This window comes from Rhinolophus sinicus, chromosome 1 (genome assembly GCF_057876585.1).
Source record: "Rhinolophus sinicus isolate RSI-liver-muscle chromosome 1, RSI-T2T, whole genome shotgun sequence".
NCBI lineage: Eukaryota > Metazoa > Chordata > Mammalia > Chiroptera > Rhinolophidae > Rhinolophus > Rhinolophus sinicus.
Window position 1 is genome coordinate 188,549,785 of NC_142501.1, and position 141,247 is coordinate 188,691,031.

Consider the following 141,247-nt stretch of genomic DNA (forward strand, 5'->3'; position numbering starts at 1 on the left):
ATTTTTTGGGCTTAATAATGAACAGAGCCAAGTTCAGGGACAAGAAGGCATTGTTTCATACATCTTTAAAACATTTATCACTAACTCACAGCATCTAGTACTGAAGATCCAGCTGAAAGGCTGCCTAGACAAGTCGGTAAACTTCAAGGCAAGGGAAGTATAAAAAGCTTCCTGCTCCAGGTGGGTAGTAGAAGGTTAAGGATTTTTAGGGAGGGTAGTAATTTACAAAGGGTCTTCCCTGGTACCAGTGGGAGGAAGAAATGAAGCCATTTTAGGAACAGCAAAGGCACCTGTGAGACAGGATGCTGTGTTGACGATGACTAGGAAGCTGCTTAATGTAAATGTCTATGAACAGTGAAAACGCCTGCAGTGAGAACCCAGGGGCCCAATAACCTCGTATGGCTCCATTCTGTATCTCTTTAGTCCCATCTTGTTCTCAGTTGCATGGAAACAATAAGAGCTGATAACCAAGTCTTTCAACTATAAACCTACCTCACAGCATAAAGAGAGCTAAACATATAAGTGTTCAGATGCCTCTAAAAATAACATGTTACATTTCTCTTTGGTTAGGAGGCTCTATGTAATAGTTTAAAATGCTAGCTAGTCAAGTCACATGACCTGTGTTTGAATCCTGGCTCTATTTTACTAGTTGTATAACATTAGGTGAGTTATATAATTTCTCTGGGTCTCGATGTTCTCATTTGTGCAGTGGCAATTATAATAATATCTACCCAATAGGGTAATTATGGAAATTAAATGGGATAACGCATATAAAACACTCAGTACAATTCCCAGCACATAGTAAATACATATCAATTATTATTATTGAAATCTTTTAGATGGATTGTTTTCTGGTGAGATAGGGAGAAAGGATAATATAAATGTAGAGAAAGAGAACGGGAGGAAGAGATATGGAAACGAGAGGCAGGACTTTAAAAGCTGATCCTGGAACAGAGGCACTTAATGACTGTCAAAAAAAAAAAAACAACCATGAGAGAGAAAAAGGATAAAGATGGCAAAGACTCAAAGGCAGAGGCTTAGCTTTGTTTCCTGCCAAGGTTTCATCCATCTGGCCTTGGCTTCTACGCTGGTTTTTTTCTTCCAAATGGCAGCTCTAGAAGCCTGGTGGTGAAAAACTCAGGGCAGGGAGACAGACCATCTCTCAGTCACCATAAACTTCTGTACTCAGTGAAGGCATATAAGAAATGTACATATTATTCTTTTGCAATATAGAATCCCTTTGAGTCTAATAGAAGAGACAGGCCTGTCAAGTGAGTCAGCAGTGACCACAGGCAGATATAATCCTATTACTTTTTGGCTGACAGCTGATGCAGAGAAAAATACTCTTTGATCCAGACAAAGGTAAAGGTAGCTTCAATCCCAACACAAAATGCTGACACTCCAAATCAGCCTCTATTCCTAGTCTATAATGACTCTACACACCAGAGAGATCAGAAACATCATCAATACCTTTCTTATTGTTGGGTTGTAATAATTTAATCATCGCTGAAGATAAAATGCTCAAAGGAAGAAAAAGAGAGCAGAATGGTTTCTTTGTTTAATAGCAGATACTGAATTGGAGCATCTATTATAGATGAACATACAGAAAATGAACATAAACGTGAATAAGTTATAAGATATCTCGAAAAACGACACAAATGGTTAACCACAGGATTTTTTTTCTTTTATGTGACGAACGGCTGGTCTGAATCTACTCCTATGGCTTTTTGAATTCTAATCGACTATAAAACCAGGGCAAAACTGCAGTCCTAAGATGGATTTTCAATATATCTCTTGCGATGTGTGCCTTTACAAACACAAGAATTTAAGAAATCAACTTAAAGCTCGGATCTGAATATAAAAATGTAGGACATGTTTAAGAGGAAGATCAAAGGGCAAATTTTACATTATAAAAATTATTACCTAGATAACCTTAGATAACCTTGAGCCTGAAGAATAAATGCTTTTATAAAATTAAACAGATTCAAGTTATGTATCACGATGCACCCCTGTTCAGCACATGCGTGCACACACACGTGTGCGCACACACACACACATACACATGTAGGAAAGAAGGGAAATATGTTTATTTTACATTTTTGCTAAATTGCTTCCCTAAGATGTTGTCTTGGATCTCTGGGGTGGCTGTGATTGGAATCTGCCTGCTTTTCCAATCTTAGCTTAAGCTGAGCATGGCTGGGCTGTGCAGAAGGTGACTTCCCAGATATGGGAGCACCTGGGCCGGCTGACTTCTACAAAGCACAGAAACGCTCTCATTTCTGGATTCAGACACCTACCCTATACTTAGCACTTTCCTTTAGCCTGCTCAAGGCTGATGCTTCTTTCATGGTTCCTTAGTTGGTGTAAGGGACTCAGTAGCTCAGTTCTGCCACTGCCTCACCTAGTCACACGCCCTTATTTAACCATGAAGTTGATGTGCGGCCCAGTGTGAAATGCAGGGAAAAGAGAGACTTCTGTTCTCAGTGGGAGACAATATTTAAGCTTAGGCCTCTGTTTTAAGATTTGGGACTCAATCTTGCCCTGTAACGGTATGTGTATCAATACCCCAAAGGAATTTCTCTTAGACGCATTTTGCTTTGAATTTGAAATGCTTTTGATGCTTTTTATTTAATAAGGCACAGGCAAGGACTTCGTTCATTATTTAGACTAGAACTTATTTTGCACTTGATATAAGAAAAATCTGGCATGCTTGTTCAGGGTAATTGCACAGAGTGAAATGAACCCAATTTATGTAAAGGATTATTGAAGGAATAAAAACCTTCCAAAGTAAGCCTGCTAAATCATTCATTGACATTTTGCCTAAATCTGGATCCTGTGCTTTGCCAGCTTTTAAAGCAAAGCAAAGGAGCAATTATTTAAAAGTGATGGTGAAAAACAGTATTGAAAGAGAGCAATCCTGGAGGGCAGATATATTTTAAGTGAGTATTCTCTCTTAAATAATGTAATTCACAGACCATGGAGCTAGGCCCCAGGAAGCATCTCAGTTTATGTTGTCACTGGCAATCTTCAATATTCTATCATTAAAAGGCCTGAAAATGCAATGTAAACAATGTCCCCCCTTTTAAAAGAATAATTATCTCTCTTATTCTTTTACAGATTGCTATTTTATTTTATGGTTTAAATTTTGCTATGCACTAAATGGGTTCAATTAAGCTTAAAGTCTAATTCTGGGTATCCAGCTTCTTTGAAACTATTTGTTTCTTTTATATTTTCAGTTAAGGTCTATAAATTTATCTGATGCGCAAAAATCTGATGTGAAGAAATTATAAATCTAAGTCCTTTCCTCTGTTCTATACATAAAAAGTCCAAAATTTCTAAAGAGGTAGATGTAACATTTTCATTAGTTAATAGTTCTCTAGACTTAATAACAGAAACATTTCAGGCAATCAAAAAGCAAGTAGGAAAAAAAAAAAAGTCCTCTTTAACTGATTCCTCAGAAAATTTTTTTCCCAGATTGTAAATAAATTGTTCGTATGTTTTCCATGTGGCCGTTTCAGGATATACACAAATGAAATGCAGGACACAGACAAATGAAATGCTACAAGATATTAAAATATCCCTACTTCGCCTGTATGGAACAAAGGCAGTCTACTCTATTAGAGGAATAAAAGCAAATACGAAAGAGGGATTTTTCACACTTGCAAAAGTATAGGCTGCATTTGTCCTGGAGAGAGCCACTGGGCAAGGCGTCTTGTGACAGTGCTTGTAGGGGTATCGATGGGCTCTGAAATAGCAGCATTACATAATATCCCCACCCAGAATGAGCCTCTGGAGCTCAGGAGAAGAAGTGCCCATTGAAAATGCCTCTCCTGGCTACAGGGTCTTCTGTGCATGGATCTGCTCATGGATCAATATGCCAGTTAGCCAACCTACACATCAGTATTTTCTGCCCTTTAGAAGCAATGATGGCACTTGCTCCGAATGAGTATGATCTGTATAATTCATAAAATAGCCTGACTCAACTGTACTAGATTTTAAAATGCAGTCCGGGGGGGGTCTACTGTGTTGAAATCCCTTTTTCTATATGAATATTTCCAAGCTTTGTAATTATGCTATCATGTATTTATGGTCATAAGAAGTCAATTTTAAACTAAATACTCTTTAGTACCCCTTTTCATATATATTTTCATCCCAGATATTAAAAGGTCAGACAATTAAGTTTGCGAACTTTCCACCGTGTAAGCACACGGTGGAAAGTTTGCAAACTTAATTTTCTGACCTCGTAAAAAGTTTGGGATAAAACAGTTTAAGGAGGGTGGAAAAATACAATAAATTGAAGGGTAGAACATATTAAACATGACTAATTCACCTTGTTCTGCAAATTTTTTAAGGTATAGAAAATTTATTAGTATTTTAAAGCAGTTTAAGAATTATTATAAACCCTCTATCAGAATATCTACCTTGATTGGGGTGAGATCATGCTACTCTATTGTGAGCATAGAGCAGGAGCTCAATAAATGCTTTTCAAGAATGAATGGCTATAAAGAGATAATTATGTTCCTCTTTAACCATAAAAAGTAAATCTATAAGTAGTGTTATCTTTGCATGGCATTTATGCAACAAAACTAAGTTCAGTATTAGAATTAATTTAAAGTAATACTATAAGAATGGGCATTTTAAAGGTAAAAATTCAAAGAGTTAAAAAAAAAAAGTCTAGGTAGGGTATTCCTATGAATTTCTAAATATAGCATGCTTGACCAGGAAAATGGCAGTGAGCATTTGTGAATGAATTTCAGATTAAAGGAAATTATCAATACAAAGCTGTGTAAATTTAAATTAACACAAAGAAAATACGACTATTGTAAACCAACCATATACATTAAGAGAAATGATACTCTCTTTGAACTTGCATTCTCAATACTGTCTGTGCAAAATTGCTTGTAGTGTTGTCAAAGGGGTGTTTGCAGCCAGATGCGTAGAAAACATCACCTTCAGTGATAAATATATCAAAGCAATGTAGCCTGTTGTTTCCTTTAATGAGATGGAGTCTGGCCAGATCATGGCTGTGCTTCTGAACAACTGGCCTGGATGTGTGAAACCTGCAGAACTGGCAACAGCAGCTGGAAGGCGTCCTGTATGTATGCCGTGCTATTGCAGCCCTAAGAGAGGAGAACAATGTGGTTGAAGGGTTATTTCCATAGTTCAGTCTCGACAGTTCTTCCAATTTGATAACGTTCCCTCTCATCAAGCCCCAAAATATATAATAATATTTTTCTTGTAATATTGGTGCTTAGAGAAAATGTAAACACATTCCTTTGGATGGAGTGTGTCCAGCTCTTAATTTTCTACCGTAACAGAGAGAAGAATTCACTCAGAATGAGGCAAGTCATTTCTATAGATTTTTAGGACACATCGGTGTGTGTATATTCATGACCCAGTATGTCCAGTCTGAACTATCCTCTTCCTAGATCAACCCCACTGCCCTGAAATAACACAAAAGCATAGTATGCAGCAGGCTCTAGTTTGTCCTAACCTATAGCTGAATAAACAAGAACGGTCTACATAAAGCTAAGTGGAGGTATTATTATTGTGGCGTTATTCATGGCAAACCTTGAACACTGTCATCCTGCCATGTGCGTTAGTACCTTCTCCTTGGTTTGTATATATGACGCTGCCACTCATATTCTATTGTGTTCTAACATACAGTATTAGAGGGAGGGGTCATTTAAAGTTTCAGGTAACCACAGCATGAGAAAACTTCCAGTGGGAGAATGGATAAACATCTGATCTCATATTCTTCATGACTGAGGTGATAAATTAATCTGCTAATGCCTTCTGGGTGGCCAGGGGAGAGATTCTTTTGTTCTTCTGTCTCTGGGTTTCCTCTTAACTGTGTCTGTCCCTCCAGAACCTGCACCTACACGCCTTGTCCCTTCTGGTCGACTCCATCCCACGGTGTGGCTGTGACCTATACAATAACACTTGGTGCCACCACTTTGTTACTTTTATACCTTGGTAGTCTTCCTTAACAATAAGGCATGACTCTTAAACACACTGCTATAAATATACAGGTAGCCCTCCATGAAGTTCGGTAATTTTCAAATTTTGCAATTGACAGCTACTTCAGACAGTAAAAAGCTGGTGTATATTCACTGGCCATGTGCAAACTTAGCTTGTTAGCATCTTGTGGCTTTAGCTGGGTGCCCTGTGGCTATAGATATGCCAGTTTTTTACAGTGCGGCCCCTAATGGAAGGTCTTCCTCCACCAACCACAGGTAGAATACAATGCCCGATGACTCAAGAATGTCTGTGGGACTCTTTTCTTCTCTCATATCACTGCTTCTGGTAAAGACACAGTGGTGTCAGGGCAGCTTCCAATCTATGCTATAAAGTCCTGCTGAGTGGACAGGCCACAGAGCAAGTGGTTGCAGAGGATGGCGCCTCTGGTCACTGAACAGGCTGAGGCTCAACAGTCTACTTGTCATTTTGCCAGATGGAGCTCAGACCCAGCTAAACCAAAGGGTATTGTGAATGGAGGGAAGTGCCCATTTTTAAGAAAATCACCATTGAGCAAGAATCCCTGATGGCAGCCAATAATCACAATGCTAAATCTGGTGTCAAACTTGGCAGCAAAAATCTGCTTCTGCCAGAGAAAACAGCGACAGAAATTAATGTGCAAGCTTAGCATTTCTCTTTATAATCAGGAATTCTTGAAAATGAGGTATTGTTGCTTCACGAGAGGGTTTACAGCTGGTTGAGCTCCACAAATGTACTCAAAAAAGACTGCTGATGATAAGATTTAGACTTGCACTAACATTAACTGCCTGGAAGAAAAACAAAAAAAAAACACAAAAAAAACTTAAATACACAATCGTAGCCCTAACATTTGCTTTGATTGAGAAGCACTTTCTCTCCAGGGACACTTACCTCTAACAGTACACTATTGATCACGGGGTTAAGGACTTCAGCCTTCTTGTTGCTCTGTGGGATCAAAGGATGAAAGTGACAGATTAGGTGCTTATTCCACAAGGCTTGCTACATAAAATGTCATACACTGGCTTTGTTGAGGGATTACTTAGACAGGAAGGGGAGAAGTGGAATGCTTACTCTAGGCCAAGCTTCATATATGCTGCTTCCCCTATAGTATCTCATTTAATTTTGACAAATCCTAGGAGGGAGGGAGGTACCTAATTTAAAGATGAGAAAATAGGAACCAGGAAGGTTGAGTAACTTGTTTAAGGTCACATAGCTAGAAATTTAAACTCAGACCTTTCTAACTATTTAAAGCTTGTAGCAGGTCTGGCATTAGGGTGAGGTGAGTGAGGCTGAGTTGCACACGTGCAGGGTCAGATCCTATTTTTACATAAAATTTTGATATTTTGTTCATTATCATGATACTTTTGCATTCATCTTGATTTTTAGAAATATTGCATTATAATTACTATCTAGATGACTGAAGTTGTTTCTTTGTCTTTCTTGGTAGGGGATGCTTAAATTTTACAGGTGAGTTAGGTAACTTACTCCCTACCCCAGTCCCAGCTGTTTGTTAGTCTTTTTTTTTTTTTTTTTTCCCCTTCTCATTCTAAATGCAAACATGGGTACTTGGTTATATGGTGTGCCTTCCAGATTGGTAGCAAAATTAAAACATTTTTAAATATAACTTGCAGAAAAAAAAAAAAAAAAGGTCTGCAGATCCCAGTTTGCCAAACATGACTATATATAAAGCACAGATTACAAAGCCTGATATAAAGTAGGAATGGAAAAAATGAGAGCTCGTGTTAGTATCATCGTTATTATTCCCACTAGGGGTCTATCCATCAGAAGTCTTCTCTATCTGAAATGTTCAATCTACTCTTAGACAATAAATAATTAAAGGGCCTGGAAAGAGAAAGGGCAATCTTAATCAGCTGGTTTCCCTCATGTACCCAGAAGACTTTATGGTAAACAAAAGTACATAAATGAAATACATCTTTCCCAAGCAGCCCCCTTTCATTGACATTACGCTACTGAGGGTGAAGTATTGTCTTACCGGGGAAACCATAATGGAGTCTTGGGGAAAACAAAATCTTTAAAAACCCAGTCATTTTAGTAAGGAACCAGAAAATCCATTATGGTATTTGCTCTCATGTTTATTTGATTATCAATAAACCTCTAAAATATAATCGAAATGAGGTTTTCAGACTCAATGAGATGTGCAAGCAATTTTAATAGAGCCTGGAGAGCAATACACACTCATTAACTTCCAGTTATGAATAATGGCTATTTTAGAAAACAGAAACAATGACTTGATGTAAATGATTCATCACAGTACAAAATGAGGAGGATTGTTGGGGCAAGATGGCATTTCACTAAACGCTACTTAGATTTAACATTTTCTTTCTCCAAAATAAGAACTGTGTCTTCCTGGTTTGGTGCACGCAAACATTTGTACACATGTGAATATACAATTAATTCTTGAACTCCATGGGGGTTAGGGGCACTGACCCCTCCTCCCCTGCAGTCAAAAATCTGCATAGCACTTTTGACTTCCCAAAAACTTAACTCCGAATAGCCTCCTGTCGACCGGAAGCCTTGCCGATAACCTAGACCGTTGATTAACACATATTTTATATATTATATGTAGTATATACTGTGTTCTTACAATAGAATAAGCTAGATAAAAGAAAATGTTATTAATAAAATCGTAAGGAAAACACACTTCCAGTATTTATTGAAAAAAATTTTGCGTGTAATTGGACCTGCACAGTTCAATCCCATGTTGTTCAAGGGTCAACTGTATACACGCACGAATTCAAGTACAATACCCGTCTGCTAGAGCTTTGCTACTCAAAATGCAGCCTGTGGGTTAGGAACATTGTTATCACCCTGGGAGCTTGTTAGAAATGCAGAAGGTCAGTCCTCATCGCAGACCTACTGAATCAGAATCTGCATTTTTACAAGATGTGCAGGTGATTTCCTTGTACATTAAGGTTTGAGAAGCCCTGTGCTGGAATACAATATGTTGAAAGGAATCGAGAGCAGTACCATGAATATTGCCCACTAGTGTAAATAAATTAATGCTTAACATGAATCACATAAAACATACAACACACATACATGCACACATATACACCCTCATCACTAGATAACCGTAGAGAACCAAACATTTGGCTGCCTGCTGTGTCTGAAGGTCAGCTAACTGGAAGTTGAGAGATCAATTGCAAGTCCTAGGCGAATCAGTTCACACCTCTGGGGCTCGGTTTCTCACCTAGTAAACTTTGGAAAGAGTGAGAAGAGGGTACAGTAGAGGCTTGGGAAGCTGAGTCACTGAAACCTGATTAAGACCTCACACCTCTCTGTATGCCTAGCAGTTACACCAAAGTCCATGGGTGTCAGCTAACTGAGACAACACTGAGTACATAAATTAATTTTATTGAGCCTGTCCTATCAATGAGCTTCCACCTCCCCCTTACATACACTGAAGCTCAATTGTTGAAGGCCTAAAATGAGGCAAATATAAAAGCTGATGTTTTACCAAATAAGAGAAGTAAACAAGATTCCTTGACAGCTGGACGAATAGATAGTATGTAGCTCACCCCTTATTAACTGAATCACAGAAGTATGGGAGACAAACATCTCCTGACAGGTCCACAATCATTTTCAATTTTTTTCAGAACAGCCCTTTGCCGGGGTTTGGGGGTCGGGGAGGTGCACCCTAGCAGCCAGGTAGGTCTATATGATATGATTCTGTCTCTAGTCTCTACTGGTGATACCAGGATGGCTATATGATACACCCCCCCACCCCTCCACCCCCACCCCCACACACACTGCCTTTCAAACCTTCTCACCCAGGAACCCAAAACCTGAATGGAGAGAATTGAGAACTGCGGTAGTTGAGTCCCATTAATGGCAACACAGGAGCTCTGGTGCTGGGGCCCTACAGCGGCTCACATTCCTCCACTGCCTTTAATAAAGTCCTTTTTCTGTCTAAATTATTTAGAGCTTGTTTCTGTGACTTCCTGTTATGGGTTGAATTGTGTCCCCCAGCGAGATATGTTGAAGTCCCTAACCTCTAGGACATCAGAGGTGACCTTGTTTGGAGACAGGGTCATTGCAGATGTCACTCCTTAAGATGAGGTCATACTGGTCATACCCGAAACCAATGTGACTGTCCTTAATAAGAAGAGGGAAATCCAGACATAGATATGCACAGAGGGAGGATAATGTAAAGAGGGAGAAAAAGGTTACAGTTATGCTGCCAAAAGCCAAAGAATGCCTGAGGCTACCAGAAGCTGGAAGAGGCCCGGAAGGATCCTCCCCTAGAGGCTTCAGAGCAAGCATGGCTCTGCCAACACCTGGCTCTCAGACACCTAGCCTCTACAACTGTGAGACAATAGATTTCTGTGTTTAAGTCACCAGTTTGTGGTACTCGTTATAGCAGCACGAGGAAACAAATACATTTTTACCCTAAAACACTAAATAAAATAGGAAGAAAAATCTGCTGTTTCTCATGGAAAGAATCATCCACCTTTGCATCCTGGGCTTTAAAAGAAAAATCAGAAAGCTTAAAAATGAATATTTTCTACTTGTCTTCTCCAATACCACTAAGGTAGGGTTATATGACAAATTTTTAAGGAAAAGAACCAGAAGCCACACCTCCAAATGAATGATGAGCCTTTCCAAGTCATTACCTTGAGAACAGAAACACTTATGACAATTGGTGAAATTTTTTCTTTTGGTTAAAGTTGAAGTGTAACAATAAAGCAAAGAAACTTTTCATCTTGGGTGGCTTATCAAATAGGTTCCCAGGGCAACAGTGAATGTGACTATTCAAAATTCATTGTTTTAAGACAGACTCTTGGATTACATATCCCAGATATTAAGTAATGGAAGGGACCTTCTTTTGACGCTTAAAAAGCAAATAAAGAAAACGAGGCCCAGAGCAGTTTGAAAACCTACCCGACATCTCAGGTAACTGAGATGGCAGCATCAGGGCTGGAATGCAGTTAGCTGAGAGCGCTACACTGCCTGTCAGAGAACGTGCTCTTGGGCTGGTTTTAGTAAATGTCACGGCGGAGCTTCTATTTTGTGGAGCTACCAAAGAAGGCACTGCATCCTCCACTTTTCCTCAGAGCCCCTCATAGACCCCTCTCCCTTAGAAAGGTGAAAAAAAGACAGTATTATAATCTTACCCCAACAGTGGTTAAGGAATTCGTAAACTTCTTTGATAAGGAGGCCACTTCATTGCACATTGCAGTAGTTAATCTGAAATTAAAAAAAAAAAAAAAGTGGTTTGGGATTTTCAATGAAGTAAGATAATTTAACCATCAAGACAATTATTGATATAAATACAGTTCTCCACTTAAAAGAATGGCACACAGCTTGAAGATGCTCTGTAGAAATATTTTTCTCAACAATCTTCCATGATTCATAAACAGTTTAGGTTCTTCATTAAAGAACAATCGCCTGACTCTGCCTACCACCTTTTGGAGCCAAAACCACATGCAGGAACTGTGGTACATTTATATAATGGAGTATTACGCAGCCATAAAGAAGAATGAAATCTTACCACTTGCAACAATATGGATGGACCTAGAGAACATTATGCTAAGTGAAATAAGTCAGAGAAAGACAAATACCATATGATCTCACTTATATGTGGAATCTAAAGGAAAGAATAAATGAATGAACTAATCAGAAACAGTCTCAGAGACATAGAGGAAAAACTGAGGGTTGCTAGATGGGAGCAGGGGTGTGGATAAGGGGGAAGGTGAGGAGGTTAGAAAGCACAGTCAGTAACCACAAGATTGCCACCAGGATACAAAAGTCAATTTGGGGAATGTAATCAATAATGTTGTAAAGGTTTTGTAGGGAATCCGATGGACACTTGTTCCATTAGGGAGACCACCTCAGGGAAGATGTAGATGCCTGATCACTGCACTGTACACCTGAAGCTGAAGCTGAACAATAATGAATGTCAACTACAAGTTTATACATATATATAGTTACAAGAAGTAGAGTACAGCATTAGGAATAGAGAGAGTGGAAATGTAATAGCTGAATATGATGTCAGAGGGGTAGTAGATGAGGATGGGGGGTTATCACTGTGTGAGGGATATAAATGATAAATGTTTAAATATTACATTGTTTTGTACACCTGAAACTAATTAAAAAAACAAAACAAACAAAAACAAAAACAAAACAAAAAAACCACATGCAGGAAAATACCAGTCTTGAGCTCCACATGTAGAGGGGCATAAAACTCTTGCCAAGTGGATTTTCTCCAGCTTTTTGGTCATTTTTAAATAATAATGAACATCCATCGAGGTGCTATGTTAAACACTTACAGGTGCATAATTGCATTTAATCTTCATAGTGACCTTATGGGTTACGTTATTATTCCCGTTTTATAGATGAAGAAACTGACATTTAAGAAGGTTAAGTAACTTGGTTAGGACATGCAGTAGTGACAGAGCTGGGATTCAAATTCAAATGTCTCAATATCTTGACTATGTTTTTATTGGATGCCTCAAAATAAAGATCCTGTAGAATATATGTTTTTAAGACTTATATCAAAACTCCAAGTTTATTCCAGCCATTCCACTTCTAGGACTTTACCCTAAGAAAATGATTCAAGACAAACACAAATATTTCACCAAAGTGATGTTTGTCATAACATTACAAATGATGACAAAAACAAAACAATCTAATTAACTAACAGCGTGGATATTGTCCAATTTTTTAAAATAATTCACATATATGACTTTTATGAATAGTGATTAAAATGTCATTGGAAAAACATTAACTCTAAGTTAAGAATCTAACATATTAAAAGATCTAGTGAAGTCACTACGGGTAACTGTTGTTTTGAGAAATAGAGGTCCTTATTTAAGCTATGCATTCATCCTTCCATCCCTCCCTCCACCCAAAACTTATCAGCAGAAAGGCTCAGGAGTAAGGCTAAGAAATAGCACAGAGCCATTCTGTATGTTCTTGGGCCGGTGGTTGGAGAGGCACTAATTATAGAGACAAATGTGAGGCCTTATTACAAAGCTTGGTAAGGGTCAGACAATCAGGGCTGGGAATCAGAAAGGAGCTAAGGGTAAGGTCCTGCTATCTATGCTCAAGGACTTCTGAACTTCGGCCCTCCTCTTTCACATCAGTAAGCAAATACAAAATAGTACTTAGATGTTTTCCTTAATATTTTAAACTTTTCTATTTTGCCTTTTCTTTTTCCTTCTATACTTTGAGGTAAGTACCTATTTATTCATTTATTATTTTTAAAGGCATATTAAGGGCAGGATTGTACAGTTCTTATAGTATCTTTGATTTTCACATTTAGCTATGAAAACCTAAACTAGATGACAAATCCTTACAAGTGAGGAAAAATGCCACCAGCAGTGCAAAGACACTAATATTTGACCTTTTAGAAGGTCTTTCCTCTAAAAATTTCCACCCTAACCTGCAATGCCAAATTCAGTAATAAGCAAAGACAAGATAAGCAAGGTGAATTAGTATGTTGAGGTGTGTGTGTATGTGTGTGTGTGTGTGTGTGTGTGTGTGTGTGTGTACACCCATATATTTCTAGGAGGCTCTTATTTTGGCCCCTGTGTATGTATAATAATAAGATGCTATTTGGACCTGTGCTAATTTTCTATACCACAACACACAGTCATGTGTATAAAAGTTAACGTTATATTTTTCAGCTCCATACCAACTATTTTAAGGAATACTCCACACCAACTTTTTCCATGTATATAAAGTTACATATACTTACATTTTTATTTCTAGATAAACAATAGCTTCTATTTATTGAAGAACATAACGTATGACAGCACATATGCACATACATGCAATCCACAGTGAACTGACTTACACCAGCGACCATTGCTGCCAGAATTCAGAATATTTAGAGCTGGTGTAAGTCCCTAGGAACATTGTGGGGTGTGTTTGCATATTTTTGTGAAGCTCGCTAAGAAGTCACATTAAGGTATCCTTTCTCTATTCGTGTGATATGTTAAAAATGTCATTACCCTCAAAGGTCTGTACTTCCAAGACTTTGATCAATTATAATAAACACTTACCTCTGAATGATTTAGGGTGTCTTCCCTTAAATCTCTTCATAAATAATTTCCATAGTGTCTAATTTATTATTATTATTATTATTATTGCTAACATGGCTCATTTCTTAAAAGAGTCCTTGCTCCTTAAGATGACCACAGAACACTGGAATCAGTTGACTTGAAATCTGAATCTTTAGTAGCCTAGGGTGTGTGTATGTGTGCATGTATTTGAATGGCAAATGTTTATAAAATTGGAAACATAAGAATTAAAAATAACATTTACTTTATCAGAACTTTTGCTTGGTCCCGAGCTGGTTTTTCCTCTTCTTGTCCATGAAGAATTAATTCTGCTACTTTATGAAGCTGTTCAATACAGCGTGCTGTGACTTCTGCCAGACTTTCGATGGACAGCATGTACACTTCCTAAAATAAGTGAATACAAGTGAGAAAATTAGTCACTAAGGAGATGCTTTTTTTAAAGCCCTGTGATAGTATATGTATGTGTATACATACATATATAATTCTTGGAAAGAAAACTCAAATATGACCTGAAAAAGTTTACCCAAAGATTAATGGGCGTGTCTAAGACTTTTCTAAGTAGAAATGCTGCCAGAAGTAGAAGTGCTGCCAGGTTCCCAGGGACAAGGCAAGCCTTATTCATTTATGTCCCCAGTTCTCAGAGCAACACTGGGCACACAACAGGCAGGTGCTCAAGAATGCGTTTAGAAGGGCGGCTGAATGAATAGGCCTCAATGGACATTCTTCTTCGAGTGACCTAATTTTAAAAATTACTTTCTCTACAATTAAAATCCAATGTAAGATGAAGCTATTGAAAGCTCATTTTGAACACAGGGAGGGTATATGTTATGCACATATATATTTATTAAACTGCAGAATAAAAACGATGGCAATGCTTTTTTGGAAAAAGTTTCAATTACCTCATTAGTTATGGGGCATAAAGGCATTTTATGGTTACAAATTTGCATACAAGATAGAATTTTACCCTCAAGGTAAATCAGCTATGTTCTTGTAGATCTTCTTTCCTCTAAATTATCATTGTAGAGCTATGGAGAAAAGCTACAGTACATATCTATGCTAAGTCATGGATTGTCTTGGCATAGAGAAATTTTAGTGTGTATTATATTAGTACTCACATTTCTATAACGTGGAAAGGGTGCAAATGAAAATTAAATGGCTTCTCCACACTTAAAATTAGGCTGCTAACAAAATTAATATAATATTGCTGCTTCTTAGGTGGACAACCTGACATAAATTTACCTCAACCGTTTTAGTTGTCTTTTCTTCCTTTTCGTCTTCTTCAGGGTTTTCAGGTTTGTCTTCCTTTTCAGTTTTCTCCTCTGACTCTTCTGTCACACTTACTGGCAGCACAGTTTGATCTTCTTCTACCCAGTCATGAGCTTTTTTCATGGCCTGCACAGGCCCCCAACCAAAGAAATAAATTTATTATGCAAAAATGGAGAGTAAGAAATTCTAATCTTAAGACTAGGACCAAGTTGCCCTAAACCTTCAAGAGTGGTACATTTAAAGAGTGATGGGGCAATTTCTCAACCTCCTTAAAAACACCTTGTTGTTGCTTTCGGGTGAATATAAAGTAAGAAAAGGGGACAGAATAGAAAGTGTGGAGAGAACATTACAGGGCTGGAGGACTTTTTAAAAAGCACTCTACAATGATACTCAGACAAGAATAAAAATGGCAGTCACCTTGAAAGAGCGATAGTATATTTGTCACTTTTCATGACCAACTATAAAAGAATAACAGTACTTTAAAAATATATATATATAGGTTAGAGATTTAGACAGGGTCATTGCTAAAGCAAATTTCCTCATGCGATAAGTCTCATGAAGCGCTTAATGTTTCATGAACCTAATAATATATCATGCTGGGAAGATGAAAGATGGCTTGGCTCTTCTCTAGCCATGCCAGGTCTTCTGACTTCCAGGGGAGAGGAGAGAAGAGCTGTTGGAAAGATGAACGTCGCTCTGTGACAAGTTTAATTTCACAGGAGGGCAGATTGAGCAACCTGTGGCCTCAAAACTGATGGCTAAATTGAATAAGCAGAAACCACTTTCCCTATCTGCAATTCCATTTAGAAAAGGAGACTCACCCAGCTTTTATTGATATGGTTTAAGCTGTTTCCTTAAGTGAAAGTTGTGTCTGAGCTTATGCTAAACTTACTTCTTTCTCATCTTAAAGCGTAATTACACGGCAAAATTTATTACGTCAGCGTTGAATGGCAGGTTAAAGGCAAGAAGATTTGGGGAGACAGAACCCAACAACACTATCCTTGGTATCCTTTGTCCTCTTTTACGGACAAAGGTTTACCTGACTATGTAAATAAACCAGTGAGGCCGTGGAGACACCGCACACACTCTCCGAGCTGTGGCAGGTGCTGCACGGAGATGAATGAGGCAATTTCCCACTGTGTTCAAGTCACTGACCTGCCAGAATCAGTGACCTCTATCAGAGATAAAGAAATTACTCATCTCTCCTCCTCACTGCCTCATTCTGCCCTTTCCTCACCCACCTTGATAAATGAGGGCCTGTGTCAGCTATTGCTCGCTAAAGAGAAGAAAGGGAAAACAAAGGGAGAATAAGAAAAATGACAGTCTTAAGTAATTAGTGATCAATGTCCTCATTAAGAAACTCCACAGCAAAACCTTGTACTAACTTGCAAAACATCCTGTGGTACTGTTAGAGGAACCCAAACCGTGAAAGCTGGAACATTCTTAGACATGATGTAGCACCAGCGTCCCAGGTAGGAGAGGACATGGGTTGACCTGGCTGATGTGCTTCTCGCTGCCTAATTCTAGCATGTCACTTGAGTAGGGGAGGGGGGAGATGGAATTTTAAAAAGTCTCTTGGTGATTCTGTACCCCTCCCCTCTCCCTATGCTGAAGCTAACCATTGCTCTGACACAGTATTCTATTTTGGGATGAAATGACTTGTTCAAGGTCACAAGGTAATTATTAGTGCAGGTGCAACTAAAAATACAGGTCTCGTGACACAGTCTAGCATGTTCTCTGCCATTGCATTTCATTATGTTGCCTCCTCAGACCTTAATTACTGACCTCTGACTTCCCTCCACTCATGTGCCCTTTAAGGTTTGGGGTGTTTTCCATTTCAGGTGCATTTCTGGAATTTTATAACTGAGACCTTTCTTTTAAAAAACAAAAACTCAGACTCAGACGGTGCTGACCTTATTGAGTTTGTCAGGTGTGGCCGCCACATGTAATTCAAAGAGAAGCTCTGTAAGCATGCTAGCAAATTCTTCTCCCTTTTCTTCTGAGCCTAGAAATAGAAAATGACAGAAGTAAGAGGCACGATTTATTTTTCACCTTTCAGAATGTGGCAGCTCCCCCAACCTTACCGCCTGCCCTCCAGCTGCGGGGCAAAGATGAGTTTCCCCTTCTTATGAGCACAGCAGTGAGGCAGCAGACGGCTGCAGGGTGGGGGCTGCTGGAGCCTTACTGCTCCCAGTGCCACCTGGGGCGCCCCCAGGCTGGCCTGAAGGCAACGGGAGGGCGGGAGGGATGAGGGGGTACACTTGTCCATCTTGTTCACGGATAGAGGTGATCAGTAACTATTTGTTGAAGGAATGACTGAATGAACAAAGGAGGGACTTTTCTCAGGGCTGAGCGACCTGGGACAATACTGTATTTATAACTTAGAATATTATGCTTAGCACTGTAACCCTAATGATGCCCAGGGTACCCTTCTATGTCCACAGAGCCACACTACTGAACAAGCAGAAGTCGTCTTGATGGATGGTCTACTATCTGATATAACAACATTATATCTCTGGAGAAAATTCCCAAGGTTTCCTAGGACACCTGTCTGGTCCTACAATATATGTCTTCCCTCCAGATGGGAAGCTACCTAAGGACAGAAAAGGTATTTGTTTTGCTCATTCCTGAATCCAGAGCATCTAACACAGTGCCTGGAACATAATAGGTGCTAAAATGAACATTCATTGAATAAGCAATTTGTTAATAAATTATATCATATGTATGATTATATAAAATATGTAACATGTTACATATAATATGTATTAAAAATAAATTAACATCATTGGTGGGCAATAAAGAGGAGAGCCCTTTAAAAAGTTACAATCTTACTTCTCTCATTTATATCTATGACTTCAGGCCATTTTGGGGGAGTCCATTTTTAAAGTGTCTGACAGGTGCTAAAAAATTGATTCCACCATGGATTTACCACCAGTTTTGGGAGGAATAAAAGCATCATTAATCTGGCCTGATTACATGATCTCAAAACCCTCTGAGAAGAAATACTCTGGCTTCTGTCAGTGGGTGAAGGCAGTAGCTTCAGGGAGAACTACTACGCCATGTGAGAAACGCTGTATCTAACATTTGCCTGCATATGTTCTTTTCTGTTTTACAGACAAAATGGTTAGTTGGCAGCTCGTGAAGTAGATCTTTGTACAAAACATTTGGCTTAATCAGTTTATCGTTACCTATAATTCATATATTCTCATGGGGGAGACACTCTACTAAAATAGATAAGTAAAAATCTATGTCAGGTGCTAAATTTTATGGAGAAGTACATACCAAGGAAAAGGAACAGGGGCAGCTTGGGGTTAGGAATTTTAAATGGGAGGGCAGCTGAGAAGATGCATTTAAATGATGACCTAGGGGAGAACCGGTATGAGCCACACCAGATGAGGGGAAGCCTTCCAGGCAGAGGAACCCCAGGGCAAAGTCCAGGAGGAACTGTGCCCAGCTTCTTGGGGACAGCAAGGAGGCCAAGATGGCCGAACAAGGGGCGGGGGTGAAGTAGAGAGAGAGATGGCTGTCTTTGTTCACGATGAAGCTTACACAGCATCATTATAAGCCAAAGAGGGAAGTGCTCTGACTGAGGAGGCTTTTGGAGCACCTAATCCTGTCCTCAGAGAGGTGTTCAGAAGGCTTCCAGGAGGAGGTGATGTTTGAACCAAGTCTTCAAGAATGAGAAGTCACATGCAGAAAGGGTGAGCTTGGGGAGTGAGAGGTGGGTGGGGAAAGGGAGGAGGGATTTGATTTCCTCAAAAGCTGAGATTCTCTCTCTGCTGGGCTACGGTCTTGGTGTCATCCTCTCTCGGTAGGCAAAGTAAGAGGGGCAGGGGCACATCTGGGCAGCATCCACAAGGTCTCATTCCCAAACAGCCTGGTTCTTCTCATTCTGTAGGAGGCCACATTGCGGGGCAGAAAGAGGCCTGGAGGACTTGGAAGGCATTGGTTCTACCCCAGATCCTGCATTTAGTGACTCTGTGACTTGGGGCCAGTCACAGGACTTCTTAGCTTCCAAACCCTCCTCTGTCAATTTACCCACCCATGTCCTCTTCAGCACTGTTGCAAGGATGAAATAATACAACAAATGTGAAAATATTCTGTAAACACTAAAGTTTTATGTAACTACATTGTTACATGCTACAAACATATAACATAGGGAGATTAAAAATATTTGGGAGTAATCAACACTAAATTGGGACACAAGTACTTTGTGCAGCCCCAGCTTTTAAATGTGCATTCATTCTATAAAACAAGAAAATGTACCAATAGCTCTGGCAAATGTTTTAGGGAAAAAAATCACAGAGGAAAATGGAAGTAGATAAAAATAGATGGTTAAAAATGTGGCAACAAAGAATGTCAATTACTACAACTCTTGGTCTATATATATGGTTCAGAATATCTTCACCAAGGCATTAAAAATAGAAAATAGCCTTTTAAAATCTCTTCACAGCAGTGTAAACGAAATTAAAGATCATGGCAGTGTGATAAAATTCTACTCTGCTGGAAAGACAAACATGCAAATCATTAGTTAACATTAATGCAAGGGCGTGCGATACTAAATGTATCTAAAAATGATAGTTTATTACATTTTTGGAGACTCTCAAATAAATTACTTAGGTGTTAGGAAGCTTTCAGGAATGTAAGTGCTTACAAGAAAAAAATTTGGTGAAAATGTTCAGGTTTTGCCCAGAGTTTTGCTCCTGGGTTGTCTGTTCACTCCCACTGATAAGATTCTTCTCTATAGCTTTTATATAATCCGTCCACTTTTCTGGACTCATCACACTCCATCATAATTGGACTGATTTAATGACAGCCCTGCTATTCTTTTCTCCTGATTCTTCTTTAAGTGTTTGAATGACATTTATTTATTAAACTAATTAAAATTAATAGTGGTTTGATAAATGTGGAGATGCCCTTTGGGAAAATGGATATATTATGGGAGATACCAGGGTTCTGTCACTTAAGGAAAGACAAATTTAAGCATGCTATTTAGGACTCTAATATTTTTTTGTCATACTGGAAAAAAAAAATCTCAACTTATTGAAGCTCTACACTGAGACCGGAACATATCACATGAAGTGACATTTTCACAGTATTGAATCAAGTTTTCTCTCCAAGAAATAGTGTTAGTCTAGGGCCATACCACACTGAACACACCTGATCTTGGAAGCTGAGCAGGATCGGGCCTCGTTGGTACTTGGATGGGAGAAATAGCACGAGCTGGGAATGCAATACTGCCATAACTTGCACTGGCAACAATATCTCCTTGATGTTTGGGGGAATTGGGATCCTCTTTTTATTCTTTCTGAATGAACCCCAAATAGGACCAAGGTCGACCTCAGTTATCAAGAAACTGAAGGAAACAGCCTGGCTCTTTTTGGTGACTATTACTCTGAAAAAGAGGCATCTATGTTAGCTTTTCTTGAATCCAGAACACTGACTTCATGACCTTTGACAGCTAGTCTCTTAGTGTCATTATTAAAATAAAAACAAGTTTGTCACACTTTATGACTTTGTAAGAACATACAAATGCTCTAAAACATTATTCTCCAACAGTCTCTTCATACTGGCCTCTTTCTATACTTCAGTGTAATTGATTCGTCTATTTTGATACAACGAGCACAAAGCTCATCAAACTGAAGACACATGAAGTCAGTATGTGGGGCTAAAGTGGGAGATGGTCTTTAAATGACAGTTTGCAAATGCTTAGAATAATTTTGTCCTGAGCATCGAGGCTGAAGCATTGGAGCTCTGATGCTCGAGCTCTGATTAAAGGCATGTAACACACCTGGGCACAAAACACTTCCAGCTACGTACTTGACGGTATGCTTGCACATTATCACTACTCAGTGCATGAGTCATGACAAGTGTGATCATAAATAAAAGTGACAGTTTATTGCACGTCTACTAGTTTCCTGACATTATGTTAGCAGTTTAAATAGTAATCACAACTAACATTTTTGAGCGGTACTGTGTGCCTATCACTGTAATATATGTTTTTACATATATTATCTAATTTGATCCTCACAAAAGCCCTTGGAAATATGTATCATTGTCTCCATTTTACAGGTGAGATTCTGAGTTGCAGAAAGGTGATATGACTTGTTCAAGGCCACGTAACAGGTAAGTGGTGAAAATGTTTCAAATGGGACCCTTCAGATGGTCCTAGAAGTCAGCCCCGTGTATCCACAGTTGCTTGACCTTTCAGCATAACCTACACAGAACAACTGTGGCTAAAGTGCTTGGTGATGATATCAGTAAGAAATCATTCTCCATGTACAGAGCAAATGTCTTACTGCATTCTGCCCCCAATGGACAACCTAATCATTAAGCATGTCCAACTTTGAAAACATTGTTTCCCCTCTCAAGGAAGCCTTGCTTCTCACAAAATAGATCCTAGTGTCCTTGGGCTCATCTCATTGGCTGGCTCAGTTTAGTGATTGACAACCTGATGCATCATGCCCTGGTGTACTGAGTGTCTTTGTCAGAACTGTACTTTATAGGTGAAGTGTGGGCCACTTACAAGTACACCCTAACTCCTACACATATGAATTAAAAGAAAGACGAAAAATATGAAAAGAAATCTACTAGAAGACCTGCCCACCATCAACATGACTCACATTCAACAATTTCCACACACAGATAAAAAAACAGACACCAGAGCATAAACTCTAGTCATCAGGACCCTGTTTAGCACATTGTACTCCTTGGTCACTTGACCACAGGCATTTATTGCATGCCAGTCATGTGCCAGGGATTGTGCTGGACAACAGAGAAATAAAGATGTCTCAGTCAGGAGTCCCTGCCCAGTGAAAAAGAGGATTGCATAAAGAGTGCCAAAAAAAAAAAAAAAGAAGTATACACATTTTAAGAAAGGAAAAAGAACTGTACTAAAATTGTAATACAGTGAATGATGCTAGCATTCATTTGATTAACGCCATCTTTTGAGCAAATGTCATACTGCACATTGCTACCATAATTCAATTTAACTTCAAAAACTAATACATAGATAATATCTCTTAAAATGTGTACATTATTTTGGTGCCCCCGGTAGATCAGTGTGACCAGCTTCTGCAACAAGAGCGGATGCACGGAGCGTTCGGGAAGTGGGAAGGAGGAGCACTGAATTAAATAATTCCACCTTGTTTAAAGGGCTGTGCTTATTAATGGCAGTTTCATTAGGATCATATCAACAGTTTGTCTTACTATTAACTGATTATTTTCCTTTACCTTGTTCCTCTTGATTCTCTTCATTCTCTAATTCTTTGGCTGCAAAGATGTCTTTAATGGAAATTAGCTCATTTTTTAAGAGTTCCAGCTTCTCCCCATCAAATGATGCTAAAAATGACTGAACCTGAAAAAAGAAATAGGTCAGCATAACTGCCATCCTTTCTTCTCATAGAACATTTACATACAGCTGTCCCCAGTTCTCCCAGGACTGAGGTGACTCGTAGTGTGGGAGGTAATGCTGGGTTGAATGTTGGATTTACTGCCTATTAACTGCGTAACTTTGGGTAAGTCTCGGCCTCAGTTTTTAAATTTTTAAAGTGAAAGCCACACTTCACTGTGATCCTTTGGGCAGTAAATGAAATAATGAATGTGAAGTACATTGCACAAGTGCACACAGCAGATGCTACGTAAATGGTAGAGGTAGCTCTTCTATCACACTGGCTACAAACACACGTCAGTGCCAACCCTAGGTTCAAATATCAGCTTATCAATTATGTGACCTTGGGTAACTGACTCAACCTTTCTGTGTCTCAGTTTCCTTATCTGTAAAGTGGGGACTAATAGCATCTACTTTATAAGGCTGTTTTAAAGGTTAAATGAAATAATGTGTTTAAAAGTACTTATGGTGATGATCAAGAAATAACATATACACACAACACACACCTATATTCACATGTAAATAAACATGAATAAATGTTACTATATATATATATATATATATATATATATATATATATATATATATATATATAAATAATTGTATATACATATACACTTGCAGACAGGGGTTATTGTGCTGGGGTTACAAAAATGCACAGGACTCAGAGATCTTGCAGTCTAGAGGAGAGAGGCCCACGTTAACCAGTAAAGCCCTGACAGCTGTGAGTGAATTACAGTTGGGGCATGAGGAAGGGAGCTGTCAGTCCCCCTTGGGTGGTGAGAGGGTGTGCAGGGAGACTTCACAGAGGTCTGATGCCTCCCCCAACTGCTGTCCTGCCTGCTCACTGTCTTCAAAACGCCTCCTTTGAAACTATCCTTTGTAAACATTTAAAAACTATTCGTGCAGATGGCCAGGCATGCTCTGCAAAGCTGAAGATTGATTTGAATGTCCAAACTGGTCAAAGTGCATGGAGAACCATATAAAAAGTGCAGCGTGACTATACAGTAGTAAGGCTTTTATTTTTTCATTCTGCAGGTCTAACAATTGCTCTGGAGGGAGAGCCAGCAGAGGAGCCACCATGCCCTTTAGAATACGTTTTGATATTCATTATGGTCATCGATTCGCACATCAGGAAAAGTGAGAGAGGTAGAGCGGGCACCCAGGATGCCAGAGCACCATTTTCCTAAACGTTGCTAATGCAACCTGCACCAAGGCTCTGGGAGGAAGCTCGGCGGGTCGTCATCAACACAAAACCCATTAACCATCCAGTTCAGCAGATGGAAGCAAATGGGCCCTGCGTGATGGTTGCCTCCCCTCCTTTTTGCCCTGACCTTTTCAGACTCCTGATTTCAGCTCAAACACTCATGTTTAGATCTCAGGTTTGCTAGATGTGCCCATATCATATTCCTACACTTCAGATATATTTTCTAAACAGCCATTTTCTACAAGTAAAAAAAAAAAAAAAGTAATTGAGTAAATGTGTTAGAGTACAACACTTAGTGAAAATGTATACACACACAGACATTTTTGTTTCCCCATGTCTTCTGGAGGGTAGCCATCCTCTGGGAGTGAGTGCAGTGGGGTGTTCTGCTTTAGCGCCCCCAGGGAAGGGTTCTGGTTAGCAAAGGACTTTTCTCAGCATCTTTCCACTACAGCATCTCTTTTGCTTCCTCCTAGTCCATTCCATTATGCCAAGGTGATGTGCACTGAATCGTTACTTCAATCCAATAATAAATCATAAATAATTATGCAATAAATATCCGTGGAATGCTGACTATATGCTTGGCACTGTGCTTAACTGTTGTCAGGGACACAAGCATAGACAGTCTGCCTTGTAGATCTTTGCCCTGAAAGAGCATGAGGGCTGCCATTTTGAAGAGTCTTGTTTACTATTTTTATTAACTATTGTCTAATGGCAAAAAAATCATTCGTTTTTCCTTAAGATTCACAGCACACCCCATTGCCATGCTATTTCCATCCTAGAATCAATCCTATAGAGAGTAATGCTAATAATTCCTTATACTTCTGTACACCCTAAGTTTTAGCCAATGGAATGTCAGCAGAGAAGATGTGTGTCCTTTGTGAGTCAAGGCTTTTAAAAAATGGGAGTGTCCCCTCTACACTCTCTCTCCTTATGCTGGTGGAATTAAGAAGCCACAAGGCCCCAGGGGATAGTAAAAGCCAATACTTTAGACATCGATACAGGGGAGTCCACAGGGCCGAAGGGATGTGCCCACCCAGAGCCTACGCCCCTCCTTCCCCACCTAGAACACTTTCCAGGTGACCCTCCAAGTTCCCTTCCATGGCCTGTATGACCCTCTTCCCCAGGCTGTGCTCCTTACGGTGGGACCACGCACTGGCCCAAGGCCTGGGCCTAAGGGATGACCAAGAGGTGGTTGTTTGCAGGGGATGTGGATGGAGTTTGCACCAGGTCCTTACATAGTCACATGAGGCTCCTTGAGGTGAGAGATAGCTGGAGATACAGGGTGGAGAGCAGGCAGTAGGGTGGTGTGGAAATGTGAAGAGGTCAAGAATTCTCAATGGGAACCTGACCTTCTGTCATTGTGAAAGTATATTTGTCAAGGTAGGACAACAGAATATCTTTTCTTCAAAGTTTGTTTCCAAAAGTTATTTTACTTTTAAATATTTGGTATGTGTAGGGTTGCCATTTAAGATATAGGACGTTTACTTAAATTTGAATTCCAGAGAAACAATGAATATTTTCTCCGAGTAAGTGTGTGTCTCAAATTTTGCACAGGACATATTTAGACTAAAAAAATATTCATTGTTTATCTGAAGTTAAATTTAACTAGCCATCCTGTATTTTTATGTGCTAAATAAATACGACAACCCCAGTACAGGTCTCCATTTGCATTCTTGCCAGAGGTCCGTGAACATTAATTTGGGTCTAGTGGAGCCATAGATGGACAGAGGCTGGCTCCTGGGTCCCTAAACGCAGGAAGCTGCCTGCTGACCAGGCATCCCCATCGTGTCTAGGAGTGAGGATAACTCCTAATGGTTTTGACCCATACATTTTTAGAACAGCACCCAGTAACTATCATTACTAAGCCAAGAAAAAGACTCTGCATTATTTACTATAAAAACTATAAAAATCTCCAGGCTGGGGAAAGAAAGCTGAGCTGTGGGAGCAGTGTGCTAACAGAGGGAAAGGTACCCCTCTAGGGACCTAACCTCCCTCCTAGCAACGTCAGTCCTTTGGGGTTCATTTCTAGGAGCCTGAGGCTGTTTCTCAGCTGAGACCTGTGATGCAATCCACCAGAGTGGAATCTCTCACTACCGCCATGATAGCTTCAAGGGGCCATGCTCTCCCGTAATATTTTTAGAAATAATAACAAATATATATAACATAAGGATGCATATAAAAATAAAATGTCATCAACATTATATTGCATATACATATATATATATATATATATGTATAAAATGGCAGTTAACATTTATTGAGTACTTATCATGTTTTAGCCATGCTGTGACTAAATTCACGTAGTTTATCTCATTTAATTATTTCAATAATCCTATGAAGTAGGTTTTTATTATTATTTTCTTTTCATAGATAAGGAGATTGAGGTAAGACAGGTCCAAAATCATACAGCTCCTGAGTTGTATTTTATCACATAATGTCTGACCCCAAACCCAGCTTTTACAGGGAAACCTTTGTGCGTCAGTGGAAAACTGAATTTTCTAGCCCATACCTTACCAGATTATCCGATTCTGACTCCATGGGAGTAAATTTATAACTCTATAAATAGTAGATGGCTGATATTTGTGCAAAATAATTTTGTCCACAGACATGGAATAACTTTTTTCCAGTGAAGGGACAGCCCCTCCGCCTGTGGAAAAACCAGGTTTGTGTCCATTTGCACATTCATTTCAAAATTGCTCTACTCCATATGAATTTGTGCTTCTTTGGCTTTTCCGATGAACTGGTTATAACATCTGTCTGGTTCCTTCATTTAATTAATGAGCTAAATAAATTATTTGATATGTGTTCACTTTACATCTGTATCAGAGTCATTTTGCTTTTAAAAAATTATCTGTTAACAGTTTAACCACAAGACTATCACAGATGACTGATGGATTACAAAAAAGCAAATCAACACAGATAGTAACATATGACTCAATAGTGTGGGGGTGGGGTAGGGGAGGGTCTCCATCCTGTTTGGTTCTTGGTTGCCTGTTATGTGACAGAGGTCACCTTCCCCTGCATAGGTGGGCATCAGAATGTTTCAACTTCCTCAAAGTCCAAACATAAGAGGACAGGTCTAGAGAGAGTCAAAAGTCACTTCTCCATTCTCAGGCTCACTTCCAAGTTCACCTTCCTGTCTGAGAACCTGCCTCTCCCCAGTGAAATGTCCCCAGGATGGCCCATAGCCCCTCACAGGAGGCCCAGAGGGTACTGCCCTGCGGCCTCCACCGGAAAAATACCCCAGAGTACAGGCAGCTTGACATTCACACAAAAGAGCCGTATATATAATTAAATGAGTTAATAGTTTTAACGTGCTTAGAATAGTGACTACATAAGTGCCGTGTGTTTGCTAAACACACACACACACACACACACACACCATGTAGATCCTCTAAAAAAGAAATCACCAAAACCTGATTTCTGCCACTCATGTTTTATTTCTTGGGGTCACTGTGGGAGAATGTGAACACGCAGGGCTGTTAGGTAATTTTCCAGGTTTCTGTTCAGTGGCATTACCAAAAAGAACTAACCACCAGGAAGATAATCTTGCCCTTTGTAGCCCAGACATTCTAACAAATGGGTGAATAAATATATAACCCATAAAACTAAATATACTTAAACCCCACAGCCTCGAAGAAACATCAGCTGCTTTGTGTTCATCGGGTGGGAATGAAGACGTGGCCCGGTAGGGCAGCTCTGATCTGGGTATTACGCCACCAAAGGGAGGCACAGGGCCAGGAGCCTGACAGCCAAGTTGTTGAGCAGCCTTTTGCACCATTAGATAGGGGTAGTAAAGACTCGTATTGTGCTGGCCCTCTTGGGGACACGGAGGGGTGAGAGCTTGGCACAGGACAGAGAGGGAATAAGATGGAACATGAGAGGGTCATGAAGCTGTACAGTATTTGTGGCCTTAGCACAGTCACAGTGATGCTCTAACAAGGAGATACTTGAATGGAAGAATTTCTAGTTTCTTGTTTAAGAAAACATATTAATAAATGCGTCATTTCAAATGACCAGTGCAGACATACCTTGCTTTCACTTTCATTGGACAGAATTTCCAGGGCCTCCAGGTGCGACAAACCTTGGTACTCATCAAACAGCATCCCGTAGTGTGCAGTCCTCTCGGCTGGGAGCTGCTGCGCCAGCCTCTGCTTCTCCTTCTCCTTGGCCTCCCTTAACATCTGCAGAAGTACACAATGGTCGTACACTCAGGGTATGCTAGAGAGCCCCGTTTTCTTCATACGACATGGGGGACACGAGGACTGACTTTGTATTTGTGAGGAGTAGGTTTTAGTCACTTTGGAATTTCTAAAAAAAATTTTTTTTGACTGATCCTACTGACAATTTTTACGTAATATTCCACTTTGAATTTTACATATTCTTTATGGACACAACAAAACAAAGCAAAAATTCTATGCCTGGAAATAGGATTGGAAAGAAGCACAACAAAAGCTTAACAGTGGTTTCCACTGAGGTGTTTTCCATATATGTGATGGATTTTCTTATTCTCTAAAATGTCGCAATTTTTCATAATGAGTGAATTTATGCGCACTAGAAAAGTTTACTCTATCCTGACAGGATTAATTGCAACTTTTGTACCTCAGCAGACTTCAAAGGAGAAACAAGCTGTTCTGATTTTATATGAGTTACATTATTTAAAATTTTTCTTGTTATTAAACCTCTCTGATGAAAAAAATCAATAAAATATAAACTGATAATGTATTCCACATTAGATACTGAATATAAATAAGAATGTTAGCCTATCAGTTCTTAGATTGGTCTCGAGAAGTATGACTGGGAACTGAGTTCCTCTCCATGTTGATAATTATTCTCCAGTTATTTTTTATTGTTGATTAAATAAAAACATAAGTCCACCAGTCACTCCCATGTTTCCTTTGATTCTAAGCATCATTTATTTGGTTCCTCATTAAGTTTACTGAGGCATTAAGTTTACAGGGTTCTTTAATATCTGTGAAAAGCACTATAAGTAAAATTCCCACAAGGTCACAAAGGGAAGATCATGTAAAAATAGATTTTGTGTTTATTGTGTGTCAATAAAATAATCAGCCCCATTCTCCTTTTGGGTTCCTGAAGTGGTTAGCCAAAAACCCACTGGGCTACAAACAGAATTCTGCTTCCTGTCTATCTTTAAGACTAAATAAGTATAAGCACTGAATTTTAAAGTTTTCAAAACACTTTAAAACCATAAATCACTAGGAATTTTTAACACAATAAAACTTAGTGAAGAAGGCTGATTGATCTGAAATACGGTGTTGGAAGAGCGCTCTACAGATACCCTGAACCACAGGAAACATGAACACGTAGGCTGTAGAGAAAATTAAGCCTGAAACATCGCTGGAGCCCAAAAAAACAAAACTGAAGCTTTTCTTTGGGCACATCTTATTTCCCAGACAACAACGCTGTGAAAAATAGAAGGCAGCAGAAAAACAGGAAGACCAAATATGAGGTGGACTGACTCCATAAAAGAAGCCACAGGCATGAGTTTCCAGAAGCTGAGCAGGGCTGCTGAGGACAGGACATCGTGGACGTCACTCATTCATAGGGTCACCAGGAGTTGGAGCCAATACAACAGCACATAGCAGACGCCTCTATCCCCACTGATTTCACTGGTTGGCAGTGGTAAAATAAAATAACAAAGTGACACTGAAATGTTTCCTTTCTCTACATCAACTTCCACCTCCAAATTTGTACTTTGGAATCGAGAGGGAAATAGATAAAATGGAAGGTAAAGGAAAAACGTCACTCTGGAATTATTTGAATTCACTCAAAAAAAATGGTGAGTGATATTCAAGTTGCCTAAAGAAGAACTGGCCTTACACAGGATGTTGGTACAATTTCCCTCTGGAAAAGAAAGGGAGATGGGTCTAAACAGTACTGAGTGATTCTGGCATGCAAGACTTCCCTGAGAAGGGCAGCTCTGGGGACTTAACATCAATGGGACCAGAGAAATGTTCTTCAGAGTGTTCCATGTACCACTGGGGTAGAATACGTGACCAATTTAGGTCATGTATGTATGAACATTTCTGATTTCTATAGTTATTTAGAGTGGATTAGGAAAAACCTAACAGACCTCCCTCTTGGTTGATGGCAGCTTCATCCTTCCAGCTGCTCAGGACAGGCACCTTGGAGCCATTCTTGCCTCCTCTTCTAATCCCACATCCCACATTCAACCCATCAGAAAATCTAGATTGACTTTCAAACTATATTCAGAATCAGCCAATTATCACTACCCTCATGCCTCCACACCGTTCTGAGCCACCACTGCTTCTTGTTTAGATAACTCCTGAGGAGGCTGTGAGAGTGGAGTATACATGACCAGGGGACCCAAATGCTGCACTTTGAAACTATCCCTCATTTGCACCAAGGTCATGCCTCCCATGATCTCTTCCTGCCAATCATGGTGCAGTAGGGGCACTAACGCAGGACTGATCCTGGGAGATGGGAACTCCTTTGTCAGTGAACTTTGGATGAAGGTTTCCCCCATGGCTTTGCCAAACCTTCCTTACCTGGCACAGGAGTCTAGGGTGCTCTACCTAATCTTCTTTCCCTTTCCCCTTCACTGGGGTCACATGTGCCTCTTGGTCTGATGGCTCTCCCAGCCTTCCTGAGTACCCCGTCACCCTAATTTCCTCTCACACAGGCATTTCCTCTAATAATATCCTCACATGTGTAAGCCCATTTTGGCATCTGTTTCTGGGAAGACCTATACTGATCTGCACTCTAACTGGTCTCCCTGCCCTTGGCCCTCCTCCAGTCTATTTTCAACACAGTAACTGGAGTGATCCTTTTAAAATCAGATTTTGTCAATCCTCTTTTCAAAATGCTGCATTGGTTTCACCATTTCACTAACAGTAAAACCCAAGGTCCTTTCAAATGTCCTCCATGATCTGCCATTGTCTGTCCCCTGTTACCACTCTGGCCTTCAACAATTCTCATCCTGGCTTACTCTTCTCCCATCACGGAGCAGTCTTGCTGTCTCCTGTATATACCAAACACTCCTGCCCCAGGGCCTTTGCACAAACTGCTCTTTCTCCCTGAAATGTGCTTCACTCAGATTTCTGCATGGTCAATCCTTTTATCTCCTTTAAGTATTTGCTCAAATGTCTTCATCTCCATGAGACCCCACCTCACAATCCAATTTAATACTTAACCTGCCCCTCACTCCCACATTCCCGATTACCCTCTTCCTGCTCTTTTTTGGGGTTTTTTGTTTGTTTGTTTGTTTTATAGCACTCATCACCATCTAAAATACTAGGTAATGTTTATTGTTTGTCTCTCTTCACTGGAAGGAAAGCTCCTTAAGGACAGGGATTTGTGTCCATTTTGGTTACTAAATGTATCTCCAGTGCTTGAAACAGTGCCTGGCACACAGTTGACATTCAAAATGCATTTGTGGAATGAATGAATGAAAAGTTACTGTTTGGAAGGAGGTGAAAGTTGGAGGCTTAAGCAGACCATGTGAGCTACACGTGCTCAAGTGTTGTATGCCACACTCTCTGCACGTTGCAGATGTGTAATTAGAACACTGCAGATGGTTCGTGTGGATTCTTGGTGACACATTTCTGTGAGCATTGCTACTTACTCTTTAGCAGTAGATTGAACACAGATGTGATAAAATTTGTGAAGGTGACACAAAAACTATGGTAATCTGGGAAACTAACCAGGTCTAATTCTTCATTTCACAGGTGTTTAAACTTCCAGAACTATGAGAAACAAATGTTTGCTGTTTATAAGCCACTCAGTCAATGGTATTTTGTTATAGCAGCCTGAATGAACGAAGACAAATGGCATAAATGGAATAATCTTCAAGAAATTATTAAGTGAATAAAGCAAGGGGCAAAAGTATGCTACTATTTAGTTGAAAAAGTGTATACATATATGTGTACATACAAAGAATATATACGAGTATGTATATGTACAGCTACATATATCTACACCTATTACTACCTATTTCTATAACTATATGATAATTCTGATAGGCTCCATAAGAAGCTGTTAACAGTGGTTGTCTCCCATAAGGAACTAAGTGGCTGGGAAAAGGGGTGTATTAGAAACTCAGTTTTCACTCTCTACTATTTTGTGTCATTTGCATTTGAATCATGTGCTTTAAAATATCTATTAAAAAGAGAAACAAGGATGGATTTATTTTATTGATTGAAAGCAAAAATTGCAAAAGTATATAGCCTCACCTGAGACAAGGAAACGGTTCTCTCCATGAGAGTCTTGGTCCGCTTAAAGCCTGGGTCACTTTCCGCAAGGACATTCATGGTTTTCTTGCCGATGAATTCCAAAGCATCAAGACCACCTGTTAAGACGCTCTTACCCTGCAGATGAGATAATTGCATGAGACTAGATTTTTATGTTTTGCTTGATTTGCAGGAGACTGCACCTCCTCGATGGCTCTATCTTCAAATATTAAAATCATTATAAAGTAACAATTTTTTCTCATCAGGAGATTTGTCATCCATTTAATCCTATTTTCTTTTTCTTGGAAGAGAATCTGTCATATAATTTGTAGGACATATAATATTATTTTAAAAAAGGATGCTTAGGAAAACCAAAGCATATTTGGGATTACTTTTACCAACTCTGTGTATGAATAGTATGCACCTAAGACATAAAATTAATAGGTGACCCAATTGCTTTGTTTGAAATAAATGTAATCCGAGCAAGTGAATTATTTGGAGCAATCTATTAAGGTGTCAAATACTCTTGCCAATTTAGAGAACTTTTTAATCTTGGGCCCTGGAGTACAGGGCTCTCAGGCAGTTTCAGATGGCTCTTCCGCACTTTCAGACATTAGCAATAACCGCCTACAATTAGTATATTCATGAAATAAGACAGATTGATTTCCATACACTACTGTCTTCAGCTATTGTTCTATTATACAGTCCTTCTCTTGCAAATCTCTTTGTCAGCCATTGATTGCCTTTTTAAAAAAAATCAAGATTTACTCACATAAACTGTGCATATAAACAGAACTGTTTAAATTCTTTGCCACTTCTGTATGTACGCTCCAGCTACACAACTTCAATTACAATATGCATACATCTGTGTTTTTTCCCATTTACATGAATTTATATATTTATATTGTATTATTATTTTATTACCTATATGCATTTTCCAATTTTCATAATTATCTCTTCAATAGCAATATTTGATTTCACTGAGTTAACATACTTTATCAGTCATTTCCATCTTGAACATTTAGACTTTGTTTTTAGATCTGGGAGCCAATCAACAACCACATTATAAAACAGATTTTTAAATACACATACTGTGGGAGGACTATGCCATAGCAGCAATTCACACTTTTGCATAATTTGATTCATTTTCTCCCAACATTCTATGGGGATTACTTCAGTGGAAAATAAAATGGAAAAAGGAAGGTGTAAGGACAGACCTAGTGGTGGGATCTGGAGCTTGAGAAAAGAGAATACAGTAGTCCCCTCTTATTCATGGTTTTATTTTCCATGGTTTCAGTCACTTGTGCCCAACTGTGGTTCAAAAATATTAAATGGAAAATTCCAGAAAGAAACAATTCATAAGTTTTAAATTGCATACCATTCTGAGTAGCATGATGAAATCTTGCACCATCCTGCTCCATCCCATCCTGGACATGAATCATCCCTTTGTCCAGCAGATCCACACTGTATATGTTACCCACCCCTTAGTACCTGACTCAGTTATCAGATTGAATATTGCAGTCTCAGAGTTCTTGTGTTCAAGTGACCCTGATTTTACCTAATAATGGCCTCAAAGCACAAGAGTAGTGATGCTGGCAATTCTAATATGCCAAAGAGAAGCCATAAAGTGCTTCCTTGAAGTGAAAAGGTATGTATGTATAGGAAAAAACATTATATTAATATATGGGGTTCAGTACTATCTGTGGTATCAGACATCCACTGGGGTTCCTGGAATGTATCCCCCACAGATAAGGGGAGACTACTGTAACATAAAATTGGAGAGAACACAGAAAGGAACGCGAGGATGCTAAAAATAAGCTCAGAATGCCCTGCACTTTAGCTCAGGGAGACCGTGAATTCATTTTTTATACCAAAGATACTGAAGGAGCTCCTTCCCTTCCCCAGCCCTACAAACTCCCCGGGGCTTACTGGAGTTGTATTTCTACTTGACTCCTGAAATATGTTTGCTACTCCTCCTTCACCCTACCTAGTTAGTCTAGAGGTCCTCAAGTATCAAGGACAGGAGCAGTCGTTTTCTATTTCTGGCGTGCCCTGACCCCAAAGTCTGGGTAGGATGCCCTCATATGTGTGTCCACAACCCATCTTCTTCCCAGATTGCATTGTATTTGCCTGTTGAGTTGCCTCTATCTTCTGAAATATTGTGCTCTCTTGTTTGTCAGCATATGTCCAGCATCTAGCATAGCCCCCGGTATATAATGAGGGCTAACTGCCGTTTTTTAAAACGAATGAATGAATGAATGAATGAATGAATGAATGAATGAATGAAACATAAGCCATATTTCTAGAAAAACTAGTTTGTTGGTTTTCCATAGAAGAAAATAAACCTTTCTTCTTGACCATGAAGACAAGCGAGCTGCCGCTGCATCTCAGCTGGGGTGCCTCCCCACCTTTTTCATTCTTCATCAATGTTTTGTCAACAACAACAAGCTTCTTTAAAAGATAAGCAGGGGCTCAGAAGTGGGGGTGGCGCGTGGAGGGGGTTACTTTGGGTTATTTGAGGAAGGGAGAGTGGAAATTGGGAGGTAGAACTGGGGACAGGATGTTGCTCTTAATTATCTGGAAACACTTTAGAAATATCTTGGAATGTTGTTCCTGACCCATTATCAGCACTTTAAAAAAAAATTTAATGGCTTTATCATTTTTCAAATTGAAGGTTAAGAGCCAGACCATTGAAGAAAAACAGCTGTACCAGCTCTAAGAAAGAGCCCTCTCTCTCTCCCCAACCAGAGGCTGTCCTTGCAGCCGTTGGAAAGGACACTGTTACTTCTGAAAAATGTTCCTTTTAAGCAGCTCCTTTCTTTTAAACATAAAATGCATTTCAGTTTGCCCTTGTTATTTTGGTTCCAAGGTTACACCTACTCTGTAGGAGAAAGCATAACAAAACCATAATCCAAAGTTATGAACAAGGCCATCTTTTTTCTGATGTATCTAGGTCACGGGTAAATAGAGATATCAAAAGAAAGCACCAGGAGACACAGGGGTGGGGGGAGGGGGAAGAAAGCAGCTAACGACTTACTGTGTTTTGAACCACATTGGTGATGGCTGACAGCATGCCCCGAGACCCTGAGGAAGGAGAAGTGGGGGGGCTTTCTGTGGGGCTCTGATCTGTGGCCGCATCTGCTACTAAAGAGAAAAACATCCTTTCAGAGTTCATTTTTGCTGATCTGCACTTAGAAATCTTCTATTTGTGCACATAGTGTAATACAGCCCAAGTCCAAGAAGCCCCCAAAATAAATACATCACTCACTCTGAGGGACGCCATTTTCGGTGTCAGGTTGGGCCCCTTCTGAAGAGCCGGAATTTACACTATGAATCCGTAGGGTGGCCCCTGCTTTTTCCTTGACTGCTGTCAATCCATGACCTATCAGAAAATAAAAATATGGTTCATGAATACAATAAAAATCCAGGGTCTGCAAATTACGTAGCTCATCTTCCAGCACTGTTGTTCAGCGGTAGGTATGTATCTTGATTGTAAGAGAACATGGTGGTGAACAGTATAGACTTGCCAATCCCTCAGATGTGGGTTCCAGTTTGAGCTCAGCTTCACCACTGCCTAGTTGGGTGACCTTGGAGAAATTACCTAACTGCCCAGTGACTCAGTTTCTTCATTGGATTGTTGTGAGGAGCAAATGAGGGAAGCGTTTGTAAAGTGTTCCCAGATGCTTTATTATTCCCTTTTACTTCTCATACCATTTAACTCGTAACCTGGGATTCCAAACTCAAGATAGTATCTATGAAGAGGGTAATTGTTTTATCCTCTTTACTGTTTTCCAAGCAGCTCAAGGCAGAGATGCAACATTCATTTTTGGATTCCTTGTGGGCTCAGCCCATTGCATGCAGGTGCCTGTGCCACTAGAGTTTGGTGAATTTAAATCAGATGAGCTTCCACACGCTCTTTCAATGTGTTAGTCATTCCTTTGGTTTAGAGAGCAGAAGGTCTGGAGCCAAAGCATCAAAAAAAAAAAAAAAAAAAGGCAAGTCAGTGGGAAAAGCAGGACGGGCACCCAACAGCTCTGACAGTTATCTTAAAGAGTAGGAGTTCAAACACAAGCTCGAAGACTGGTCAGCCAGGATGAAGGGCACAGGTTTTACTCCATCTGAGACGGGACAAAGCTTCTCTCCCCCAACCCAGCACGGTGGGTATTCAGTAACTACTTGGTAAAATACAGAGCTGACCTTCTCATCCCCCACCCCTCCAACACACACACACACACACACACACACACACACACACACACTCACACTCCTCCTCCACCCCCCACAGCTAGACAAATCGTCTACATATTATTCTGGAGCTTTTTTTTCTTCTCCTTAGAGGCCCTCATGAAGAGCTATAGCTTTTCTCAAAGTTTCCAACCCAAACGACAAAGTGAATAGTCCACTGACGCTCCTAAGTGGCTGTTTGAGTTCTTGATGGAGAAGCAGCACGGGCTGCCACCATCACAGCACTCATCTCCCCCTTAGCACTCTGGGAAAGAAAAAAAGATTCCACTCGGGACTTGGGCAATTTCAGGTTGTTAAAACCCAAGGCAGCAGCAATGTTAACACATGGGAGAAAACCCAAGTCAGGGCAGGATTTGAGAACCACCAGTCTCTTAGGCACCGTAGAAGGCACTGTTAGTTAATTGTCTGTCTCCCGAATAAGAGAAAGACACGGATGGATCCCAAGCCCAAATAGTCGTATTTAATAAGTTGTAACTTTATCAAAGCAATCTTAACATAATCAGGTCTCTGATATTTACCAAACAAATACAGGCCTAATTATGTCCAGTGGGAATCACCTGCCATTACACACAATCTAAAACACCCTGAAACTTAAGAAACATTATTTATAATATTTACAACATTAACTACATACAGAAATATATGTCTGTATTCATGTGCAGATCATTAAATACAGTTCAAATTCATTACTGAGTTATTTGGGGGGGAAAGATGCACTGTAACTGCTAAAACTAAGACTTGAATGAATTCTCCCTAGCTTCCAATGCATTCCAAGCATTTTAATGGAAACTTATCGGAGTTTCAGTAACACATTTAAGTTACAGGACGGAATCATTGAACTTATTTACATACTGAGTCCATATTCCCGGCCATCTTTTAAAAACGTATTTTTCAGAAGGAAATAATGTACATCGAGATCTGACTCTATGATTCTCATCTGATTTCTGAGAGCTAAAATTAAAAAATAAATGAGTTTGAGGAGGCTGGGAGGTATATACTACATCTTCTTTTCATAAGCCATACAAGAAAGATGATTTCCCCTCCTTCCCTAAGACCACTTAGGGTTTATTAAACCTCACTGTCATTATCTCCTCTTTCAGGGCCATGTCCGATTCTCTTCCTAGGGAAGAACAGCTTCTCACCATCTTAGAACACAGATGATACCATGTTTTCCCGAAAATAGGACCTAGCTGGACCATCAGCTCTAATGCATCTTTTGGGGCAAAAATTAATATGAGACCCGGTCTGGTACTATGTTATATATATAATAGTACCAGACCGGGTCTCATATTAATTTTTGCTCCAAAAGACACATTAGAGCTGATTGGTCCGGTCTTATTTTCAGGGAAACACAGTATGTATACATAAGCCACCTCTAGAAAAATTACTTTGTTTCTGGAAGGAAATACTATTTTTATGTGCATATAAACAGGATGTGTCTATTTAACAGACATGACAATAGGCTGCTACTCTAACTACAAACACACACACACACACACACACACACACACACACACACAGAGCTTTATTGAGGTACAACTGATATACAAAGAATTGCTCATATTTAAGATTCCTCCAATTATATTTTCTGATTAACAATTCTTTTTTTCTGAATTCTTTTGTTAGTGAAAGTACATCTTTACTGCATTCTACTAGAAATATTAAGCTACGGTTTTTCATAACAGGTTTACGCTGTACACCACACCCTACTTTGAAGAATAACTTCTAAAACTTTACTAAGTGTGACATCTAGTGCTCAGAAGAAGGAAGTAATAACAATATGGAGTCATTGCTGCCTTTTGACTAGGAGTGATTCATTCTCAGAGATATTGGTTGGATTCTACCAACAGCAAAGAAAAATAACACATATGAATAATACTATAGGGTATAGTTCATAGATTTTCTTCACATGTCATCACAAACACTAAGTATCCTCAAAGAAACTAAACTCCTTCAAATTCCATGGATATGAAGATGACATATTCTCCACCCCTTGATACACTGCAGCAAAAAGAAGGCGAGTATTGCAAAGAAAATAAAAATGTTGTATAAATACTGTGATACAGTATCATTTAAAAACAAATGTGAAATGATCGGTTGGTGTTTGCTTTATCGCCTATATTCTAGTGGAAAACATCCTAAACTTAGGAGTCAGGAGTTTTGTGGAGGAATTTTGGTTCCATCTTTTATTAACGGTGTGATCTTGTGGGTTATTGAACCTCTCTGAGTCTCTGCTGTTGTGTCTTCTCTAAAAGGAGGAGTATAACATCTACCTCCCAGAGTTTTGTAAGATCGGTGAGAAGAAATATACGAAACTTTTGGTATGGTCAACATTTACTGAGCACTTACTATGTCCCAGGCATATTTTTAGCACAGTAGATTATTTCATTTAATCTTTTCAACAATCTTATGAGATAACAGATATTATTATACTCGTTTTATAATTGAGAAAACTGAGACCTGATGACATGAAATTACTTGTCCAATGTCCCAAAGCCATTAAGTAGCAAAGGCAGGATTTGAACCTAGTCCTTCCGACTCTAAAACTCATATTCTCAATCACTGTTATATTTTAAAAGTTTTATATGCCATTTATAGTTGATTAAATGTCATGTTTGTCCCATCTATATAACTCCTTGGAAATCAGATCTTTGATTACGAGCTTCCTCACTTTTGAAATATCGACTTATGCTAAAATTAGCTTGACTCAGCTTATCTTGACCAAACAGCACGGTGAAAGTCGTCTCTGCAGTGAAACTTTGGCGATGTAACCCTGCCCCTTTCAGCCATGCCTTGGGTTGGCGTAGCTTGATGTTTGTAGGATTATCCTTGTTCTGTGCAGACACAAATCCCAAGACAACGTATGGCGCTTTCTTATACCTCCAATTTAGTTTTTCTTCTCAAAAAGTACTATGATTTCACCAAGCTCTCTTCTTGTGAGTGCCACCAAGATCAAAACCCAATTGAAGGGATGTCTCCCCTCTTTCTGGAGGATAAAAATAATTTGTTGGTGGTGGAAGGGTCTCTCCCACTTAGGGGAGCCACAGCAGTTCTACCCAGTACCCCGAAAGACTGGGTAACACTACGGGTACTTTCTACTGGTCCCATATGCTAAAGGAACCCCTAGTAGGGCACCAGTTCACTCATTCAGATTAATCATTTAAGATTAACTTTAATATAACATTTCCTTCTTTTTCATTTCATTTATTTCTTTTTCTTTTAAGAAATTAATATATAAAAATTAGAAACTAAAAAAAATTATCTTCTTCTGATATAACTTCTCTGACATAATTGGTTCATTTTAAAAATAAAAACAATTGTTTTATTAAATTGTTATCAAATTCAAAGACTACAGAAGCAGAGGCAACAGAAGGTGGACTAGCCTTTCTCTCCCTAGACAGCTTCCACTGACATAATAGGTAACAGAGTCTGTGAGCTTATTAAGGCCTATGGAAATATTTAAGACCAAAAAAAAATTATTGGTTATAAAAGACAAAAAAGAAAATTTGCAAATTAGAAATGAATATTTTCTTAAATGTATTCAAAATGTAATATTAGGTCAACTGGTGAACTATTGTTCAAATAAATTCAACTTTTACACGGTTATATATAAATTATATATTTAATACGGGATGTGGGTGCATTTTATATTTGCTGTGATGTAAGAGGGACTTCCAAAAACAGGAGTTGGAGCTCTTCAAAGACTTAAAGTGTCCATGTCTTCCTACCTCCCTCCCCTGCCCTATTTCCTTCTAAAGATAATAACTCTAATATTGTTTCTTGTGATTCTGTAAGGAAGAAACAACAACAAAAAAGATATACCTACATGTAAGTGTCCTGGATCTGGCCTTTCCCCATTCACAATACACAGTGGAGGTTGCAGCCCACGGGTAGTGGCGGAGACTGTGTGCTGCCTGGGATCACAGTGCTGGGAAGGTCTGCTGAATGCCTCCCGGAGGCCTCCCTTTGAAGTGACCTTGGCCAGAGGGAACTGGTTCCCCCAAAGCTGTACTACAATGACTGGTCAATTGGGGGAGTCGGTGATACAAAGTCCTGGCCCTGTGCATTCTTGGGGGACATCGCTGAAGAGTCATCCCAACCCTCAAGCTCTCTGTGAGATAGGGTGGGGTCTCTGATGCAGCTGCACTGCAGTTCAGCTTCTTGCTCGGCCCAGCTCCGCTGCCTAATCCTTCACTCTCTTGCAAGTCTTGCTCCTGAGAGCACGTCTCAGTAAAACTCCAGCACACTAATCTCTGCCTTAGTCTCTCTACTGGGCATACGATCTAGAACACTCATCTACCTCCTTCTTTATAATGGTTACATAGTATTAGTCCACCAAAGGGCTGTATCACATTTTCACATTCTCTATGGGTGTGTACTTTGGTTTTTTCAAGTTTTTCCTATTTGCCTGGTGAATTCCCTCACCATCTTCAGGTCTTTGCTCAAGTATCACCTTACTAAGATCGACCCCCCCCACCATCCGTTTTACAACCGTAACCTGTACTCTTAATCCCTCTTATCCTGCTCCACTTTATATTTTTTATAGACTTACCACTTTCTAGCCTTCCTTGTAATTTTTCTATTCAATATGTGTATTGTTTATGGTCTCTCTCCTCCCACTAGCATGTAAGCTCCACTAGGGCACGGATCTTTGTCTTGTTTGTTCACTGCTTTATCTCAAGTACCTAAAATAGTGCCCGGCACGAAAAACTATTTGCTAAGTGAATTCTATATTGAACATCTTTGTACATATATATTTATGGGTTTTTTTTAAAAAGGATCAAGAGTGGAACTTCTGTGCTAGAAGGTATGTGCATTAAAAATGTTACAGATAGTCCTGTTTGCTCTTCTGAAAGTTGTACAAATTTACACTTTCCTTTGGTGACTTTTCAAGCAATAGAACAACTTAAACATATTGACTGTATTTCCGACTCTTCTATGAATGAATTCAAGATAAAAGTTGTGAGGAGCCATTGTTTAGAAAAATCACAGACGATGGTGCTGTACTGAACTAAAGCAAACTTCAGAGCAGCAAAAAGAGGAGCCAATTAACCTTCCTTTTGGAAAAGTCTTCCCTCTCCATGATGATGGCTGATGTCCACTCTGTAATCGGATGTCTCTTTAGGTTCAAAATTGACAAGAAGTGTTCCTGAACTGATAGTGTTTGCCTGGCCGTCAAACAAATTCACTAACTTCTGGGCCTTATTCATAGATTATAGAGGATTGTGAACAAACTCCAAGTATTAATCCCATTATCTTTTGTATCATGATTCTTGAGAATCCTTACATCATCATCAATGTCGCATGAATCCATGTGATACTGACAGTGATTTACACGGTTAACAGTTATCACTTTAGTATCATTTTGACAAGTTAGCCATTCTCTATAATAAACAATGTCACTATTTCTGACAGTGCAGGAAGAGGGATTTCATTAAAATGTGCAGAAGGGGAAAAAATGTATAACTTGGGAAAGGATGGGGAAGGGGATAATGGTAATTTTGAAAAGGTAAATATACAGATCAGATGTACCTCCCTCTCCTCAGGTTCTCTAAACACCCCAGAAAGTGTTTAGACTCATAAAACTGTCAAAACTAAAACTTTAAATAAACAGTTAGGCCGTTTGTAGTGTTCCTAGATACGACATTCCTATATTCTACCATGGAGCTTTTACTTTGGCATACATATTTGTATATGTTTCAGCATTGTTGACTTCCATTCTGACTATTGGTCTATCATTCTTGGCAGTATATTCCAGGAATAAGTCAGGTCTCTAAGATGCTCATGGGAAATCACATTTGGTTCTCATAACATCACTTTGAAATTATCATCAAAATCTTTTTTCCCCCACATTTTCCTTTCCCACTCTGGTTTCTGCCTGGATCTTAAACAATAGCCATTTTTATTATATTTTATAAACTTGTCCAAAGGCCTGGGTGGCAGGTGATCAACTCTTCTTAGAATGTGATGATAATGCAGCTGTGGATGAAACTAGTGCAAGAGTTATGGCCTTTCCAAAAATAATCGTTGGCTGAGAAATGTTTGATTTTATATAAGCACTGGGAAGATTGCTTTTTCTCATTTTTTCTTAACCTTGGGGTCAAAGTAGTGAGACAAAAGACAAAATATAAAAATACAGAGTAGCAAAAAGTCAATTTTCTGTATTTTTCCACTTAGCACAGTGCTTACAAATAAATTTCTTTCTCCTATATATGGCCACAGACTATGGAATAGTCATATTTCAGAAGTTGGAAGGAATCTTAGAACTTTTCAAGTTCTCCTAAACACACTTTTCGAAACAAGAAAGTTGAGTCTCATAGAGGTGAAGTGCATAATGTAGCTAGTGAGTGACAATCCCTTGTGATCACAAGTTAGTAGCAGTCAGAACTAAGTCTCAGGTCTTATGACTCCTGGTACAGTGCTCTTTCCAAGAGGCAACCACCCTCAAATGTTTCCATTCTCGAATTACTCTCCTGCCAACTCTAAACAATTCTAACTACTGTGAAAGCAATTTTTCAACAACTGTAAGAATTACTGGTTTCTGTTTCTAGTGCTCAATTGACAGCTCTGTGTTTTGTTACAGACTGTGTTTTGCACTCCTGTCTGCAATTGGAATTACCCTGGGGGTAACATGAGGTTTCTGAGTAGAAATCAATTGCAATGGAATACATGGTTATTTTCTTTCTTTATTTTCTACAGTCAATTTATAAACCTTCAAGAGCTTGTCTACTGCTCTGAATGCTCTGTTTTCCAATAAGTTTATTAGCCTTGTGATAATAAACTATTAATGCTGCAAAGCCCTGGGTGGATATTATGCCTCTATGTAATGGAAAGAGTGCCCAGCTTGCGTCTCTCAATCCCAAGGTAGCAGCTCAATACAGACCACAATCCAAGACGCTGCCCATCACTTTTTAAAGCCTCTGTTCACAGATGGATGAACACTATTCCCACCCTGTTTCAGGCTGTGAGCTCAGCTATGGCACCTCTCCATCTGTGGGACACTTGGCAATCCCTATTGTCTTCTGGGGAATCAAACTCCCAACCACCACCACTTCCTGTTCCCAGCCTTGGAACCCACGACTTCAGCCTTCCCTTACGCTACATGTGTTAGTTCTCTATCAGGTCCACTAAGACACTTATCTAGTTTTAAAGTATATATTACTATTATTTTAGCTACAATTACTATGTAAAAGCACAGCATGTCCAGACCAGAAATCTCCAAAATATGCCTTAGGAGCAACTTAGGGGTAGTATTCAATTATACTGCTAATGCATTCGTTGGGGTTGTGATGACTAGTGGCGAGCAACACGTTTAGTCTCTACTTTTCTATAGATAGCTCCGATTTGTCTACAGGGATTTTCAGATGAGCATTAACACTTCAAAATTGCTTTGATTTCCCTCATGTGCCCTTTGACCACTGTTGGTGTAAACAAGAGAAAAAACGCCAAGATTCAAACGCTTTTCAAAATTTCAGCATGCAGCCAGAGCCACGAAAAGATACTAAGTTTCTCGAATTGGTAGTGTAACTAATGAGGATTTCAAACAGAAAAGGGAAGTGGGGTGGGCAGTATTGAGAAATGGTCCCCCCAATTCTCACCTCATGGCACAGACACCCTGTGTAAGCACACACCCCTGGGAGTGTAGGTAGAACTGTGATTATGATGGGGTTTCACTCCCATGACTCAGTTATGTTATATGGCAAAGATGAAGGGAGTTTCCCAATGTAATTAAGGTCCTTCATCAGTGGGATTTGAGTTCATCAAAAGAGAGATCATCCTCCATGGGCCTGAACTAATCAGGTGAGCCTTTAAAAGGGACTGGGCTCTTTCTAAAAGGAGAGATTTGAAGCATGGAGGAGATTATCTTGCTGGCTTTGAAGAAAAGAAGGACCTGAGGGCAGCCTCAAGGAGCTGAGAGAGATCACTGGTCAACAGTCAGCAAGAAAACGGGGACATTAGCCCTATAATTATAAGGAACTAAATTCACCAAGACCCTGACTGACCCTGAAAGATGACCCTGAACATCAGACGAGAATGCAGCTGGCTGACACCTTGATTTCAGCCTGGTAAGACACTGAACAGAAGACCCAGCTATCCTGTACCTGAACTCCTGACCCACAGAAACTGTGAGATAATCAATATGTGTCGTTTTCAGTCTCTAAATTTGTGGTAATTTGTTATACTACAACAGAAAAGAATACAAGAGGGTATACTGAACATCATTCTGATATTTTATGGGCCAATGTGCAAATGTCACACAATCTCAGAGAAACCATATCTCCACCAACTATAAGAAGGAAAGTGGCAACAGTGACTGGCTCAGTGATCATGCTGGTCCTCGGGCAGCTATCTCTCCAGGCTCTTCTGGGTCAATTACTACATGGAGCCAGGTGAGAACCACCAGAATTTTTAAGTGTTTGCAACATTAACAAGATACAATATTTGTCATCTCCATGGTACCTTAGACACAGGGAGGCTTCACAACCAACACCAAACACAAGCACAGGCTACAGATTAAGACATTGACTTCCGATCAAGTTAAAAGATGAGTGTCTACCAGCACAGGGTGAAATAACACCCTGCTCTTTAAGCAGCAAAGCCAGCGTCATCTACTGGGTTATACTTGAAGTAGGTAACAGAACCCAGACACTTTGCAGCACAGTCCCCTTGGACCAAGGCTGCACTAGGCTTTACAAGTGCAAAGGACACTTAAGATGCCAGACAGCAAATTCAATGGGCAAGCTGTCAGGTGGCAGATGGAAAACCTTGTAAGGGTCCAGCGAAGCCCAAAGTCAAATAAGGAGGTGTAGCCACTGACCGACAAGAAGCAATAGCAAACGATCAGACCAACCAGGGGCAGAGCAGTTACAGGCAGGGGCACCTGTACATGCACGAGAAACCCCTGCAGCAGCTGCCCACTGGCCAGTTGGTTTCTGTATTTCCTGTGGAATATTTAAATTTTTAACATGAAAGTAAATCCTTTGTCTATAATAGAAACTTCTGAAGCACTGAATTTGTTACAAACCAGCACAGGTCTGGATACCATTATAGCTGGAAGCACGCACAACACTTTACTGTTTCATGATATAAACCACGAGGACAGCTATATAAAATTCGATGATCATATTATTTATTTTCTATGACTTTTCCCAATTTCAAAAATGTTCAGACGCCACTCTTTTAGTTTGGGTTCAGAAAGCATGTCACTCCTAAGTGTTACCAGTGGCAAGATCCAGTTGATGGCCACCAACGGCTCAACGGTTTTTCCTAGGAAGGCGGCTGCCTGCCAGTGCTTGTTCTCACTCACATGAAGAGATTGTCTCCTGTTCCGGCAACAACACAGGTGCCTCTCCTTTACTTTGGTTAATGTCCATATGTATATCCACAGCATACCTGGCCCCTTCACTTAGCAATAGAGAAAATCTGTTTTCCAGGCTCTCATCCCAGAGAGGTCAACATTTATTTGACTGCTATCCACTTCCTGCCAGAGCTCTCATGATAGCTAACAGACAAGGAATTAGGGGAATGAAAATCTCTCCATCCTTCCAGGCAGATAAAATAAATGTTATCAAATTAGATGTCTGGTCCTTTTACCGTTTGTGACCATGGTCCATGGAGTATGGCAAATGACCTGCAAGGCTTCCTATCCCTCCCGGTTTCAGAAGTAACAATCGATTGGACCAATCGTGGCCCATCACAAGATGCTCATGGCCATGAACTATACCTTGAGAACACCTGAGCTCGGTGATATACAAGCTATGTCATTTGTGGCTTCCCCTGTCCTGCTCCTCACTCTGTACCTTCAAGATGAAATGCATTTGCTAAATTAATCTTAGGCTCGTTGATGTTTTACCTTCAGTTTTCACAAAAAGTAGATATAAGAAATAGTCATATAAAGAATATTGTGACAAAACTGCACTGATGAAGAAATTGTTCATTACATTTTCTCTTTGTATAAGAGCCAATAGAAGAAACTGCTTCAAAAATTTAATACCAGGAAAATAATAAACTTACCTAGGTAAACTAAGTTTTATTTTACCATTCAATGAGAAATATTGGCATCCAAGAAGCTCAGAGTTAAGGTCAATGCACAATTATGGTAACTCTATTAGCCTTGGGATATATATATATATATATACACACACACACACACACACACACACACACACATATATATGTATATGTATATATATGTGTATATATGTATACATATACTCCTTCCTACCTGCTCATATATTTTTTCTATTTGTATTTCAATGCCCTACTGATGAAGTGCTTTTTACAGATACCTCAAATCCCTTTAGGGAGTAAGTTAGTGGTACATTTGAAAACATTCAAGTGGGATGATAAGCACAAAGCTTTAAGAATACATTTAAAGAGCCCAAATCTTATATTTTAAGAGGCAATATAATATAGTGGCTTTTATATAAAAAGCCATAGTACTTGATTCAAATCTCAATCCAGCCACTCCTGACTTTGGACAAGGTCTTAGCTTCTCTGTGATTTGGCTTCCTTATCCTAAAATAGAGAAAATAAGGATACCTCCTTATGGGGCTATTTTGAGGAATAAATTTATTAATATATATGAGGCACTCAGAACAGTAAGAACAGAAAATAATTATCTTGTGGGCTAATGTTAAACTCTATCAGCACATGGTATGGTCAAACTACCATATCCTATTAGGTGTCTGAACTTTATCCATTCAAATGCAAGGTAAGACACTTACCTACAGTGGCAGATGCTGACGAGAGCAGAGATTTGCCCCAGGAGCCCCAGCCTGCCCATCCCCCTACACGTGGAGGAGCATCCACAGCCTGTGGAAAAAGAGATTAGCCACAAGGTCAGCAATTCAGTTCATCCCTGAATGGAAAAACATGCACTGGTTTGAAACAAAAAGAAGGAGATATATATATAGATATATATATATAGATATATATATATATATATATATATATATATATATATATATATATATATATATATAATTATTATTATTTTTTTTTAATCACCAACAATCATGTCTCATTGGCTTATACTTTATAAATGCCCTAAAAACATATACCAACCCACATTGCAAGATGTGCTTTGGAACCAAATTGATTAGTGGCAATGGTGGCTTCTGAGGGCTTGCCCTGAAGTAGAAAGAAGGGAGTTGGATGTTAACCAAGACCCAAATCTCCCATTATCTGGAAGACAGGGACCGGGCTGTGGGAGAAACTATTTAATGTATTAGGGCACAAAAATGATTTGGAAAGTTCAATGTCGACTCATGCAATTTTTACAGAACTGAACAAATGTGCTCTTCTAGGTAGAGTTGTCTTTTACATCTCCAGGGTGGTAGGAGGGAGTTTTGCTATGGCTGATGGGCAAAGTGTCTAGAAAAAGCATCAGTAAGCCTGGAGATGCGTAGCAGCAACAAGTCGCCTTTTGAGGTGCACACCTTCCACTCCAAATGAGCCCTGTAACCATACCTCTCCCTCTCCATGGGCTTAGTGCATTCAAATTCTTTTGCTTAGGTATTTGAATTGAGACTGAGAAACTCTGGTTCAGCACAAGCCGGTTGCTTGAAAAGCGTATGAAAACTCAGGCAACGTAGAGTAACCATATACCATGCAGTGCAGGAATTAAGAGAAAGAGGGAGCAGAATGAAGGAGGTGTATTCAGAGAAGTTGTTTGAATTCCTGAAACCTCACCCCTGGTTCCTGCTCCTCTTCAAGGCTCTGCTGCATTCCTACCTTTGGGTTCCATGAGATTCCTCTAAGTGTGTCTGCCTGTCCATCTCTAGCTGTCTATAGGTCTGTCTCCCTCCCCACTAATGTATCCCCAGAGCCTAGAAGAGTACATGGCATATAATGAGTGCTTAATAAATTTATTTGTTGAATAAATAATTGAAATTCATCTATTTTCTTAAGTGTGCAATAGTTTCTGTTACTTGTAATTAATGCATCCTGATTCAATTAGCGGAAGCACAACTTTCTCTTGTTATTTAGGAATACATTCTAGAAAATGAGGCAATAATACATTAGGAGTTGGAGAATCATAGAGCCTTCACTGAAGGAGGGAGGGAGGGAGGGAGGGAGGGAGGGAGGGAGGGAGGGAGGGAGGGAGGGAGGGAGGGAGAGAGAGAGAAAGAAGTTTAGGAGAAAATGAAAAATTCCTATAAAGTGTGTAGATTCTATAACTTTAGACCCAAGGCTGGTCCATCAGTCATTCCCAACTCCCTTCTCCCACTGTCTGCCACTCTTGCAGATAAGAGTGGACATGTGAAACAGTTTTGAACTAATGAGATATAACTGGGAAAGTTTTGCTTTAATTTTAAATTATACAATTACAGCTGGTGCCAGCTCTTTCCTCCTCCCTTTTTCCTGCCCTGAATGTGGACACAATGCTTGACACTGAAGCAGCCATTTCTGCTGCCATAAGAGAAAGACCAGGGAATCTCAGCATCGTTAGCCCTGGCACTGTTGGCTACTAAACCAAAGTGAGTAGCTGCCTATCTCCATTCTTTCTGTAAGTGATAAAAAAAAATAAATTACAATTTTATAAGCTACTGCATGTTGGATTTTAGTTACTTCTGCACCCAAATGTATTCCTAACTGATTCACCTAGTAAATATCAAACACCACTCGTCAACGTAGATTACTGGTCAAGAGAAAAGGTTATGGAATTAAAACACTTCGTAAGCGGGCATTTTCCCGCCAAATCGCGTCGTAATGCGGGGCTTTTTTGACATTTTCTCGCCAAAATTAGACTTTCCGTAAAATATTCATATCTTTCGATCTATTTGATATTTTTCTATGAAACTTTCAGTGTTTTAGTTTAAAAAGAGGTCTCTATTTATTTACTTTGCAAAATTTTTGCCGGTTCTAACTAGAGGTGATATGACGAGTTTACTTGTTTCCCGCAAAAAATGTGTTAAATTGTTTGGGTTTAACTCCAGGCTCTGCCATTTGGGGCAACAAGTTACTCAAGTCTTTTAAGCCATCATTTACTCTTTACAGAATGCATGGTGTGGTAGTATAAGAACCATAAATATAAGAACCAATGCCCTCAGAGGGATACTGTGAAGATTAAAAGAAATAATGCATATAAAGCTGTGAGCACAGTGCCTGATACTTAATAAATACTTCATCAATGTTAACTAGTAATAATAAGAAACTATATTTTTAACACTAAGAAGCAAAAAGCTTTGAAAGTTGGCTGACATTTTTTTTCTGTTGGAAACAATGAGAAACCTGTTAACATGAATGGAAATACTCGTGATTCATTACGGTCAGCTTCCATTTTTGGTGTCTACATTGATTTACTTCACTTCAGCAATGGAAGCCAATGGCAATTTTATACCGTCATGAAGACAGATGTAAGTTGGTGATTAATATTCTTTTATGGAACAAATCACTACCTCTGTGATTAGGGAATGTTAATACACTTAAGGGTGACAGCTTCTGACTCAAATTTACAATACTTAATATGCTCTGACAGTTGGTAATTGACTAGCAAATGGAAATAAGTGTGAAATGAATCTAGAATTTTTGCAGTATAATAAATGACAACTTCAATTACTTTATTAATAAAGCTCCTTTGACAATGAGCTGTGACCTCCTGATCAGCTACAAAGAGTATTTATCAGTGGCAAATACTCAAATGACTAAGTATGCACATTTAATATAAAAACCATACAAACTAAGTGCTCAACATAAATTATAAATATGTCTCATTATGAGTGTTGTCGCCACTTTAAATAGCTTTAATGTCACATACTCACGATACTATAAAGTAGGGAGAATGGATCTACTCAGCTCCCTCATTATCAAATATGGCTATTTTAAAGCTTTTTTCTCACCCTCATGTCATTTAACCCCCACTTCCTTTATCAGACAGCTTCATACCCTATTTCACAGGGAAAACAGAGTCGTCAGATGAGAACTCTCTTAACTTCCTGCCCCCTCCCCACAAACTCTCAGAAGAATGACTGCATCTTGTAACAGCAAATCAGACTTGGCTTGATCAAGAGGGATATCCAAAACCCAAATGGAGGTCATTTATACATCTATAACCATTGGGTGGTCCTAAGAATATGAAAGAATGCAAGATTCCATCAAGTTCAAAGTTCTTTAAATAGGAAAGCTATTTAGATAGTATCTATCTGGTATCTCATTTAAAGGTCTTTAAATAGAAAGTACAGTACATTTATTTCTTTTAGACTATCAAGTTCAAAGGTATCGTTAGATAGGAAAAAATGTACAAATCTCATAATTCCATAGAAGTGAAAGTTCTTTATCATTTAGATGGAAAATATATGTGCCAGTCTTAAAGATCAAAGACCAATCTAGTTGTCCTATTTCCCTGAGTGGATCAAGAACAGGTACTGTGTATAACATGTGCCTGAGGATGAAACAATGAGAACTGTGACACCAAACCCTTTTTAAATTTCGCAACTCACAACACAGGAGCTCCAAAACGAGGCTCAGTGTGACATTTGAGAAGATGTGAATTGCTCAGGCTGCCTGCCTCTGTCAAAATATTTGCTTGAAAATAGCCTCAGTTATTTCCAGGTAACTCTTTTCCTTGGTGACTATGGATCATTCAAATCCGGGAAGATTTAAAATTTAATATAGAATGGTTTTTACAGCATCAAAATCATGCTATTCATACTTTTGTGCATATTTGGTCTTTTCTGTACTACTAAAGTTCAAGGAATTTGACTGATTAGAACATCAATTTTTGAAAATCAATTTAAAATGAATAACTGAATTATCAGACTTCTGACTTAAAGTTGAAATCTTCCTAAGATTATTCATAGTATTATAACATCTCGGAGGTCTCTAGGACCACTCTATGAATTTAATAGATTTGTAACAATCCTTGACTTTTCAGCAAGGTTTTGTTTAAGTAGATAAATGAGGTACTGAAAAAGTAAATAGAATATATTAAATTTATAGACGCAGTTTTAAAATATTTGAATGTGTTTAAGTTGGTAAAAAGGACCAAGCATTAATCAAAAACTAGTTGAAGGGTGAGTGTTCAATTTTGCTAGCCTTCTAAATAAAGATTTGTGAGATGAATGTAATGCCTAGGAAGAATTGAAATTTTCAATTTGTGACTTTAATAAATGAACACTAATTGTTTAACCCAAATTAAAAGTCTGAATAGCCCTTTCTATGCACAAACACACTGGCCTACACCAAAAACCCATCTAAATACAAGTTTAACTTTACAGCAGCCGCACTCACAATTCCTTCCTTCCCTTCTATCGTTATGGAAGTGATGTCTTCCTCTTAGTTACAATCACCAACTCCACCTGAACTCCTCTGGGTGTGGGTAGGTTGGTTTTCCCTTCTCTCCTGACTTTCAATCTTCTCTGCTTCCCACATTTAATCATGCACATCATTCCTCCATCTTAAAACCAACAAACGAAAATCACAATGACAAAAAGGTTTGTTTCAAATTGAATCTGTTTTCTGCTCCACATCATTCTTCTTCACCTCTCAGAAAAGGTGCCTACCTTCTGTATCCCCTCCGCCCTTCACTCCTCCACCCACCATAGTAACTCTCCCACGGCCACTACTTCATGAAACCATTCTCATCAAGGTGACAACTTCCTCATTGTCAAAGCGACCAACTCATTTTATTTCTAGACCTCTCAGTAGCATCTGAAGCTTAACCATTTTTTTCATTCTTAAATAGTCTATTCTCATGGCTTCCAGGCCCTGTCTTCTGACTCTTACTGTTTTTGTCCATCTTTTAGTATTATGATTTCAGTTCCTTTTAGAAAGTTTCTACATACATATTGATATTATGAGGGCTCCTTAAATTAAGTTACAATCCAAGTGCTGCCAGCATTCCAATAAAATATGCACAGTCCAGGGTGGCAGCTAGCATCCTAATCAGGGAAGCCATACTCCAGAGGCAGCTATAATGAGCTCTCCTATTATCTGAATCTCTATTAACACCTGATGCTTTGCTAATTAGTGTACTGAATTGCAGACATGGGTTTTAACTGGTAAACATAGTGGACTGTTAACTAGCATTCTGAATATCTGAAAGGGGTTGTAGGTGATGAAATTAAAGGTATGTGAGATTTGTAGATGGTTAAACATATTTTATAGCCTCTTCCTACCTTCACATGAGTATGTTATAAGAAAGAATGTTGCTCTATGCTAAATGGTCATCTGAACTCTGAACTCCGGTGAATTCTGGTTTCTTGATGCCAACTACAAGGAAAGAAAACCCTGCTTCTAGAATTCTACACATCTGCCCCGAGCGGACCTTTCACTCAGGCTGGTAGTCAAAGCATCTAAGAGGACAAAACAATGGGATGTTCTGAAGCCTACAAGAGAAACAGTTCTCGTGAACTGTTTTTAACTTTCTTGTTAATTAATGTTTAATTTTAAAATGTCAGTATGGTATAATGTGATTTGAGATTTGATTTCACTTAGAGAATGTGATGGCGAGATTGGGGAGAGAAGAGGTAATTCTCACCATCTCAACTTCTTTGTTGGCTCCCACAACCTACCAAAAAGGACCCATGAGCTGTGCATGACCAAACTGGTTTAGAGACAGGAGCCTTCCAGGGCCAAGTCCTAGACCTCTGTTCTTTATTTTTATATAGCACCTGGACAATCTGACCCACTCCCATTACTTAAGTAATATCCAAGTACTGATGGCCTCCAAATCTTTCTCTCTCTCCTGGCCTCCAGACCATTATAACCAACTGCCTACAAAATATCTTCACTTAGATGTGCCATGGTATGTTCAATACTGAACTTTCCATCTTCTCAATCTCACTCAATACTCCAACCAGCTCTTTCTGTGTCCTAGTACTAGTAATTCCCAAACACTGGTCCACAGACTGACCGCATGAGTATTATTTGGGGGAACTTATTAAAAATAGAGTTTTGGCTTCCACTGTGATCTGTTGAATAAGAATCTCTAAGAGTAGAGCCCAGGAATCTAAATTTTTAACAAATTTCTCAGGTGATCCTAATACACCACTGGATTTAGGAAGCACTGTCCTATATGGACGAATGGCACCAGCATCCACCTGGTTGTCCAACCCAAAAATTGAGTGCCGTCATGTGGGAAATACTCAAACAGCATTGGCGCAAACTCTATTCATTCATTGAAAAGGCAAAAATTTGTTATCAGCGTGTGTCTTGGCCTATGTTCTCTCTTCTTTGTCTTCCTCAGCAACAATTTTATGACTTAAACATTCTGCTTTTCCTTTTCCAGGGAGAGAACTATCCAGTGGCAGTGTTTGTTTTCCTTGGAGAGTATTTTTAGTGGTAGCACTGGAATTCTTTACCTTCATAATTGACCTTATGCACTGGTGTTGGGCAGTAGGAATATCATTTTCTTCCTCTGGGTAACATTTCGTGGTGTAAAGAATTTAGGGAAATTGATCTAGATTGGATCTTTTAGGAGTCGGTGGACTAGCATATAATAAGGTCCAACAAGATCTCTGGAAATAAATGTCACTCCTGACTAATACCCAAGACAACCATCTCTGAATTGAGGGTGAAGACTTCTCTGACTCCTTAAAATCAATTTGAGCGTTCCATCGAAGGTTTCCTTTGGGCCTCATTGTGCCTGTCCTATCTAGTATTCCAGGACATGCTATAATTGCCTTCCTACAACATTGCCTTCCCAGCAAGACTGTAGGCATCCTGAAGACAATTGCGCCATGCACATTGCTAGGCACAAACATGGTGTCACGGGGCTGGTAGAGACCTTAGAGAGTCTAGCCCAAATTCTCATGTTCAAGTGAAGCTGGCGACCATCTCCCATGGATGTTGCAGAGTAGATTCCTGCAGGAAGCCTCAACTCAATGGATTCTAGTTTGTACATCAGAATAGACAAAAAAGAGAAGGCAAACCAAAGATGAGAAAGCTTCTCTGAGTGCATAACCTATGAATAGTGTGATCATGCAAAGCAGTTGTGACTCCTGAGCAGCTGGTCAAACCACTGGCCTCTTCCTCGTCTCCAGGGCCTCTCCTGGTCGCACCACCCTTATTGGAAGTCATGGCCGCCATGCTGACTCAAGGAAAGGGGAAGCTAATAATGTGTATTTTAAGGGAATGCAAACCCAAAGTAGCTACACACATACAACCACTTAGCGAAAAATATACACATTTAAGCACATTATCACACAGTCTAATGTGTCCTAAAAGATACTGGTTTATATTACTTCAAAGATTATTCTACCAGGTTTTTTTTTAAAGCAGGCATTTTTTTAAAGCAGGCATTTTCCCATGGAAGCTTTTTAAAAGGGGTGATGAGATGCTTTTAGGCTCAGATATACCTGGGATCAAATAGGCTTTTGAGCTTGGCTGTTTTCCTATAGGACCTGTCATTCCTTAGTGAACTTGTGTTCAAGATCCAAACAGCCAACTTGTAAATGAACTTTTGATTCAACATTTTTTTGTAGAATTCATTCTTTTCTGGATCAACAGAAAATGAATTGTTTTTATCACTGCAAAAATACTTCTTATAAGTGTCCAACAAAGGGAAAATAAAATAGAGCAAATGAACAATGCTTGAAGACGAGGCACAAAATTGATATCTAGTATTAACTTAAGATAAAAGTATGCGTTACCAGAGACATAATAGACTACTTAAAAAGAGACAAAATTTGCACCTACTTGGAAGGGTTTAAATATGATCTGGGTGAAAGAGATATCCTTTCCCTTCAAAACCCTTCAAGCCAGGTATATCGGCTTTCTGCCTTCTTAGAACAAACACACTCAGAGGTGTTCCTCCCACATCTTGGTTCTATCTGAGCTCCCATGGTTCTATCTGAGCTCGTACGTACATCCGGAGTCATGGTCCCAATTCTCTGGCCAATATTTGCACTTCCATCCAGGTATTTTTGTGATACTTCATTACGAAGAAATGTTTACCTTTTCAAAGTCTTTGAAAGCTAACAGCATTGTTGTGCACGGAGAGGGAAGGGAGTATCTGTCTGCCTACCAGCTTTATTCCTGTAGCAGTAAGGAGGTTTATAAAGTGCTTTCAAAATCAGGATCCACTGAATTTGCTCAAAAATTTAAGAAGGCAGATGTGTAGGAGCATACTAACTGTATTGTGCTGTCTTTGTGAACAATCTTGTTATAATTATTAGAAGACTGAAATGGGAAAGCATCATCTAGTCACCAGGAGCATGCATATTTTGAATTAGAGGAGTTTGTATAGTTTCTTTAAGTCACCTCAAGTCAGAATGGTGTGGCTAAGATATAGTTTTCTTAATGGACAAAGATATTTATTAACAGTATCATTTATAGTAAAAATTGGGAACCAATGCTCCCCATAATAGAAACATAGTGTGGAAGTAAAACAGGTTCCAGGTATTTGATATTATAGGTATTTGTAGGTGTAGGAAATACAAATATAAATCCTATTGGTTCTGTTTTCCTGGAAACCCCAGAGGAATACAGACTCTGGCATCAATATTTTTTAAAGATCTGCCAGTGGTTGAAATGTTCAGCTAGGGTTGAGAACTTCTGGTCTCGGAGTTCTTAATCCCTTAGGGGGTCCATGGGCAGCTTCAAAGGGTCTGTGAACTCTCAGAACTCAGAAATAAAATTATGTATGTTGACCATAGCTGATCCAAATCCCCAGCTGGTCCTCAAATCCCCTCCATGACATCCTTGCAAAATGATTGTTGGCTTTTGTTTAAACATCTCCAATCATGGAAACAGCCTCCTCCCCAAGAAAGCCCATCTCAGAGCAGTTCTAAGAGTCAAACACCTTACAGAAACTGAGGCACAAGAAGCCTGATTTTGAATAAAAGTATCACAAAACATTAATCAGAAGGACATCTAGTGGTCTTCATGTGCAAAGTCTTCATTTTATAGAGGAAAAAAATGAAGGCACAGAGAACTTAGGTGTCTTGCCCAAACTAAAAGAGCTAATGATAGGTTGGAGGATGAAAGCGCAGGCCTTCTGGTTTCCAGTTTAGTTCCCTTACCTCACAGCACACAGTAGAGTCCCTTCAAGGAGGTGATAGGTGGTGTCACACTTCAGAATGAGCAGAGCTGGGGCCTGGCTCAGGGGAAGACCCCGATTCCCCCATCCTGTACCATCACTCTAGGAGGCAGGATTGGAAGAGAGTACCCCACATCCTCCTTTCATGCTGAGTGCCTCCCCAGCCCCACCAGTCCCCACATGGATGGAGGTGAAGATACCAAGAAAACCCAGTTCGATGGTCATATTGATGTGGCACAAGGTACCAACTGGGAGACACTGGACTATCCTCTCCCCCAGAGAGATAGGTGCAGGAATAGAAGGGAAGGGGTATGGAACATGGTCTGCCTCTGCCCCCGGGAGGTGGTGTTTGTGGATAAAACAGTGATTGAATGTCTAAGTTCTCCATAATGGATTTGTAAATATGCATTAAAATTTAAGTGCTACTAAAGCAACATTGACTTGTTTAGGGTCAAATCAGGCTCACTAATAATTGAGACTCTTATGTTTAATATTACAGTATCTTCTGTTTACTATTAAGAAACTTAATATCTTATGGGTTGTTTAATATCTCTAAGCCAAGTTGCCTCATCTAAAAATTGAAGTTAGTAATATCCAGCTTAGAAACCTCAAGAAATGCTGTACGCATGAATTACATAACACGTAAAGTAGCTGGCAGAGTGCCTGGCACATAGAAGGTGTCCAGTGATTGGTGGATGTTATTATTAATAATACAATTGCCAACATGCAAATATTATAATGACCAATTATTCTTATATGCCTTTTCTCACCACACAACACATTTTTTGATGACAGAAGTGATGTCATAGTATATTCTGAAACCCCAATCCCCACCCACAGAGCTTGGCACAAATCTGTGCCCATGGTAGGTCAGTAAGAACTTAGGTTGAACTGAATGAAACGAACCACTCCTACCGGATTATCCTCTTCTCTCAGGGGTATTTCAGATCCAGGTTCTGCGTCGAGGCTGACAGCATCAATGCACTCAGCAAGCGCATCCTCACTCACTTCTCCGTTGATGGGGGGCTCCGTGACACTGGTGTCTTCGGGCTGCTCAGCGTGCCCAGTGTCAGCACTCTCTGCACCTTGAATGTCTGCATTTTCATGCACATCTCCTCTGGCATCAGCCAGTGTTGGCTCACTTGAAATCAAAGCTGAATCGCAGTGCACCTCTCCATCTTCAGGTAAAGAATCAGTATTGGGCATCTCGGTAATTTCTGTGTTGTCTCCAGTGGCTACGGTGTCACCGGCATCGTCAGACATTTTAATATCTGTCAACATGATTACAAACAAACATTTTATGCTGTACTCTGAATTGTTAAACTTTAATTCAAAGTCCTGGGTATTAAATTAAATCTGGTAGCGGTTAACTTTCTTCTACCAAAAAGGAACGTTACATAACCCTGGGGTGGGTTGAATCATAGCCCCCAAAGATATTCATGTCCTAATCCCTGGAATTTGTGAATATTATCTGGGACTTTGCAGATATGATCAAATAAAGGATCTTGAGATGGAGGGATTATCTTGGATTATCTGGGTGGGTCCAAAATGACATCACAAGTGTGCTTATCAGAAATAGATTTGACTACAAAGAAGAAAAGGTGGTGTGATAACAGAAGTCAAGATAGGAGTGATACATTTTGAAGATGAAGGAGGGGGCCACAAGCCAAGGAATACACATGGCCACTAGATGCTGAAAAAGTCAGGGACACCATTCTCCCCTCTGAGACTCCAGAAGGAACAGCCCTACCGACACTTTTCTCACCACATGACACATTTTTAATGACAGAAGTGATATCATAGTATGTAGCCCAATGAAACCGATTTTGAACTTCTGACCTCCAGCAGTATAAAATAATAAATTTGTATTGTTATAAGCCATGGACGTTGTTTAAGTTGTTACAGCAGCAATAGGAAACTAGTACAAACCTACAGTGCTATCTTTGAATTTCCATAGAACTTTGGCCTGGTATACAGGAATATGCATATATTAACTAGGAATATTATCTATATCTGTGAAATTATTTATTTCGTATGACTTTATGAATTATATTTGTAGTAATAATGAGAACAAGCAAAGAAAATACCTGAGAGCTTATCAAAAAAATACTTGGTATTAGCTTTGCAATGTCATCAGAGATTCACAGTGAGAAAGAGACATACATGTACATAAGTGTGCTTTGTTGGGAACTAGCTGGTGAAGGCCTGGGCTCTGTTTGGACAATAGCTTAGACAGGGATACTGCAGGATGAAAAGGAAAGAAGTGAGGTAGAAGCCAAACGAGGAATGAGGCCATTACAAAATAACCTACAAAGCAGAAATCTGTTTACCATGTAGATATCATGTAGACCAGTGCTGTTTAATAGAACTTTCTGTGATGATGAAAATGTTCTATACCTGCTGTCTCCAATGTGGTAGTTAATAGCTACATGTGGCGCCTAAGCACATGAAATGTGGCTAGTGCAACTGAGGAACTAAATTTAAAATTTTATTTCATTTTCCATCATTTAAAATGTAATTTTACATACGTATGTGTGCCTAGTGGCTACTTACTGGATAGCACAGATCTAGAAGGCTAGCTCGAGATGAAACCTTTCTTAGGCTAAAATGAAGACACAGTATTCTCACTACACAAGAAGCCAAGTCTCAGGCAAATCAATTGGTAGTTTTGTTGACCTCGGTGTTTACCAATTGGTCAAATCTCAGGTTGCTGCTAAAACTATGGCATGTGAGAAGCCATTTAACATACTGGGCAGCTGGCGGTATATGCTTAGAACTCACGTGCACATGCCAACCCTGTGATCCCCTCAAATAGCTATTCCCCAGTTTGGCTGGCTACTTTCTTTTCTCTTACTACATTCTCCCCCTCGGTGAATCACAATTCATGTCTCACAGTTTTATACACCACTTTCATGGTGTGCATCTCAAATATCTACCTCTGGTCCATTGACACAGGAAGTAAATTAGTGGTTTCCAGGGGCTGAATGGAGGGTGATGAGGAGTGACTGCTAATGGGTATGAATTTCTTTTGTGGGTGATGTAAATGTTCTAAAATTAGATGGTGGTAATGGCTGTACAACTCTGAAAACTCTGGATGGCTGTACAACTTTGAATATACTAAAATGCACTGAACTGTACTCTTTAAAAGAGTGAATTTTATAGTATGAAAATTTTGTGGTATATGAATTATATCTTAATATACTAATATATATAAAACATAACATTAAATCTTATTAATATTATAAAAAATTCTACCTCTGGATTAGTAGTTCTAATGACCAGCTGGACATCTCTTCCTGTCCAAAAGGAAATCTTTTGTCTTACCGTTAATACTAGACCTTCCTCTTAACTTTTATTTCATGGCACCTCTAATTCCCCAGTAACCCAGGCTAAAAACCTCAGAGCTGTCATTGACTAAACCTTCACTCTCTCAAGAATATGTAATATGAATAGCTATAATTTGAGTGACAATTAAATCCAGGCTCTTTACATGTATTATCTCCTGTGAGTTAGATATTATGAGCTCCATTGTATGAGCTCGTCTGAGGCAACTGAGGCTCAGTGGTCACACTTTTATTAGGTGGCAGATTTGATACTTGAACCCCCGTCTGACTGCTACTGAAGCACGTCAGAGCTCTGTCTGCCATGCCACCTGCCTCTTCTTTTACATTCAACCAGTGCCCGAATCCTAGAGATTCTTTATTCAGAATCTATATCCTTTCTTTACTTTTATTCTTCCTGCCACCACCTTTGAGCAGGTCCTCATTATGATTCATGCTGATGATTTCAATTTGGGGTTCACCCCTCCACTGTTGCTCTCCCTTTCATTTCCCTATCCTTTCCCTTCCAGTTCCCATTATATCCCTGTCCTGCTCAGACATCTCAGGAGCTTCCTATTGAGATGAAGCCACATGCTCCAGCTGGCATCTAAGGACCTCTGTGCTCCATTTCCACTAAGTTCATCTGCCACTATCACCTTCCAAATTCTTAAATGAGACAATGTAAGAATGTATACAAAGTGTGACATCCACAAAAGACCCTCAGGTAGCTCTTGGTTCAACATGTTGTTTTCTACTCATGTAAGGTCCTGTTAAACCAACCACCTCCTCCATTTTTTGTTCCCCCCAATTGCATATAACTTTTCTTCCTCTGAACTTCCAGAGTGCTTTGCATCTATCTCACCTTGGACAGTTACAACAGTCTTTGATTGGAGTCGCTTGAGTGTTTTCTTATTATAGTGTAAATCCTATGAAGACAAGGATTTGCCTTGTTTTGTTTTCATATTTTATACAGCACTTAACATGGTTTCTTGAACAGAGTGGGAAGTTCAGCAAATATCTGTGTTGATTTATATTACTATTTATGTGGAGTTTTCAAATGAAAATGTAATTTGAAATGAAAGCAAGCAGAACATGCCTTTACCCCATTCACTACTCAGGAGCTATCTTATAGCAAGTGGCTCCAAATGACCCCCATTGTCTTTCTTTTGATCTTTCACTTCTCAATTAACTGAATTAGAATATCTCTCTTTAAACACAAATACGTGAATTCTGTGATAACACTCCTGTAAACAAGTCTACAAGTAAGCAAAAAATGCATACTTCCTTTTAGCTGGTATGTTAAGTTTAGGATATTCAAGGTTGGAGGTGGTTTGTCAGTGAGTATGGTTAATGCCTCATTGAAATAGTAAAGAATGATACAAGACCACGGTACAGAAAAGGGTAGTTACTGTGGTTCATGGGAGTGGGTAGAATTGAGGGAAAGTACTTAAAAAGCTATTATTTGGAAGCTAATCAAATCTTTGTGAAAACCTTGAGTCAGGACTGGCTTAGGATAGAGGTTAACAAACTACAACCTGCTGGTTAAATCTTGCCCTCCATATGTTTTGGTAAATAAAATTTTATTGGACCGCAGACAGGCTCATTTGTTTATGTACTGTCTATGGCTTCTCTAGCATTACAACAACAGAGCTGAGTCGTTGTGACAGAAACCATATGGTCTACAGAGTCACAAAGCCTAAAATGTTTACTGTCTGGACTTTCACAGAAAACGTCTGACCCGTGGCCTAGGACACTGCTTGATTGCCATGGCTTCAAGAGCTGTCTGTTCTAATTTACACTATCCTCAACTGGGTCCTAGGGGCAGGGCCATAAGGAGAACGGGTCTATTAATAAACAGTGCTTGGACAGCAAGTTTATTCTTATTTTTGGTTCATCAACAGCTGGTCACAGTCTGGTATTTTAATTTCTTTGTAAGATAATTTGGAAATCCTTATTATTAATCTGGATTAAAAAGCTACGAATTATTTCACTTTTCTATAAGCAGGAACATGGGAATAAACCAAGATGTGATAAACATTCATGGACAAATAAAAAGCATTATTGATGCTCTGCTGTGTGTGTTTTGCCCTGTATGTGTTGAGATACTGTTCATCTTGCTAAAACACTTCACTACATACCATGTGACATATGTGTGGGTTAGCTGTTATTTATGTCCTGGGGGTGGTTGGTTAACATCTGAAGTGCCCTATTCAGAAATATACTCCCCAGAGGTGCTTGTTTAGCATTTCAAAATCTGTAATTGACAGTTCACCTCTGCAGAGGGTTCAACTATCTTCCTCTCCAATGAGCACTCTAGGGTGTGCTAATTAGCATAAGGGATATTAGAAATCATTTTGCACTGATGAAATGGCAATGGGGCTTAAGATAATGTGGGGTGGCAAGAACTAATGTACAGGGGCTTTCTGCTTTTCCATGACCAGGGCATAAGATTGTATTGAATCCAGCGGTTTACTGCCCTGTGGAGTAGAATTTTTCGAGTTCTTCTGATTGAGGGGGAACACCAAAACTGACAGCTGATGAGAAGGCTAGCTGAGGCCTGTCTCTAGAGCAGTCCTCCCCAGAGACCTAAAAGGACAGAGAGCTAGGACTTCATCAAGCTTACAGGGACAAACTATATAACTGAGCCCAGCTGCTAACATACATGTGAGTGTACGGCCGAGTTCCTTCAGGGTAACGCCACTCTTGGTTGGGAGGCTGCACAGGAGGAAACCTACAGCACTCACCCACTCTGATGACCAAACTGCCCTAGGTCAGCTCACCTCAACTGTAGAAAAAATACTGCAACAAAACTTCTTTTCTCTGCGGCTGCTCGGCATTCAGCCAGAACGTGAAGCCATCCTTTCAGAAACACCCAAAAAGTTAGCTATACAATGTTGAACTGTTAAATGTTGATACTGTTAAAATACATATTTATGGACAACTTATAAACTTCAGAAAGACTATTTTTGCATCAGGTTAGTGAAAATGGTCACTGTAATATTCAGTCTTACTTTAACTTCTAATTGTAATCTATTTCTAATCTATTTATTTCTACCTGTTACAGGTCTACATTTTTCGCTAAACTAAAACCCCCCAAAAAAGAGAGAAATCTTTGTTTGTTTGTTTGTTTGTTTTGGTAGACCTTTATCTACTCTGGATGTTATTATAACAGGAGAGATGTAATCATTTTAAGTTGTGTCCTTTTGTCTGAAATCATCAGAAACTATATATTCTAAATACACAGCTGTTTCTGAGCTGTGACTGTTGGAGCCCACCAGCAGTGCAGCCGTGATACATGCTGTTTCCTGGGAAAGCCCCCATCTCTGCCTGGGTGCCCCTTAGGCAGTCAGACTTCGAAATCTCTCCTGATTTATGGTTTGGAATATCTATGGCTTTGATGCTAGAGAGACTCAACCCACAGAAACAAGGAGGCTTCTTCAGTAAACTCCAAAGAGAGAAAGGGTGGTGTATAAAGGAGCTTTTGTAGGCTGGGAATAAGTTAGTTTTTCATGAGTAAATTCATTCATTACCTAAAATGTTCCCAGAACTGTGCTAGGTATTGGAGCAGCAACATCACAGCTCCAAAAATAACTTCAAAACAGAAGACATGGTTACTGGCCTTTAGAAAATGAGTAATCTGTTTTCATTTGAAGGTCCAGGAAACGATTTTAGCTGACATGAACTAGTTAAATGATGATGCAAAACAGCATATCAAATAAGGAAAAAGTGTGCCTGAACTAGACCAACTTCATGCAAGGGAGAACCTTGACAATGGCTTTGCTATGGTTACTCGGGCATGATGGGATAAGAGAATGCCCAAATGCCCAGAATCAAACACTAATTCTACATATTTAAGATGGATATGTGTGTGCCCGGGCCAAAAGGCCACATGGAGGAATAGTGCAGGTGGGAGGGATGATATTCTGAAGTGGAAAGAGTTATGCTATAGGGCCCACCATCTCTTTGTGGGAGTACAACTCACTCATTCCTGTTGGGCTTCCTCACTTCCTCTTCTATAAAGTAAGGATGGACAAAATGATCCGGATATCTTTTTCTCAAACACCAAACTGCAGGACTGTGATCAGTCCATGATGATAGAGAAAAATGAGGACAAGAGAGCGAGTTTTTCATCAATCTAAATTTATTCAACGTAAAGGACTGCCTTCAACTTGAAAGTTTATCCTTCTTATTTTTCTTGGTATTAAAGTGTCTTTCATTTTATGAACTAGTGGTGTAGTGAATGGATTTTTTTTTAATGGCTTCATTTGGCAAAACACGAATTTGGTATCACAATGCCCTGCATGAAATCACTTCCCCCAATTTAAAAAGTGCTGGTCAATAAAGGATCAAGAACAAAAACTCTGGATGAGATGTTCTTAATCAAGTTGTAAGAGTTCCTATGGAACCCGACAAGGGCACATGCCGAGGCTCTGTCTTTTTCTCCAGTCTAGCCTCCATGTGTCTACCAGGTATCTTTCTGAAACATAGATGGGAACTATTTGCTTTCCTGTTTTAAAACCATTAGGTTTAAACATCTTTGCACAGCATCCGTGGCCCCTCATAATCCAGCTCCAATCTGTCTCTCTGCCTTCTGCAACTCTCAACACACCCTACATTCTTGCCTCACTGTACTTTCCATCAGCCCAGCCCACACAGCTGGTAAACCTTCCACATCCCTGCCTTTGCTTATGCTGGGTCCTCTTCCCAGGCTGCCCTGCCTCCAATTGCCTGGCAGGCTCCTATTTGTTTCTCAATGTCTAATGTCACTTTTTACTCTGAAATTTTCCTTAATTTGCTCCCACTCCGTCCAAAGAATTAATTGCTTCCTCTTTTATGTTTTTGCAATACATTTTTATGATATTTCTATTGCATTTATAAGGAGTACGTATTTGTTTCTATCTCATTCTCTCCTCCAGCACTGTGACCAACAAGCACCTGGCTTGGTTTATTATCCTCAAATATTTACTGAACTGAATTATATTGTTTGGTGTTGATTAAAGAGAAACAATGTTTGATATAAGCTGGTCTTACAAATAAATGACTACTTATAGGACTGAATCCCTGAGATTCAGGAAGGTCCCTTCCCATCCTCAAATACCTACTGCACTGGCTCACTTGTGCCTCAAATTCCACCCTGAAAAGTTCATACCTTTGCTTAAAGCGTACAAAGTAAGTTGTTGATCAGATTCTTTTGTGAGCTCAGATTTTGATGGAGGAAAGGAAGAAGAGAGCACAGATGAATATAAGTGAGGCAGGAAAGGAACCACCAGGAAGAAAAGACGGCAGAAAGAGGCCTCTGAGGAGAAAGCCGGTCTCATCCTCAGTTTCCTCTGGTTGGCTGAGATCTTCTGGAGTTCAAGAAACATTGATTTTAAAAGCCACTTGCTTGTATCCCTCAAGCTGTGTAGGATGGTAACTGATGGGATCGGTAGGGCATAGTTAGCTCCCCCACAGCCCATACAGAGATGTCTTCCTACGCTAGGAAAAGACAATTAAGTTCAGGTGCCTGATCTGAGAGGGCTGGAAATACTCACTAGACTCCAGAGGAAGACAAGAGAAGATAGGGTGGGTGGGCGGGGCTGAGGTAGGGAACAGGACTCAGGGGAGGACGGGAGGATGCTTACTGAAACTGAGATGATGCCAGCTGAGGGTGTTGGCTGGGGTGGAAGAGTCGGCAGGACGTGGGTTTGCAGGGCGAGGGATGATGAGCTTGGGTGAGAGAGGTCAAGGCCTGTGCTCGGTTTTCTGAGGCCAAGGACAGGAGAACCCCAGGACGGTGGCCTCTGCCTTATGGGGACCTGCTCCCTCTTTGCCCCTGGCTTCCCAGACCCTGCAGCCTGCCTCTGACTTGGACCTGGGACACTAGGTAAACTTTTCCAGAGTTTCTTGGTACCGGGACTGGATACTTCGAGAGCTCCAGGCAGGCTCCGCGGAGGTTCCCCCCGGCCGAGGGTGCAGACCCGGCGTGCAGGCGTGTGGGTGTGTGCATGAGCGTGGACCCGGAGCGACACACACTCACACACACACACTCACACGCCCGCACCCACGCAGGGCCCTCGGCCGCGCCGCCCGCGCCTCCCCGGACCTTCACCCCAAGCCCGGTCCTGCCGCGTCCCGCGCCAAGTCCCTGCCAAAGGCTTCTCACTAACGCAGCGAGCAGGAATGAGGGTCCAGGACCAGGAGAGACGGCGGAGTCTCCCCACCACCCCGCTGTCCCCGCCCGCCCGGGGAAGGGGACGGGAAAAGGGTGCCCGGGGTCCTTACCGCTTGGGCGGCCGAGTGCGCGCGGGAGAGCCTGGTGGGTCCCGCCCCGCCACGTCGGCAGGGCCGGCGGGGACGCGGCCGCAGGGCGGGCCTGGAGGGGGACACTAGGCCCAGCTGCCCCGCCCCGCGGCCCGCCCAAGATCGGGCCCCGCCCCGCGTGCGCTGGGCCCCAACCCCCGAGCGCAGCTGGGGCGCCCTCGCACTCCCTCGCCTGGCTGGGAGGGTCTCAGCTGCGCTTCCGACCTCCCCCGGGGTACTTTGCATTTCTAGCTCTGTGCCTGCGAGGAGACCCTGAGGGGCTCCAACCCCACCTGGGGCGGGTCTCGGGGATCGCCAGATCCCTTTCCTTCCTTTGAAGCATCCAGAAAAGCCCGCCGTTTTCCTGAGAAGGGGTCGCTCAAGTTCAGCAAGAGTTTGGGTTAAATAGCTTTCTCTTACCCTGTTTGTGGAAGTGTAATCTGACTTAAAACCTACCAACCAAACAAAAGCACTTTCTATGAGGTCAGTTTGGAAATGTGGATCAAAATTCAAATGCACTAGCTTTGGCCCAGAAATTCCGTATCTGCGAATTTGTCCTAAGTAAACAGTCAAATGTGCAAATATGTACGTGTAAGCATGTTTATTATAGTTTTTTATGCCAGGGAAACTGGGAAACAACTTGTCCTACAATAAGGGATTTGGTGAAGTAAACTATAGTATTAATAATTTCAAACACTTGGATATGCTGTAGCCATTAAAAATATGTCTGTACATCCGATTCGTTGACACAGAAGGGAGGTCATAGCCGAATATTATTAAGTAGAGTACACAGGGGGGTTAGAAAAGTGTATGTATAGTATAAATCTATTCTTGTAAATATATATGTATGTATATGTATTTTATATAAAAGTCAGGGAATATAATTTTTAAAACAGTGATTCTTTCTGAGTTCTGCAGCTGTGTTAGCAAATTGTGTTTCAGGTGTGACAGGTGTCTATTGGTGTACCATAGACCCAAACACCCATGCCTGTGAGTTCTGCGCTTGCCTAGGGACAGTTAGCACCTTTGCTCCACCTGCCCCTCCCTGCTGTGGCAACAGCCCAGTCAGACATTCCCCTTTTTAAATCTGGTTTCCTTTTCTCCTTTGACCCAAACCACACCTTTCCAACAAAAGAATATTAACCAAGCAATCCTAGGAATAAGTTTTGTTGCCAACTGCAAATTATGCCCTTTTACTCAAATGTTGTTGCTTCCAAGCCCACCAGGCTTTATTTCAAAACTTTTATTTTTCTGCAAATCAAAAATATTTTATTGATTAAATAAATGGTGTATTTAAAACATAGAGAAAAGTAGAGAATAATATGACAATTTATTGTGTAAAAAAGGTAGCAAATACTGTGACAGTACTTAGATTTAACAAAAAAAAAATTTTTGGCTTTAAAAAGGAAAAAAAAAGAAAAAAAATGTTGCAGATATGTTTAAAACCCTGTCCCTTTCATTCTCCACCTTCCTTGAAGATAACCACTGTTCTGAGGTTGTTGTGTAGCCTTCCAACCCATTTTTCTATATTTTACTGCCTATATTCTCCCCCATAAACACTATATAGAATTGTTTTTCAATCTTTTAAAATGTCATAAATTACATCCTATACACTTGTTTATTCAACATTATATGTTTGATAACCATTCATGTTCATACATGTAGCTCTAGCTCAAAGTCTTTATAGAATTCCATCCTATGACTATGCCACAATATGACTATGACTATTCCCCAATCAATGAACATTTGGTGTGTCTCAGGTTTCACTATCACATATAGTGCTGCAATGGCCATCTTTGTATACTCATATGTTTTCTTGTACCTCAGGCTAGAAATAAGATAGCCAGGTCCCCGTCATACATATTGTGAAATTGTCCTCCAACCATTCATTCAGCAAAACTTTTTTGAGCATGTATTATATACCTACACCTGTTACAGGTGCAGGAACACCATAAGGAGAAAAGCGAGGTCCTGCCCTCAGAGAACTACATTCTATTGAAAGTGAGACAGACCTTCACAAGATACCATATCAGGTAGTGAAATAAAGCAGATTAGAGAGTCGACAGGGTCTAGAGAAAGATGAGTAGGAGCAACTGTGGTCAGTGAAGGCCTTGGGTGCTCCATGTTAGAGAGATAAGGAAGACCCAGACTGGGAAGAAATGCTAGTGATTTAGGAAAATTGGGAGGGAGGTGTGTGGGAGTGGAGGATGCGAGGATGGGGTCCCAGAGCTAAGTAAGAAACTTGTCATGATCTTTTAACTGTGTTAAATGCTGCAGATAGTTCAACTAAGATGCAAATGGAGAATTGACCCTTGGATGTGGCAACGTGGAGGTCATTGGTGACTTTGACAAGAGCTATTTCTCTGGAGTGATGGAGAAGGAAACTTTATTGGAGTGAGTTTGAGAGAATGGGAGGAGACTAATTTGAAACAGTGAGTAAAACAATTCTTTCAAGGAGTCCTGGCATAAAGAGGAGCAAAGAGTTAGAAGTTGCGGGTTCAAAGGAAGGGATATTTTTTAATATGGGAGAAATTGTATGCTAATTGGAATCATACATTAGAGGGGGGAAATGATGATCAGTAGAGAGGCTAACTGCAAGAGTGATTTCCTTGAGTAGACAAGCAGGAATGAGATTCAGTGCTCCATGAGGAGGGATTGGCTCTAGACACAGTTCATTCAGGAGAACCGAGAAAAGTACAGGTAGAACAGGAAGGCTAGTTGAGTTTGGGTGGGGGTGTGTGGCTAATATCCTCGTATTCCCAATTACTATGTGCAAATGCAAAAGTTGGACAGTGAAGAAGACTAATAGGACAATAAAAGGAATTCATTTGAAATACGGTGTCGGAGAGACCACCAGAAAAACGAACAAGTGGATCCCAGAGTAAATTAAGCCTGAAACATCACTGGAGGCAAAAAGGACAAAACTAAAGCCGTCCTACTCCAGGCACATCTTATTTCCCAGACAATAATTCTGGGGAAAATAGAAGGCAGCAGGAAAAGAAGAAGACCAAATATGAGATGGACTGACTCCATAAAAGAAGCCACAGGCATGAGTCTCCGTGAGCTAAGCCGGGCCGCTGAGGACAGGACATTGTGGACAGTACTTCTTCATAGTGTCTCCAGGAGTTGGAGCCCACTCAGTGGCATGTAACACACATATGGAAATGCTCTTCTGGTTGCAGCTATTTTCTTTGCAGCTGAGAGAGAGAAAGGGAAGGAGGTGTTAGAAGCGTAAGAGAGAAGAAGAGGTTTAAGACAGGAGAGTGGGAAAGTGAACAGGCTAGGGAAGGGGAGTAGAAAAGAGTAGTATTGCTGCTCCCTCTTGAGGTTGGGACCCAATCATGCATATTAAGTGTGAAAATCATCCTGGGTACATATTTTCTCCAACTACATTCAGCTGCTCTGGTTTAGTATAGTACAGTGGCAAGTTGCATTGAAGCTGGGTTGAGGAGAGAGGAGTAAGGTAGCTGTGGGTGTATACAGCAGGACGATTAAAAAGGTGCATCATAATCTTTCAGCCCAGTACAGGGCTAGGGAATTGTGGGCATCAAATGGAAAGAGTTGGAAGTAATAGCTGGAAAGTGGGATGCTGGCAATTGAGATTATGGAGAGGGTGCAGCCATTAGAAATAATAATATCTAGGGTATAATAAGGGTGAGGTAGGTTGCAAGACAAGATCATTAGAAGAGAGAATATCAAAGAAATAAGAAGCCAAAGGAATGAATCTGTACATACGATGTCTGACAACTAAGTTCGCGAACTTGCCACCATGCACTTATGTTAGCAGCACTGTACAAACAGCTCGGTGAGGTTTCATAGTCTTGGTATATCTCACAGCCGTGTTCATGTCGACACGTGGTGGTGTCTTGCTGAGTGGCATTCATTATTGTTGCGTGTTTTTGTGTACTGTCGCGAGAATGTCTGAGCTTGAATTAGAGCAATGAACAAACATTAAATTTCTTGTTAAACTTTGCAAGAGTGGAAGTGAAATCAGGACATGTTAGTCCAAGTTTATGGGGATAATGCCATGAAGAAAACAGCAGTGTACAAATGGATTAAATGTTTTTCTGAGGGGAGAGAACTCGTCACTGATGAAGAGAGGTCAGGGTGGCCAGTAAGGAGCAGAACTGACGAAAATATTGCAAAAATTTGTCAAATTGTGCGTCAAAACCATCAGCTGACTGAGAAGCACAGCAGACCAAGTAAACATCGATAAAAATCTGTTAGGAAAATCTTAACCGAAGATCATGGCATGAGAAAGGTGTGTGCAAAAATGGTCCCAAAGGAGCTCACTGATGAACAAAAGCAAAGGAGAGTCGAAGTTTGCCAAGACCTTTTGGAGAGGCAGGATGATGTTTTGGGCTGTGTTATCATTGGTGATGAAATATAGGATTGTACCAATACAATCCTCAAAGTGTCAAAGTGCACATTGGAAGTCAACCAATTCTCCACGACCAAAAATGTTCCATCAGTCCAAATCAAGAGTCAAAATGATGTTGCTAAACATTTTTGATATCAGAGAGATTATTCATTATGAATTTATACAAACTGGACAAACAATTAACCAAGTTTACTATTTGGAAATGCTAAAAAGACTGTGTGAAAAAGTTAGATGAAAATGACCTGAACTTTTCGCCAACAATTTGTGGCTCTTGCATCACGACAATGCACCAGATCACACTGCATAGTCTGTGAGGGAGTTTTTAGCCAGTAAACAAATAACTGTATTAGAACACCCTCCCTACACACCTGATCTGGCGCCCAGTGACTTCTTTCTTCACTGGAAGCTAAAGGAAATATTGAAAGGATGACATTTGGATGACATTTGGGACATCAAGGGTGATATGATGACAGTTCTGATGGCCATTCCAGAAAAAGAGCTCCAAAATTGCTTTGAAGGGTGGACTAGGTGCTCGCGTCGGTGCATAGCTTCCCAAGGGGAGTACTTCCAAGGTGACCATAGTGATATTCAGCAATGAGGTATGTAGTACTTTTTCTAGGATGAGTTTGCGAACTTGAGTGTCCGACCTCATAGCTATTGAAACCACCAGAATTATGACAGGGGTGGTGTTGGACAGTGAGTGGTGCTAAAATACTCAATGAATGAGAGAGTGAAGGGTCTCTGTGGATGATTGCAACCAGTAGGGGTAGGTTTCAAGTGTTGCCAGGAGGAACAGTGATATAGAAGTAGCAGCTGAGAGTCAAGGACACCTCTATCACCGCCAGGTTCTGAGAAGATAAGGAAGATGTTAAGAAAATAAGGACCACTAGAGGGCGATGTGTTCAGGGTAGAGTTTAGGTCTCAAAGTGCCCTGATCCTCGTTATGTCGGAATGAACTCATCCCAAGAGCTTTTAAACTAATACTGATGCCTAGCCCCATCTCAGGCCATTTAAGTTGGAATCTCTGGACATGTTTGGCAGATGTTTCCTCACATTCTGATCAACATTTGATATTATTAGATGCTTTAATTTTTGTCCATCTCAGGGGTGTACAATGGTGTTTTCCTGGTTGTCTTAATTTGTATTTCCCATGTTCTAATGAGGATGTTTTCCTTATTATATTTGACTTATTTCCATTTCCTTTCCTGTTATCCATATATTTATATTCTTTGCTAATCCTCCCATTGGGTTTGTTAGTCATATTCTTATTGATTTGTAGAAATTCTTTATATTTTTTGGATATTAATTCTTTGTGGTTATATATGTTACAAGTATCTTTTCCCAAACTGTAGCTTGTCTTTTTTTAAAACAGCAGAAGATTTTGGTTTTAATATCAATATTTAATATCTAAGTTATTAATTTTATTTCTTGTGGTTTGTGTAATTTATGATATTGATAACGTTCACATAATTTATTTCAAAGCAATTGGTAGACACTAATATTTATCTATGGATTTTCCAGAGAAGGAAAAAGGCAGTTTTACCTGTGTTATATTGAGACCGTATGTTTACGGGCTTTAGACTTTGTTATTTTACTTATTCCACTGTGATACTACTTTATTTTTATAAAGTAAAAATGCATAAAATAGTAATGCAGGTGTATATTTTAAAAATTCAAACACGGCAAAAGAACCTAAAATGGTAATAAAAATATGTATCTCCCTTGGTTCTTTTGCTCAAAGGTAACAGTTTAAGTATCCTCTAAGAAAAGAAAATGTATATACATATCAGCATATGTATGTAGACCCTTGTGTCAGTTTCCTGTGGCTGTCACAACAAATTCCCACAAACTGAAAACAACAGAAATTTATTCTCTCATAGTTCTGGAGGCCAGACGTCCAAAACGAAAGTGTTGGCAGGGCCACCCCCTTCTCGTGGTTCCAGGCATTCCTTAGTTTGTGGCTGCAAAACTCCAATGTCTGCCTCTCTTTTGACAAGACCTGCTCCTCTCTCTCTTGTGTCTTTCCTTTGTGCGTGTCTTATAAGACACCATTGTGTAGTGCTGAAGCACACAGATATAGGGGAGAGACTGCATCTGGGTTCAAACCCCAGCCCTACCACTGACCAACGGTGCAACCTTGGACAGTGTACTAACTGCTTCCCTCCTCCCTTCCCCCTTAGGTGGGAACAATGATAGTACTTATCTCATAGCACCTGTATGACACTTAAGTGAGTTAATACTTGTAAAGTACTGAGAACTAGGGTTTCTGAGCGGGAATTCCCACCCGTTCTCAGGAATTTTTTTTCGCTTTCCCATTTCCAAATCCCGAGATACAAACTGTTTTCTGTTCTCCACAATGAATTGTTTTCACAAAGTGACAGTCGATACTACCAACTACCTGGGTTCAAGGAGCCCATTTTCCCGACCAACTCTTCTTGGGACTCAGGAACGGGAAAGCGAAAAAATTTCTCGAGAACGGGCAGGAATTCCCTCCCAGAAGCCTTACTCAGAACAATGCCTGGCAAGATCACTTATGTAAATGTCTGGCAGACCAGATTTTGTACAAATGATGCCACACTCTCCAAACTGTTCTGCACCTTACATTTCTCCACTTAATAGTATATCCTAAAGTCTTTCCACCTCAGCATATGAAAAGGTAATGCTTGCATGGAATTCTAAAGCCCCATCTCCAATGACTTTTCTTTTGTATCAGTCACTAGGGCAGCCACTTTATATTCATTATCTTCCCTAAAAATCACAAGTACTCCTAGTTTATGAATCAATAAATGAAGTCTCTGTAAGAGTAAGCAACTTGCCCGGGACCACACAGCTTATACATGGCAGTGTGACGTGGTCAGCCCAGTGCTGTCTGTTCCTCGACCATGATGCTCTTTTCCACATTACCGGATTTGTGTGGGTTTCGTAATCTTCTTCAAGACATTTCTCAGAATTATAACAGCCTCAAGAAGAACATTCTCCTTGTTTCTGAAAACCAACATTGTTATGCAATGCCTTAATGTGCATTTGTTAAAGTCACTGTGCGATGTGACCAAATCTGCTGTGATGTGTGCATGCATTTGTGCACATGTGTGTATTTCTGTAAAGACTTTAGTCCAGCGTTGCTTGAAATTCCCACAAAGTCACAGCTAGCCCCTCTCTCCTCTGCCTGTTTCACAAATCCGATTTCCTAGTGTCACAGATATCTGCTGCTCTCTAGCTCCCTGCTTTTGCTGGTCTGACACAGACCCATCCGCTCCTTGCTGGTCCTCCATAGACCTGAGGAAACTTCCTGTTATGTCTGCTGAGAAAGAATGAATGGTAAGAAGCTGGCCTTTCCCTTCCTGCTGAAAGCAGAAGTGATTCTTACCAGATGCCCAACTTTGTCATGGGTCAAACTGTAGGGTCTTAACTTGTTTTTCTGTAATGATAAGGTAATACTAGACAGTGGGATTAATTATAGAATGATTATTTAACTCATACGTTCAGCTCTTTACAGACCTCAATTAAGTGGGAAGTCTTGGAAACAGGGTATCCTGGCTGCGTGAAGTATCTGGTTAACCAGACTCCCTCTTTTTGAATCAACCTTTGTTTCTATGAAGAAATAGAGTGAAGAAATAAAATGCAGTCTCTATGGTCATGCTGCTAAATTACTGAAATCAAGTAGGTTGAGGTAGGAGGAAAACGATTCTATTCTTGTTTTAACCAGCCTGGGAACTTTGAACTTTTCTTTCTTCTTTGGAACACTTCTGGGTTTTTCACCTAGCTATTCCCAGTTTCCAAACTCTAAGACCCTTGACAACATCTTTATCATTTATTTCTAGCCAAAGTCTCCAGACTCCTTTTTTTTAATTAAAGTTTATTGGGGTGACAATTGTTAGTAAAGTTACATAGATTTCAGGTGTACAGTTCTGTAATACACCATCTATATATCACATTGTCTGTTCACCACCCAGAGTCAGTTCTCCTTCCATCACCATATATTTGACCCCCTTTACCCTCATCTACCAACGTCCTTCCCCCTTACCCTCTGGTAACCACTAAACTATTGTCTGTGTCTGAGTTTTTGTTTCTTCATTTGTTTGTCTTGTTCTTTTGTTGTTTTCAGTTTTATATACCACATATCAGTGAAATCATATGGTTCTCTACTTTTTCTGTCTGACTTACTTTGCTTAGCATTATAATCTCAAGATCCATCCATGTTGTTGCAAATGGTACTATTTTATCTTTTCTTATGGCAGAATAGTATTCCATTGAGTATATATATCACAACTTCTTTATCCATTCATGTATCGAAGGGCATTTTGGTTGTTTCCACGTCTTGGCCATTGTAAATAAAGTTGCAATGAACATTGGAGCACATACCGCATTTCCCCGAAAATAAGACCTAGCCGGAAAATCAGCTCTAATGCGTCTTTTGGAGCAAAAATTAATATAAAACCCAGCCTTACATCATATCATATCATATCATATCATATCATATCATATCATATCATATCATATCATATCATCATATCACATACTGGGTCTTATATTATAGTAAAATAAGACTGGATCTTATATTAATTTTTGCTCCAAAAGACTCATTAGAGCTGATTGTCTGGCTAGGTCTTATTTTTGGGGAAACACGGTATGTCTTTATGGATAAATGTTTTCAGATTTTTTTGGTAGATAATCAGGAGAAGGATTGCTGGGTCATATAGTAATTCTAGTCTTAATTTTTTGAGGAACCTCCACACTGCCTTCCATAGCGGCTGCACCAATCTACATTCCCACCAACACTGTATGAGGGTTCCTTTTTCTCCACAGCCTCTCCAACACTTGTTATTATTTGTCTTGTTGATGTTGGCCATTCTAACAGGTGTGAGATGACATGTCATTGTGGTTTTTATTTGCATTTCTCTGATGATGAGTGATGTTGAGCATTTTTTCACATGTCTACTGGTCATTTGTATGCCCTCTTTGGAGAAATGTCTCTTCAGGTCCTCTGCCCATTTTTTAATTGCATTGTTTGCTTTTTTGTTGTTGAGTTGTATGAGTTCCTTATATATTTTGGATATTAACCTCTTATCTGAGGCGTTGTTTGCAAAAATCTTCTCCCATACTGTTGATTGCCTCTTTATTTTGTCGATGGTTTCTTTTGCTGTGCAGAAGCTTTTTAGTTTGATATAGTCTCATTCATTTTTTTATTTTAGCTTTTACTTCCCTTGCCTTTGGAGTCAAATTCATAAAGTGCGCTTTGAACACAAAAAATCCATAAATTTAGTACATATGTTTGCTTCTATGCATTTTATTGTTTCAGGTCTTATGTTTAGGTCTTTGATCCCTTTTGAGTTAATTTTGGTTCATGGTGACAGATAGCAGTATAGTTTCATTCTTTTGCACGTGGCTTTCCAATTCTCCCAGCACCATTTATTGAAGAGGCTGTCTTTTCTCCATTGTATGTTTTTGGCTTCTTTGTCCAAAATTATCTGTCCATATTTATGTGTTCAGACTCCTTTTTTAGTTCATTTGACAATATCACTGTAAAATTATTCTAAATGCCCTTTAGAAAATTGATTTTTTAATTAGTTCTGTAGAATCTCAGTGTTATTATTTTAGAATCTAGAACTATAACCTCTAATAATACTAAATATTGGTTGAAATGTGAAGAAACAGGGTGCAATTTTCCCCAGGTCTGTCTATATATGTATCAACTTCTAAACTTTCCTTGAAAGTTGATTTTTTTTAAAAACACAAGAACAAATCTTGGACCTACGCTCATTTTATTTAAATTGCATCCAGCTATGCTAATGTTCCAGAATTGCTTGATAATTGTAGTTGCAATTATTTTGGAAATGGTAAGTATGGTGATAATAGAAAACAAGCACGTTCAATAACTTTCCACTCCGGTGACAATTGCACATTCAGGCTGCAAACTCTTACAGATAAATGTTACCTTAGAAACACTTTTCTTCACACCGAAATTATCATAAGCTGCTTGCTCGTATGAATTTAAAATTTTGGTTACTGTTTTAGTCTGTAGCCCACGGAAACCTGCTGACTCACGTGCTTTGCAGTAACCTTTGAAAGGGGAATTCACACATAGGACTAATTCCAGAGAAATCCAACAGATGGCATAAAACTGTTTCTGTGGTATTGCTTTGCCTAAGCTAAGGACTTGCGTTTTGTCAAGCGCTTATTTTTCTGCATTTAGAAGTTATTTTCTCTTCTTCTGAGAAAGAAATCTTGGTAAGTAAGCAGGCTTTTGTGGCTTTTTCAAATTATGGTATAATTACTTCAAACAAGCAAGATCGTGTAGGAAATAGTAATGTTTCTTTGATACTTTTACAAGATGATTTTAAGTTTTGTTTCGTTTTTTAAGATGTTGCAAGTGTCCTTTCAAATATACAAAAAAGATGAAGATGTGGCCATCTTGAAAAGATATAAAAGTAACTAGCATTTGTAGTCATAGTTAAGGGAAAAAAACTAACCGATCATATTTATTTCTTCGGCTTTTGTCTACACTTTCTATGTTCAGCTTTTCTATTTCCTTGTTTTCAGTAGTTTATGCCACTGATAAGGCACCTATTACATAGAAGATATCTTTATAGTAGACATAAGTGTTTGATCTCCCCTTTCACGTGGTTCTATAATTGGTTATTTGTATCTGTCACTAATTTATAAGCATTTTGAAAACAAGGATTCTGCCAGTACTATTCGTATTCATATCCCCAGCATGTAACACCCAGCAAAGTCCTGGCACATAGTACACTCTGAATAAACATTTATTAAATGGAGGAGGTGGCAGAGAATGACCTAGAACTTGCTTTTTTCTGGGTCTCTACCTAAACTTTAACAATAAAACAATGTTTCTCTTGCGTACTTGTTGACTTAGTAATTGACTCACACTTAACCTCACTTAATGTTTTTCTGATCTTTCCTTTCTGGTAGTTTGAATTTTTGTACATCCTATTTACCGTGGTTTTATTCTTGAAATACAGCTTCTTCCATCTTCTTTTTTTCTTCCTCTTTTCATTTGATACATTAAAGAAAAAAACAAAACTTTTATCTTTTATCTTCCTTTAAAAAGAAGTTGTGAACTCTCTGATCTTCCACTCTCATCTCTTTTTGTTCCTCTCCTTTATTTTTTCTTAAATATAAAATCTCCTGGCTGGTTTGTTGAGTGTGTACACTAGGAACTGCTTGAGGGTATAAACGCTCTCAGAGGAATATTTGTGTTATGGGGCAGGGTACTAGTATAAAGGCAGCTGATCAACTTTCCCACGTGGTGGCTAAGTTTCAGTCGCCTGAACACAGACACCATGGAGAGGGACCTTTAGATGGTGGGTTCTCATTCATTAATGTCAATTATCTAGCATCATATAGAATAAGTTTCTCTCTCTCCCCCCCTCTACACACACACACACACACACACACACACACTATACAAGCGTGTTTTTTAAAATATAAAATATTTTTACATTAGCTGTATTTTAAGACAAGCTTTTTTGACTTCTAAAATTAGAAATTTTGGAAATATACAAAAGCATAAGAAAGAAAATTAAATTTATCTGTGATTCAGAGATCCAGAAATAACCACTATTAGCATTTGATATATTTCTTCCCATTCTTTTTCCCCTAGGCTTTGTGTATATGTCAAGTTTTAATTATATTTTACAAAATTAGAATCCTACCACATATACAATTTTGTATTCTTTTATTCACTTGACATTATATTGTAGACATTTTTTTTTTTCAAAAGTGCAGTATTTGAGGCTGTGTATTATTCCATGTTATGGGTGTGCCATAATTGATCAAACCATTTTCTACACTAGACATTATCTTTTTTGTTTTCCAGTTTTCATCATGTCATGAGCAACCTCATAGTAATATTTTTATGTGTATCTCTGATCATTCCTTTGGAAGCAAATTCTGAGAACTGGAATTGCTAAAATAAGGGTAAGCATATTTTTAAGGAATTTATGTATGTGACCAAAATTCAGAAAGGTTGTACTAATTTTTCATTTCTGCCAGTAGTAAATGAGAGTTCTTATTTCTGCCTCTCTCTCCCACTTGAAAGGACCCATTATAAACGATGAGATTACATTGGGCCAATCCAAATAATCCAGGACACTCTTCCTATTTTAAGGTCAGCTTATTAACAACCTGAATTCCAGCAGCAATGCTAATTCCCTTTTTCCATGTAACAGCAGATTCACAAATTGGAATTAGGACGTGGATATCTTTGTGAAGCTAGTATTCCATCATAATCCAATCTGCTTTGTGATTTCAGAGTCTTCTCTCAGTTTCAGCTCCCTAAAGCCTTCCCTTCTTGCGTGTGTGTGTGTGTGTGTGTGTGTGTGTGTGTGTGTGTGTGTGTGTTGAGACTATTCAAGATCTACTCTCATAACAACTTTCACGTATATAATACAGTCCTGTTAATTACAGTCACCAGGCTTCACTTTAGATCCCCAGAACTTATGTCTTGTATCTGGAAGTTTGTACCTTTTGACCATTTCCCCATTTCCCCTCTCTCTAGCCGCTGGAAACCACCTTTCTACTTTCTGTTTCTATGAGTTTGGCTTTTTCAGATTCCACATGTGAGTGAGATCATAGAGTATTTGTCTTTCTCTGACTTAATTTCACTTAGCGTAATGCCCTCAAAGTCCATCCATGTTGTCACAAATGGCAGAATTTCCTTCTTCTTTATGGCCGAATAATATTCCATTTACATATATTTCACATTTTCTTTACCCATTCATCAGTGGACTTAGGTTTCATGTTTTGGCTATTGTGAATAATGCAGCAATAAACATGGCACTGTCTTTCAGGTAGTGATTTTATTTCCTTCAGATATATGCCCAGAAGTGGTATTGCTGGATCATATGGTATTTCTGTTTTTAATTATTTGAGGCGCCTCCTTACTGTTTTCCATAGTGGCTGCACCAATTTACATCCTCAGCAATAGTGCTCAACGGTTCCCTTCTCTTCACATCCCTGCCAACACTTATCTCTTTTCTTGATACGTAACAGCCATTCTCGCAAGTATAAGTTGATATCTCAATGTGGTTTTGATTTACATTTCTCTGATGATTAGTGATATTGATCATCTTTTCATGTGCCTGTCAGAGATTTGTACGTTTTCTTTGGAAAAATGGCTAATTAGGTCTCCTGCTCATTTTTAAATTGAATTTTTTGTTTTGCTTTTTTTTCTATTGGGTTGTATGAGTTCCTTATATATTATGAGTTCCTTATCAGATAACATGGTTTATAAATATTTTCTCCCATTCTGTAGGTTGACTTTCCATTTTGTTGATTGTTTCCTTTGCTGTATAGAATCCTTTCAGTTTGATATAGCCCGACTTGTTTATTTTTGCTTTTGTTGCTTATGTTTCTGGTGTCAGATCCAAAAAAATCATTGACAAGACCAATGTCAGGGAGATTTTTCTTTGTGTATCCTTCTCAGAGTTTTAGGATTTCAGGTCTTATAGTTAAGCGTTTAATCCATTTTGAGTAAATTTATGCGAGTGGACTAAGTAAGATAGGGTCCAACTTCATTCCTTTACATGTGCATATCATTTTCCCAACACCATTTATTGAAGGGACTATTCTTTCCCCATTGAGTATTTTTGACTCCCTTGTCAAACATTAGTTGACAATTTATGCATGGGTTATTTCTGGACTCTCAATTATGTTTCATTGGTCTTTGTGTCTGTTTTTATGTGAATACCATACTGTTTTGATTACTATAACTTTGTTTTTTCTATTCTGTGAAAAATGCCTTTGGAATTTTTTATAACAATTCAATTGTATTGAATTTATAGATGATTTTGGGTACTATGATAGTATGGACATTTTAACAATATTGATTCTTCTGATTCATGAACACAGGCTATCTTTCCATTTATTTTCATCTTCTTCAGTTTCTTTTATCAGTGCCTTCCTGTTTCAGTGTACAGGTCTTTCATCTCCTTGGTTAAATTTATCCCTAGGTATTTTATTCTTTTTGATGCAACTGTAAATGGGATTGTTTTGTTTATTCCTTTTTCAGAGAGTTTGTTGTTAATGTACAGAAACACAACTGATTTTGTAGGTTGGTTTTGTATCCTGAAACTTTACTGAATTTGTTTATTCGTTTTCTAAGAGGTTTTTGGTGGAGTTTTTAGGATCTCTCTATATAAGGTCATATCATCCGCAAACAGAGATAATTTTACTTCTTCCTTTCCAAGTTGCTTTTTATTTCTTTTTCTTACCTAATTGCTCTGGCTAGGATTTCCAGTATACGATGTTGAATAGAGGTGGTGTGTGTACTTCTTGCCCAGTTTTTATCTGGGTTAATCATTGTGTGATGGAGAGTTGGAAAGTGGTGGTCTATAGAAGGAAAACTGTGATGTGACCCACTCACATTAGTACCATTGGGGTAAAAGAAATGCTACTAAGTTACCTGGTTGTTACTCAAACTTTGTGTTTGAATCAGAGACAAACAGAGAGAAGGATAAAATTTCTTCATACCTTTCATCAGGGAGTCTATTTTCCTGAGACAAAGCTTAAGTATGCTGGTTTCCTTAATACAGCTCAATTACTTTTTCATGAGTGTAGATGCTTTTGGATCCTGCCATTAATTTTTCATCTTTCTTTGCTTTCAGTAGCAAGGTGGGTTTTTCAAGCATTTCTGTGTTTTCTTGGGTGTTTTGAAGGACAATTGGGAGAGGCTGTATGGGAGGAGAAGTTAAAAGGATCTTTAAATATATGCCATTTTTAAAAAATTAAAGTATAATTGGCTTTTTAATAAACCATATGCCATTTTGTAATGATACTCCCCCAACCCAGAAGAGTGATTACTCTTCCAAAGAATGGTTCATTGAAACCCTATATATCTCTTAACTATTTTGGTGTTTCCCTCAGGTAATGAACAGTGGATCTTTTTGTTAATAAAACTGAACTAGTCAAAATCTGCTCTCAGCTAGTCCTTCTACATAAGACCCTATTTAAGAAATGTTGTTATCTGCTCTTGTTCCCTGGGGGCTCCTAGATGCTTTTTTGGTGCAGATCAGATCCTGAATGGGATCCAGTGAGCCTCAAAGTTCCAACCCTTTGTCCCGGTGGTAAAAATGGGGTCTGTGGGCTCATGCACTTGCCTCCACCTCCTCAGCTGTAATCTTTTCTCATTCACTGATTGTCACAAACATCAACATCTATGCTATGTTGTAGTGCAGTGAGACTTTCTGGGCTCTGGGGAAACTATTATCTCTTACATACAGCCGCGTTAGCCTTCTAAATTCTTCATGTACTTTTTTTTTAAAAAAAAACATTATTTATTTCTTACAGTCATCCAGTAGGTTGATACTTTTATCCTCATCTTCTCTTTTTTTTTTTTTTTTTTTTAAAGATTTTATTGGGGAAGGGGAACAGGACTTTATTGGGGGAACAATGGTCAAATTGTTGTCCTTTCAATCTTAGTTGTAGGGGGTTCTGTTCAGCTTCAAGTTGTTGTTCTTTCAGTCTTAGTTGTGGAGGGTGCAGCTCAGCTCCAGGTCCAGTTGCTGTTGCTAGTTGCAGGGGGCACAGCCTACCATCCCTTGCGGGAGTCGAACCGGCAACCGTGTGGTTAAGAGGACAGGCTCCAACCAACTGAGCCACCCGGGAGCTCAGCGGCAGCTCAGCTCAAGGTGCCGTGTTCAATTTTAGTTGCAGGGGGCGCTGCCCACCAATCCTTGCGGGAGTCGAGGAATTGAACTGGCAACCTTGTGGTTGAGAGCCCGCGCTCCAACCAACAACTGAGCCATCCGGGAGGCAGCTCAGCTCAAGGTGCCGTGTTCAATCTTAGTTGCAGGGGGCAGAGCCCACCATCCCTTGCGGGACTCGAGGAATTGAACTGGCAACCTGGTTGAGAGCCCACTGGCCCATGTGGGAATCGAACCGGCAGCCTTCGGAGTTAGGAGCACGGAGCTCTAACCGCCTGAGCCACCGGGCCGGCCCCTTCATGTACTTTTTAATATTTATCTATCTTTTCCTGTTTTATCAGTGTGTCAGCTGTGGTTTGATGTTTACAAATTATCAAGTGTTGAATCCTGTGTCTCTGAATTTGTTGCTTCTAGTCTAATGTGAACTGGAAAAACACATATCCATTTTTATGGGAATTGTGTCAAAAATGGGATCCTGTGACCAGAAAGAGTATATATGTTATCCCACTTGTCCCTCGCAAGCTTGTAACAGTACTTCTAACTTCTACCTGTAGGTGGTTCCAGGCAGGTGTGATTGTGGCACTCTGGTGTAAGCACAGGATGCTACCCTGTGGCCACCACAGCTGCTGCCATTGCTGCTCTCAGGACTCCACCATAGGAGTTAGGTGGCATTATGACTGATAGGAATAAAGACATCATTGAGATTTTGTACTTAGTAAGTGGAGGTTTGATAGCAATTATCCAATCTTCATACATGTCCATGTATATTATATTTCTAGAATTTGGGTGCACATCTAGATGCTCTGAAGAACAGCAACAACTCTTTGGGAGATAGCCACTTCAACATCATGGTCAAGGACAAAGACTCTGTTGTCAGAAGCTTTCATTTTGTTTACATCGTAACCTTTATAGTTGGAAACATAATCCAGTCCTCTGATGAAAGTGAATTTGCAGTGGACATGTCAAACTGCGGCCTTACTCAAGTTCCGAAAGGCCTGCCAACAAAAACCGAAGTCTTAGATATGTCTCAGAACTACATATCTGAGCTTCACCTCTCTGACATAAGCTTGCTCTCAGGGCTGAAAGTTTTGAGACTTTCCCATAACAGAATCCAGTGCCTTGATATTAGTATTTTCAAGTTCAACCAGGATTTGGAATATTTGGATTTATCTCACAATCGATTACAGAAGCTATCTTGCCATCCTATCACCAGTCTCAAGCACTTAGACCTCTCATTCAATGATTTTGATGCCTTGCCTCTCTGTAAGGAATTTGGCAACTTGATGCAACTGAATTTCTTGGGATTAAGTGCTACAAAGCTACAACAATTAGATCTGCTACCAATTGCTCACTTGCATCTGAATTACATTCTTCTGGATTTGGAAGGTTATTATGTGAAAGAAAATGAGGCAGAAAGTCTTCAAATTCTGAATACAAAAACTCTTCACCTCGTTTTTCACCCAAATAATTTATTCTCTGTCCAAGTGAATATATCAGTTAATAGTTTAGGGTGCTTACAACTGACTAATATTAAACTGAATAATTACAACTGTCAGGTTTTTATTAAATTTTTATCAGAACTCACTAGAGGTCCAACCTTACTGAACTTTACCCTTAACCATGTGGAAACAACTTGGAAATGTTTGGTTAGAATTTTTCAATTCCTTTGGCCCAGACCTGTAGAATATCTCAATATTTACAATTTAACAATAGTTGAAAGCATTGGTAAAGAAGATTTTACTTATTCTGAAACAGCACTGAAAGCATTAAAAATGGAACATATTACAAACAGAGTTTTTCTTTTCTCACAGACAGCATTATACAGAGTGTTTTCTGAGATGAACATTATGATGTTAACCATATCAGATACTCCTTTTATACACATGCTTTGTCCTGAAACAACAAGCACATTTAAATTTTTGAACTTTACCCAGAATGTTCTCACAGACAGTATTTTTCAAAAATGCTCTACTTTAGTTAGATTGGAGACACTTATCTTACGAAAGAATGAATTAAAAGACCTTTACAAAGTAGGTCTCATGACTAAAGATATGACATCTTTGGAAACACTGGATGTGAGCTGGAATTCTTTGGCTTACGATAGACATAACAGAAATTGCACTTGGGTTGGGAGTATAGTGGTGTTAAATTTGTCTTCAAATATACTTACCGACTCTGTTTTCAGCTGCTTACCTCCCAGGGTCAAGGTTCTTGATCTTCACAATAACAAAATAAGGAACATCCCTACAGACGTCACTAGTCTGGAAGCTTTGCAAGAACTCAATGTTGGTTTCAATTCTTTAGCCCACCTTCCCGGATGTGGTAGCTTTAGCAGCCTTTCTGTACTGGCCATTGACGACAATGTAATTTCCAACCCATCAGCTCATTTCTTCCAGAGCTGCCAGAAGATTAGGTCTATAAAAGCAGGGAACAATCCGTTCCAGTGTACATGTGAGCTAAGAGAATTTATCCAAAGTATAGGCCAAGTATCAAGTGAGGTGGTAGAGGGTTGGCCTGACTCTTATCAGTGTGACGCTCCAGAAAGCTATAAGGGCACCCTACTAAAGGACTTTCATGTGTCTCCATTATCCTGCAACACAGCTCTGCTGATTGTCACCATTGGGGTAACTGGACTGGTGTTTGCTGTCACTGTGACCATCCTCTGTATCTACTTTGATCTGCCCTGGTATCTCAGGATGGTGTGTCAGTGGACCCAGACCCGGCGCAGGGCTAGGAACATAAATTTAGATGAACTCCAAAGAACTTTCCAGTTCCACGCTTTTATTTCATACAGCGAACATGATTCTGCCTGGGTGAAAAATGAACTGGTTCCATGCCTAGAAAAGGAAGATATACGGATTTGTCTCCATGAGAGAAACTTTGTTCCTGGCAAGAGCATCGTGGAAAATATCATCAACTGCATTGAGAAAAGTTATAAGTACATCTTTGTTTTGTCTCCCAACTTTGTTCAGAGTGAGTGGTGCCATTATGAACTCTATTTTGCCCACCACCATCTCTTTCACGAAGGATCTAATAACTTAATCTTGATCTTGCTGGAACCCATTCCGCAAAACAGCATTCCTTGCAAGTATCACAAGCTGAGGGCTCTTATGACAAAGCGGACTTACTTGGAATGGCCCAAGGAGAAGAGCAAACGTGGACTTTTTTGGGCTAACATTCGAGCTGCTTTTAATGTGAATTTAACACTAATCACTGAAAACGACGTGAAAACTTAAAAACAAATGTCAGGAAATCCAACTTCAAAAACCATCATAAAATTGAATTCTGATGAACACAGTGGTTTTAGGTTATTGTCTAGATGGTGCCTGTGTTATCTATGCATTCTGGAAAAGACTTAATGACAGTTGTGTTTCAACTGATCTGGGGAAGTAGGTTGGGGGTTGAATTGGTGCTCAAACTTACCAATTACAGATAATTCAGTCGTGTTCTGTTTCAAATTGAAATGGCCTCTTAAGTAAATGCTCATTCAAAGACTTTTCCTCTCCCTCTTCTTTCCCAAATGGATTCTTTGTGAGCAGGAATTTATGGGACTTCATGGCAGCAAGGAAAGAATCAACCTCAGAACTGTATGCAGTGGTCCTTGGAGTGTCCTATGAATTCTCACTGGCCTTGTTACCAGAGATTGAAAGGGTCCCTGATACATGTCACAGGACGGAATTCCAGGACATACCAAAATATTAATATATGCAAACAAAGACAAGCAAGCCAAGGATTTATTAAAAGGAAGAAAACATTATAGTGTACTCTCAAGATGGCGTGAAAGTGGACAAGTCCAGGAAAAAAGGCAACTGCACCGAAGAACAAAGAAATTTAGGCAGGTGTTCCCAGGGCTTTCTCAGGACAGGTCTTTACTGTTGATGACCACTCCTTCCTGTCAGGAGGTAGGATTCCCTTGTAGGAACTATCTGGACAACACTGGGGGTGAAGATTGTTCCCTGCCTGCAAGGCTAATAGTGTTAAAATCCATTACAATTAGCCGTAGCTGCACCTTTTCTTAGGACAGATCTCATCTCCTCTTTTCTTTGTTTCCCCTCACTTACTCCTTCTCCTCCTTCTCTTTCTCTCCCCTCTCTCCCCATGGTGCCTGTGTGAAGGCAACTTAAATGTTTGAGGAAAAATTAGACCAATTATGGAAAATAAAGTAGCTTTTTACTTCACATCTGAGTAATACTTTATTAAATGTTTCACCTACTACATAAAAATGCAGTAGTTTGTGTGTATACAGGAAAATATAGCCTTAGTCATAGGCTGTTGAGGCCAAAGATGGATTTACCTACTTGCAAGGAAACTCAGAGCTAAATTTATTTGTAGCTGGTTATTGAACAATACTTTTCTGGTTGTGTTAGAATTTTGGTGAATGCCTCAAAGCTGACAAAAGACACATTTTAAACAGAGGTATTAGACACAGCCAAGCTGAACTTACTGAAAAATAGCAAAAAGAGATCAGTAACTATCAGCCCATATTACCTATCTCCAGAAGATTAAACTCAAAAGGGTGACAGGGAGTCATTAAGTAGAGGTTGTAGACCTCTGGGGAGATTGCTTTGGATTTCTCCTAAAGGTAAATGAGAGGGGCTCAAAGCATAGTGACAGAGTAGTTTGGCAGCCCACGCCCAGCTTGAAAGCTTGCAGAGTATCAGAAATGCACAGTCAAGTACTGCAGACAGGGTATGGTATATGAGATCTCTTGGAAGAGCTGGATGAGTGTCTCCTTGAGTTTTGGGAGTGGGTGGGCCTTGTGAACATAGAGATTGGTAAGTAACGCTTTACAAATATAAGTGCTTGATAAATATTGACTGAATAAACAAGCACTTCCCTTCTGGAGATTTCCAAAGGCAAGACGTTGCCTGGGGCAGCCCAAAATGGCAGAGTGAGGAGAGAAAGGAAGAAGTCATTGCAATCTGCTCTTTCATTATTTGGCATGGCAAATTTCCAGTGAGTTGCTGGGATTGAGTTGTCCTGATGAGACCTCAGCTATCCTGAAAGCCTTTTGTGCAAAGGGACTATAGTGGTAAAAGGCCATGGGGTTATGAGGAAGAGGTGTATGGTGGTGGTGTTGTGCATGTTTTGGTTGCTGCAAGAGGCCAGAGAAAGTGCCACTTGCATCAAGGAACTGCAATATGGGATCTGCCTGAGGCTTCTGAATAACGCACACATGCATCCTGTGAAAGAGCCAACATTTGGACTCTGCCATAGTAACAGGCAGAGGAATGATGGCCTGTCTGCCTTATACAATAGCTCCCTGCAGGAAAACTTGCTCCTCTCTAATGCACTCTTCCCTTGTGGTGGTCTGGGGACATCCAGAATATAGAGAAGGCAGAGAAGATGGAGGAAGAGTAAAGACACTTGTTACCGAACTCAGGTTCAGTGCCGCTTGCCTCCCGAAGAGTTCAAAACACTAGAGTGACAAGGGTTGGTGAGGAGAAAAAGTGTCCTTTATTCTAGATGCCAGCAGCCAGGGAAGATGGCAGACTCATGTCTAAAAAACCACCTTCCCCGAGCCAAAATGATTAAGAGGTTTCATTGGCAGGTAGATGGGAAAGAACAAAGGAAAGCAGGCCTCAGGGCTGATAACTGAGAAGTCCTCTCCTGGACTCTTCTGAGGCCTCAGGTCTGTCTCAGTGTTACGTTAAATCTTACTGTCTACAGCCGGAAAGTTATCAGGACAAACTGCCAGGGAGTTGAGATCGAGTCCTGGTACCTGGGCACCTGAAGATTAAAGAAGCCATTTTTTTTTTTCAGGTTAGGATGTTAATTAGTAAGGTATGGGTAGCCTTGAGAAAGGGAACCAATGGAGTTAGTTAATCAATGAGGGGGAAACAAAGAGAAAACAGCTGAATATCATGATAAACCAAACTGTAAACTGGCTAAGTTTAATTACATTGATCTACCGAATTTCACCCTTACACACTGACTCTACTCCCTGCAAGAAAGGCTTGAATTCGGGCAAAGCAAAATTTTGAATTAGGTGTGAGACTGATGTTAATTTGGATTGGTCTGGACCTTTTCATGAATGAAATAGAGGTGCAGTTACTAGAATGCGACTTATCACTAAAATCTATGAGATCTGCCCAAAATTCAGGCTAGATCTTGAATAGATCCTGGAAGAGGGAGATTCAGCAAAATGTGGTTATAAGGCAGTGGTTAGAAAAGGAAAGCCCTTTCCTTCTGGACTTAGCTCATTCAATAAACCAGTTTCATAATGTATAACTGTAAAGAAATAAACCTTAATGAAATTTAATTAGAGACATCCTCAGTCTGCATTAGCTTTTCCTTGCTCTTCAGAGGGCACTGACTTTCCTTCACAGGCCCTCTCCCAAATGATAAAATTTCCTCTGTTGGACTGTTTCCTAAACTAAAATAATAATTAGTAATAATAGTAATAAAATTAAAAACCCACCAAAAAGACCTCCCCAAAACAAAACCAAAATAGCAAACAACATTCACACCTTCTAAATGATTACGTATTTTAAAATGGTTTCAGTATTTCCCACAAAATATTCTTGACTTTGAAATTACCGAATTTTGACATTATAAACTAGAACTAAACAAAACCTACAGTTTTTTCACATATGAAAACACCCACACATTTCAGACTTATGAAAGCTCAATCATAAGAGATCGCTTTGTTTCTTTAGGTAAAGATTTTCTATCTCCAGGAATCCTGGTTCCTCTGTTGAATTCTTCCAGCTGCAGGTAGCAGACACCAACTTAAGAAAGGAGGTGCTTATTTCAAGGATACAGAGACGTCTCACAGAACCCAAAGACTGAGACACAGCTGAGCTCAAAGGAAGTTTGGAAGCAGAAACAGTAAACTGCCCAAACCTTCTCTCTGTCTCTAATCTCTCCAACACAGACCAGTTAGCTGGGAGTAGGGATGAGGATTGAGTAGGGCAAGTGGGATTGCCTGCCTTCATGACCAGCATCGAGAAGGATGGTGTATTGGCTAGTCACTAGGGCTGCCATAACAAAATACCACAGGCTGGGTGGATTAAACAACAGAAATTTATTTCTCACAATTCTGAAGCCCCGAAGTCCAAGATCAAGGTGTCAGAAGGTTTGGTTTCTCTGAGGTCTCTCTCATTAGCTTGTGGATAACTGCCTTCTCACTCTGTTACCAGATGACCTTTTCTATGTGTGTGCATACAAATCCCTGGTATCTCTCTTCTTATGAGAACACTAGTCATATTGGATCAGGGCCCCATCCTTATAACCTCATTTAACCTTAATTATCTCTTTAAAATCCCTATCTCCAAATGCAGTCACATTCTAAGGTACTGGGGGTTAGGGCTTCAATATAAGAATTTTGGAGGGGACGCAGTTTAGTCCATAACAGATGACTATGCAGATAAATTGAAAAATGTTTTGACAGAAATATTTAGTTGTCACTAATACCCATTATTACTTTATTTAATACTAGAATGTGCAAGCTTTATCAGGGAACCTGACACCTCAGCAATAGACTATATTCCCAGCCTCCCTTGCAGCTTGATGTAGACATGTGACTAAATTCTGGGCAATGGAATGTAGCTAGAACCTAAGTGCCACTTTGGTTCATGTCTCTAAGCAAGATGAGTATGGATTCCTTTGTACCATCCACCTTTCCACTGGATAAGAGACAAGAACCGGAGGAGCCCTCTAGAACTTGGAGATGAAAGCCACAGGTTGAGGACATGCTCCTCATCCTACCATTCTGTGTTGCCCAAGTCAGCCTCTCATCATGCCCTGAACTGCTCGTCTCTAATGTGAGAGAAAATAAACTTCCATCTCGTTTACGCCGCTATACTTTTGGATCCCTTCAATACAGCATCTTCAGCTGCATCCTCATGATACATTTACAACAGTTATAAATAACACCAGAAATTGATTCTGTTACAGTTCTGGAGGCCAGAAGCCCAAAAACAAGCTGTAAGGATGGTTGGTTTCTTTTGGAGGCTGTGAGGGACAAATGTCCCATGCCTCTGTCCCAGTTTCTGGTGGTTGCCATCAATCCCTGGCATTGCTTGTCTTTTAGCTGCATTTCTCTAATCTCTGCCTGTCTTCACATGGCATTCTCCTATACGTCTCTGTCTTCTTTTCTGTCTTTTATAAGGTCACGCTCATTGAATTTAGGGCCCTCCTTAATCCAGTATGATCTCATCTTGATCCTTACCTTCATTATATATTCAAAGAGCCTATTTTCAAAAAGGTCACATTCTGAGGTTTCAGGTGGACATGAAAAATGTTTTGGTGGTGGTGGGGGATAGTACTCAACTCATTACCCTGGGGTTGCATGGCTGTCTCTGATGACATGGAGACTCAGCCAGTTGTGGCAATAGGGGGAGAGGGGAAATGCTATTTGGGGAGAGAAGAATAATAGGAGCTGCTTGGGAAGCCAGAGGTGCAAAAAAGGGAGAGAGATTGGCAAAGAGAATAAATGAATGGGTGAGAGAGAAGGGGAGATAGTGACTGGATGACTGCGATATAAGTGGGAGACAGTATATGTTTTAATGAGAAGGAGAACACATAAACCAATGCTGGGAAAGGAGGAGGTCAATTTCCGTGGAGATTTCTGGAGATTGATTTAATTAGGAAGGAATGAGAATAAACTACAGGCAGTGAAAGAGACCTAACGGGATTCCTAAAGCCACTAAGACTTTCTGAGGATTTTTAATTATAGGTAGTTTATGAGGAATGTCAACAAAGTCTAAATATGAAGTTGTTTTTACTTTCTTCCAGTTATTTCATCAACTGGATTCTGAAATTCTCCCCCTTTTTAATTAAATTTATTGGTGGTAACATTGGTGAATTAAATTATATAGGTGTCAAATGTGCATTACTATAATACATTATCTGTATATTACACTGTGTTCACCATCCAAAGTCAAATCTCCTTCCATCACCATATGTTTGACCCCCTTGAACACTTTTCTATCTCCCCCTCATCCCCTTTTCTCTCTGGTAACTACTATACTGTTGTCTGTGTCGATGAGTTTTTGTTTATTTTGTTCATTGTTGCTTTCAGTTTTATATCCCACACATGAGTGAAATCATATGGTTCTAGACTTTTTCCATCTGATTTATTTCACTTAGCATGATATTCTTAAGATCCATCCATGTTGTTACAAATGACAGTATTTCATCTTTCCTTATGGCTGAGTAATATTCCATTGTATATCTGTACCATATCTTCTTTATAGTCTACCAGAGCACATTTCAGTTATTTCCATGTCTTGGCCACCATGAGTAGTGCTGCAATCAAGTGTTGAAGAGGTTGTGGGGGAAAAGGAACCCTCATACACTGCTGGTGGGAATGTAAATTGGTACAGCCACTGTGGAAAATAATATGGAAGCTCCTCAAAAAATTAAGAACAGAATTACCACATGATCCAGCAATCCCTCTTCTGGGTATCTACCCGAAAAATTTGAAAACATTTATTTGTAAAGATATACATATCCCTGTGTTCATTGAAATTCTCCCCTTCTTGTCCTTTAATATCTCAAGCAGATTTCATAGTTCTCCAGTCCTTTTGAGGTATTAACAGTGCAATCTAGTTTAAAATGTTTAATCTCCAACTACACCTTAAACGCATTGCCTTTCCCCATCTCATAGGCTAAGCTTATAGCTCAGTCTTGGTATATATATGGGTGGGGGTGGGGGTCGTTAACCTGAGATACACATCATGCTCCTTCCTCTCCCAGATCTAACTTTCTGATGTTGAGACCAGGGATGAAATGTAGGAAGGCACTTATTCTTTTCTGTGATTATGTTACTTAAGGTACAGCCTACGCTGCCAAACAGGGTGACTCCCACACAGGGGCTTCATTAAGAAAGAAACTTATTTCTTTCTTAAATAATAGGTCAAATATAATCAAGAGGTCTAGGGTAAGTAGCTATCTCTACTCCACAAAGTCATTCAAGGGCTCAGGGTGATCAGTTGGCCTTGTTTTCCATAGCTCCTGTCTTTAATTCCAGCCTCCATTCTCCTTTACATGGAGTCACAAGAACGAATGAAGTCCTCTGCTTTCTCTGAGTATACGGACCAAAGAAAGCTGCAGTGGAGATATACCACATTTTTCAGGTACATGACACCACAGTCTCTAATTGCCTGTTAGCAAGGGTTGCTCCAACTACTCTCTCCAGGAGAGTAGATACCAGTCCCTCTGCTCACTTATATTTCTGAACTCCCAGGGGTACGGGTAATGTTCTCAAAGACCATTTGTTCACAGAGGGACCACTCTTGGTGGGAGCAGGGGATCCTGCACATTTCTGCCTCAAAGCAAGTCTCCATCTGAGGAAAGAGATGTCTAGTTTCCTTGTCCAGTCTCTGTGAGTGATTCTATTGGTACTCCCCTTCACTTGGTTTGGGAAGGAAGGGATGTCTCCTCTCCCCTGGGGAGAAGAGGGTGAAGCCTTACATCATAAACACTGGTATCCCAGTGCTGATGATTTTCTCGCTGCCCTCCCCAGCATTCTTAGGTGGCTGGTAGTCATAGGATAACTTCCAGTCAATACCCTATTACATAATCAGTAGAAGCAGCACATAACAAGGGGAACAGATTACATGACCAATGAGCAATCTAAAAATCTATCCTAAATTTGAATTAAATAATCATTTAAAATATATGATTTATAGTAACAGAAGAAAAGGCAGAGAATAATGATAAGGATTTATGTCCACTGGTTTAGGAAGTCCACTTCATGGAATATAACATGTTTCCCCAAAAATAAGACCTAGCTGGACCATCAACTCTAATGTATCTTTTGGAGCAAAAATTAATATAATACCCGGTATTATATTACATATTATATTATATTTATAGTAAAATAAGACTGGGTCTTATATTAATTTTTGCTCCAAAGGATGCATTAGAGCTGAATCTGGCTAGGTCTTATTTTGGGGGAAACACGGTATCCTAAGGAAATAATTGTTCGTACACATTCGTAGGAAATACATGAACATACAGCTTTTTGCAGTGTTTGTAATAACAAATATTGCAAACAACTTAAATACCCCAACAATAGAAGACTGCTTAAATACATTGTTAATTAAAATATTTTAAAAATACATTATAAAGAAAATGCGATGTTATTCAGCCAATAATAATGCAGTAAATAGATATTTACTGACACGAAAATATATTTATGATGTATTATTGATTAAGAACAGCACATTACAAAACAGTATACATGGTATAATGCTATCTGAGTGTGCATGTATGTGTGTGTATGTTTGTGCATGTGTGTGTGTAAATTGGTACAAACTCTGAATAGCAATTTGGCAGGAGGCATCGAGAGCCTGGAGTACGTTCATCTATGTGGAAAAGTCTGCATGATTGCTACAAAAATGATATTGATATATCTCTATATGGTGAGATTATTGTTGATTTGACTTTTTACTTATTTATGTTTTCTGATTTTTCTTCAGTAAACACTTATTACTCAGATAATAAAAAAAAATTAAAATAACCAAAAAATTTTGTTTGAGATGAACACATGCACATGTATTTATTTGACCTTGTTATGGAGAGGAACTTTCTAAACCTAAAAGCAATATAGCAGTGGTCTGCTGGAGCTTGTTTGTACAGATTTGTGAGGGCCAGTTGTTACTATTCAGGAATTTTGTAAGTAGGTCAGTTGGTAGCTAGAAGTCAGCTATCCCAATGGAAATATATACACTGCAGATATCAGCAAGTGCTACAAATCAGGCTTTCTTGTTTTTGTAACCTTGTTTACCAGCACACAACTAAATGGCAGTAATAGCAAAGAAAAACGTCAACTTACTTGTTTATATAAAAATGTACGTATTTATTGCTTCAGAAGATCATGAAATGAAAAGGTAAATGATGGGGGAAGATGTTTGCAAAAAGTTTGACAGAGGGTTAGTGTCAGTAACATGAAAGAGAACATATAATTAAATAGTAAAAACATAACCCTGATAGGGAAATAGCTAAATGACGTGAACAGGTAATCCACTAAAGGATACAAATTGTCAATAAACTTGAAAAACCACCCAAAACATTTATAATGAAAGAAAATTAAAATGAAACAATAATGAGATATCACTTTTCATCTATGAAATCGGTGGATCTAAAAACTGTAGAGAATGTGTAAAATGTGCACTATGACACACCCTTGGAAACCGGTAGGTGGGAACAAACTTTATGGCGAGCACTTTGATGGCCTGCATCAAGCACACAAGATACAGTGGTTGCCTAGGGCTGAGGCTTATGTGGGAGTGCAGGGTGATGGCTAAAGGGTGTGGTGTTTCTCTTCAGGGTGATGAAATGTTCTGAATTGATGGTGGTGATGGCTGCACAATGTAATTTCGGTGAGATTCAGTAGATGGCATTAAAGAGCTCCCCCACCCACACACACCCCAACGTTAAATGTGGTTACCAATGAAATAAATATTTGAGGAAGTACTTGAATTTCCTACGGACTGCCAACTGGACAGATAGGCAGATTGTTTCGGTAAGTGACATCTTTTTTATTCTATAAAAGAACGTATCGGCATAACTAGTTATTGGACATAAAAATCCCAGTCTCTATGATTCAGTCCTGGGTGTGTTTCTAAGTGGGTTATTTCTGATGTGTACTTACTCTGGTTTGAACTCGCATTTGTTTATCAGCTCCTTGTCCTAAGACAGAGAAAGGGGTTTTGCGTGTTTATTTTTTCTTAAATGACAACTGATCTCATGCACGATTGCTTTCAAGACACACTTTTGAGCTGGAAGATAAATATTTGGGTGACACGCATCTTCTCATTGTTTTCTTATGGAGCGGCTGGTTGATTTCAGGTGGTGTCGCTCTTTATCCGGTTTCTCTCCGTCCATCTCTTTGCGATGAGAATGCTGAGGAAGATGGGATGCAAGTGAGTTACTCCTGGAGGAAGTGCTGCCGTACAACTCCTCTGTTTTTATGGGCAGGTTTATATAGTATTTTCTCCAGGCTCTTCTCATGAGCTGTTTTCTCTTTACTCAGACCACTGAAGTTGTTCTGCGGTGCTACTTGTCAGGTGGAAATGTAGGTTTCGGAAATGTTTCCTAGGCTTTACCCAATTTCATCAAAAGAGTTGAAAGCGAGTGCGTCTTTACAAAAAAGCAAAAGTTCACAAAACCACATAGGAAACAAAGCAGACAATCTCTTGAACTGGTTCCGATCCTTTGAACCTGTGGTTAATAGCTAGTTGGCTTTGTATAAAGATTCACTTGATGTTCGCTGACTGCATACAATGGACTAGATTGATTGTGCGGGTCATCCAGTAAGACAAGTCAAAGTCCTGATTTGATGCCCCCAACGTCTCCCAACAATGGGAATTCAAATGCATTGATGCTTCGTATCATATACTGGGAGGCAAAACACCATAATCATGAAAATTGACATAGACACAGCTAGAGCTACTTTATACTTTTAAATTAAAGCATCCTTTTACTAATCAACTTAGCAAATAATCACTCTGTTTGGCAGTAAAATAGTTCTGTGGTTCTAATATAGGAGATTCAGTGCTGGTTATTAGAATAGATTAAAAAAAAATACTGATTTTCACTGATTTAGCAAATTTGGTATATAAAATTTAAAGATCCCCTAAAACTCAGTTCCTCGTGTGTACAATAGTTTGACTTCTTAATTACATAAATAAAGATGTTTACTCAACTGAGTACATTGAACTAGTGACTATAAGTGAAAGGGCAAAAAGCTTGTGCAAATAGAAGGTAGTTGAGTCAATTAATTTTTCTAGATATAACACGGAAGCCATGCTTTCATTAAATGCTGGGAACATGCAATTTTATAAATTTAAATCTTTGTGGTGATTGCTGTTGTTAAGGAAATGAGGCCAATGCTCCCCTTGCTTGTGGTTTCACTGTGCATTAAGCCCTCAGGTCTGTGCAGAGGGGCCTGTCTCTGCCACTTGTCTCTTGTCACTTTGTCTCCCATGCCTGACTATACTGATCACTCTTTCTTGAACTCTGGAGTTGGCCAGAAGGTAAAAAGATTCCCCAGATTTGGATTCAGGCTTAGGAATCTGTAAGAAACCCTAGTTGAATCTTAAGCCCAAATCACTTTTATGTTGACCTACTTTTACCAGGTAGTTCTGTTTTGAGATATTAGGCACTGGCTCGGGCGATAATTGAGTATTATTTTGATTCTCATTTAAGTACTTCCCTTTTTTAAGGAAGCTAGACAGGAAGAATTGAGAAATTTCTGGGACTTTCAGCCAAATACAATCAATGCCATACAAAAAATGCCTCTGTTACTTTTAACATTTAATGCGTGTCCCGTTCCTTGCACAGAGTCTGCGTCAATGATGATGGAGGGGTGTACCAGGACTTCTCCTATGTCAAAAGAAATCAGAATAAGAAGGGATCATTGGGCAGCTCTACAAAAGGGTAAGTCCAAGCAATGTTTCAAAAACCAGATATATTTGCATACATAATTTGGGGAACTTTTGCAACCCAGGGTTGTTTCCGGGACTTCAATTGAAGTCGTCCTTCGGAATCTACGGGGGATTGTTTCCAGGACCTCCCTCAGGTACCAAAATCCTCAAATGCTCGAGTATGATATAAAATGGTGTGGCATTTGCATATAACCTATGCACATCCTCCTGTATACTTTAAATCATCTCTAGGTTAGTTATACCATTACAATGTAAATGCTGTGTAAATAGTTTTTGTACTGTACTGCTTAGGGAATAATGACAAGAAAAAAAATTGTCCATACATGTTCAGTACAGATGCAACCATCTTAGGCCTAACTATATAGTACATGTCAGCAACAGTGTAACACTTTTTGAATTTTTTTTTTTTTTGGATCCGTGTTTGGTTGAATCCATGAATGAGGAATCTGGGGATACGGGAGGGCCAACTGTATTTAGGTCCTTCTGTGCCCACTGAGAGATGTGAGAGGATATGTGACGAGGAATTTGACTTTGCTGACACTGATGGCTTGTTTGTCTAATGCAGTTCTGAGGATTTTGAATAAGATCCTGGAGATCTGTGTAGCACTAGCTCCAAGTGCCTCTGAGGGTGAGGGGTGTAGTGCTCTTCAGGGTTCATCCCAATGAAACTCCCTCTGGTCTCATGTGCCACTGGAATAGTGATAACAAAATCGTATTCGAGCTGTAGTGGGTTGATAAGTAGTGCAACAAGCATAACCTAGAACAAAATATTTCATAGGGACTAAATCCATATTTGATGAATGAATGGAAAAAAAAGTTTTCCGAATGAGAGAGAGGAGGAAACCTTTCCATGCTCACCCTTGTCACTCTCAGAATAGAATCCGTGTAGGATCTTGGCCCTGACTTCTCTCATCTTCGCTCAGTCTTGCTAACACTGACCTCCTCACTGTGCCTCAGACAAGCCCACCTCACACCCATCTCAGGAGCTTTGCACTTGCTTTTTCCTTTGCCAGAAATGCTTTGCCCCCAGATCTTCCCATAGATCACTCATTTTCACTTCATTCTGGTGTCTAGCCCAATGCCATCTTTTCAGAAAGGCCCTCTCTGAGTAATCAATCTTTAAAAAGCCACCACCAACCACTGTTACATACCTGCTATTATTCTTGATTAAGTTACCCAGCCTTATTTTTTTATATACCCCTTATCAATACATGAAATTATGTTTAGTCATTTATTTTCTGTCTCCCCACTAGGTAATAAGCTCTTTGATAATTAAGACTTTACCTTGTTTACTGCTTTATCTCCAGTTCCTAAAAGATGGCCAGTAGGTTATCAATAAATACAGAATAAATAAATGCATGAACGAATGGATTTTCTGAGAGACTGTTTATCATGATTTAATTATCGTTTGAATAAGATCAAAGTTAAGAACCAAACCATGTGTGGGTAATAAAAGGTTATGTGAAAAAGAGTCTGAATTCAATGACATGGAAAAGGAACTCTCAAGAAAGCCATGGGAAAGTACTTGTCAAAAGTAGAAAGTATACCAGGGTGGCTGGTTAGCTCAGTTGGTTAGAGCGTGGTTCTGGTAGCACCAAGGTTGCCAGTTGGATCCCCGCATAAAAAAAAAAAAAAAAAGTAGAAAGTATACCAGCTGTGTATCCCAGCTTGAGTTCTAAATGGATTGGGGTCAGAGGACTTTGTGAAAATGTAAACCCATCTGTATTACTTTCCTGGGGCTGCTCTAACAAATTACCATACACTTGGTGGCTTAAACCAAGAATTTATTTTCTCATCGTTCTGGAGACCAGAAGTCCAAAACCAAGGTGTCTGCAGGGCTTCTCTCTCTTCCTCTCTCTCTCTCTTCTTCCAGCCTCTGATGGCTATCGGCATTCCTTGTCTTGTGACTACATCACTTCAACTTCTGTCCTGTCTTTATAGGGCCTTTTCTTCAGTGTCTCCTCTTCTGTCCCTGTCAAATAGCCCTCTGCCTTTTTCTTATAAAGACACTTGTCATTAGATTTAGGGACCTCCTGGATAATCCAGAATGATCTCCTCATCCCAAGATCCTTAATTGTCTCTGCAAAGATTCTTTTTCCAAATAAGGTAACGTTCACAGTTTCTGAAGATAACAACATGGGTAGGAGGTGGACATGTCTAGTGCGGAGGGGCACCATTTAAGTCATTATACAATTAGAGGTCGTATAATTCTTTATCAGTATGTGTATTTCCCTGGCTTCAGGTTCTGTGATTCCAAAGACTGTAGCCTTCATTTTATGAGTCTCTAGTAAAGAATGTTTAATGTCAGCTATGCCTAATGTAATGGAATCATTTCATGTGGATTTTTTTTCCCCTAGGATCTGCATCTGTAACAAGATTCTCTGAAGAATAGCAACTGCCCTTAGGAATATCTAGTGTTACAAAATGACTAAAACTAATTCTACCATCTTCCATTTTGCTGTCATCTTCATGTTACTACTTGAGATCAAAATCCAGTTATCTGATGCAAGTGACTTTTTAGTTGACAGATCAAAAGCAGGTCTCATCCATGTTCCCAAAGACCTACCCCTGAAAACAACAACCCTAGATATATCACAAAACTATATATCTGAGCTTTCCGCTTCTGACATCCTATCATTATCAAAGCTGAGGATTTTGATAATTTCTCATAATAGAATCCAGTATCTTAACATCAGTGTTTTTGAATTTAACCAGGAATTGGAATACCTGGATTTGTCCCACAATATGTTGGAGAAAATTTCTTGCCATCCAACTGTGAACTTCAAGCACTTAGACCTCTCATTTAATGCGTTTGATTTCCTGCCCATATGCAAAGAGTTTGGCAATATGTCTCAACTACAATTTCTGGGTTTGAGTGCCACACGGTTACAAAAATCTAGTGTGCTGCCAATCGCTCATTTGCATATCAGTAAGGTTTTACTAGTCTTAGGAAACTCTTATGGTGAAAAAGAAGACCCTGAGAGCCTTCAAGAGCTGAACACAGAGAGTCTGCACATTGTTTTTCCCACAAGTAAGGAGTTCCACTTTATTTTGGATGTGTCAATCAGCACTGCAGTAAGTCTGGAACTATCAAATATTCAATGTGTACTTCGTAATAATGGGTGTTCTTATTTCTTAAATGTTCTGTCAAAACTTGAAAAGAATTCAAGGCTATCAAATCTTACTTTAAATAACATTGTAACCACTTGGTATTCTTTCATTACGATCCTCCAGTTGGTTTGGCATACAAGCATAGAGTTTTTCTCAATTTCAAATGTGAAATTACAAGGTAACCTTGACTTCAGAGATTTTGATTATTCTGACACTTCACTGAAGACTTTGTCTATACACCAAGTTGTCAGTGATACATTCACTCTTCCACAAAGTTATATCTATAAATTCTTTTCAAATATGAACATCCAGAATTTCACAGTGACTGGTACACAGATGATGCACATGGTTTGCCCATCACAAATGAGCCCATTTCTGCATTTGGATTTTTCTAATAATCTCTTAACAGATACGGTTTTTAACAATTGTGGAAACTTGGCTAGGTTGGAGACACTTAGTTTACAAATGAATCAATTGAAAAAACTTGCAAACATAGTTCATATGACCAAGGAGATGAAATCTCTACAACAACTGGATATTAGCCAGAATTCTCTAAGTTATGATGAAAATGAAGGATATTGCTTTTGGCCTATAAGTTTATTGAGCTTAAATATGTCTTCAAATATACTTACTGACTCTGTTTTCAGCTGCTTACCTCCCAGGGTCAAGGTTCTTGATCTTCACCATAACAGAATAAGGAACATCCCTACAGACATCACTAGTCTGGAAGCTTTGCAAGAACTCAATGTTGCTTTCAACTCTTTAGCCCACTTACCCGGATGCGGTAGCTTTAGCAGCCTTTCTGTACTGACCATTGACGACAATGCAATTTCCAACCCATCAGCTCATTTCTTCCAGAGCTGCCAGAAGATTAGGTCTATAAAAGCAGGAAACAATCCGTTCCAGTGTACATGTGAGCTAAGAGAATTTATCCAAAGTATAGGCCAAGTATCAAGTGAGGTGGTAGAGGGTTGGCCTGACTCTTATCAGTGTGACTCTCCAGAAAGCTATAAGGGCACCCTACTAAAGGACTTTCATGTGTCTCCATTATCCTGCAACACAGCTCTGCTGATTGTCACCATTGGGGTCACTGGACTGGTGTTTGCTGTCACTGTGACCATCCTCTGTATCTACTTTGATCTGCCCTGGTATCTCAGGATGGTGTGTCAGTGGACCCAGACCCGGCACAGGGCTAGGAACATAAATTTAGATGACCTCCAAAGAACTCTCCAGTTCCACGCTTTTATTTCATATAGTGGGCACGATTCTGCCTGGGTGAAGAATGAATTACTGCCAAACCTAGAAAAAGAAGACATAAGGATTTGTCTCCATGAGAGAAACTTTGTTCCTGGCAAGAGCATCGTGGAAAATATCATCAACTGCATTGAGAAAAGTTATAAGTCCATCTTTGTTTTGTCTCCCAATTTTGTTCAGAGTGAGTGGTGCCATTATGAACTCTATTTTGCCCACCACAATCTCTTTCACGAAGGATCTAATAACTTAATCCTGATCTTGCTGGAACCCATCCCAAAGTATTCCATTCCTAGCAGCTATCACAAGCTCAAAACTCTCATGGCACAGAGAACTTATTTGGAATGGCCCAAGGAGAAAAACAAACATGGACTTTTTTGGGCTAACCTAAGAGCATCCATTAATATCAAGTTGATGAAGCAAGCAAAAGATACATCTAACACATACATCTAACAATATTCCTCTTTTCACCCTTGTTTTTGGAAGGTCCAACAATGACTATTTTGTATCAACACAAATCTATACATGATTTTGAATTTATGAAATAGATAAAAATGTATGCTCTCAGGCCCCAGTTCATCATTTATACGTGGTAATAAAAATTAATGAAATAATGTAAATTTGATTTAAACAGTTAATTTCTAACATATGAGGGATTCGCCTGTTTCTTTGCTAGGAGAGAGTTGATTGAATTTATCATGTAATTAAGAGAACCACCTTTTAAACAACTTCAGTGATATATGTTCCTGTGTGCCGGGGTTAATATTAGAAAACTCCACGTCTTTTATACCTGTAGCTGGGTGTGTATAGCAGACTTCTATAGCTGATAGTGCATTCCTCTTTTCCACTCAGCATTTGCCTCTATGTTAAAGGCTGCTGATTGCTAATGTTGGAGACTCTTTGTCTTAAGGGTTTTCTCCCTCACAATGAAAACCCACTTGGCCCACACAATGTGCAATTCAGAAGCACTGCAGGTTGTCCTTGGAAGCAGCCCTCAAACAACTTCCGAAAGAGAATTGGTGGATAAATGCCCGAACTTTCTTGCCTGTTTTGGGGGGTATATCTGGGGGTGTACTTTACATTCTTCCTGAGTTCCCCAGCAGGGTAGAATTCTGATTCTCCACAGTAGAAACAACTTGTTAAGCATTCTTTACTGGCTTCTTTTCTATTCTTATCTCATCCTCATTCCTCCAAGGGTGTTTCCTGAGATCACCTCTGAAATAAATGATTTGTAGTTGAATACTTGTCTCAGGGTCTGCATCTGCGGAACCCAAACCAAGAGTGTGTTACATCTCAGGCCAAATGGAAATTCTGAGTCTGATTTTCTATGGCTGGAGATCTGGCTGAGATTCTAGTTGTCTGAACAGGCATGCATGAGAGCCTTTGTTCTTTTGATTAGAAGGAGGAATAGAGTCCATGTGTACTGTTACTGTATATAGTATCCCTTCCTGTCTTTGAGGAACTGTTTAATAGGGCATGAGCACATTGCAGCAATGCAAGAAAATGGGCTACATCAGATTTTTTGCAACTATGTTTTATCAGATATTTTTCATACTCATCAAATACTCTCTCTGTCTACCCTTTAATCTGGCAGCCAGCTCTGGTCAGTTGTAGTTTGACAGCACCTTATCATAGCTGCCCCATGTATCTCTCACTTTATACCTTGTGCCTTCACTAATACCACTGCACAGGATGTTTGTAGAAGCTTGTTCAACCATTCTGGTATATGCACAAAGCTGGAAGTGCCAGGGATATCTCCTGAGGAGGTCCTTGACCAGTTAGGAGATGGGAGCCATCTGATAAATAGTCCTATCTTTTATTTGGGGACAAAAAAATAAAATGAGGCGTAGTCCACTGATGGATTTTACCTACAGTTATTGTGGTGATCATTTTGATACACAGAAGGTGCCAAAAAAAAAAGTATACACATTTTAAGAAAGGAAAAAACCTGTTTTGAAATTATGCTGATGGTAATCACTTTGAGCATCTCTTGTAACTGCAGACATCAAACGTGTCTTGTATGCATCATCTTTTGTTATCGGTATATATTATTACAATTTTAATATAGTTTTCTCCTTTCTAAAAATGTGTAGACATCTTTTTGGCACCCTCTGTATATCAAATCATTATAATGTTCACCTGAAACTAATATAAAATGTCAATTATATCTCAAGTTAAACAAAAAAGAAGAGTCATAGTCTACACCATTCCTCGAAGAGCCCTGACAGGATGGATCCTTACTTACCCACAGGAGTAAATAGCTCAGTAATTCACTCTTGGATTGGCTTTCCTTTCTTCTGTGTTTCATTCTCAGTTCCCTCACTCTGCAGCCCTGAGACTGCATGTCAAAACAAATGATCTGCACACAAAGCTCTTGTCTCATTCTCTACTTCTGGGAGGAGAAACCCAAGTAACACATACATATACTAGTTGTTTCTTGCCCTAAGGAACTTACAGTCAATCAGAGGACATTATATGAATCTAGATAACTAAAATAAGAACCAATGAAACAAAAATATACTATGGACGTTGGGAGACCATTTAGATCGAAGAAAATCTTCTTAGAAGTCATGGTTTTTCCACTGGGCCTTGAAAGGCTTTAAATGGATTATTCAGTGTGTGATGATGAAGAATAGAAAGCCCATTCTAAAAAGAGAAAAAAGACAGGAATGTCCAGGCATATTCTGGGACTTGTGTCCCAATTTGATTGAACCATGAAGTTTATGAAAAATGACAGCAAGGTATGAACATGGAAAGTTACATTAAGATCATACGTCAAGGGTCTTGCAAGTCAACCTTTCAAGTCAGAACTTGGGGATATAGGCAAGTCATCATTTAAATTTCTGTGACGCATAATAGTGTAAAGCAAATGAAAACCACGAAATATATGCTAAAAGTTTATGAAAGCTCTTCTTCTGTAATGAAAGTTGCAAACAGAACTGGATTTTCCTGTTTGTTTTTCTAGGATGCTTGCACTTCCTGTTATAAAATTCAAGATTTCATAATCAGTACTTGCTCAGTACTACTTGTGTATTAGTTTGCTAGGGCTGATGTAACAAAGTACTGGAAACGAGGTGACAGAAACAACAGAAATGTATTGGTTCACAGTTCTGGAAGCTAGAAGTACAATACCAAGGTGTTGGCAAAGTTGGTTCCTTTTGAGAAGTGGGACGGAGGACCTGTTCCAGACCTCTCCTCCTTGACTTACACACGGCCACCTTTCCCTGGATCTCTTCACATTGACTTATACACGGCCATCTTTCCCTGGATCTCTTCACATTGACTTATACACGGCCATCTTTCCCTGGATCTCTTCACATTGACTTATACACGGCCATCTTTCCCTGGATCTCTTCACATTGACGTCCCTCTATGCCTGTCTGTGTCCACATTTCCCTTTTATATAAGGACACCAGTCATTGGATTTGGGCCGACCCTAATGACCTCATTTTTACTAATAACATCTATAATGACCCTGTTTCCAAATAAGGTCACATTCTGAGCTACTGGGGTTTAGGATTTCAATACATGAATTTTGGGGGACACAATTCAACTCATTACATCTTGCAAGTCTTAAAAAAACATGTAAAGGAAGGCATAAAGTCAATTAAAGTTTATCTAACAAACTCAAGATTTTGAGAAGTTAGAGTGATCCTATATATCTGATCTCATAAGTGATTTTAAGGTGGCTGCCAGGAGGTCAAAGTTGTATTGGTCAGGTCTCCTTGTTCCAAATTGGGAGGTGATGAATTCAGGTCAAAGTATGGACACATATATACAGTAGTGAACATAAAGCTTTTACTGGTAAGTTAGAGGAAATATTGCAGAATAGGTAAAAATGCCAGCTCTGATTCAGAATGTCTGGGTTTCAATTCTATTTCCATCACTTAATTATGAATGACCTTGGACAATTTGCTTAAACTTAAGCCTAAATTTCATTATTTGTAAAACGTACCTTTAGCTAAGACCTTTTGATTTCTAAGTATCAATTAATGACTGGTTACAATATATTTCCCCAAACTGCAGAGTTTACATGGCAAGCTTTCCAAGTGGTTCTCAGAAGCCTCTCTTCCTAGGATTCAGCTAAGTGGTAGGATCCTCCTCGATCCTTCTTAAGGGTAAATGGAACTCATAATACACTAAAACCTCTCTCTAAAATCCTCTTCTAATCTTTAACTCCTCTCAGATCCTTTGACCCCTTTTATTGGCTAGAGGTCAACAAAGGGTTGTAAAACCAGTTACCTAAACTCACACTTCACTCTGGGGGCTTCTACCAAATTGAGAATAAAATATTTCAATTTTTATCAGCCTGTTATACTAATAAGATTGCAGTTGAATGGGCATTTTATATAGTGATAATAGGAGAGCAAAGTAATTTGGCAATATATATCAAGAGTTTTAAAATAATCATGGTAAGTCCACTTGTGGAAATCTAGTCTAAGGAAATGTTGAAATATGGACAAATATTTATTCACATATATGCTAACTGTGGGGTTATTAACAGTGAAAAATTGGAAACACTACAAATTTCCAACAATGAAGGAATGTGCTCATTTAGTGACATGTTTTAGAACCATTAAAAATAGTGTATAGGGTTAAAATGGTAAGTTTTTCATACAATCTAAAATGGTAAGTGTTTTTCATACAATCTAAAATGATAATGTATAGGAAGTATTTTTTATTAACATAAGAGAATGCTCATATTACAATATAAATGAAAAACGTCGGATGCAAAATTGTACGCACAGGATGGTTTCAATATGTTAAAAAATATGCAGAGTAAAACATTTAGATAAAAATATACAAAAAATATTATCACTGCTTGCCTGTGGTTGGTATTTGCTTTCACTTTTACACTTTCCTGTACTTGAAAAATTTACAACCAACAACGACAACAACAAAAAATGGGGTTTAGGGAATCAAAGAGGTCTCTGTCAGAGCTGTAATTAGTAGAGAAAAGGTGATAAAGCTGGGTTCTTCACACAAGCATTCTGAAATTAAATCCTGGCTCAGTTTCTCGATAGCTCCCTGCCCTTGGATGAATTCCTTAACCTCTTCCAGCCTCCCTTTCCTCATCTGTAAGATGGGCACACTAATGGTACCTCTCTCATGTGGTTGTTACAAGAAATCAGGGGTATGATGTGTGGAAACCAGGGTCTGGTTAGTCACTCTAGAGATGGCAGAGCACAGCATGTGGGAGAAATACTCTGTACACAGACCACCCAGCCTGAATGCTGCTGTTTCCACCTCCTCCTAGTGATCTAGAGTGGGTATGCAATTCCTCTCTGCTTTATTACCCTAGTATAAAATGAGAATAATAATCATACCTGTCTCATACAACCGTTAGGAGAATTAAATGAGCTGATATATGTAATGTGCATAGAACAGTGCCTGGCACACAGAAAAAGCTCGAAAATATTAATTATGATGATAACTATGTCATTATTGTTATTATTATCTTCATTTCTTTATGCCACCAAATGTGGAACTGGAGCTGAACTGCCGATCATGTTCAGTCTAGATTGTCCCGTGCTTTCTAAGATTAACTAAAATCAGAAAAGAGACAAAATTTGACTACTTGAAAACTAGAAACAGCCCTATGTTAAAACAAACAAGCAAATGAACAGGCAGATAAACTAGGAGAAATGATAAACTAGATAAACTAGAAGTAAACTGGTAGGAAATATTACAGATAAAATTATTTTCCTTTTTTACGTAAAGAGCTAATAAACTAAAATAGAAAAAGCACTAAGGTCCCAATTGGTATCTTGGCAATGAGAATGTACAGCTCAAAACAGGATCCAGTTAGGTAACAAACCCATGAAAAACTTCAACCTCACTAGCGCAAATTGAGTGTCGCCAAAGAGTCCAGTTTGGGGGTTAGCACTTTCTTTTACTTTCAAGTAAAACCACCTGAGTCCCCAACCCACATGATTATGGGAATCCAGTCCCTCCTGAGGATTACAGAGGCTTGCTGAGTTTCCTGCTTACCCTTCATGTTCCCTCTGGACTGTTTCTTCCCAGGGCTCCCCAATATTTTGGACATGCTCATCACTGCCTCCCTTGGCTGTTTCAGACCTCTCTAATGGACTGCACCCTCATACCAAGACATAGTCACTTCATGAATTCCCCAAGTTAACACCCACACAAGAGAATGACAACTCTTAATAAAAATCCATTGTCAAAGTTAATCAACAAGGTCCCAGCACCATGACTCTGCAAGTCACGAGACAGGAGTACTACATGGTGACGATGTAGTCACTGGCAGGCTGATAAAGATATTTATGTCTCTTCCATGATAACTTGAAGATACAGGTACTTCTTAGAACTTAAATATGATAGCTCCCCTCCACCCTCCTCTTCCCCCATCCAAAGAAACTGAATCATTGGAAAATATGCTAAGAGAATTTGTAAGAAATTAGAACAAAAAGGTTAATTTGCCAATGCAAGAGAAAAAAACAAGAATAAAGAGCCTAAATCTGGGAGGTCCACAGCTATGTATGCGGTTGGTGCAAAAGTAATTACGGTTTAAAATGTTAAAAATAACACAAAAATCACAATTCATTTTGCATCCATCTAATAATAGGTTTTCCAGAAAGAGAAAATGGAAGGGGAGACATTATCAAAGAAATAAAACAAAGAAATTCCACTGAATTCCACAGTTAAGACATGAATCTCCTAACTGTGCCCAGCAAAATGAGTGGTACACATACCTTCTCTTGAAATTTTAGAACACCAAGGACAATCATCCTAAAAGCTTTCAAAGAGAGAAAAGCACATGCAAAAAATCAGAAATCAAATGTCATTGCACTTCTCAATACAATACTAGAAGTTAGAAAATAATAGAGCAATAGCTTCAGAGTTGTGTGGAAAAATTATTTGCAATTTAGAAAATTAGATCCTTCCAAACAGTCAATCACATTTGAGTCAGAACATTTAAGTTCTTTCTCCAAATTAAAATCAAAGCACTCTTTCTTAGGAAACTATGGGAGGATGTGTTTCACTACAACAGGCGTAAATCAGGAAAGAAGATGCTATGCATTCCAGGAAACAGGCGATCTATAATACAGGAGAGAGGACCAAGGACTTTCCAAGGTGGCAGAAACTCAAAGGCAGAGGATGTCAGCTCTGCAGGCGTCCTACAGAGCATCCAGTCCATACTGGAACAGGATGACAGAAGGTCACTAGAAGGTGATAGTTTATTGATAGTTTGGATCACTTAAAAAATTTGGCTTAAGAGATATTTGAGAATATGGGGGGAATTATAACAGATACATAGAAAACTAACAAAATAAAATACAAGTCAATTACTAACCAGAGGAAAACAGAAAAATGTCATCATGTATTGTAATCATAATACATAATGTCGCTTTTAGTGGTACCCCAATGTTTACCTAGCCCATAATAATGTAAATGCTAAATACTGATTTAACCAAAAGTACAAGATAACTATTTAAAAAAGTGAATGATTGAGTTAGAGAAATGATTTTTTTTTTTAAAGATATAAATGACACCAGGTACAGTGGTATGCTGGTAAATGTTTAACAACAGATTCTGGAAAAAAAAAAAGAAAAGAAGCTCTATAACAATTAACATTTTCTCCATTACTGTCATAAGTCTAGAAAATTAACAAAACAATAAAGTTCTGATTTATAGTGTTTGCCAATGGTATAAATACTCCCATCACGGTCAATTTCAAGGTACCGATGTGACGTCACTAAAGGTGGAGTTGGAAGAAAATGCACCAGTAATATATCATTGTATAGTGTCTCCATCGTAAAGTACAATAGATATAAATACCTCAAGAATGTAATAATAGTAAAATAATCAGAAGTGATGAGTTTTGAGTACCTATTATTTTGGTTAAGATAGTTTAATTACAAGTATATATAATTTTACTTTTAATAATGGTTGTTTTCAACAACTGGCTCACAAAATTCTGAAAATTAAAAACTGGTTTGCACAAGCTCCCATAAGCTGGCTCTAGCAGACCACTGGATATGTTGGAAGATATCTCAGTAAGCATGATTCACTGTGTAATAATTTCCTATTCAGTCAAAACAATGGCACATTGTTTGAAGGCAAACAAGAAAATCCAGGGAGATTCCTCCTGCTAAAGTGTCTTAAAGGATTGAGTTTATAACTCGGTCTAAGAAAAACACTAAGCAACTCGTTAATAAAGTTATGACAGTAATAACTGGCACCTGGATGAGAAATCCAGGCTTTCCCCCTTTCCTCCTCTACTCGGTTCCCTTTGCCACTTGCTTGTTTAGCCTATAAATTTTACTTTCTCTCTTCTTTTTGCCCCATTCCTTTCTTGTCCCTTGCCTTTTGTCCTAATTTTCTCTGTGTTTCTCTATTCTTCCCCTATCTTTTTGCTTCCTCTTTTTGATCTGCAATCCTTTCTTCTTTTCAAAACCTTCCGTTTCCTCTCTTCTTTTTAATCTTTCTTTAGTATTTGCTTATCCCCTCTCTTTTCTCCCCCATTCTATCTCTAATATATGTATTTTTTTCTTTCTTATCCCTAAAGCCTTTGGGATAATCTCTGAGGACCCAAGATGTGATAGATGTCTCTACAACAGGATTGTTTGCAGAGTGAGCAGGGTCAGTTGAGACAAGGAGCAGGACCTGGAGTAAGGAGAGGTGAGGAAATGAGAAATATCAATACTTGGCATCACTGGGGGAAATTCTGTGGGTGAATTAGAGTTCCAGTTTGCTGGCCAATTGTAGAATGGTCATTTATTAACTTAAGGCTCTCGCTCTATTGTCAAACATGGTAGCCCCTAGCCATGTGTGGCTATCGAGTGCTTGAAATACGGCAAATCTTAATGAAATGTCCTGGAAGTGTATAACACATACAAGATTTCTAAGACACCATATGAAAGAATATAAAATATCTCAGATTTTTAAATATTGAATACATGTAAATATTTTATATAGTGATTAAATAAAAACAATATATTATTAAAATGAATTGCACCTGTTTCTTTTTGTACTTTTAAATGTGGTTATTAGATAATTTAAAGTTACTGATGTAGCTTGCATTACTTCTCTATTCTGTTGGACAGAGCTGCTCTAGTCCTTGATAATGAAGTATTTACTAAATCTCTGCAAAGTCTTTCATAGTTTCCTGCTACATATTTAGGATCATTTAATTTATTTGTTGAAACTAAAAATTTCTCCCCTCCTTATACTCATCAAATGTAGTAAATTTATAATAAATTACTTGAACTTCCTAACCATGTGAGAATTTTGTTACATTTTATTTATCTTTCAGAAATATAATTCAGAAAAAATAAACTATGTCACTATTTTCCCTTCCTGATACTTATAATTAAACTAGATGAGTTTTGCTCAATTAACACATGCTTCATACTAGACTGTGAGCTAGCCTGCAGCAGCTTTAGGAGAAATCAACCTCAGTCCCTTCCTTCCAGAATGAGCAGGGTCATGTGACAGTGGGCAGTCTTGAGTCATGTGACTTTCCTACTTGCATGGATCAGGGACCTAGGCCTTATCAAAGGGAAGACATAAAATAATCCAGCAGATTTTCAGTCAATGGGTATAGTACCCAGTAGAGATACTCCATTTCAGATGGTGAGACAAGAATTCAATCAGATTTCTTACCGTGGGGGAAAAATCCTCAGGATGAACCTCTGCCCTGCTCATAAGCCATGACAGTAAGAAAAGACTGTAGGAAGAAATAGAAGCAAAGGCAGCAATAAAGAGAAGCTGAGAGTAGAAAGAGAAGCATATTGAGGAAGAGTCAAAAAGAAGTTGAGTCATAATTAAAATAGAGGATAGACTTTGCCCACTTTGGAGGGTACAACAAGATGGCCTGACCACCAGGGCCATTGTGGTAGCCATTGTTCCAGGCTACCATTTTTTTCAGGTCTCTGTGAGGACTGGAAGTGGCTGCTGTAGTATCTTTAAAATAAGGAAGGCTTCATCCACTTGAAGTAATCCAAGGCTGTCTGTTCATTGCAATTTATAAATGAAGAAAGAAATATGATAGGCAGAATTCTGAACTCAGGAGAAGCCTTAAGGGGAGAAATGTATGTCAGAGTGTATGTGTGTGTGTGTGTGTGTGTGTGTGTGTGTGAGAGAGAGAGAGAGAGAGAGAGAGAGAGAGAGAGAGAGAGAGAGAGAAAGAGAGAGAGAGAGAGAGAGAGAGAGAGAGAGAGACAGAGAGACAGAGACAGAGAGAGAGATAGAGAAAGAATGAATTATTATGGTAGATATTCCTAAAGCTATGAAAGAAGAGAGGGCGAGAAAAAGGAACAGAAAAAGGGGAAAGAGTTTTGAAGGGAATAAAAAAGTTATAGCTCAAAGTTATCAACCCATATGGTTCTGAGATTACTATTCTTATTGCTAACTGCAAATAAGGATTAAAATTTTTAGAAATTCCAGATGAAGGCAGAGGGAACAGTATATAAACTCTTGGGCACCCAGAGTACTGAAAACATGGGCTTTGGAGCCACACAGACTAGGTTTTAATCCTGATTCCATCTGTTACTGGATGATGATGACCTTGGGCAAGTTTCTTGTTCTCTCTGAACTAGTTTTATGATCTGTCAAATGGGAATTATGTATGAATTCCATGTAGTTTGCAGTGAGGATTAGCCAATATCTTGTATGCAATACTTCCTATTCTTTCTCAGCACCACTTAGCCATCCCATCCAATCTGATGGGTAGGATAACTGATCTGAACCTTAAAGGAAGGGTACCATCAAAGTGTTCGAAGATGCTGTGGGAAACAGCATGGCAGTTCTGCAAAAAACATGGAATTGCCATATGACCCAACAATTCCACTTCTAGGTAGATACCCAAAAGAATTGAAAGCAGGACTCCAACAGACATTTGTATACCCACATTAATAGCAGCATTATACACTATAGCCAAAAGGTGAAAACAACCCAAATGTCAACTGATGGATGAATGGCTAACAACATGTGGTATATACAATGACTATTATTCAGCCGTAAAAAGAAAGGAAATTCTGATACATGCTACAACATGGAAGACCTTCAAAACATTATGCCTAATGGAATAAGCCAGTCACAAAAGGACAAATATACGATTCCCCTTACATGAGGTAGCTAGAGTAGTCAAATTCATAGACAGAAAGTAGAATGGTGCTTATCAAGAGCTCAGAGGAGGGGGAAATGAGGCATTACCATTTTAATGTGTATAGAGTCTCAGTTTGGGATGATGAAAAAGATCTGGAGATGGACAGTGGTGATAGTTGCACAAAATTGTGAATGTACTTAATATCCTTACACTTAAAAATGGTTAAAATGGTAAATTTTATGTATGTGCATTCTACTGCAATTTTTAAAAAAATGTTGTAAGATTATGATGAATTTAGGCAATACGTAATGCCACTAGCATGCAGTAGAGGGCAAAGGAGCTTAGGCTTCACAGAAAACGTTGATTCAACGGCCCCTGCAACCAATTCTGGCACCATCCATGATTCGTCCGCACCTGCCACTCTGCAAGTCTGGGGGTAAGAACTGTAAGCTTGTTTACTGTAACAATAGCATTAATCTAAAGATTAATGATTAGTGAGGCCTTGGGGCTATTGATCTGATGAATTATCTTGAAGATACTTGAGGGCTTGAGTTTCCTTTCACTGGTTGATGATTAAAGCTGGTCAGTCCTTGTACCCAGAGGGGATGGTCCCAGGCATTGAGTTTCCTCCAGCTTTCGTTTTCCTGTGATGCGTGTTGCTAACATCTGCTGTTTGGCTATTGAAAGCATATTTATTGCTCCTTTACTAGTTTAAAAGTTCCGCATTTGTTTTGTATGTCTACAAGTATGGGCACGTCTCATGGATTTTGTAAAATGTAGATCTTGTTCAGTTTCCTTGAGTCCAAAGTGACCAATGATGGCCATGTGGCTGCTGTTGAGAATGATTTGTAGCATCTAGGTGTTTGATTCCTGGAAGAGCTTTCTCACAGGCCACCTACACTGATCTGTGAATTCGAGTTCTGTGCACTGAGTTTTATTTCAATTCTTGTGAATTTATAACTTTTAATGCATGAAGGCAAAGTCTCTTGAACTTTGTGACACCTAACAGTGTCCCATAGCAGCTGGAAACCACTTCAGAGAGAGAGGGACATGGGGTTGGAAGAGAGGAAGAGGCCACTATGGCAGCTAGCCCTGACAGTGGAATCAACCTTGGTAATCTAATCACATTCTAAACTCCTTCATTTCAGGGTTCAAAATGCCTAGAGTGTTGGTTCTGGAAGGGACTAGATAGGACTGTGTTCTAATCTGTGCTCTATGACTAATTCTCAGAGTCACCTTAGGCAAGTCACTTAACCACTGGGCTTAAACTCCTCCATTTGTAAAATAGGGATAAAATATCCACCGTTTTGTTGGGTTGTTCAGAGGATTGAACAAGATAGTGTCCGGAAAGCATTTAGCTCCATGCAAGGCAGGTAAGAAACACTCAAAAAAAAAAAAAAAGTCAGTGATTCTTACTCTTACGTTGCAAAGATCATTTAACATTCAATGAGTTTTTAACCCCTTTGTCATTTTCTTTGCATCATTGGGAAAAGAGAAATTACATGATTAAGTATTCTTTGACAAACCAATAGTCATTTCAGGGTGTCTTTTGACTTGGACTTTTAAATCATAAGCTATTAAAGAAAGTGATTCTGTTTTTCACCTGCTGTCAGCATAGTAGTAATAGTAATAGGGATATTATAAATATATATTATTTATTGATTGCATATTTCATCAAAAGTTTATGTTCTATTTTTTAAAACATTTTAATGAAATGCCATAATGCATATGCATTGCCTGAGACAGGACCTTTTTATTATATTAAGAGAACTTTAAAAAGTTAGTTTCTCTTCCTTCTTTAGAATAAGTTCAAAATAAGGTTGTGGTATTGGGCAGGGAGAAGAGGTGCGTAAAAAACAAAAGCGATGGCATCTTAGAGATTCTAGAGAAAGAAACTATGTTCGATTTTTGTTGCATTTTTCAAGAGCCATAGCTCACAGACCTATAAGCTTAAAGTAAGTTGCTACAAATTGAAGTATTCTGTGAGATGATAATATTAGAAACATCTTAGTCAGCTTATCACTATGACTGCTAGTGTCCTGCCAAGCCGTATTCGACTGCGACAGAAGGAAAAATCAGTAATACCGATCCTGTCTCTATGAAAAATTTTGATGTTTCTTCCTTGTGAATTTTTGCATTGTTTTTAATTTTTAAAAATATTTTATTAAAACATTACTTATCTTGATTGCTGAGTTTCCTGATGTCCCTTAAAATTTGTGCCTGATGTCACCCTTGTCTTGGCTATCATAACTGCTAGCATTTGTGGCACAAGTGACACAGGTGATTTATATACATGATCTCTTTTATGCCTCTTCACAAAACCCATTATATGGATGAGAAAATGGAACCCTTCAGCAGTTAAATAAATGATCTAAGTTAACACAGCCAATGCGCAGCTAAGACTGGACTTGAACACAGATCTATCAATCCTTAACACTAAACTTATTCTCTAACTATCATACACTGCACCATATCAGGAATTCACTACACCTTCATTCAACACATATTTTTGAGAGCGTATCCTAGACCATCTTGTGCTAAAAGATACAAAACTGAAATAATTCATTCATATGTATGTTAGAAAGAGTATTCTCTGAGCATGTGCTATTTGTCAGATACTATTCTTTGTGCTGTGGATATAGAAGTGAATAAGATTGTCGACTCCCTTCCCTCATAGGCATGAGAAGTGGGGGAGATAGTCAATAAACAAATAAGTGAACAAAAGTTTCAGATAATGGTAAGTCCTCTGTTTAGGAGAGAAATAAAATAAGGGGATGTGCTTTGTCTTGTGCACCTGAAACTAATAAAATAAAATAAAAAAGAAAGAAATTAATTATAAAAAATAAAAAATAAGGGGATGTGAACTAAGAGCAAGTTGACCACTTTAGGTGGTCAAGTCAGGTCTCTTAGCGGAGACAAATTTTAAGCCAAGATCGAAATGACAGGAAAGATCCAGCCAAGGAAGGATTGGGGGAAGAGCATGCCAGTCAGAAGGAAAAGCTGGTGCAGAGGCCCCTAAGGTTGGAGCAAGGAACCTTAGTTCCTTGTGGTGTGGCCAAGGAACAAAAGAGGGCCAGTATGGCTGGAGTGTAGAGGACCAGCGGGTAATATGAAGTGGGATCCCAGAAGGAAGCAAGAACATTTCATGGAGGGTGTTGTAATCCGGTATTAGGGGTTCGGGTTTTATTCTAACTGTGATAGGACATTAGTTAGCACCAAGTCTGGCTCCTATAACAAAATACAGAGGCTTAAACAAGACAGTGTTAAACATAATGGCTAAATACGTGTCTGTCCTTGTAAGTAATTGACAGAAAACCTAAATTGGGTAACATTTGCAAACTTACTCATTAGGTTCTTTGGACTGTGTATTAGGAAACTTTAAAGAATCAATATGACTTAATGAGATATACTTTCATTATAATTCAAGGATTATAACATATTTTGAAAACAAATTTACCTTGACTTACCCTAAAGAGACAAAAGAGTAGAGCCCAGGCTCTGGACTCACTGTGTATTAAGTTAGTGACTGTGAGGCAGGTTATATGACCTCTCTAAGTACTACTATCCGTATCTGTAAAGTGTGACTAGTGATAGCAGTTACCTAATAAGGTGGTTGTTGTAAGGATTAATCTATAGAAGTTAGTATTACTTAGCTCAATGAATGCTAGCTGTTCTTACCCCGAAAGACATAAAGTGGCCACTGTCTCATTTGCATGATAGAGTCAATATGGAATGGAGATACTATCAGACTTGCTGAATAGATATGAATGTATAGCTTCATCAAACAGAACACGTTATTCAAATCATCTTAAATGTGGGTAATGGATTAAAATTATGGTACTGGTAACAATTTTATTTTGCTGGATTTCTGAAGCCTAGGAAATTACTGTGGACATAAAGTTGCATCAGAGTCTCTCTTTTCATGTTCATAATGATTCTTATATTGACCATTGGATGCGATTTTAAGTGTTATACGAAAAGGAGATGACCAAGGACTACCTGGGATGGACAGGAAGAAAGAAAAATGGAAGCAGTATCTCAGTGGAAAGGTGAAAGCCCTAGGCCAGTTCCAGGCTACCATCTTCTCAATCCCATTCTCCCCTGCTGCCTTTCATGCCCCTCTTCCACGAGCACACAGCGGACAAAGAATATCAAAATCAAAATTTTCTCTTCGCAGTCATTTCCTGTTGTTCTTACTATATTTTTATATTAATTGTTTTGTATGAAACAGTTTTATAAAGTATTTTCATTTTTAATTATTTTGGGAAATAGCAACATGTTTTCTAGAATTTCTTCACTTCAACACACATACACACACACACACACCAAAACAAAAACTGGGGAAGGTTCTAGAGAAAGAAAAATCCAGATGAGAGTGAGAGTGGGGTAATAGTCTAGGTGTCCTTTTACCTTAGATCTGCCAATTTTGTCCCCTTCACCACACTTGCATGGGTGCATGCGCACACACACAGCTTCTCAGAACAATGGGACAACATGACCAGTACAGAGAAGTCTTACTACACCATGTTCTTCCTGCGGAGTATGTTGTTCCTCCTGCTTGTCTATGGGAGTTGACCAGTCTGAAGGAGACTGAGGGTCAGCGTGTGCTGGATGCACGCAAGTTGAAGCAGGAAAACTCTCACCACTGCTAACTACCTTCCCTTCGTGGTTTCAGAGTGCCTGGTGTAGAACACAAGGTTGAAGAGTTTACTAATTTAATATCAGAATCTAACCACTTCTCACCACCTCCCCCACTACCTTCTTTTTTGCATGAATTACTCAATCAGTCATGTCCCAGGGGATCTTTCCTACCAGCCTTGCACCTCGGCAGTCATTTCCACCCAGCAAGCAGAGGACTCTTTAAAATGTACATCAGAAGCTGCCACTCTTCTACTCTAACTCCCCCACTGGTTTCTTATTTCAATCGGAGGAAAATTCTGAGTCTTTACAAGATCTGATGCCTTCAATTCATTCCCCAACTCCAGGCTAATCATTCCTCACATTTTCCAAGTATGCTCCCACATCAGGTCTTTGAACTTGCACTTGCTGTTCTCTCTCTCCAGAATATTCTTTTCCCAGACAACAAGTGGCTTGCTCCTTCACTCCCTTTAGGTCCCTGTATGAAAGGCACCGCGTCGGAGAGATTTATTTTTGACAACCTTATAAAAGTATCACTTCCCAGTCGCTCTCTATCCCCCTTATCTTAAAGTTAGTTTTGTTTCTAGTCCTTAACATCACCTCAGATATAAATTTATTATCTCGTTTATAGTCTCTCTTTTCTTATCCCTTACTAGAATGTAAGCTGTGTTGGGACAGAAATTCTGTCTGTTCTATTCCCTGCTATATCCCCAGTGCCTAGAAAAGTTTCTAGCAGAGTAAGTACTTAATAAATGTCCTGAATAATGAATATGGTGAGAATCCAACCACCTCTGTTCTGTGTCTAATCAAACAACTTGAAGCCTGACTCTTAAAATCCCCACAATTCTGCATCCACAAATTTCCTTATCTGCGAAATGCAGGAAATCGTACTTTCCTCACAGAGTTTTGTGATAAATAAGTGAGATAATATCTATCAAGAGTTTAGTATGCATCTTGGCACATACAAAGCCTCCAAGAAATGGAAAACGTTTTTATCATTATTATTATTATTTGGCAGTGATCCAGACAGCTTTTGCCACCAACCTGAAAACATGGAGGCATAAGGACGGGAACCATTCTGTTTATTTCTATGTTTTGGACCCTCTATGTATATGGGTAAGTGTTGTTGAAAGTCAGATATTAACTCCAGGGAGTCTCTATGTCCACAAATACAGTAGCTGAGCAATACCCCATGACGTTAATTAAGGAGCCCACAGTATTAGGAGATAAAAAATTATTATCACTGAGAACTTATGTCCACACAAAAACCTGCACCTGGATGTTTATAGCAGCTTTGTTCATAATCACCAGAACTTGGAAGCAATCAAGAAGTTCTTTAGGAGGTGAATAAATAAACTGTGGCACATCCAGACAATGAAATACTATTCAGCTCTACAAAGAAATGAGCTGTCAAGCCATGAAAAGACATGGAGGAAACTTAAATGCACATTACTAAGTGAAAGAAGCCAAGTGAAAAGGCTACATACTGTGTGATTCCAATTATATGATATCCTGGAAAAGACAAAACTATGGAGACAGTGAAAACATCAATGCTGGCCAAGGGTTTTGTGGGGGTGGGGAGGAGGTGGGGGGAGATAAATAGGCAGAGCACAGAAGATTTTTAGGGCAGTGAAAATACTCTGTAAGACACTATAATGATGGATACATGTCATTATACATTTGTCCAAACTCATAGAATGTACAAAACTAAGAGTGAACCATAATGAAAACTATGGACTTTGAGTGATTACCATGATCAGTGTAGGTCTATCAATGGTAACAAATATACCCCTCTGGTGGGGGATGCTAATATTGGGGGATGCTGTGCATGTGTGAGGGCAGGGGGACATGGAAACATTTCTGTACTTTCCCCTCAATTTTGCTGTGCACCTCAAACTGCTCTAAAAAAAAAAAAAAAAAAAACCTTTTAAAAATTACTTTCAATTTTCTTAAAGCCTTCAGGCTATCAAAAGGGAATGTGAGAGGAAATTGAATATGACCTGGCAATGAAGTTCCTAAGCTGAACTGAGAGAGAGGCACTTCTGCCGACTATTATATTAGGTTGGTGCAAAAGTAATTGCGGTTTAAAAGGTTAAAAATAATTGCAAAAACCGCACTTATTTTTGCACTAACCTAATATTTCTCCCTTTGGGGAATCCAGACTTGTCTCAGTGATAGGGCTATGGCACAATAACTGGCTTGGAAATTTATAAGCCAAGCTCTGAGATCAAGTCAAAGACTCAATATATAGGTTGGGAACCTATTACAAACCCTTGGTGAATATAGTCAGATGTTGGCGTTAAAAAAAAAAAATGAAAGCCCTACAGAATTTAACAAACTGCATACCTACTTAACACAGTTTGCTGTCTTTCTAGGATCTGAACTCATCTTCATCATTCATATAACAGAACCAGTGATAAAATCCTTGGAATTACAATGAGATATATCAGAAGCATTTCCATATTTTGTAATATTATTATGTCAGTGCATGGCTGGGCTTCAAAGCTGCCAGAAGAAAGGGAATTGACTACCAACTGCTCCAACATGTCTCTAAGAAAGGTTCCCTCAGACTTGTCCCCAATGACAACCACACTGGATTTATCCTACAACCTACTTTTTCAACTCCAGAGTTCAGATTTTCGTTCTGTCTCTAAACTGAAATTCTTGAGTCTATGTCATAATAGAATCCAAGAGCTGGATATCAAGACCTTTGAATTCAACAAGGAGTTAACATATTTAGATTTGTCTTACAACAGACTGAAGACTGTTACATGGTATTCCCTGAAAGGTCTCAGACATTTAGATCTTTCTTTCAATGACTTTGACACTATGCCTATCTCTGAGGAGATAGGCAACATGTCACACCTGGAAATTCTAGGTTTGAGTGGGGCAAAAATACAAAAGTCAGATTTCCAGAAAATCTCTTACTTGCATCTAAATACTGTCTTCTTAGGATTGAGAACTCTTTCTTATTATGAAGAAGGTAGCCTGCCCATCTTAAATACAACAAAACTTCACATTGTTTTGCCAATGAACACAAATTTCTGGGTTCTTTTGCGTGATGGAATCAAGACTTCAAAAATATTAGAAGTGACAAATATAGATGGCAAAAGCCAATTTGCAAGTTATAAAACTCAACAAAATCTTATTGTAGAGCATTCCAAGACATCTATTCTATTGCTTAATAAAGTTGATTTACTCTGGGATGATCTTCTCCTCATCTTTCAATTTGTTTGCCAGACTTCAGTAGAATACTTTCAAATTCAGCATGTGACTTTTGGAGGCAAGGTTTATCTTGACCACAATTCATTTGACTACTCAAATACTGTGATGAGAACTATAAAATTGGAGCATGTACATTTTAGAATTTTTAATATTCCACAAGAGAGTGTCTACTTGCTTTTTACCAAAATGGATATAGAAAACCTGACAATATCAGATGCACAAATGCCACACGTGCTATTCCCTAGTTATCCTACAAGATTCCAATATTTAAATTTTGCTAATAATGTCTTAACAGATGACCTGTTTAAAAAACCTGTCCAATTGCCTCATTTGAAAACTCTCATTTTAAAGAACAATAAATTAGAGACATTTTCCTTAGTGAGTTGCTTTGCTAACAACACATCCTTAAAGCACTTAGATCTGAGCCAAAATCTGTTACAACATGAAAATGATGAAAATTGCTTTTGGCCAGAAACCCTAATTGCCATGAACCTGTCATGCAATAAATTTGCTGATTCTGTGTTCAGGTGCTTGCCCAGAAGTATTCAAACACTTGACCTGAATAATAACAAAATTCAGACTGTCCCTAAAGAGATTATTCATCTGAATTCTTTGCAAGAGCTAAATCTTGCATTTAATTTTCTAACTGATCTTCCTGGGTGCAATCATTTTAGAAGGCTTTCAATTCTAAACATTGAAATGAACTTAATTCTCAGCCCATCTCTGGATTTTTTTCAGAGCTGCCGGGAAGTTAAGACTCTAAATGCAGGAAGAAATCCATTCCGGTGTACTTGTGAATTAAGAGATTTCATTCAGCTTGAAAAACGTTCAGAGGGCATGATGGTCAAGTGGTCAGATTCATACATTTGTAAATACCCTTTGAATCTAAAGGGGACTCGGTTAAAGGATGTTTACCTTCCTGAATTATCCTGCAACACAGCTCTGTTGATTGTCACTATTGTGATTATCATGCTCGTTCTGGGGATGGCCACAGCCTTCTGCTATGTACACCTGGATCTTCCCTGGTATCTCAGGATGCTGGGTCAGTGGACGCAGACATGGCACAGGGTTAGAAAGACAACCCAAGAACAACTCCAGAGAAATGTCCAATTCCATGTGTTCATTTCATACAGCGAACATGACTCTGCCTGGGTGAAGCACGAATTGATCCCTAATCTAGAGAAAGAAGATGGTTCTGTCTTAATTTGCCTTCGTGAGGGAAACTTTGACCCTGGCAAGTCAGTTGCTGAAAATATCCTAAACTGCATTGAGAAAAGCTATAAGTCCATCTTTGTTTTGTCTCCCAATTTTGTGCAGAGTGAGTGGGGCCAGTATGAACTCTACTTTGCCCACCACAATCTCTCCCATGAAACTTCTGACTACATAATTCTTATCTTACTGGAACCCATTCCACTCTACTGCATTCCTACCAGGTATCCAAAGCTGAAAACTCTCATGGAAAAGAAAGCATACTTGGAATGGCCCAAGGATAGGCGTAAATGTGGACTTTTTTGGGCAAATCTTCGAGCTGCTATTAATGTCAACTTATTAGAAACCAGAGAGATGTGTGAACTACAGACATTCTCAGAGCTGAATGAAGAATCTCGAGGTTCTGCAATCTCTCTGATAAGAACAGACTGCCTATAAAACTCCACCCTCCTCTAGGGAAATTGGGGCCTGTATACACTGTTGGGATATAAACTGATAAAACCTTTATGATGACAATTTGGCAATATTTATTAAAATGAAAAATGATCATTCCTTCATGTCAGTTTCTCAAAGGATTTCTAAGAATGTATCCTACAGAAACACAAGCTTGCAAAGGTTTATGTCAAAAGATGTTTTTCCCAGCATTGCTTATAATCATGAAAAAGTGAAAACAGCTCCAATATCTACAAAATAAGGATGGATTCAATAAATTATAGTATATTGATGCAATAGAATATTAGGCAACCATTAAAAAGAATGAGGTAGCTCTATATTTGCTGGTATAGAGAAAATTATGTTAATTTATTCATTGAAATAAAAGACTAAAGGGCTCTATACCAGTGCAGTGGTGTAGTAACAGTGGTTTGGGTCTGGGAGGTTGGATTACAGGGAGCATTTCGTTTCTATGTTGTATATGTCTCTAATGTTGGAGTTGCTTAAAATAAATTTGTGTTTCTTTTATACACAGGAAAACAACAATAAAGATAACTTTTTAAAGCCTACACATCCTACTCATTTTGCTTCATTCTTCCTTAGTCTCACAGGTCATAGAAGGAAAACAAGCTTTCCTGAATTTTGCAAAATTATATTTCAAAACATGTTACTTCCCTGATTAGAAAATTTTCTATGGCTTACCCACATGACAAAAGATGAAAATGCCACGCTCCTTTAAGATCTGACACCAATCTCCTCTCACCTCCTTGAGCGCTATCACATTCTTGGTCCGTCCCCAGAACATTCAGTCTTTTTTCAGGCCCCCAGACCTTACTTAGCATTTGGTATCATGATTTCCTATAATACCTTTCCACCTTGGTTCATTCAGGAACTCTTACCTATCCTTCAAGGCACCATTGAAATGTCAACTCTTCTTTGAAATTTTCCTTACTTCTTCCCCTGAGCATGATGCCTTGTTTCTCTATAACACTTCAAACATATCTGATCACCAAACTGATTATGTATGTTTTTAAAGTTTCCCTTTCTCACTCAACTCTGAGATCCTCAAAGGCTAGGACAAACTTCCCTCTGCCCTTGTATTAGCAGCAGTGTGCTCCATCCCGGGTTCAGAGACAGTGTTCAATGAATGTTTACGTTGGGTTAGCTAGAGGAACTTCGACGGGACTCAACTGGCTTCAGGATAGATAGTGGAATTTGAAGGTAAATTCTGAGAAGCTGGACGGGAAGATCAGGAATAAGTTAAAGCCAGGTGAGAAGACAGAGAGTCCAGAATTGAAGGATTCCTGAGTACAGTTGGAATCGTGAGAAATTGCCAATATTCAGTTGCTCTGGACGTACAAAAACATCTATTTTATCTCATTCAACCTAGTAAAACTTATTAGATTTTTGGGTAAAATTGGGCTCTGCATCTACATTACTTCCATATGGTTGTGATCTTATGAATTCCAAGTGCTAGTAGTCAAGTGAAAAATTATACTCAGGATGGTCAACCTGAGAGTACAGGAGAAAGTTGGATGTCAATTGCGAAGCCAGGTTGCTACAATTTGTCCAGTGGCCAGTCTACTCTGAGAAGCTAGCGCTCCGCAACCTTGAGGCTGAGTGTCTCTTTTTCTTCCTGGTGAGCCCGTGGTCTGTTTGGTAGAAGGGGAAACCCAAGGAAACCACAGTGGGGTGAGGGCAGAGAATGGAGTGAATGCCTTTCCTCCCAGGCTCTCAGCAATTGGGCTGCTGATACTAGTGTGATTCACGACTTCTGATGAAGTCAGACAAATACTGTATAAGGATCTTGTAAATCCTGAGTAAATTACTCAGTGTGAGACTCTTGCCTTTAAAGATTAATTAATTGGGAACATGCAAAGTAGGCCATGTTTGGCCCAAAGTCACCAGGATTCAGTTATTTAATCCATGGTAGAATCCACAGTTTAGTAACATGTTTTTTTAAATAGAAATATTTTATTACAATTTAAAAAATAGCATGTTAGGCTTAGCTCTCAGCAACTTCTTGTTTCAGCAGCTGGACTACCCTTAAATCTTACCTGTCAGACAATTGTACTGTTCCTTTCTCAGAAACGTTAATACCATCCAAAATTTCCTAATATGCTTGGCTTTGACTCTTATGGCTCATAATAGGAGAAAGTGAATTTTATGAGTTTAATGGCGGGGCATGAGACACAAGTAGCTCCCAGCCTCATGTTAACCGAATGATATACTTCTACCTAAGAAATATGAGAGTTCAAGTGACCCATGAGAGGGAAGTGAGCGTGCACAGGCTGCATGCTATTAACGGAAGCCCGTGTGACAACTTTGATCATGTTTTCAAAATGACTTCAGATCTTGTAAACTTTCAAGTTCCTTGTTATATCCTTGCCATTTGTCAACCTGAAGTTTCTTCCATTTTTTTCCAAGGATATTGAGCTCTATGTCAATGCGATTGAAGTCTGTCAGTGGATTCCTTAGGGGGCCTTCACAATTATTGTGCATCTCTGCAGATAAATGGCAGGATTTTCTGGACGTCAATAGACCATGTGGCAAAGAGGTCTGTACTAAAATGTGATCGTAGTCCTCGAATTCTAAGTGGTTTGGTGGAAGAAGGAAAGAATTGTAAATCTAACTTACAGCAAATGTTCCCTAAAGTTCGACTCCTTTAGCTATTAAAATGAACCAGTCAAGAAAATCATAGACTTGGAATATTTAAACTGAATGAGAATTTAGAACTTATCAAGTATAATTCTCAGTTTCAAATGGGGAAAGTGAGGCTTTAGCATTTTAAGTAACTCACCCAAGCGTAAGGTCAAACATTAACCTTTTACCTCCTAGATAATGCTTTTCTTTCCAATCCACAATGAGGCAGCTTTTATTTTTTACATTTGATTTTATTGTCTTGATCCTTTCATTTCCATTCCCACGATCAGATCGCTGGACGGAGCCCTTCCCATATCCTGACTATATTCCCCTTAGTCATTTGAGATCTGAACTCTCCCTGCAGCCTCTCTGCACTGCCAAAGCAGCCTGTATTTGCCACCTGACTTACATCCCTAAAACAATCTCATTCTGTCAGTAACCCACTATGAGGCTGCTCCTCAGATTGGCCACCCTTTGTCCCCAAGGCAGACATGTCCTCTACATAAAGAATGAAGAATAATTGGGGGCGTGGTTTCCCCTGGAGGTTTGGAGAACAACTCTGCTGGTGATGCTTCCCATGGTCCCTCAGCTCAGGTTTTCACTGGTGTGCCCTGACACCTGGTATGCTGCCGGGATTGATCCAAGCCATCTACCAGGCCACCTGAGGATCTGATAGTGTGTTCTGAAGTCCCTATAGGCAGCAAGCACAGTGAACAACTCACAGTCATGAGTAAGGAGGTGGTCTACACCCAGACATCTATTTCAATAGCCAGTTGATGACACATTGCTTCCCTTCACAGACAAAGGATCATGGAACTGCTGGAGTACTTTGTGTTCGGTTGCCCAAGGACAAAGGTGCGGTGAAAGGTGGGGTTGTTCAGGGTCTGTGTGACCTTCTCGGCTGGGGCCTTCTCGCCAGCACAACTCAGACAGCAGCCACAAGTCTCCTTCTTCACAATGAGAAGTATTTGTCTTCACAATGTGTCTTGTTAGTGGTGTCCAAGCTGGCTCAGGGGTAAATACTAACAATGCATGTGCATAGTAAAAATTATTTTTAAATATCTGAATTAAAATTCAATGGGAGTAGATTCTAACTCCATTCACATTTGCCCAAAACATGTCAATATGACCTTTGCCCGTCACATCTTTGCTCCAGTCCTATTACTAGTGAAGGCTTCCTAGATGGCCTAGTTGAAAATGGTAGCACTCATTCTCCATCTTCCCTGCTTTTTATTTCTCCACAGCACTTGCCACCTTCTAGATTACTGTATTATTTTTCTATTATCTTGCATATTCTCTGTCTTCCCCCACTAGAATGCAAACTTCTTTAGAGAGGAGACTTTTGTCTGTTTTGCTCACAGATGTTGTCTCCACCTCTGCCTGGAATAATGCCTGGCACATCGCCACTCTCCAAGTATTTTCTGAAGGAAACAGAGTTTGTCTGCGGACCCTTTGCTGACTGGCCTCCTCTGCTCTTCTGAAGTCCAGAAGAACAGCCAAGACTGCCCATGTCAGTGTCAGCCCTCGTTGTTGTAAACGAGGGACGTAGATGGTACTCGTCAGGAGCATTCCTCACCGTCAATAATTGTATATTTTCTTACACTTTCAGGGAGCTGCCATCACTGCATTGTCTCTGCCCCTACCCCTTAGCCCCCATCTTGGGCTGTTCTCTTCACTTCTTCCTGTTGGCATCTGCTTGATCTCAGGGTTTGCTGTGGGTAGCCCTTGCACTATTTCAGAATCTGTGGATTATATGGATCACCACAAATGGGGTTTATAGGTTTTCCCCATCACTGTCCCCGTGCTTGTTGTATCAGACTTTCAAGAAGAAAAGGGAAGTGCTGGGCCAATTAAGGCCTCAGCCTTAGAGCCCTGCCTCCTCCCCTACCCACAGCTCTTTGGAGGACTTTTCTGGAATTTTCTAAGTCCTTCTTAGGGCCTGGTACTGCGAGGACCGGCCGTGTTCTCTGAGCAGGATATCCCTGACCCAGACCCACACCCAAGCAGACCCTGGTCTCCGTTTTTCCCCTTTGGGGTATTTTATGACTTTCTACCTTGCACATGTGGTCAACCAGGTATTCTGAGGCACTCTGGAATTCATCCCTACGGGGCCCTCTCAGAGACTGGTGGTTGGGCCATTTGAGGTGGACAGTCCAGCAAGGAGATCACTCCTGCCGGCCAAAACAGTGTGGGATCACCCAAGACTGAGCCACCAGAATGGTGCCAACATGCTGATTTGGGGTGACTCTCATGTTGAACACAAGATGATTTTAGGGGTCTGGACTACCATCCGTTTAACATCAATCTTTAGGCTTGACCCACCTGTGTGGGTCTGTGTCCATCTGTGTTTTGACTGTGGTGTCACCTCTTGTCTACAGCACCTGAGGAGGGCATACATGGTGGCAGATGTTCTCTATCCTGCATTCCCACTAGTCCCCCTGCCTCTGGCATCCAGGTGATAACTGCCATTGCTGCAGGCTCTGTGCCATGTATTAGGTTTTCCTTCAAGGATGACTTTCAAGACTGAACACTAATGGGCCTCTTAGCCAATGTCCTGTCTTGCCTCCCATTGACGTGCTAACATTGTGCTCTCCCTGTCTGAAGCCATGCTGATGAGGGAAGGACATACCTGTGGGAGTGGGACTGTGCCTCTCTCTTCACGCACGGGCCCCTCACCTACTCTCCCTGCTGGTGGTCCCGTGTGGAAGGGTTCAGTCAGCATCAAAAGTTCCCATTCTAGGAATGCAGTGATTACCACCTTAAGTCCAAGAGAAGACACAGCTGGAATGTGTCTTGTTCTATGCTTACTCCATAAAATTCTGAATGGTAAACTTAATAGGACCAGGACACAAGTATCAGTTCCCATTTTCCTGCATACTTGGGGGAGGCTTGCATCAGCGAAGCCCAGTACTAACCTTTGAGGGACAGTCATTGCAAGGCAGTGTGGAGGGATGATGCAACGCCATGATAAACAATGTAACCAGCATTACCGACATGATATTAGGGAACAACAGAAGCAAGGAGATTAATACTGTTTCCTGTAAACAGGTTCTGAAGAGCCTTGTCCTTGTGGTTAATTACAGCACTGCTGCCATTTTCTCCTGTGGGAGATATAAAATTAACCAGGAAGAGTGCATTGGACAATGTCTGAAGAGATGGTTCCCAGATTTGAACAGGGAGAGATGGTGCTTGGACCCTACAAAGAATCTTTCAATGCACCGACTGGACAATAAACAATGCATAAGTCACTCTTCTCTACCCATCTCCATTAATAAGTTATGATACCTCACACAGTTCCTATACATTTGAAAACATTTTAAAATCAACTTATTTATACAGACAGAAACACTGTCTTGCAAAACAAAATTTTTTTCTGGGGTCCTGCACACCCTAGAGACAGCTCTGAGGAGAATATCCTGGCTTGGCCACCTAGAATACATATAGCTTATTTCTTGGTGGCACAAGGACTTGCTTCAGTTTCAGAGTAAGTCATTGGCAGTAGGATGGTTTTGGTCACGAGTGCTAATTCACAAGTGATGCAGGGAAATTCAATGATACGATTGATGGGTCTGACAGATTGGAACAGGCAAAATCTAGCACCATAATATTAAGGTTATTGGAAATGCCTCCTATGGTTTTAATATTTAAAAAATTGAAAGGAGAAGAGGCATTTCTTATTTTATGTCACGATGGGTTAAAGTACCACATTATTAAGTTCAGTTCTCCGCACTGAGGAAGTTAGATCCTTAGTTGTGCCCGGAAAGTTTCTAAACCTAAAGACCTGAAGTGTTTGACCTCCTGGCAGCAGTACCTTTGGCCCTGGGAAAAAACAGACCAGAGAAAGATGCTGGAAGAAGCTGTAGCAGGTTAGCTTTAACAGTCCATTCAGAACAAGGTCTTCTTTCCATTCCGAGACTCACTAGCCCTGAGTCCCTCAATCTCCTCCTGATTCTTTTATTTCTGGAAAAAAGTTGAATCAGCCTCCATGGTGTTTGTAGTGTACTGGCGTTGTGTGTCACAATATAAATTGCTAACCCTTCTTGCAGTTTAAGTGTGTCAGTCAACATTCTAAGGCTGACATGAGTTATACTTGTTAATTCTCATAGACTGTGAATTTTATTATTATTCTCAGGTAACAGATAAAGTACCTAAGGTACCAAAAGTTAAGGTACCAGGGCTAATAAATGACAGAAATCCAAAGCAGCCTGGTAAGAGCCTGCTTTCGTATCTACTTTGCTATGCTGCTTCCCAAGAGCTTCACGACGAATTATTGGGGTTTTTTCATATTTCACGTCACCCAGAAACACTTGTTTCTGCTAAACCCTATTCTTGGAAGGAAGTTACCTTGTTGCTTAAGAACCCTTCTCATCATTTAGAGTGTCACCCAAATACTGCCAGTCCTTCCCAGCCTGTGGCTTCAGAAAAAGCATATCAACATCAATGACCCCAAATTCTTGCTCTTGCCCCCACCGGCTTAAGTAGAACATGCCCTTCCTGCAAAGGTCCTCATGAATGTTTCCATGAAATCTGAAGGAGACTTGCTGTTACTCACACACCAGTGTCAGCTACACTCACCTTCTGGTGCCACCACAGTCTATTCCACTTTAGTTACCTCAGGTGGCAAGACCTGGATCCTTTCCAGGTCCTTGAAAGAGCCTTGCATGTTGACATTGCTGAAAGAAGGAGCCTTCTACATGATGCTAAGGTCCACACTAACAGTGTTTGCTCTCAAGAATCCCAAATCCATTTATCCTTGAGGTGAGGAGCCATGCTAAGTTCCAAGTAGTGGTAGGTTTGATATCTCTTTTTTCAAAACTGGGTGTCAATATTTCAGTGTTTCATCACAATGCTAGGATCCAGACTCCCAGGGAGTCTACATGCCCAATGTCCCTAATCACCAGGGAAATGCAGACCCAAACCACAACTATATACCGCCTCACCCCTGTTAGAATGGGTAGTATCAAAAAGACAGACAATAACAAGTGTTGGTGAGGATGTGGAGAAAAGGGAACTCTCATACACTGCTGGTGGGAATGGCAATTGGTGCAGACACTATAGAAAACAGTGGGGAGATTCCTCAACAAAATTAAAAGTAGAACTACCATATGATTCAGCAATGCCACTTCTGAATATTTACCCAAAGAAAACAAAAAGCACTAATTCAAAACGACATGTCATCACAGCATTATTTACAATAGTCAAGATATGGAAATAACTTAAGTGTCCATTAACGGATGATTGGATTAAGAAGTGGTGGTACATACATACAATTGAATATTACTCAGCCATAAAAAAGAAGGAAATCTTGCCATTTGCACCAATATGGACCTTGAGGGCATTATACTAAGTGAAACAAGTCAGACAGAGGAAGACAAATTCCATATGATTTTACTTATATGTGGAATCTAAAACAAAAAATAACCTCCCTCCAAACCAAGTTCATAGATATAGTGCAGAGAACTTATTAGTGGTTGCCAGAAGCACGAAATCGTGGGGAATTGGGGGGGTGGGGAGGTGAACTGGGTGAAGGGGGTCAAAAGGTACAAACTTCTAGTTATAAAATAAATTAAGTCATGGGAATGTAATGCACAGCATGGTGACTATAGTTAATAATATTGTATAGCATATTTGAAAGTTGAAAAAAAGACTAAATCTTAAAAATTCTCATCACAAGAAAGAAAACCTTGTAACTATGTATGGCGACAGGTGTTAAGTAAACTTATTATGGTGATCATTTCCCAATATATATAATACATATATTGAATCATTATGTTGTACACCTGAAACTAATATAATGTTATATGTCAATAAGGCCTCAATTTTTAAAAATTGGAGGCAAAAATAAGACAATCCTACCAGTGCTTAGAGATTATTTTTAAATGACTAATAATTTGAAATCTAATTTTATATTAAATGACTGTTAGAAAATAGATGAATAGACCTTCAAAAATAAAACTGCAAGTTATTATTCAATTGGATGCACATAAATATACATTATAAACCACCAAATCTATAAAATAATGGTCAATTAACTTTTTTTAATAAAAAGTGACTGTGGTTATATATGCAATCTTAGAAACCTTCATAATTAGAGGCACCAAAAATGAAAACACTGCATATTCATTCTAATAAAAATAGTACCATAAATATGCATAATCAACTTAATGAGCTGATGAAATTTTACTATCACTATTATAACATGAAAATTAAAAATTCTGTTCATTTTTAAGACATTATCAAATACTCATTTAGGCTCTTTTCTGTAATATTTGTGTGTGTGTGTGAAAAGTAAAAGTGAAGAAAATCACTAAATCTTTTGATGCTAGATAATAAATTTATGAGGGTGAAATTGTGAACAATCAGCCAATTAGTCAAAAATAAATTTGGTCCTTTGCTGTTTCCCATTCCAGTTTTTGTACATTCTCATTCCAGGATTCAAAATTATACAAAACTATTAACTATAGTCACCATAGAGTTGGGTCATATTTCGTAGCCTTTACAATTTATATAGCAAATTTGAATTAAAATGTCAAAACACTGTATTTCTTAAAAAGTTCAAAAAAATCAGCTCCCCCAAGACAAGTATGTGGTTGATATTATCAAAACAAATAGTTGAACTGCATGTGCTACACAAGATTTAAAACAAACTTTACCAAAAAATAAAACAATTTCTGTCCTCAAAACTGGGTGTCAACATCTCAGCATTCCAAAGCTGCAATGCTGAAACCCAGTCTCACCAAGCATTTCACGGAATCATCCCTACCCTTCTAGGGAGCTCTAAACCAGTCCAGGGGGCAAGATTAGGAAACAGCACCTAATGCCTTACCTTGTCCCGCTACCTTCCCACTTCTTCTTTGCAACCCAGAAAATACTTCCCCTTCCTACCTATGCATATATATAAATGGGGAAGTTCACCCAAACAGCCAAACTTTTATTCTCAGCTTGGGTTCAGCTAGGATATCCTGCTACATATTTTATGCAAATTGGATGGGGAGTTTTCCCCCTAAGGGGGCCCCGCAGAGGACAGAAGTGGGAAATTCACTTCACTGTCAGACCTTGGAGAAAACTTCCAGCCAGTGTCTTCCTTAGCCTTTACAAGCAGGAAGTTGGATAAGCTTTACATTAAACTGACACAATAGATAAAAACAGATCTATTTTGTTTTTAATCATAAAATCTCTCTGTCTTAAAATTCAGCTTCAGGCGCAAGAATAAAAAGAGCAAAAATAATATATGGAAAAACCAAACAACAACAACAAAGCACAGCGGGAGGGGGGGGGCAGCTATACTGCAACTTCTCATTTCGCAGTATGCATCCAGCCTTAAGCAAAGGCCCCATAGACATCAAACGCCCAGCACTGGGGTTAGAAGCAGTTTCACTTGGTTGGTTGCTCCCCACCGGCCCTTCTGCTGTGGAAAGCAGAAGTTCATGATACTAAAATAGAGCCCATTGTGCATGCAAGAGTACACCATCAGCAAAACCTCTCTTCCTGTGAATCCACTTCTTCAATTCTCAGGGTGGTGGCCCTTTCCAACCCATTTATTACATATAAATGTAACCAGAAACCCTGACTTGGCTTCTGGAGGAAGCCATGGAATGTTTGCTGAAGCACTTGGCCACTGAGTGTTTTGTCAATTCTGCAATAAATTCCGGAATGAACCCTCGTGTCAGAGAAAGAACGCGCAGGGCAGAACCGTTCTGACCTTCTCCGCAGCTCACCTCCACTGGGGGGGGGGGGGGGGGGGCACCCGCTACATCACAGTCATTCTTCCGAGGGCGGTACTGCAAGAGACTCGTGGGATTGCAATGTTAAAAGAAAGCTGCGCTGGTTTTCATTTTGTTGTTGTTTCTCATTTTTCTTTCTTTCACTAGCTCCAAAAGGCGTGGAATGAGGCCGCTTTGCGGGTCTACTTAATTCCTACTCCTGTCCCAAATCAGAAACAACTGGAAAACCAGTTGGAAATAATGGAAAATTGCTGAACGCTAGAACTTTGCTGCAGCCTGGGCAGCACCTGAGAGCTTGTTAGAAATGCAGAATTAGGCTCCATCCCAGGCCTACTGAATTAGCATCCGCATTTTAACCAGCTGATTCGTGTGCAGAGTTAGCTTTGAGAGGCACCGGGAAAGAACTGAGGCATTAAAAAAGAACTGAGGTCTTGCCTCCAACGGCGGGCCCTTCTGTGAAATTTTGGGTCGCAGCGCCACCTTGTGGTTACTTTAGTAGTTGCTGTTGAGATTTCCGGGAACAAGGGGCATCTGGTTAGTTCATTCATCGCTGGAGGAAAACTCATGACTACTGTCCAGAGGTCTGGAGTTGGGTTTCTCTGCACTACGCTGTCAGTTGAAGAGATATGAGCCCTCTTCCAAGGATGCCTTCTACCCGAGCTTAAGATGGCAGATAGGCTGAGCTATTTTCTGCATTAGAAACAACAGGATCGTCAGATCCCAAATAATTTATTTCCCCTTCACAAGATTTTTCATAAAATTCATAAAGCCACTAACACTCAGAGGCACAAGGATGATTTTAGAGATCATATAGATGAGTGGTCCCGACCTTTCAAGGATGAAGATCGCTTTATAATAATGGTTGATATTTACTGAACAGATACCTTGTTGCAAGCCCTGTTTTAAGCACCTGTATGCATTTAGTCACTTAAACCTCACAACAACTTAGTGAGGCAGGTGCTATATTATCTCTATTTTTTAGTCCCCGTCTGACAGTAATTTTGCTTGTAATATTTGTTGGTTAAGAAACATCTATACTAACAAGAAACTATTGTTATGAATCTAGTAACTCCCGAAAATGAATTTGTATTGAATTAAACCCAATCACGTCTATATATATTTAGGGAAGAGTAGTGCAGGCGTATAAAATATGTTATCTACCCAGCTTCAGAGTGTGGTTGGAGCATATATAGACTAAGGGCCCCTTGCAATGGCTCCAAGTCTCTCCAAAATAGTCATAGCCCACAGTCTGGAACCCCTCAACATAGAAGCACACCCCGAATGCTTTATTGACGCCATACTGTGCAATCCTGAACACGCTTGATTTCATCTGGTCTCTGATGATTAGCAGGATCAGGTCTGCCTTGTCCTTGGATGGAGACTTTCGGGGAGAAGGAAACTGACTTCAAAGAAATTGCCTATGGTTATACTTCCAGCTTGAGAAGCTTCACTATAAAGACCAACAGACTCCCTGGCCAGTCTCTTTCTTCTGTTCTACAACCTATACACTCTGGGAAGAATAATTCTCCTGAAACACAGTTCTGTTTGGGTTACTCCCCAACTCAAAATGACCTCTAACTATGTCCAACTGGTTATGTGAGATAAAGCCTATTCTGATTACCTAGATTTTCCAAGCAAATCTGAACACCCACCAACCAACCTCCCTGTTGCTACTCCCTTCATGTCCCCTATGTTGTCTAGACTATTCCTTTTGTCCACTGTGTTGCCGGTGAACAATGATGGCCTCAAAGGAGACCTCTAGGAGGCTAGTAAGTGACTAAGGTGCCCTTCCCTGGGAAGCATTGCCTTGGTTGTTTTCTGCGTCACTTAGAATGTAGAGTTAGGTCCTACACGGACAAAGGAAAACAGTTCTGACAAGTAACAGACGGCCTTCTCTCAAGACCAAACACAAGCTTCATGAAAAATACAGTTCCTGAGTTGACCAGGTAAGTGCACATGCTGGTGGGCAGTCACTTCTAAAGGCTCTTGTTGGAAGAAATATCATAATCACAAGCTTGCTTGGTCACTATGAGTCTTGGCCATTTCCTGTTTCTGGCTACACGGTAACCATGTCCTCTTCCTAAAAGTACATCATTTCCTTTTGAGGCATTGTTTCTTCCCACTGGACATAGTTTGGGAGAAAAGATTCTGGCACTCTCTCATTCGTGGAGAGGTGGCCCAAGCTCTTACAATGGTAGGTGGTTGCATGTTCTTTTCCTAGTATTGGAATCTTGACTAGAGGATGAAAGAAAGAGAAGATTCTAGTTCATGCCAGCAGGAGTGCCCTAGCCTTCCGTAGCCTGCTTGTAGACTTCTTGGTGGTCTTTGAACCCTATCTCCAGAAATATCCTAATTCCTGCCTGTTTCCAAGCCTCCAACTTTTACTGATTCTGTGAGACCTCAACATCCTTAAAAAAAGAATTATTTTCATTAAGTTATTATGCTAGTCAACTATTGCTAGAATATGTTGTATTAAAAAAAACAACCCTCAAAATAGCAGGGGCTTATACCCAAAAAAAATTTATTTTCCTAACTCACAGATCTGTTGGTCAGCCAGAATGGTTCTGTTCAGACTTTAGGTGTGGGTAGGTCTGCTTTAGGAAGTTCTCATTTGAAGACAGCAGTGGCTACTCACGGCATGCTCTTCTCATGGTAGATGGTAAGAGCAAGGTAAATCACAAAAGCACATTTAAAATCTCTGTTTGAGCATCATAAATGTTATTCCACATTCCATTGGCCAAAGCAAGCCACATGGTCAAACTCCATTGTGTGGAGATATGGATTCTGCCTACTCTACTAGCAGGCACTGCAAAGTTACCAAAGAAAGGGCATTGTATTAATAATTTGTATTATTCTATTGTAAGAGTGGAAAGTGGGACCATTAACCTACCTTGGTTAACCAGAAAATAATAACATGTAACAGAAATTAATTTTAACATAATCAACTTTATCAGTCTTTGCCTTTATGGTCTGTACTTTCCAATTCTTAAGGAATTCTTCTCTGACCCAGGAACGTCATAAAGGTATTTTTCTTTATTCTGCTTTTCACACTTAAGTCTTTAGTACAGGGTCTGGATGAGGCAAGAATCCAATTTCGAGGTTTTGCTAATGGCAGACCAAGTGCCCCAGCATTGTTTTTTGCATAATTCATCCCATTCCCACTGATCTGTAATGCCACCTTTGTCACAGATCAAGTTTCCATGGTGCAGAAGTGTCTTCCTAGACTCCATTCTGTTTCATTATTCTATTCATTAACCTCTGTGCTGATACCGCGCTTCTCAAGTATTTGCTCTTTAATCTTCATTTAGAACCAATTTGTCATGTTCCACATATACACACTAAACATATCGATTAATATTTTGTTTGGAATTTCTTTGGAATAAAGATTAATATGGGAAGAAAAAAATCTTCAAAATATAAATCTTCCTCTCCGTGAAGATGGACTATCTCTCCATTTATTTGGGTCATCTTTAATTACATTCAATAAAATGCTATAATTGTCTTCTTAAAGGTTATACAAATCATTTGTTAGATTTATTCCTAGATCTCTTATTTTTATGCTATTATAAGAGATATAAATGTGATCTTTAAAATAATTATATCTTTTAACTATCTTTGGCATACAGTTAGAATATAATCAATTTTGTATATTGATCTCAAAGCCAGCAACCTGTATTCTATTAGCTAACGTTGATAGAATCCTCAGTATGTGCCAGGCACTGTTCTAAGCATTTTATATGTATGGAATGCATTCATTCTCACAATGACTCTATGAAGGAAGTATTGTTATTATAACTGTTTATAGATGAGGGAACCGAACAGAGAAGTTCAGAGAGGTGAAGTAAATTGTCCAAGATCATAAGAGGTGGAGCCAGGATTCAAACTCACTGTCTAATATCCAGAGTACAACCACACTATATTTGCCTTTTTAACCCTTGTTAACATCTTGCATTAATTCTAATGATTTACCTGTCTATGCTCTTAGGTTTCCCATGCAATCAACAAAAACAATAAATACTTTAAAAATCAATTAGTGAACCCATGGGTACGATCCTATTAAAGCAGGGCCGTGTGTGTGTGTGTGTGTGTGTGTGTGTGTGTGTGTGTGTGTGTGCATGTGTGTGTGTGTGTGTGTGTGTTGGAAGGAGGACTTTATAAGGAGCAGAATTCTCAAAGTGAATGGAGTTCACCATACCCTTGGGATTGTTCTAATACTTCCCCAGCAGCAAGGAATTTCAGGCATTACAGCATTAGCCAAGTCCAGGAATCCTTGGAGAGGCCTAAAGGCTCCAAGGAGGCCTGAATGGGGAAAGAGGCCCAGTGCCAAGCCCAATAGAGAGTGTCAAATGACAGGCCTGCCCCTTCCCCACCCTCCACCCTCAGATTTGGGTGGAATCAAAGGGCCATTGAGGCCCCTCCCTTTCACAGACTGAGGCCACTGGGGCCATCCCCTGAGGCTGAAATGCTAGGATCCCATAGGCTTCTGCTCCAAACAGGCCTTGTGTTTGAAACAACAATATACTTGGCTCCCATTTTACACACATTACTTTCCTGGTGCTTTAAAAAAAAAAAAAGAAGAAAGAAGAAGAAGAAGAATTAGAAGAATGAAACTGTGAGGTCTTGAGGGATGGGAATTCTTTTTCCAGCCTAGTGAATGAGGTTAATAAGTGGAAAAAGAAAACTACTCTCTGTGAAGGGTCTTTGGAAGGGTTACCAGGCCACAATAATTAAAACCAAATCAAAAGGCTATTTCATTTAGCCTCAATCACCTCTCTCAGCCCTGACAGAACTGAATATACTTGGGGGGAGTGGGGGGGGAAGGGTTGCCTCTCCCTGAGTGGGGTGTTAACCATTAAGAAGTAGGGATACCCATCTATGTTTCTCTCTGTGGCATCCTAAATGCTAATTCATGAAATGGGGAATGGGCTGAGTGATGATCTTCCAAAACCCCACTACAATTAAACATTTGTTCACACATTTCAAAGGAATGTTCTCTAGTGCTTTGCATAGCTTAAAAAAAAAAAAAAAAGCAATAACAAACCAACCTTGGGTTTGGGTCATCTTGACTGAGTCACTTAAATCTCTTTGGCTCTGTTCCCTCTTTGTAAAATGAAGGTGCAAACATAATCAGTTTTTCCCAGTCGTGTTCTCCTGAGTCCTCTCTGAAGTCTAGAGGCGACAGAAGGAAGGGAAATGGAAATATTCATTGAGCAATTTAGTCCATGTTTGCTTCTGTCATCTTTGACTTTAGGCCATTTTAAACAACGTGGTTGAGCAGTTAATTCTAACAAGCCTATTTCTGTGACATGCTAACTCTGTCAACAATTCCAGCTGACTCCCGAGGTCAGAGCCACTGCCCCTGCACTGGTCTGGCCCAAACTGCCACCTTGTAGGAGGTGTGAAAGGTTTTTGCCATCATCACGTCTTTCTCAAGGAGACTGAAGAAGACCTGTGACAACCCATGTGGGAAACGAGTACCCACAGGTTCTGTACTGATGGCTTCAGGAGGTAGCTTTGTGGCTTGTGCTGCGATGGAAGCCCACAGATCTGAGTCTCTATTTTCACAAATGTAGATGAGATTTTGCATGAAGATTCTGCAACAACTTCCCAGTGAAACCTTTCTTGAGCTCCAGAGTTTGGTGATGGTGCCTCTTCTACGTTTTTCAAAGCACCCTGGTTATTCACTACCCTAGAACTTAAAATTGTTAGTATTATTGCATGTTCACCCAATCTGCATGTATCCTTTCTCTGGTCTTGAGGTCAGAAACCAGGGCTTTTCACTAGGAATCCCCAAGACCTAGAAAAGTCTGTACCATACAAAGGTGATTGCATTTTCCAAAAATAGCAACAGCAATATTTCCAGTTTCATATGTTCTCCCACTAACTTTCCACTCCCCATCAGGAGGCAGAATCTATTTCCCCACCCCTGAGACCCAGGGTGGGGAGAGGGCAGACTTCATGACTGCTTCAATAAATAGAATGCTGCAAAATGCTTGACTTCTAAGGCTAGATTATAAAAAGCAACAAGGCTTCTGCCCTGTTGGTCTCTCCCTTGAGACTGTTAATCTTAGACAAATAGACAGCTAGATATTTTTCCAGCAACAATATTTTTCCAGGATTTATTCGGAAGAAACAAAGAATTATAATTTGGGGTATGTGGTCTAATGGTGAACCATGTGCAAGTCCAAAGCAATAAAGAAGGTGAAAGCTCTTTTGTGAACTTAGGAGGGGCTGTAGTAAATAAAGAGTCCATTGGAGAAAACTGAAAGTTCCAAGTGCAGTGACTTTTCATTGGCCAAATTATGGCAGTCTCCCAGTGGTGAGCTGTTACTGGGCAAGGAGGAATCTTTTCTTCCTCTAACACGTAGTAGTACTTCCTGTTGGGATCAGTAGTGTGCATTGAGTGACTTGTGTGTGGGAGTTCTCTCCTCTAGCCTCCTGACTCCATTTTAAATGAGGTTTCTGTTTATTGATTTTCACAGGGCATTCACCCTTAACACCAGCCACCAGGTTGTGAGGAAGCCTAAACGAAACCATGTGGAGAGCTGTTAGATGTCCCCAACTAACAGCCAGCTCAACCACCTGACAAATGAGTGAAGGAGCCTTCAGATAATTCTATCCTCCAGCCGTCAAGTCCTCCAGCTGAGGACACAGACAATGTAGGGCAGAGACAAGGTATCCCAAATTCTTGACCCACAGAATCTGTGAGCATAATCAATAAATGTTTGTACTGCACCACTAGGTATTGGGGTTCTTTGTTATGCAGCCATAGCAATTTCAAACAGCGGCCAATGATAGACACTAAATACATCACTGAATGGTTGTCCATGGCTTCTGTTAGATCCCTGGATCCTCCTAGAAGGTGGAAAATAGAAGAGCTATTCTAGGAAGTGGGCAGAAGTGTATTGTGTTTCTCTAAAGTTTTAAGGCACAAATATCTATAAATACCTACTATGCTACAATAGAAAAGATTCTTTTAAAAATCACGTTTCTATCAAGCCATGAAAAGACGTGGAGGAAACTTAAATGCATATTACTAAATGAACGAAGCCAATCTGAAAAGCTTACAGATTGTGTGATTACAACTAATATGACATTCTGAAAAAAATAAAACTATGGAAACAGTAAAATAGATCAGTGGTTGCCAAGGGTTAGGGAAAGGAACGACTAGGCAGAACACAGGGGATTTTTAGGGCACTGAAGACTATTCTATATAACACTATAATGATAGATACAAGGTATTAATATGTTTGTCCAAACCCATAGAATGTACAACACTAGGAGTGAACCCTAATGTAAGCTATGTGCTTTGAGTGATAAGGACGTGGCAATGTTGGTTCACTTTGGTAATGATCCTGGGGAACCTGTACTTGTGTGGGGACAGAGGGTATATGGGAAATCGCTGATCTTTCTATTCAATCATGTTTTCTTTTCACTCAGTTTTGCCGTGAAACTGAAATGGCTCTAAAAACTAAAGGCTATTTTAAATAAATAAATAAATAGATAGATAAATAAATAAATAAATAAAGGCTATTTTAAAAAAAGGTCATTTAAGTATGGTCATATTTGTTTAAGAGCCTAGGTATTTCTCCTTCCCTCTCACCAGCCTTCTCACAAATAAGCTATGTAATCATTGGTGGAATTTTTAATGTTTGCATCACTAAGTTGGAGCTTGAGAGTAAAGTTTGACCATGTACATCAGGGGTTAATTTAGCTCGGGACTTGCTTTTCCTTCCTTTCTTTCTTTGGTGGAATGCCTGTTATCTGGGAGCTGGTCTGTTTCTAACCTAATTTAAGGAGTCTTCTGTTTTTGCCTTGAGTGACAGGGAAAAAACTTTAGCCTTAAAAGGTGCAGAATTAAATGAATAGCTTAGGATGAGATTAAAACAAGGGCTCCAGGGCAGTTTGAATAATGAATTAAGTATTCATTATTCTCTGGTTCTCTCTCTAGCATTTATTAATTAGCAACTGTTTTCCATGAAAATATCAGTAGGATCATCATTCTTAAAACTGACCAAAATAAATGTGATGTTTAATTTTGTGTTTTAATTAAAACTAGATGTTATAATTGGGTTTTATTGTTATGTCTACTTGTTTAATAGATTTCTTCTCAGAAAATACAGCAAGTGACCACATAGCTCCCAGAGTGATTGTTTGGATAGAAAGTGATTGCACAGGACTTTTATAATTAATATGTATATATATATATATATATATATATATATTTTTTTTTTGTAATGATGATTATTTAGTTTAAGCTGTCTTTAATCTGATTTATATGCATGTGGGTATGTGCACACACTTGCTAAATATCTTGGAAGAAGAGTGGCTGTCAATCTATGCCACAGAACCTTACAACCTCCACGAAGGGGGGATGTGATGGCAGTTTTGTTAGGCTGGAAATCTGCAGGACGGGGAAATCCATCACCAAAAGCTTAGGCTGGCTAGAGGAAAGTCTGAGAGCTGCTTTCTATGAATTTTCTTCACATTGAAATTATTATAACACGTAGATTCTTTTTATGAGTTAAAAATCCTATGAATACGCATTTATTAACTGGTTTTTCAGTTTTATCAACGTTCAGTATGTCCAAAGGTTAACACATCAAATGGTTTTATAAGGCTTTTATTGAAAACCAGCAGTCCCCTACACATTTTTCCCATCCCTGCTTTACTCTCCACACAGGCGAAAATTTCTCTTTCTTAAAGCTGTTTCTTCTGGAGTTTGTGCCCATGTTTCTAAGTTATATGCTTATACTGCTATTTTTCATATCCTTGCCTGTACAGTAGGTTTGAAACCTCATAAGGTTGGTGTGAACAAAAGGAATTAATTCAGAAAGAGCACTTTTAACAGTGGCTGGCACTGTTGTTATTATATTAACTTTTCAGTTTTAATTATCTATCATCTTCCTACTATTAAAATACTACGAGTATATTACAATACCCCCGTTACACACGCGCGCACACACACACACACACTTGCCTTCCTGCCATCTGGCCAAATTTTTTAATCACAAATTTTTAAGATCAATATTTAGTGTTTATATTGTAACTTGGAATATCTATGGTTGAGCCACATGAAATACGACAGTCTCTTTCTGAGTTAATCTTTATCTCTTTCGTTTGTTTGTTTGCTTGCTTAGTACAATTCTGACACCAATTCCAGTGTGTGTTTTTTCCACCAAGCAACTCTTTGGCCCCAGCTGGGTGTCCTGCAACTTAACTCAATTCTGACACTATCTATTATATCTGGAGATAGTGTCAGATTCCACAGGGCTCAGCCCCACAAGACTGCCTCCCTTCCCACCTACTTCAGACTCCAGTTGCAAGACCACATGATCACCTGTCCTTCTGACAAATTAGCTATAAACTAGAGGTTCCCATGACCCTTCCTTGAGTTCAATTAACTTGCTAGAGCAGCTCACAGAACTCAGAAATATTTTACTTACTAGATTACTGGTCTGTCATTAAAGGATATAACTCGGGAACAGCCAGATGGAAGACGTGCACAGGGCAAGGTATGGGGAAGGGGTGCAGAGCTTCCATCCTCTCTTGAT

General features: G+C 39.4%; 4 protein-coding genes across 8 annotated transcripts; 3 read left to right on the forward strand and 1 right to left on the reverse strand.

Moving 5' to 3' along the window:
- Nucleotides 1-4,343: 4,343 nt before the first annotated feature.
- Nucleotides 4,344-66,077, reverse strand: FAM114A1 (family with sequence similarity 114 member A1). Of its 2 annotated transcripts, none has more exons than XM_019741990.3 (14): nucleotides 65,929-66,077; nucleotides 57,260-57,615; nucleotides 47,088-47,175; nucleotides 35,384-35,497; nucleotides 35,153-35,259; nucleotides 32,119-32,253; nucleotides 27,937-28,089; nucleotides 22,542-22,665; nucleotides 17,222-17,313; nucleotides 15,282-15,434; nucleotides 14,287-14,426; nucleotides 11,133-11,205; nucleotides 6,889-6,942; nucleotides 4,344-5,120 (listed from the first exon to the last, which is right to left on the reverse strand). In XM_019741990.3, exons 2-14 carry the CDS (start codon nucleotides 57,605-57,607, stop codon nucleotides 5,019-5,021), a joined length of 1,683 nt encoding a protein of 560 aa, XP_019597549.3. In that variant the 5' UTR covers nucleotides 57,608-57,615; nucleotides 65,929-66,077; the 3' UTR covers nucleotides 4,344-5,018. The 2 variants fall into 2 exon arrangements, with proteins under 2 accessions (XP_019597549.3, XP_019597550.3); XM_019741991.3 differs by having other exon boundaries at nucleotides 4,869-5,120; nucleotides 35,153-35,256; nucleotides 65,929-66,053.
- Nucleotides 66,078-76,451: 10,374 nt separating this feature from the next.
- On the forward strand, nucleotides 76,452-86,168 carry TLR6 (toll like receptor 6). 2 transcript variants are annotated; one of them, XM_074322354.1, is made up of 3 exons: nucleotides 76,517-76,555; nucleotides 78,165-78,265; nucleotides 82,770-86,168. In XM_074322354.1, exon 3 carries the CDS (start codon nucleotides 82,839-82,841, stop codon nucleotides 85,224-85,226), a length of 2,388 nt encoding a protein of 795 aa, XP_074178455.1. In that variant the 5' UTR covers nucleotides 76,517-76,555; nucleotides 78,165-78,265; nucleotides 82,770-82,838; the 3' UTR covers nucleotides 85,227-86,168. The 2 variants fall into 2 exon arrangements, with proteins under 2 accessions (XP_074178462.1, XP_074178455.1); XM_074322361.1 differs by lacking the exon at nucleotides 78,165-78,265 and having other exon boundaries at nucleotides 76,452-76,555.
- A 12,645-nt stretch (nucleotides 86,169-98,813) lies between these two features.
- TLR1 (toll like receptor 1) lies at nucleotides 98,814-101,991 on the forward strand. Its single transcript, XM_019741951.3, has one exon. It carries the CDS (start codon nucleotides 98,814-98,816, stop codon nucleotides 101,202-101,204), a length of 2,391 nt encoding a protein of 796 aa, XP_019597510.2. The 3' UTR covers nucleotides 101,205-101,991.
- Nucleotides 101,992-102,126: 135 nt separating this feature from the next.
- Nucleotides 102,127-121,895, forward strand: TLR10 (toll like receptor 10). Of its 3 annotated transcripts, none has more exons than XM_088792482.1 (3): nucleotides 102,127-109,394; nucleotides 117,479-117,576; nucleotides 118,836-121,895. In XM_088792482.1, the coding sequence occupies exon 3, from the start codon at nucleotides 118,897-118,899 to the stop codon at nucleotides 121,330-121,332; it is 2,436 nt and encodes an 811-aa protein (XP_088648608.1). In that variant the 5' UTR covers nucleotides 102,127-109,394; nucleotides 117,479-117,576; nucleotides 118,836-118,896; the 3' UTR covers nucleotides 121,333-121,895. The 3 variants fall into 3 exon arrangements, with proteins under 3 accessions (XP_088648608.1, XP_019597457.3, XP_074178433.2); XM_019741898.3 differs by lacking the exon at nucleotides 102,127-109,394 and adding an exon at nucleotides 110,958-112,258; XM_074322332.2 differs by lacking the exons at nucleotides 102,127-109,394; nucleotides 117,479-117,576 and adding an exon at nucleotides 110,958-112,258.
- The last annotated feature ends 19,352 nt before the right edge of the window (nucleotides 121,896-141,247 follow it).

Bases quoted from the DNA above. Each gene is read 5' to 3' on its own strand.
- TLR6 (XM_074322361.1), top strand. From the start codon at position 82,839: ATGGTCAAGGACAAAGACTCTGTTGTCAGAAGCTTTCATTTTGTTTAC.
- TLR10 (XM_088792482.1), top strand. From the start codon at position 118,897: ATGAGATATATCAGAAGCATTTCCATATTTTGTAATATTATTATGTCA.
- TLR1 (XM_019741951.3), top strand. From the start codon at position 98,814: ATGACTAAAACTAATTCTACCATCTTCCATTTTGCTGTCATCTTCATG.
- FAM114A1 (XM_019741990.3), bottom strand. From the start codon at position 57,607: ATGTCTGACGATGCCGGTGACACCGTAGCCACTGGAGACAACACAGAA. The intron at 47,176-57,259 runs GTAGGAGTGGTT...CTTTTTCCACAG, and splicing joins TGAGAGAAGAGGATAATCCG to GCTGTGGATGCTCCTCCACG. The intron at 6,943-11,132 runs GTAAGATTATAA...TTGATCCCACAG, and splicing joins ATTCCTTAACCACTGTTGGG to AGCAACAAGAAGGCTGAAGT.